Here is a 144,179-nt window from a genome sequence, read left to right on the forward strand (position 1 = left end):
CACCGAAGCAGCATATACCGAGTTGGATGGACACCGCTGACTGCGCAGCTGTACTAGTTGTGGAGTTGTTCTGCTCGAGTTTTTTCTTCAAACACGATTGAAGCCAAAGGGGCCCATTTCCTTGTATCTTAGTTAAGGGAGTTAACATGTCAATATGCTTAATTGATTTAAGCTAGAGTGCACGAGAGGAGTAGTCAATCATAACATTGGGTTGTTGCGATAAGTTCAATTTAATTTATGATAGACTTTTTTTTAGTTTATTAAAAAGTTAATACAGTTTCTTAAATTTCTGGGAAGATGATATTGATTAACACGTTTTTTTCCGGAAAAGTAAGACAAACACGACCATAACGGTTGCATTGCATGGTTGCCACTTGTGGCTTTTCCTTTACTTACTCACATTCTAAGAGATACTTTCAATGTTGGTTATACAATTTTCTTAATGTCATGTTGCCTTCAGACAAACCGCAGCTCCCACTGGTTCAATCGCATCTCAGAACGATCTGTTAGCAAACATTTTTGCTATTCAATAACGCCATCGCCTGTCCTTCGCAAGCATTATGAGGTGTTTTACAAGAGAAAGAATAATAGATACAGAGCAGTGGTAGAAATTTCTCCATAAGATCACAGAATCTGAAGCATTGAAGTGACCCACAGTGAGGCCAAATTCACTAGTCCAGGAGGTTGAATTGCACAGGAAAAATATTAAAATTTATGAGCGCTAAGTTGGGGGTTTCTTTGGTGCCAATGGGTCAGTTAACAGGATGTGGTTCAAACTAAACCTTCCAGATTTCCACTACCAGCAACAGATCTATTTACCATACTGGATGATGCAAGCTAAAAAACATTTCTATGTGCAGGTACAGCTTCATCTGTGCAGAAATTTGCATTTGGTGCAGAAACAAAGAAGGTTATTCTTGAGTTCCGGAACCTGGTTACTTCGATGGGTTTCTTGGTTGAGCTGAGACTGGTAAGTTTGGATTGGTATTTAGTTTGTAACTTTGCAGATTTACTTCTACCATAAAGTAAATAACAATTACTTTTGTGTTGAAACTTCAATTTTTGGAGACTTGTATCTATTTGAAAGTCAAATAAATCCTGATATTAATGTTGTCTACTAGAAATCTATTCACTCTCTTGAATGCTGCCATACTGGGCAGGTAAATGCCTGGCTTGTTGACAAGGATGCAGAGGCTCTTCGCTGCCAAAAAATGCTTGTTGAGGAAGCTGTCTCGGCTCTCATTTTTAACTTGAAAATTCTCCCAAATATGTATATTTACAGTTTTAATGTATGCGGTATACATTATTAACTTCGTATGAAGTTCAGTTTTTATTAACTAACTTCGTATGAAATTCAGTTTTTATTAACTTGTGGGTTAAAATTTGGAACGAATTTTGGATGAGAGGAGTGTGAACAATTTAAAATATTTGACAAATGTTACCCATTTCCTACGTCGATATGCTTAATTGATTTATGCTGGAGTGCACGAGAGGAGTAGTGCAATCATAACATAGGGTTGTTGCGATAAGTTCAATTTAATTTATGATGGACTTTTTTTTTAGTTTATTAAAAAGTTAATATAGTTTCTTAAATTTCGGGGAAGATGATATTGATTGACACGTTTTTTCCGGAAAAGTAAGACAAACACCACAACGGTTGCATTGCATGGTTGCCACTTGTTGGTTATACAATTTACTTATACAGTTTTCTTAATGTCATGTTGCCTTCAGACAAACAACAGCTCCCACTGGTTCAATCGCATCTCAGAACGATCTGTTAGCAAACATTTTTGCTATTCAATAACGCCATCGCCTGTCTTCCGCAAGCATATGGTTATGAGGTGTTTTACAAGAGAAAAAATAATAGATACAGAGCAGTGGTAGAAATTTCTCCATAAGATCACAGAATCTGAAGCATTGAAGTGACCCACAGTGAGGCCAAATTCACTAGTCGAGGGGTTGAATTGCACAGGAAAAATATTAAAATTTATGAGCGCTAAGTTGGGGGTTTCTTTGGTGCCAATGGCTCAGTTAACACGATGTGGTTCAAACTAAACCTTCCAGATTTCCATTACCAGCCGCAGATCTATTTACCATACTAGATGATGCAAGCAAAAAAACATTTCTATGTGCAGGTACAGCTTCATTTGTGCAGAAATTTGTATTTGGTGCAGAAACAAAGAAGGTTATTCTTAAGTTCAGGAACCTGGTTGCTTTCATGGGTTTCTTGGTTGAGCTGAGACTGGTAAGTTTGGATTGGTATTTGGTTTGCAACTTTGCAGATTTACTTCTACCATAAAGTAAATAACAATGACTTTTGTGTTGAAACTTCACTTTTTGGAGACTTGTATTTATTTGAAAGTCAAATAAATCCTAATATTAATGTTGTCTACTAGAAATCTATTCGTTCTCTTGAATGCTGCCAATGCTGCCATACTGGGCAGGTAAATGCTTGGCTTGTTGACAAGGATGCAGAGGCTCTTCGCTGCCAAAAAATGCTTGTTGACGAAGAGGAAGCTGCTGAGAGAAAGTAATATGCCAAACATGCTTATATACATTGGTAAGATATATTTTCAATATTTGAATGTGTAAACCTCAGCTTTTTTGTTGTGTTTCCTTCAGGCGGGCAGAGCTTCTTGAAAGGAAACCCCTTAAGAAAGCGAAATTATAGGTATGTAAATCTAAAAGGAAACTCAGTTAAATGTTGTAGGAATTAAATGTAGATCCCAATTTTATTAAATATTAAAATTTAAAACTTCTTTCTTTCACAGCTGCGTACTGCTTCTACCAAGCCGTCTAGCAGATAAGCTGCTTACTGCTTCTACTAAGCCGTCTAGCGGATGAGATATGGGCTTGCTGAGAGGATATGAAAGGAGATAAAAGAATAATAATTGGGGAGATATACCTGAAGGTTTAGCGAAGGCACGATGGCAGCTGGCCGTATCTGTGGAGATGCTTATACTGTATCATTTGCCTTCAAGAGTTCTGTTCATTTCGGTGCCCGACATAAGTCCTAGCGAAGCGTGAATTTCCAGCGATGGCCATTGAACCTGTCCAGCTAAATCATGTAAGTAATTAACTCGAGCTCAAAAATTCAAATTCAAGTTAATCATATATTCAAATTCAAGCAAAAATTCAAATTAAATACTTGGATAAAAAAATAGAGAAAATTCATAACATTTTAACAATATATGTGGCTTGAATTCAGCGACGGCTTCAGAAGCACGACCAGCACAGTGGGAAGAAGCACAACCAGCACAGTGGGAAGAAGACAGCGACCGCGATATAATCATTCCTCTTGTATGGCGAGTTTCCAGTGCTGCTAGTCCTCTAATAAGATTTGGAATAACATTACACCTGGTTACATGCAGATGGCACCTGGAAGTGGCACCTGGAAGTTGTGGCAGGCAGGCATATAGGGGTATAGGCAGGCATATAGGGGTATAGGCGATGATATACCATGGAATATCGGTGCTAGCATTTAGTGCTGTGGAGGACTAATGCCAGCATTAGATTAGCAGTTTTGAAAATATGAAGGGAACACAAACTATATAACATATGGTTTAGCTTCGGAGTAGCTTCGGATTACGTTAGGTCCTCGGGAGGAGGCCAAATAACGTGATTTATAAATATGTCTTCAAAAAACTTGGTATATAGTTGATGACCGGGCACTAAAAGCAGGTCAACTAATGCTATCTAGCTCGCGAACGATTACTATAGTCCATGCCTGAGGGCAGGGACTAATAACACAAAACACCTGTGTTTCCCTTAAATCACAACTCTACAACCTTTCTCTTTGGACTACAACATTCGTATTAGAGTTACACCAAGAGACACTTGCTCCAATGTCACCACCAGATTGTCACGGATTGTCAACCATCCTATCAAGCCAATTACTATATGAAAATAGAACATAGCCAACCACTTGGTGAAGCGCATCATTTTCTCTACCTTCCCTTATAACAATTCTTCCATCGTTTCTAGATCGTCAATGATTCTCATTTCTTTGAGGTTTCCTATGTAAAGTCAATGCACCCAAACAAGGAAAATGTGAACAAAACCTCACAACAATGGACAAACTTAGAGACAAATCATGCAACAAAATGAAAATTTCAACAAACTATTCTTAGCACGAAACAGTAAATATTGCATATTAATGGTGTTCAGCACTACCAGTAGCATTGTTGGTTGCAGTCTCACAGTTCATCCCACGAAGATGAAATTCATCCTCCGGAGATGGTTACCCATGTTCCACACGTGACCACACGACAACATTCATCACCATAACATTCTACAATGGTATACACAACAAAAAAGAAGAGCACTCCACAATAAATATTTTACGTTCAATACCACAAAACAGGAAAAGGAACGAAAAACATCAAAGCACATGTTCTACTCCAAGAGACATAGTACGAAAAGATGTAGGAGGGATAACAAATTTGACTACATATTTTCAACTTAAGGCAGAGCAAAACACATTTCCATGAGTTTGTTCCAGATTGTCGAACATGGCAACATCAATATCACTACTAGCAAACAAACCAAATGCTACAAATTGTCTATTCGCATCAATGCGTTCATCTTGAAATGTTGCGTTCCTTCCACAATTTCCAGATGACTCCTCATTATTATGTGTATCCATGCTCTCTTGGACAAAAAAAGGTAAACGAAAAAGGAATTATTAGAAAATTTAGAAAAGGAAAAATAATTTGACACGTTCAACATCCATGAAATAAACACATGAAAGAATAACCCTTAGAAAACAAAGCTACTACTGTGATACTGACGACTGTCAAACCGACCATCTCGCCGACTTTTTGACGCCATTTTCCTTCACTGGTAAGCAACCCTTCTGCGGGATTTTATAACTTCCTTGGTCTGTTGATACCATTTTCGTTGATATTCATTCACTCTTTTGCATAACCCACACAAACAAGCTCCCTTCTATGGTCACCTTCTAGTTCCCTTGACATTTCTACAAGAAAATCAAACTAATGTTTTGTTTTTTTTAATAACCCCCAACAAGGGTATACAAACCCCATACTTACACCAAAATGTAACTGAAAATTTTTCCAAATAGAAACCTATAAACCAAACCCCAAATACCACAAGAGAAAAACAAACAACACACACATTTATATATGTATATTAACCGCACTTAGATCTATTTCAACATACAATTGTTATGCACATAATAATTACCAAGAAACAATGAAATAAATGGTAGAAAGAAGCCATTTATACAAACTATATAAAAAAATAAATAGGTTTAAGCCTTTCATTTCCAAACACAAACTTCCAAAAAAATGCTCTCTTTCTAGAAAATATTTTGTTACAACATCATTGAAAACACTGATTTTTTTTATCAAATCTCTACAAAGGAAAAAAAATTAACGTTAATTACATATTATACAAAAGTAAAAAGAAAAAAAACTTTATCCGCAAACAAAAAGTTCAATATCAATGCTCAATAAAAAACGTCTCTGAGTCTCAAACACTATATAACAATATCCACAGGTAGTGATGGTATGTCTATAATAGAATCAACCTTCGGAAGAAACGAGAACACATTGCCATTTTCAATGAAATCATTCCAACCATCGTTTGATGGAACATGGAATCCATATGTCTGCACAATGCATACACAATCAACAGTTGCTTTTGTGCAAACCCCGAAGATCATATTAGATACCTTCAGTTGGACTTCCATACAACCCACAAAAAGCACTTGGTCATCAACAACATGAAAAGTTAAGTACCTAGGAATTTATTTTTAATATCCATAGAGATGTTTGCATCCAATTTCCAAATAAAGCCCCACTCATCTCCAAAATAGTCCATCCTCTTTTCATTAAAATATTGCCTAAATTTCAAAATTTTCATTTATTCTAGTGACCAAACAAATGTAACATCGTTATTAACAACACAAACAAGTTGGTTCCTATATCGCCCTATCGCCATACATTGTACGTATGAAATAGGCACAAATGTAAATCCATAATTGTTTCTTTCTAGATCCAACCAATATATAATGTGTCCATACATAGGATAATCATCGTAATATTTGTCCAAATACTACCAAAAAAATTTACCTTTATAGAATACAACCTTCTTCGGAGGTGGCACACCATCATATGGAAGAACAATTTTCTTCCAAACCATCCTATAATTGCTACAAACTAAATAATGTGGATCCATCTCACTAGAGACATGTCTCAATAAAACCAATACATATTTTGTTAGACCATACTTCTAAAAAAGAGATAAGAATCCCTCCTTGGTAAGATAAAAAAATGAAGGTTCCTAAATGTCTTTGTTAAAGGGTTGACACAAATTAATTCTTAAAACCTAGATAACTTGCAGTTGAACTGAAGGTACTTATCCTTTATCACTATGGTAAGAGCCAACATAAGAACCAATGCCCACGTGAACCAGCAAAGCAGTAAATTCAAATTCTTTATCGGCACAATGATTACAACTAGCGAGAAATATTGAGTCTCCCAACAAAACACACCAATGTTTACAAACTACCTTAAATCTAATCTACATGGACAAAGCAAGCCAACGAAAATATGTGCAAAAATTTCAAACAGAAGAAACTCCCAAATAGTTATATCCATGGTTCAAACACTGAGTTAGCTAAAAATAAAGAAGATGCTACATATTTTATGTTATAGAAAAACAATTAGATCTAATAAAAAATTATCACAATATTTAACATTGAAACATCGAAAAACAATCGATTAATATTTCTAGGAACATTTCATATGCACCACCTATAATAGATTAAGAGCATATAAAACCATCTGCATCATAACATACCCACAACCAAACATAGTGATAGAAAAAACAAACTACTCATTCAAAGGAAACAAAGATCCACATTTAAAAAAACTTCTAATCCATACATATATCCACACACACGATCTTCTGATGGAATTTCAAACATTGCATAATTATTAAAATGATATCCACTGTGTTAATTAAAATATATAGAATATTTGAAGACAAAATATTTTGACCATAGTTTGCAATAATTTCATATCATTCATAATTATACAAAGATATGAAAAATAAAATAAAATAAATTCATTGCATGGTTACTATCATCCCAACAATCTACTAAATATAATTTTTAAATACTAAAAAATATTTTATTCAAAATATCACATATTTTCAATTATTTTTTTTCTATTTACACAACAAAATGAAACAAAAGTATTAGATTCTGGTATAAATTTGAAACCATGTATATATGTCATTCTCTCTTTAAAATGTATTATAACATATATCTATATCATATCTTTTATATTTAAACAATAAGATAAAATAGAACAATTTTTTTTTCAATATTTCCATACGAAACAAATAATGTTTTATTCATGCAAATAAAGATAACTCTACTCTTGATATATACACTTTTGTGTTTTAGAATAAAGGTTTGTTAAGTTATTGAATGAAAAAACCTAGGTGGATGCAAACGTAAATAGCATTTATTAATTAATTTTTTTATTATAAATTTTATTAAAAAATAACATTTTTATTTTGTTATTTTAATTTTTAAAAATAGTAGATTTTCCTTCCTTACTACCTATAAACTTATATTAATTCTCCTATATGGATATATGAATTCTCTTTAACAGTGAACAGTTAACCCTTTGATACCCCCTGGAGTTTATAATTCTCCTATATGGATATATGAATTCTCTTTAACAGTGAACAGTTAACCCTTTGATACCCCCTGTTGTATATCTCAAGGCTACATGAAAGTTGATAAGTTTCATGGTAATTGAACGAGTACCTTGTTTATAAGGATTTATAATTTGTATTCAGCCTAAAAAAAGATACCTAAGAACAAAAATATTCACTCACATTAACCACGAGAGTCAAATATAAAAACAATGATTTGTTTTTTTTTTTTATTACGTTCTTGTCATCGGAGACATTATGCCTATCTATGCTTGTTGGTTTCGATTTACATTGAATACATAACTGGAGATAATATGCCTTTCGACTTTATTCTACATACTAAGTATTCATAAAAAAATAAAGATTATTACAACGAAGTGGGAACTTTAATACATCCATTATAATTCTTCCTTCGAAATTTCGAGAAGGGTATTCTTAGTATGACACTTGGCAACGTCTCTAATGCATTGGTTTAAGCGTCGGCATCTACGTTTCAGATGAGCTAGGGTTACATGAACGATCAAGATTGAAGGTGGTGGTTACAAGGTAACAACCTTTCCCCTCTACCGCCACAAAGATGTCATTCTCTGCTTCTCTCTCGAGCTTTTCTCTACAACACCAAGGGTTTCACTTCAAAATCCCTCGGCAGTTCCTCTATCTTACTCACGCAGGGATGGAGTTGATGTTGAAACTCCTTTCTAGAAGGCTTGTCATGTAACTTTTCTCCTATACAAGAGTTTATAATTTGGCATTCTACGTTGTTTATTTGTGTTCCGGGCATCTAAGAGAGTTTTCCTACACCACTTTAACTTTGGGTTGCGACCAGACTTCGGCTTGAGGGTTTGTAGCTAACATTTGTAGAAGGTATTATCTTTGGTTACCATCCTATGCTCCAGCGACAATTTTCTTTTAACTTTGGCAAGGTTTGAGCCACATGGTTTCATTTACTTTCATTGTTTTCACTCAAGATGGAAGAAGAGCTTCTCTAGGTAGGGGATTTTTTTTATTTTCTTTATGTTGCATTCTTAAACTCTATCATTTTCTTAGTTTTATCCTTTTATTTCCTTCCCAGACATTTTTTTCTCTAATTGTCATTACGCTCGACACAAGTATCATTTGAGAGGTTCGTTTCTTTCCCTGTTGTTCAAGGTTTCGACATCACATTGTTCCGAGTTTCTCTTGTTAATAAATTGAACTCTATTATTTGTATTTATAGGTGTTGTCGTCACCCTATTATCATGGTTATCAATATATTACAAAACAAATTTTGTCTAACAGCCAGTAGTGTTTTCTTGTAGTTATGCATAGATGAAAATTATAGTTTTGTAGATAACTACTCGGGTTTTGATAGAGGCCATGACACAACTTGTCACGCCTCTATACTAGCAGTACTCTTCCAACCGCACTATAGGAGGTGCGGCACCACCAACCAATTTCTTTTTAACAATACTTGCGATCGTGGACTACGCCTACTTTCTATACTTAGTTTATTTTTCAACTTTCCTAAGTACACATTTATTAGCACAGCAGAAATATTCATACATCATTCATCATTATTATCTTTTAAACATCAGATAATAAACCGGGAGGGGCAACTCCCTAAAATATGAGTCTACCCGATAATATCAATACTTCACAAATATTCAGTTTTACACTCTTTGCAGGAAACCCCAAGTTTCCTTGGTACAATATCTATCAAATCGTGTAACTCAGCCTGCACCGTTCGCACTGCGCGAACCCCCATTCGTAGTGCCCAAGGATACTTCTGCCCATTGCACCTCATTCACTGTCGCACTGCTCAGCACATCATTCCCCCTCGGCTCGTTCAACCAAACACCCTCAACTCGTTCAGGTGGATGCCCTCGTCCATTCGGTCGTTCAACCCAGTGGCCTCGTATGCCCTCGCCCGTTCACTCGTTTGACCCGACACCCTCGCATGCCCACACTCATTCGCTCGTTCGACGCGGTGCCCTCGCAAGCCTTTGCCCGTTCGCTCGTTCGTCTCGGCACCCTTACACGCCCTCCCCCGAATGCCTTCGAACAACTTCGCTCGGACATCCTCGAACAACTTCGCCCAAACGTTCACCCGTTCGATCGTTTGGCCCAGCGCCCTCACACACCCTCGCCCGAACTCCTTCGCACGACCTCGCCCGGTCGTTTACACAAACACCCTCGGACGCCCTCGCCTGGTCGTTTAACCCGATGCCCTCGCATGCCCTCGAACGATCGTTTGACTCGACGCCCTCGCACACCTTCGCACGACTTGCAGCTCCCTTTTTTGCGTTTGCCCCAAATCAGTGTTTCGGCCAAAGAGTCCGCCTACACGTTGCCAAATTTCAGTCCTCTCCAAGTTAGCTTGCCCTCCAACTCACATGAACACTTGGAAACTTTAGTTTATTTCTTTTTGCCACCATTCCAACGCTTTACTTATATGGCGGTTGGTCCATCATTCGGGGCGTCGACTCACCAAGCCAACCCAACGTTTCGTCCAACTCGCCCCAACTTCACGTCGACCCATGGTGTGGGCGCCCATGTGCGAGACCGCCCCCACATATAAACTTTCCACCACCCAACACTTTGTCATTTCCACAAGGTTACTTCGCATTGCACATTTCCTTCATTCGTTCGGCTCGTCGCACCGTTCGCACGTGCCCTAAACTTGTCGTTCAACCACCCAGCTCATCGCTCGCCCATCATGCACCCATGCCAACTCTCACTGACCCGTCGGTTAAATGCGCCTGCCCAGCATGCTTGACTCATGGGCTTGACACAACCCCTCCCTTTTGGACTGATATTTATGGTACAAACCCTTTTGTAACACAATACTAGTTATTTTTGTTTATATGGATAACCGATATGAATTTTATTACCATTATTAATTGAATGAGATTCATCATTGGTTGTGGTTTAACTTCTCTACAGAGGGTTAATTGTTGCATATGATTAGCTCTTATCTCGATAGGCTTAACTGTTCTATAGAAAGGGTTAATTGTTCTCTTTTTAGTTTATATTATTTTTTACTTCGGTTACTTCGACAAGTTCCATTCTATCTGCTAACTATTTTGGTTGAATGCTAACTTCCATTCTTGACCACATAACACAAAACAACCACCTTTGGTCACTAAACAAATATTTTTGAGGAGAAAAAAGGGGATTGAACCCTAGATTTCGATATGCTAGACTTGCTTAGGGTTCTAACCCTCAAATTTCGCTAACACAAACCAGATTTCTTATTAATTTTCAATTAAATAAAAATTATGCAAAATGAATTACAAATATAATATGAGCACATAAAAAAAATATCTATCAATTATTGCAGTTGCAATTTACATTGAATTTCATATGATATATTTTTACCATGCAATTGTTTACTTTTTTGATATTCAAGTCTCTCTTCCCACTTTTGTTAATTTGTGAAACCTAGTTTAAGCATATTTGATAATTTTCCATATTTACGCTGAATAATTTTGTTCGGTCTTTATGGGGATTTTATTTTTTGTAACTCCAATTCTCAATGTCAACTTTCATTCTCGGCCACATAACACAAAGCATCCACCTTTGGTCATAAACTATTTTTTTTTGAAGAGAAAAGAAGGGTCTTGACCCTAATTGCCGATGTGTTCGGCTTGGCTGGGGTTTTGACCTTCAAATTTCATTCACACGAACTGAATTTTTCAATTAATTTTCAATTAAATAAAAATTTACATTTCAAATTTCTTGAGTATTTATTTCACTACATCCAAAATTAGATGCCATAATATTCTATATGCCCCATTTGGTTTGTAAAAAGGTTATCTTGAATATTCAATCCTTTCTGACCGTCACTCATGGTTGTTTACCAAATCAATTACGAAGCCAATGAATGACCTTGCTAATTATTTCAACGTAATTTCACTTCAATTATTTCAACGTAATTTCATTTTATAGACTTCAATACTTGTTTACCTTTAGTTTTATTTTCACTTCAACTACTTTTTTACCTCCAGTTTCACTTCAATTACTTGTTTACCTTTAGGTTTACATGCCCTACCATGTAAAACTTGAGAAGAAAATTATGTGCACTCGATTATAAATAGCTCGATGTTTTTTTGTGTTCTTTTGATTGTATATAGTGCCACATCATCACCCCTATCAATCTGACTTCGTGAATTTATGTATTTGCATGGTTTACAGTCAGGTCTTTTCAATGGTTGTTGTTTGGCAAATACCTTTATTATGTGTCTTCACTTTCATTGTCATAATGTTGTATAAATTTATTTGTTGTTGTTAGATTATTCTTTTGATTTTGATTCGAAGAGAATGTTTTCATGTTGTTTTGACTATCTTTTATGATTATGAATTTATCTCACAAACCTTTGGAGATATATCTTTCATGTCCATAAGGCAAGGTTCTGTTTTTAACAATGTTATCTGCGACACAAAATATAAAAGTGCGGTTTGGTATATTTTTTCCCCTCATTACTATTAATTTTGTTAGTCAAAATTGGATCTTAGATAATTTTGTTCTTTGTACACTTTCTAGCTTCAGCTTAAGTCCATCCGTATACTTTGTACAACTACAGTCTGTACTTCCTTGTTATGGGTCAGGCAATATCACCATCGTTGATTAAAAATCCTTCAGTTGTCACTTCACAATAATAGAGATTCATCCTCCCTATTATTGAAAATAAATTTAGAACATTTATTTAAGGATAAGTGATATATAGCCAAAGGCCGAATTCGAAAGATATCGAGGAAATTAGAATATCTGGATATGTAGAAAACTTCGGATAAAGGAGAAGATCTATTTGAAAGTCAATATTAATTTGGATTTACAAATGGTTAAGAGGCACCAGATGACATTAATGAAAACCTTGGAGCTCTGAGAGAAGCGACTAGGGTTTGGAACAAGGGGCGACAGAAGCAAGCTGGTAACTATGGAGGGGCATGGAGGAGGGAGCTCCACTCCCTCCTACAGTAATGTGGTTTCAAATAGAGGCAGAGAGAAGAGTCTAAACAATCTCCAGAATTCAATGGAGGATGAGACAAAGACAACTGGTACCCATAAGTCAGAAAGCAGCAAATCCCATGAAAAGGAAGGGACCCACAAGGAGGCTCGAAAGGAAAAGGAAGCTAGAGATAGTAGTCAGAGAATGGAGGGTAGATCTACAATGGGACCCTACAAGACCAAGTCTAATATCAAACCCCGGGTGGTATTAAATGATCCTGCTCTACAGGTGCACAGAGAACACATGGAAACCTATGCGATCATATGCAAGTTTATGGGTATTTGGCCTACGAAGAAAGCACTATAAACATGGATAAGAAACACCTGGAAACTAAAAGGAGAAATAATTATACATATTGGGTCCAAGGGTTTTTTAACAATGGTCTTGACTAACCTGGAGGATAAAGACAGAGTTTTTGAAGGAGGACCCTACTTCTATGCTGTTGTAGGCCTCTACATGCGACCTTGAATGATGAACTTTGTTCTGGAGCAAGAAATTTTCACATCAGTCCTGGTATGGATTAGGTTATATTCCTTACCTTTAGATTACTGGCTGTCGGAATCCTTAAAAGCTATATGTAATAATTAGGACATTTTATAAAGATATCAGACGTGACTCTGCAAGGTAAATATACATCCTTTGCCCGCATATGTGTAGAAATGGACTTGTTATCACCCCAAGAAACTCACCCAGGTTGTATATCAGTGATGCTCGGTAACATTACAAACTCAACAAAATGTTGGAAAAATAGGTGGATGAATGAAAGAAATGTTGTATATTCAAGCCAGATAACCACTTCTACTATGATTGACCCCAGACATGGGTGAACACCCCCAGGCTACAAGGCTTTTAACCACCAATTACTCACATTTTTAGAGACAATGTGATGATGGAGAACACTGATCACACCAGCAGATGCACAAGACCCTGTGATTGCCAGCTGCAACCAATTAAAAGGTTTGTAAATCTATTTTCTAATACACAGACAGGATGACAGCTCTCTGGAATTAAAACAACAAAAACCTGTAAGCAAATTCAATGATACATGCTAAATCGTAACACAGAGGTGGGATGACAGCCCTTCTAATGCTAAATATTAACAACACATGAAATAATGTAGAACAGGCACAGCCTAGAACAAAGAAGAAGCAGTGGAAAGTGAGCAATCAACAACAAAAGAAGCTTGTATTAGCTGGAAATGGAGACCACAAACTGCAGGTTACAAGGTAGTTACAGTGTCCAGAAGTTGAAGCTTGCAACAGAATGACAGTCATCAACCTGATTACATTGTGTTTCTGGGTATATATAGAATGTGTTTACAAAAATCTCTGCTATGCTATGCATGTAGGTGTCCATAAATGACCACCCACTACATTTACATTAAGATATGGGTCTCTACTGTAGTTTGATTGCTTTAGTGGATGAATTTAATCTTTCTGGTGCCTTGACGTCCTTCCTGAACAGGTGGCGTACTGACTGTCATAAGGCTCCATCACTGATAAATAGTTGAACTGCTTGAGGGCGTCCTGTTTGTCCTCGGCCATGTTGCTGATTAATTATAGTTGTTGGAGTCTTAAAGCATAAAGAGTAGGTAGATCATCCTCTTCATCCTTCCGGTGAATAACACAGGTTACGGGCGAGAACAGAGTGGCGGAAGCATGAGCAGAAAGCGAAAACAAACGCTGGCTATTGGATTAAACAATCGGATGGTGGAGATCAGCGTATGGAGACTATCGAAAGACTGGGGAGCGGGGAGAGCATCGTGAGCCGTTGGATCATATAGATCAACGGCTACAATCACATCGGGAGGAGCTATCGGGAGCCACTATGGGAAAATCAATTTGGTCCGTTGGATCATGGGCGGGAATGATCGGACGGTGACCCCACATAGAAGATGCACGACGCTTAAACAGTGCGATAATGGTTTTGGGAGGCAGGTGGTATTCCCTGCACCGCCGTCCATGGCTCGGCAGTTTCCGTATAACGGGCCGCGATCCAATATTAAGGCACTGTGTGGCAGGCTAATACTGTCGCCCCGCGGGTTAACAAGCACGTAGGTCGCGTGATGAGGAGAGGCAACTACCGTCAATCTTACGATGGACGACCAGACTAAGATGAAGGCGCACGAGGTTTAAGCACGTGGAAAACATGGTGGAGACCGTCGAATCGTGGACGATCGACGACTACGATTGAATGATGAAGAATTAAAGTGCGCAATCACATTATCCAGGTTATAACGCTTAAACGAGCACCCGTGGTTACAAAACATGGTTTTTACAGTGAATGCAGGTATAAAATAGGGGTAGCGAGATTCGATAGCAGTTAAACCAAAACGCATAGTAGCCCCAGGGAAAAGGGTTTAAAGAGAAATTAAGCAGAAAACTGATGAATAAGGAGTTAAAGAGATCAAACAGGAGTCAAGAGAGTATGAAGAGAGCACGGGGAACAAAGAGGTTTTGGGGCAAGAGAACCAAAGAAGGCAAGGCTATGCGGCATGAAGAAACCCGAAAGAGAAGCAGGAGAAAAACTGCTGCAAGCACCTCTAAGCATACTGCAACATAGCAAAGCTGTCTTTGACCCCTAACTGTTCAAATTTGTAGTAGAGCTAACATTGGATCCTGTTGGGGATGAGATCCTCCCTGTGAGGTCTCAAGAATTGTAGACCAATGCTTCCACATAAAACTAGCTTCAAAAACATTTGGCTAGTATCCATTGGGCATGGAGTCAACTAAGTCTATATTAAAATTGAACACGAAATTGTTTACAATGATTAAAACCTAAAAACTCAAAACTTCAGAAACTGCCCATCTGCTGGGCCATCAAAATTGTTTCCTATGATCCGGTTCATCATAGATCAGCAAGATAGGATTTATTTGATCCTCTACCTCAAAAAATTCAGTACATTTGAGCTTAAGAGGTAGATATTGATCAAACTTCATTTCCCTTCTATGTATTTTCCTCCTTGGATGATCTCTATGGGAGCTTTTGTACACCTGCTGAATAATCATGGCTATAATGTACTTATCTTTGTCACCTGTGGCCTACTCAACTAATATGAAAGAGGAACCATTGTATTCTCGTGCAGGAGACATAGAGACTCTTTCTACTCCTGTATCTTCCTTTGAACAATCCTCATCCAAGGAGGAGTCCCATGACTGTGCATTTTCTTCCTCTATCATCTGTAAAGCTGCCCCCTAAGCAGGTTTTGGAATATCAAAACTGAGGTGATCAATCTCAGCTTTGAACATCGAGCTATTTCCTGCCTCAGTGTTCAAGGCGCAACATGGAGGGATTGTTTCTTTAGCAGACAAAGAAACAAAATATGATGGGGAGCTTGTTTCTCCCTTCTTTATCACTGGATTGGGGATGATAGCAAGCTGGAAAATTGGCGGATCTTCATTCCCATGTGAAGATGAGCTGGCTTCGGGCTCGAATTCTTGGAGGAAGGAATTGGCTGCTAACTGCCCCTGCTGTTCAACTTGTTCTTCTGTAGCTACAACAAATTGGTGAGCAGTGCCTCTTGATAATGCTTTTTCAAATGCAGCTCTCGTTAGGAAAGGAAACCCTTCCAAAACATGGGCCTTCTCCTCTTCTTCAGGCTGCTCTTCTTCCATGACTATATATCGTAAAAGGAGCCTCACCCCTTTATCTTCATTTGTATCTCTCCTTCTTTGCAAAATCTACACATGCTCATGTGTTCCTCTAGTTGGAAGATAAAAGGAACAATGAGCATCTGCTTCTTCAAAATGCTGCTCAGCCTATAATTTGGAAACTTCAAACGTCAAAAACTCAATCATCCTAGCTAATTCCTCGATCTCAGGCTCACAGGATGATGAGACTTAACTCTCCTGTCTTCTGCTTTCATCATCACCTTCAAGGCTCTCTGCAACAATGATATTTGCTTCTACTTCAAAGGCTGCAGATTGCATATCAGCCAAATAATTACATATTCGTTCTCTTAACAGCAAGCAGAACTGAGAATCAAAAGCATTAGCATAAGTAATCATAGCAGAAGAAGGGGTGGGTTTTATTTCATCTGGCATTCTATTGTACATATGCTTAAATCTGAGGTTAAATTCAAACAACAGCTCACCATCTTCTCTCTGCAAGTTCCCAAATTCATCATGATAAAAGAGCAGATCTTTATTATTTCCCCAGTGCTTTAAAAATACATCATCTAAAGCATCAATGTCTGCAATGGACCTAGGGTGTAAATTTCTGAACCAATTTATAGCTTCCCCATCTAGGCTTTGGACAAAAACCCTCATGTAGACATCCTCTTCATTTAGATCTAGGTTATCAGCATAACTATAAAATGCCTCTAAATGCTCTTCAGCTAATATTTCTTCTGCACCAGTAAACCTTGGCAAAAAAATTTTGATAATCTCTTGCAGTCATGGCATTCAAAGGGGTAGGCAAGACTAAGGGTCCATACCTAGCAGCAACTATTCATTCTATCATTGTGAGAGCTTGCTGACCTGCCATGACTGACGCATATGAAAGGGATACTGGTGGACTGAGTGGAATGAATCAATGAAAAGAATGACAAAAATAGAGGAACATGATGGACAGCATGGATACTTCTTTTCAACTAAGGTCCGAAAGGGAAATGAATGTCTAAGGAGCTAAATGAATTTCTGAAGGTGACATTCACTAACAGAGAAACATGAAGTTTTTAAAGCTTACCTGATCCTGATGCTCCTTACTGCGATATTTTCTTCTGCTGAACGAACTTCTCAGGATCAGGCATTGGTTCAGCTGATGATTTCTGAAGGTAACTCTAAACATGTCTTACCAACTACACCAGAACTACAATGTGGAGTCACCAGAGGATGGTCTTCCACCAGTGGAGTCGTCAGACAGATGATTACAACCAAAACATGTGTTCAAACCTTTTCTGTCATCAAAGCTTGAAGCTGTGTCATTCTCCCAAGGAAGCTGAGCTTCGATTCTCCTCTCCCCGACAATGGTGCCAATTAATGTTATCACCCCAAGAAACTCACCTAGGTTGTATATCAGTGATGCTCGGGAACATTACAAACTCAACAAAATGTTGGAAAAGTAGGTGGATGAATGAAAGAAATGCTACATATTCAAGCCAGATAACGACTTCTACTATGATTGACCCTAGACATGGGTGAACACCCCTAGGCTACAAGGCTTTTAACCACCAATTACTCACAGTTTTAGAGACAATGTGATGATGGAGAACATTGGTCACACCAGTAGATGCATAGGACCCTGTGATGGCCAGCTGCAACCAGTTAAAAGGTTTGTAAATCTGTTTTCTAATACACAGACAGGATGACAGCTCTCTGGCATTAAAGCAACAAAAACCTGCAAGAAAATTCAATGATACATGCTAAATCCTAACACAGAGGTGGGATGACAGCCCTTCTAATGCTAAATATTAATAGCACATGAAATAATGCAGAACAGGCACAGCCTGGAACAAAGAAGAAGTAGTGGAAAGTGAGCAATCAACAGCAAAAGAAGCTTGTGTTAGCTGGAAATGCAGACCAGAAATTGCAGGTTACAAAGGTAGTTACAATATTACAGTATCCAAAAGTTGAAGCTTGCAACAGAATGACATTCATCAACCTAATTACATTGTGTTTCTGGGTATATATAGAATCTGTTTACAAAAATCTCTGCTATGCTATGCGTGTAGGTGTCCATAAATGACCACCCACCACCTTTACATTCAGATATGGGTCTCTGCTGTAGTTTGACTGCTTTAATGGATGAATTTAATCTTTCTGGTGCTCTGCAATCCTTCCTGAACAGGTGGCGTACTAACTGTCACAAGGCTCCATCACTGATAAATGGTTGAACTTCTCGAGGGCATCCTGTTTGTCCTCGGCCATGTTGCTGATTAATTGCAGTTGTTGGAGTCTTAACGTGCATAGGGCAGGTAGATCATCCTCTTCATCCTTCGGGTGAATAACATAAGTTGCGGGCGAGAACAAAGTGGCGGAAGCATGAGCAGAAGTCGAAAACAAATGCTAGCCATTAGATTAAACAATCGGACGATGGAGATCAGCGTATGGAGACTATCAGAAGACAGGGGAGCGAGGAGAGCATCATGATCCGTCAGATCATATAGATCAACAGCTACGATCACATCGAGAGGAGCTATCGGGAGCCACTACGAGAAAATGAATTTGGGTCGTCAGATCATGGGTGGGAATGATCGGATGGCAACCCCACACAGAAGATGCACAGCACTTAAATGGCGGGATAATGGTTTTGGGAGGCAGGCGGTATTCCCTGCACAGTCTTCCATGTCTCACCGGTTTCCGTATAATGGGCCGCGATCCAATATCAAGGCACCGTGTGGCAGGCTAATACCGTTGCCTCGCGGGTTAATAAGCACGCAGGTCGCGTTATGAGGAGAAGCGACTACCATCGATCTTACGATGGACGGCCAGACTAAGAGGAAGGCGCATGAGGTTTAAACACATGGAAAACATGGCGGAGACCGTCGAATCGTGGATGATCGATGACTACGATTGAACGATGAAGAATTAAAGCGTGTGATCACATTATCTAAGTTATAATGCTTAAACGAGCACCCAGGGTTACAGAACATGGTTTTCACAGTGAATGCAGGTATAAAATGGGGGTAGCGAGATTCGATAGAAGTTAAACCAAAACGCGTAGAAGCCCCAGGGAAAAGGGTTTAAAGAGAAATTAAGCAGAAAACAGATGAATAAGGAGTTAAAAAGATCAAGCAAGAGTCAAGAGAGTATGAAGAGAACACGGGGAACACAGAGGTTTTGGGGCAAGAGAACCAGAGAAGGCAGGGCTATGCGGCACAAATAAGCCCGAAAGAGAAGGAGGAGAACAACTGTTGCAAGCACCTTTAAGCATACTGCAACATAGCAAAGTTGTCCTTGACCCCTAACTGTTCAAATTTGTAGCAGAGCTAACATTGGCTCCTGCTGGGGATGAGATCCTCCCTGCGAGGTCTCAAGAATTGTAGACCAATGCTTCCACATAAAACAGCTTCAAAAACATTTGGCTAGTATCCATTGGGCATGGAGTCAACTAAGTCTATATTAAAATTGAACACAAAACTGTTTACAATGATTAAAACCTGAAAAATCAAAACTTCAAAAACTGCCCATCTGCTAGGCCATCAAAATTGTTTCCTGTGATCCGGTTCATCATAGATCAGCAAGAGAGGATTTATTTGATCCTCTACCTCAAATAATTTAGGACATTTGAGCTTAAGAGGTAGATATTGATCAAACTTCATTTCCCTTCTATGTATTTTCCTCCTTGGATGATCTTTATGGGAGCTTTTGTACACCTGCTCAATAATTATGGCTACTGTGTACTTACCTTTGTCACCTGTGGCATGCTCAACTAATATGAAAGAGGCACCATTGTATTCTCGTGCAGGAGACACAGAGACTTTTTCTACTCATGTATCTTCCTTTGAACAATCCTCATCCAAGGAGGAGTCCCATGACTGTGCATTTTCTTCCTCTGTCATCTGTAAAGCTGCCCCGTGAGCAAGTTTTGGAATATCAAAACTGAGGTGATCAATCTTAGCTTTGAACATGGAGCTGTTCCCTGCCTCAGTGTTCAAGGGGCAACATGGAGGGATTGTTTCTTTAGCAGACAAAGAAACAAAAGATGATGGGGAGCTTGTTTCTCCCTTCTTTATCACTGGACTGGTGATGATAGCAGGCTGGAAAATTGGCAGATCTGCATAACCATGTGAAGATGAGTTGGCTTGGGGCTCGAATTCTTGGAGGAAGGAATCAGCTGCTAACTACCCCTGCTGGTCAACTTGTTGTTCTGTAGCTACAACAAATTGGTGAGCAGTGCCTCTTGATAATGCTTTTTCATATGCATCTCTCGTTAGGAAAGGAAACCCTTCCAAAACATGGGCCTTCTCCTCTTCTTCAGGCTGCTCTTCTTCCATGACTATATATCGTAAAAGGAGCCTCACCCCTTTATCTTCATTTGTATCTCTGCTTCTCTACAAAATCTACACATGCTCATGTGTTCCTCTAGTTGGAAGAGAAAAGGAACGATGAGCATCTACTTCTTCAAAATGTTGCTCAGCCTGTAATTTGGAAACTTCAAACGTCAAAAACTCAATCATCCTAGCTAATTCCTCGATCTTAGGCTCATAGGATGATGAGACTTAACTCTCCTATCTTCTGCTTTCATCATCACCTTCAAGTCTCTCTGCAGCAATGATATTTGCTTCTACATCAAAGGTTGCAGATTGCATATCAGCCAAATAATTAGATCTTCGTTCTTTTAACAACAGGCAGAACTGAGAATCGAAAGCATTAGCATAAGTAATAATAGCAGAAGAAGGGGTGGGTTTTATTTCATCTGGCATTCTATTGTACATATGATTAAATCTGAGGTTAAATTAAAACAACAGCGCACCATCGTCTCTCTACAAGTTCCCAAATTCATCATGATAAAAGAGCAGATCTTTATTATTTCCTCAGTGCTTTAAAAATAGATCATCTAAAGCATCAATGTTTGCAATGGATCTAGGGGGTAAATTTCTGAACCAATTTCTAGCTTCCCCATCTAGGCTTTGGACAAAAACCCTCATGCAGACATCCTCTTCATTGATATCCAGGTTATCAGCATAACTATAAAATGCCTCTAAATGCTCTTCAGCTAATATTTCTTCTGCACCAGTAAATCTTGGCATAAATTTTTGATAATCTCTTGCAGTCATGGCATTGAAAGGGGTAGACAAGACTAAGGGTCCATACCTAGCAGCAACTATTCGTTCTATCTTTGTGAGAGCCTGCTGGCCTGCCATGAATGAGGTATATGAAAGGGATACTGGTGGACTAAGTGGAATGAATCAATGAAAAGAATGACAGAAACAAAGGAATATGATGGATAGCATGGATACTTCTTTTCAACTGAGGTCTGAAAGGGAAATGAATGTCTAAGGAGATAAATGAATCTTTGAAGGTGACATTCACTAACAGAGAAACATGAAGTTTTTAAGGCTTACCTGATCCTGATGCTCCTTACTGCGATATTTTTTTCTACTGAACGATCTTCTCAGGATCAGGCACTGGTTCAGCTGATGATTTCTGAAGGTAACTCTGAACATGCCTTACCAACTACACCAGAACTACAATCTGGAGTCACCAAAATATGGTCTTCCACCAGTGGAGTCGTCAGACAAATGATTACAACCAAAACATGTGTTCAAACCTTGTCTATCATCAAAGCTTGAAGCCGTGTCATTCTCCCAAGGAAGCTGAGCTTCGATTCTCCTCTCCCTGGCAATGGCACCAATTAATGTTATCACCCCAAGAAACTCACCTAGGTTGTATATCAGTGATGCTCGGAAACATTACAAAATCAACAAAATGTTGGAAAAATAGGTGGATGAATGAAAGAAATGCTGCATATTCAAGCCAGATAACGACTTCTACTATGATTGACCCTAGACATGGGTGAACACCCCCAGGCTACAAGGCTTTTAACCACCAATTAATCACAGTTTTAGAGACAATGTGATGATGGAGAACACTGGTCACACCAGTAGATGCATAGGACCCTGTGATGGCGAGCTGCAACTAGTTAAAAGGTTTGTAAATCTTTTTTCTAATACACAAACAGGATGACAGCTCTCTAGCATTGAAACAACAAAAACCTGCAAGAAAATTCAATGATACATGCTAAATCCTAACACAGAGGTGGGATGACAGCCCCACTAATGTTAAATATTAACAGCACATGAAATAATGAAGAACAGGCACAACCTAGAACAAAGAAGAAGTAGTGGAAAGTGAGCAATCAACAGCAAAAGAAGCTTGTATTAGCTGGAAATGCAGACCAGAAGCTGCAGGTTACAAAGGTAGCTACAGTATCCAGAAGTTGAAGCTTGCAACAGAATGACATTCATCAAACGGATTACATTGTGTTTCTGGGTATATAGAATATGTTTACAAAAATCTCTGCTATGCTATGCGTGTAGGTGTCCATAAATGACCACCCACCACCTTTACATTCAGATATGGGTCTCTGCTGCAATTTGACTGTTGTAATGGATGAATTTAATCTTTCTGGTGCTCTGCAATCCTTCCTGAATAGGTGGCGTACTGACTGTCACAAGGTTCCATCACTGATAAATGGTTGAACTACTCGAGGGCATCCTGTTTGTCCTCGGCCATGTTGCTGATTAATTGCAATTATTGGAGTCTTAACTCGCAGAGTGCAGGTAGATCATCCTCTTCATCCTTCAGCTGACTAACACAGGTTACGGGTGAGAACAGAGTGGCGGAAACATGAGCAGAAGGCGAAAACAAATAATGGCCGTCAGATTAAACAATCTGACGGCGGAGATCAGTGTATGGAGACTATCGGAAGACAGGGGAGCGGGGAGAGCATCGTGAGCCGTCGGATCACATAGATCAACGGCTACGATCACATCGAGAGGAGCTATCGGAAGCCACTACGGGAAAATGAATTTGGGCCGTTAGATCATGGGTGGGAATGATCGGACGGCGACCCCACACAGAAGATGCACGGCACTTAAAAGGTGACATAATGGTTTTTGGAGGCAGGCGGTATTCCCCGCACAGCCTTCCATGTCTCGGCGGTTTCCGTATAATGGGCTACGATCCAATATCAAGGCACCGTGTGGCAGGCTAATACCGCTGCCTCACAGGTTAACGAGCGCGCAGGTCACTTGATGAGGAGAAACGACTACCATTGATATTACGATGGACGACCAGACTAAGAGGAAGGTGCACGAGGTTTAAACACATGGAAAACATGGCGGAGACCATCGAATCATGGACGATTGACGACTATGATTGAACAATGAAGAATTAAAGCGCGCGATCACATTATCCAGGTTATAATGCTTAAACGAGCACCCGGGGTTACAGAACATGGTTTTCACAGTGAATGCAGGTATAAAATGGGGGTAGCGAGATTCGATAGAAGTTAAACCAAAACGTGCAGAAGCCCTAGGGAAAAGGGTTTAAAGAGAAATTAAGCAGAAAACAGATGAATAAGGAGTTAAAGAGATCAAGCAAGAGTCAAGAAAGTATGAAGAGAACATGGGGAACACATAGGTTTTGGGCCAAGAGAACCAGAGAAGGCAGGGCTATGTAGGACGAAGAAACCCGAAAGAGAAGGAGGAGAACAACTGCTGCAAGCACCTTTAAGCATACTGCAACATAGCAAAGTTGTCCTTGACCCCTAACTGTTCAAATTTGTAGCAGAGCTAACATTGGCTCCTGTTGGGGATGAGATCCTCCCTGTGAGGTGTCAAGAACTGTAGACCAATGCTTCCACATAAAACTAGCTTCAAAAACATTTGGCTAGTATCCATTGGGCATGGAGTCAACTAAGTCTATATTAAAATTGAACACGAAACTGTTTAAAATGATTAAAACCTGAAAAACCAAAACTTCAAAAACTGCTCATCTGCTGGGCCATCAAAATTGTTTCCTGTGATCCGGTTCATCATAGATTAGCAAGACAGGATTTATTTGATCCTCTACCTCAAACAATTTAGGACATTTGAGCTTAAGAGGTAGATATTGATCAAACTTCATTTCCCTTCTATTTATTTTCCTCCTTGGATGATGTTTATGGGAGCTTTTGTACACCTGCTGAATAATTATGGCTACTGTGTACTTAGCTTTGTCACCTGTGGCCTGCTCAACTAATATGAAAGAGGCACCATTGTATTCTTGTGCGGGAGACACAGAGACTTTTTCTACTCCTGTATCTTGCTTTGAACAATCCTCATCCAAGGAGGAGTCCCATGACTGTGCATTTTCTTCCTTTGTCATCTGTAAAGCTGCCCCCCGAGCAAGTTTTGGAATATCAAAACTGAGGTGATCAATATCAGCTTTGAACATCAAGCTGTTTCCTGCCTCAGTGTTCAAGGGGCAACATGGAGGGATTGTTTATTTAGCAGAAAAAGAAACAAAATATGATGGGGAGCTTGTTTCTCCCTTCTTTATCACTGGACTGGGGATGATAGCAGGCTGGAAAATTGGTAGATCTGCATAATCATGTGAAGATGCGCTGGCTTCGAGCTCGAATTCTTGGAGGAAGGAATCAACTGCTGACTTCCCTTGCTGGTCAACTTGTTGTTCTCTAGCTACAACAAATTGGTGAGCAGTGCCTCTTGATAATGCTTTTTCATATGCATCTCTCGTTAGGAAAGGAAACCCTTCCAAAACATGGGCCTTCTCCTCTTCTTCAGGCTGCTCTTCTTCCATGACTATATATCGTAAATGGAGCCTCACCCCTTTATCTTCATTTGTATCTTTGCTTCTCTACAAAATCTACACATGCTCATGTGTTCCTCTAGTTGGAAGAGAAAAGGAACAATGAGCATCTGCTTATTCAAAATGCTGCTCAGCCTGTAATTTGGAAACTTCAAATGTCAGAAACTCAATCATCCTAGCTAATTCCTCGATCTCAGGCTCATAGGATGATGAGACTTAACTCTCCTATCTTGTGCTTTCATCATCACCTTCAAGTTTCTCTGCAGCAATGATATTTGCTTCTACTTCAAAGGCTGCAGATTGCATATCAGCCAAATAATTACATCTTTGTTCTCTTAACAGCAAGCAGAACTAAGAATTGAAAGCATTAGCATAAGTAATCATAGCAGAAGAAGGGGTGGGTTTTATTTCGACTGGAATTCTATTGTACATATGATTAAAGCTGAGGTTAAATTCAAACAACAGCTCACCATCATCTCTCTACAAGTTCCCAAATTCATCATGATAAAAGAGCAGATCTTTATTATTTCCCCAGTGCTTTAAAAATACATCATCTAAAGCATCAATGTCTGCAATGGACCTAGGGGGTGAATTTCTAAACCAATTTCTAGCTTCCCCATCTAGGCTTTGGACAAAAACCCTCATGCAGACATCCCCTTCATTGATATCCAGGTTATCAGCATAACTATAAAATTCCTCTAAATGCTCTTCAGCTAATATTTCTTCTGCACCAGTAAACCTTTGCATAAATTTTTGATAACATCTTGCAGTCATGGCATTCAGAGGGGTAGGCAATACTAAGGGTCCATACCTAGCATCAACTATTTGTTCTATCTTTGTGAGAGCTTGCTGGCCTGCCATGACTGAGGTATATGAGAGGGATACTGGTGGACTGAGTGGTATGAATCAATCAAAAGAATGACAGAAACAGAAGAACATGATGGATAGCATGGATACTTGTTTTCAACTGAGGTCTGAAAGGGAAATGAATGTCTAAGGAGCTAAATGAATCTCTGAAGGTGACATTCACTAACAGAGAAACATGAAGTTTTTAAGGCTTACCTAATCCTGATGCTCCTTACTACGATATTTTCTTCTACTGAACGATCTTCTCAGCATTAGGCACTGGTTCAGGTGATGATTTCTGAAGGTAACTCTGAACATGCCTTACCAACTACACCAGAACTACAATGTGGAGTTGCCAAAGGATGGTCTTCCACCAGTAGAGTCGCCAAACAGATTATTACAACCAAAACATGTGTTCAAACCTTGTCTATCATCAAAGCTTGAAGCTGTGTTGATCTCCCAGGGAAGTTGAGCTTCGATTCTCCTCTCCCCGGCAGTGGCGCCAATTAATGTTATCACCCCAAGAAACTCACCTAGGTTGTATATCAGTGATGCTCGGGAACATTACAAACTCAAAAAAATGTTGGAAAAATAGGTGGATGAATGAAATAAATGCTGCATATTCAAGCCAGATAACCACTTCTACTATGATTGACCCCAGACATGGGTGAACACCTCCAGGCTACAAGGCTTTTAACCACCAATTACTCACTGTTTTAGAGACAATGTGATGATGGAGAACACTGGTCACACCAGCAGATACACAGGACGTTGTGATGGCCAGCTGCAACTAGTTAAAAGGTTTGTAAATCTGTTTTCTAATAAACAGACAGGATGACATCTCTTTGGCATTAAAACAACAAAAACCTGCAAGCAAATTCAATGATACATGCTAAATCCTAACACAGAGGTGGGATGGGAGACCCTCTAATGCTAAATATTAACAGCACATGAAATAATGCAAAACAGGCACAGCCTGGAACAAAGAAGAAGTAGTGGAAAGTGAGGAATCAACAGCAAAAGAAGCTTGTATTAGCTAGAGATGCATACTAGAAGCTGCAGGTTACAAAGGTAGTTACAGTATCCAGAAGTTGAAACTTGCAATAGAATAACATTCATCAACCTGATTACATTGTGTTTCTGGGTATATATAGAATTTGTTTACAAAAATCTCTTCTATGCTATGCGTGTAGGTGTCGATAAATGACCACCCACCACCTTTACATTCAGATATGGGTCTCTGCTGCAGTTTGACTGCTTTAATGGATGAATTTAATCTTTCTGGTGCTCTGCAGTCCTTCCAGAACAGGTGGCACACTGACTGTCACAAGGCTCCATCACTGATAAATGGTTGAACTGCTCAAGGGCATCCTGTTTGTCCTCGTCCATGTTGCTGATTAATTGCAGTTGTTGGAGTCTTAATGCACAGACAGCAGGTAGATCATCCTCTTCATCCTTTGGGTGAATAACACAGGTTACGGGCGAGAACAGAGTGGCCGAAGCATGAGAAGAAGGCGAAAACAAATGCTGGCCTCTTGATTAAACAATCGAATGACGGAGATCAGTGTATGGAGACTATTAGAAGACAGGGGAGCGGGGAGAGGATCGTGAGCTGTCTGATCATATAGATCAACGGCTATGATCACATCAGGAGGAGCTATTGGGAGCCACTGTGGGAAAATGAATTTGGGCCATTGGATCATGGGCGGGAATGATTGGACGGCGACCACACACAGAAGATGCACGATGCTTAAATGGCAGGATAATCGTTTTGGGAGGTGGGTGGTATTCCTCGCACTACCTTCCATGGCTCGGTGATTTCCGTATAACAGGCGACGATCCAATATCAAGGCACCACATGGCAGGCTAATATTGCCGCCGCGCGAGTTAACAAGCGCGCAGGTCACATGATGAGGAGAAGTGACTTCCGTCGATCTTACAATGGACAACCAGACTAAGAGGAAGGTGAATGAGGTTTAAACACGTGGAAAACATGGTGGAGACCATCATATCATGGACAATCAACGGCTACAATCGAACGATGAAGAATTAAAGTGTGCGGTCACATTATCCAAGTTATAATGCTTAAACAAGCACCCAGGGTTACAGAACATGGTTTTTACAGTGAATTCAGGTATAAAATGGGGGTAGCGGGATTCGATAGCAGTTAAACCAAAATGTACAAGAGCCCCGGGGAAAAGGGTTTAAAGAGAAATTAAGCAGAAAACAGATGAATAAGGAGTTAAAGAGATCAAGTAGGAGTCAAGAGAGTATGTGTTATAGACATTTTTGGGCACTGCAACTGCAATCATAAATGTCCATAAACCAAGGGCTCTTAAGTCCCTAAAAGTGTTGTTCCAACCTCTAAAAGAACAAGGTCAACTGATTACATCTTCTCCCAGAAGTTCTCCATGAAAAACTACTCAGAACTGGGCAAAACTGGACCATCTCACCTGCTCCATGGTCAAAGTGCACTGCATCCCACCTAAATACTCATGGGAGGTGCGATGCATCTTGAAAATCTCTTCTATGGGGTGTGATGGGCAAGAGTGGACAAATGGCAGGGTCAATCTACAAGGTGGAGGATCATGGAATCTTCCAGAAACTTCTCCTGTGACACTTGCCTCTTTGCATTCGCCCAGGGATGAGTAAGAGATCATCAATCTCCAAGTGGAATCAAGAACTATCAGAGAGAGGACACTAATCAAATCTCAAAAGCTGACTCACCCACCTTACAAACATCTATATATGGATCCCTCATCCTAGAGATCCAGAGACTGGAATTTTGTATCTTGTAAGGAAGTGCTGCTGGTTTCTTGGTGCAACATCATAGTGTTGGGTGATCTAAGCTTTTCATGAGGTGAAGAAGGGCTTTCTTGCTGAGAGGATGATTCTGGGTTAGAACAATTGGTTGTAATCCTCTTTGCTATTCTTGATTATTAATAAATCTATTCAAGTTTTCCTCCACATTCTTGTATGATTGATGATGTATGCATTTGTGTGGTCAATATATATCTGGTCCTATATTGTTTATGATAGTAGATCTATGTTCTTGGATAGTATTATGCTGCTTTGATTCTACAGGTACTCTTTCAAGCTGGGTAAACGAGGAAGCGAGTGGCAAAGTTCTATCAGAAGGGAGACGAATCAAGCAAGGAACCAAGCACAAGACAGAGGTTGGTCTCTTTCTTTCCCCTCTTATCTACTTCTCATAAAGGAAAATGAAAGTGGTTTTAGTTTGTTTGTTTCTAAGGTAGCTACCATCCTTAGTGGGACTAGCAGCTCTGCATAGACACTAGATTTCCCGATAACAAAATGGCGACTCCACTGGGGAGCGAATAGATTGTTTGTTTGTCTATATTTGTTTGCTTTATAAACTTACAGACGGAGCCTGAAGTCAAGCCATCTAGCCTTCGAACTGCATTTGCTCTGCAAGTGCAAAGTAGATCAATGCTGCTTCAATCTATCTCCGGGTTTTGTTTATGAATTGAACAATTGATTTACAAGCTCTCTAATTGCCCTCGAGGTGGCTCTAGTAACCTCCTTAGATCTACCCCTGTGATTGGTTTACTGATTACCACTTTCTCGGCCTAAATACCTGAACTTAGCTGCAAACTATGACCCGGAACCCAGTTGAAGTCTCGTCCTTGGATCATCTCATTGTCTCTTCTTTGGATTATGGATGCATCGCACTTTCCGAGTGTGGTAGGTGTGCTGCATCTCACTTTCCCTATGTTACAAGTGCGCTAATCAGACAAGGCCTCTTCTGCTCTTAGATTTTGGTTTCTGTGTTCACTCTTTTCAACTCTATTCAGGAGTTTTGCTACTTGTAGTTAGTATACCTCTGTTGAAACCCCCTTCCTTGCTATTATTCCGCCTCCATTGTGCAAATAACTGCAAATGTTTTTATGTATTTTGAGCCATTTTCAGTTCTCTTTTACAAAGAAGTAGCGTAATTGAACTGTCGTTTCTTGATTTGAAAGTGTCGCAAGTGTAATTTTCAGTCATAAAATAGAATCTGATTGTTCTTGATAGTCGATTACACTGTTACTCTTGTATTTGATTTGAATTAATAGTTTTTCAAGTGTCGAAAGAAATTTTTCAATTCCAAATTGCAAAGTGTCATCATTGTCTTCATTTTGTCTTGAAAAGAAACATGTTAGTAATGTTGCTTTGAAAAATAATTCAGATTTGTGCTTAGCTTTCTTTTTATCATTCACACATTAACAAGGCTGAAAAACAAATACATGCATGTGCATTTGCATTTAGATTGTTTGTTGGTTTGATTTAGGACAGTGCATATAGTGTGTGATCTCTGCTCTATGTTGAAAGAATATCATCGCTCTTTCCTTAGTAGCTAGGATTTTCATTGCAAAAATAAGATTAAACGATTGTTTATCATCTTAGATTGCATTTTAGGAATTGTACATCTACATCATGCGGTGAACCTGAAAGGAAAATTTCTTAAGCAAGATCAAATGTAAAATAAATTTAATGAATCTAAAAATGCTTTGGAACCTAACGCACAACATTTAGAAGTCTAGGCTAGACACGTATTCCGGCATCGTAAAGCCTGGTAACTATTGTTTTCATTGTTGGTTGGGTGATTCCTCCACTTTGAGATGATAAGTTCCAGTACCAACTTGTGCTCCCATGTACCGTCGAGTATATATTGGGAGACCACAATAGGCTTTATCCTTTATCCATAGGAAGTTGTATCTATCGCCCTATCAATCGAAATGAACTGAACACAACATTCGGGAAGATTGACTGCCATACCGTAAAAAGTATTCTACAGTTTTGTGATTGGTTTGGTAATCCCTCTGTCTAGATTTCTAGAGCAGTCTCTTTCGTTCCTTTTCAGACTCCTTAAAGGAAAAGGTCCATCTGAGCACTTGTCACTTCAAGCTCATTAAAAATCGAAGGCGACTAGAGTCATATTTTGTTTTTTCTCGAATCTTAAAAATTGAAAAAACAAGTTGTTTCAAAGCATCTAAAATTCATTTAATTCAGAAACATACTTCCCCTTGATTTTTAGTTGATCGAGTAATCCACAATCGTGGAAGAAAGTCAATTGAAACCCCATCGTTCGCAGAGGCTTCCGAGTCAACTGTCTTTGTCTCCAAAATCAAAACTGTTATGGACAAAGGGAACTTGTTTAACCGGTTCCAAATCCCCTGGTAAAGTTAGAACAAGTGTTCCAACACCATCGGAGACTCCGGTTGCTCCAAACATTTCTGGTATCCCTGCCTTTACAGAAGAAGTTCAGCATCCACCAAAGGAAAGTAGAACTGATCCTAGTGTGAAGGTAAACACTTGTGTTACTGAACCAGCTCCATCTACAGCTGATTCAGAAGGTGTTACTCCCAGAACATCTGTCATTGTAGATTCTATACCTTCTTCGGCACCAGAAATATTTTACGGACCTGACGGTCTACCTCTTCCACCTGGTCTGATTGCTATAGAAGAGATTATGGAGGATCCTCCATCTAGTACTCCATCACAATTTGGAGTCGGGATCACTCTATATCCTTCTTCATTAGAAATTAGTCTACCATCACCAGAAGCTCCTGTAGAATCGCTAGGAAATCTTTTGGATAGACTAGAAATGTCTGAACAACTGTCGACATCTAGGACTGTGTCATCCGACACAGCAACGGTAGAACTTCCTGCTGTCACTCCAACAATGTTCGCCGGCATACCATCTATCCCAACTAGCTCTCAAATGCTAGAAGGGGCCCACTCAGGGGCTATTTTGACAGTATGGTCCATTCTTGTTTGTTCATTTGGAATAGTATATGGGAACTCTTATGTTGAGTCTCAGCAAATTGATCCTTCAGGGTGTCAATTTGGCAGTCCGGTCCTCAAGGACAAACAATTCCTTTGAGTACCAGATTACCGCTGTATGGGGGGCAATATACCCTTTCATTGTCTCCTCTGGGAGGACAACCATACGAGAGTTCACAACAAAATTGAGGTTATGCTGGAATTACATCTAGCGGTTGGGTGCCAATACTGCCTCAACAACCAAGAGTTGTATATTCGATGCAACAATGTTTACCTATGTCAAATATACCAATTACGCCGGCTATTGTGACGGTATCGAAAGTACAAGCGTTGCCTGTTGTATGCCAACCTCAGGTTTCTCAGGTTGTAATGCAATAGCCTCTTGTCCCTGCGACTCAACCACAATCCCCAACTAGTGGAATGACACAGGCCCAAATGGGTAAAATTGCCCCTCATCTTGGTCAAACGGCCAGTATTGGACAACAGCACATGGCTTCACAACTGTGGCTGGTGCAATACCAACAACCACAATTCCAACAAGTATACCAATGATCTGAGCAACAAATCTTTGCAAATAATGGGCAGTCGTATATTCAAAACAGTCAAATTCAACCATTCTACAATGGTTATGCCCATCAACCTTACCAAAGTTACCAGCATCAAATAAATTATGCTGGTATGCAAATACCAACTGCTCAGGCCATCCCATCTTATCCTGGGTATGATTCACCAAACCTGAATCAATAGTTACCCTTTGTAGCAACTCTAGAATTACCAGATATAAACCGGCTGATGAATGATCCAATTGCTTATGCCCCTTGGTGGCCGGCGATTCTGCATAAACTTTCGTCAGATATTCCTAAATTTAATGGAAATCCGGGTGAAGACCCATCGAATCATGTGATGACCTTTCATCTGTGGTGTTCATCTAACACTCTAAACAATGATTCGATTAGGCTTTGCCTTTTTCAGCGAACATTAACTGGTTCGGCAACAAAATGGTATATCGAATTGCCTAGAGCTTCATTCGATAACTTCAGCACCCTAGCCACAACCTTTTTAACCAATTTTCAGTTACCAATAAGGTACGAAACAGGAATAGAGCTTCTTACCAATTTCAAACAGACAACGACCACTCACATATCTGATCATATTCATGAGTGGTGACGTCGTCGCAAAATGGTAAAAACATATGTTCCTGATCAGCTGCTAGCTGAATGGTTTATTAAGTCATTATTACCTTCTATCACAGAAGATGTGGCAAAGGGAGGATTCGTCACTAAAGAGCAAGTTATTGCTCGTGCACAATATCTAGACTTGATCTATACTCAGTCTGGCATGCTCTACGATAAAATACCTCATGCTCCTAGACCAGAATTTTCCGTTCCTCCCCCTCCTAAATCAAACAAAGACTCTCATGCCAGAGATGGTGTGATAGGTACGACAAACACGAAATCGACAAAGGCTACATCTAAGAAAGCTTGTAAGATTTCTGATCAAAATGCAAATGAAGAACTTCTTGCCTCAGAGGTAAATTCTGTGTCGACCGACAAGGGCAAACAACTGAAGCAACCAGGGGGCAAGAAGAAAAAGAAAGGGAGAAAAAAGAAGCAGGATGAGTAAAAACCTTCTGCAAACCCTTCTGGGCAAAGGAAACCCCCTGCAGCGTGTCAGATATGCGATGAGGATCATCGGACGAGAGATTGTCCACATAAAGCTGAAGTTAAGAAACTCTTTAAGAGTTCAAAAACCTTAGCAGTATTGACTGATCCGTTTCCAAACCCGGGAACCAAACTGGTTGCTAATCAAAATGCTTCCCAATCCCAAGTGCTTATGTTTTCTATCTCAAAGCAGCAAAATGATGCTTTGACAAGGAATAAAGATTATGGCAATCCATAGCTGTCGAATAATAAGGCTAATGAACAACCTAGTAGTTCGACAACAACTTTGACCGAAGTTGTGCCACCCATCATTCCTGAACCAATGATAAAGCCGCCAAAGGGATTAGTACACAAATAGACATTTAATCCTCGTGCCAAAGTAGCACAGAATTATAATATAGTAGAGGACCTAGCCCAATCGTCGTTCGCTAGGTCAACACTTGAGGTACCGCAAAATTTCCTCTCCCAAAAGCAGGATCTATTATTAGTAATAGGTGGGATTGACCCAACGGATTCCAATCTTGTATCCTTTAATCACAAAGGATATGACCCTCAGTTACCAACTCAACTAGCTTTCCTTATTCAAGTGAAAGCCCTCAACAAAACTGTTCATCGAACAATTATTGATGAGGGGGCATCTACATGTATTATGTCGATGAGTTGCTGGAAAAATTTAGGCTCACCACCCTTGTCGCGATCATCAACAATGTTAAAAGCATTTGATGGACGATCATACACTCCATACGGGATTTTAAGTAACTTGCAAGTTGAACTAGGGGGAAAAACAGTAGAAAATGATGTTGAAGTAATCGACGGAAACCTCGATTACAACATCCTACAAGGAAGGCCCTGGATATATGCCATGGCCACAGTTGTGTCGCCCTACTTTAGGAATATTGCATTTCCTTTCAAGGAGGAATTACAGTCATTGACCAACAAACATTTCTCCCCAACAGTTCACAAGTTATGAGAAGCATTCCAATGATCCATGGAAGCAATCATTCGCTTCAAAATATCAGAGTAGGTCTCCTAAAAGACCCTACCTTAATGGGTACTTTTTCCCTACCGACTCCGAGTAAGCTGGCAGAAGTGGCCACAGTGGAAACCTACAATATGAAATCTTCTATAACTAATGGATTCGGAAGATTCCTGAACATTTTGACAACATGGATCATCGCCATTTTAGAAATATTGTAGCAATCAATTTTCTTGGCCTGGGGGGGGAACCCAAATCAACGCTCAACAAGTGTTTGGATAGATAGGTCTAAGGAATATGGTACCTCTTGTGTCGAAAACGTATTTTGATTTTCTATCAAATACTGTAAATACGGTGGATTCCGAGGATGTTTCTTATCTCGTGTCGACCTCATTAAAAAATGAAACAAGGAGTCATGAGGAGCGTTCTTTTACTATGTCAACCTCACTAAAAAATGAAACAAATCCCTTTCCAAATCTCAAAGGTAAACCTTCATTCCAACCACCGAGTTGAATGCAATGAAGCTTGGGGGGCATGCACCTCGATTTGTGTTATTATGCTGGGGGCATGCAAACTTATCATGAGCAGTGTTACTGCAGGGTTCAAGCTCGTTAAAAAATAAACCCGCCTCGAGCAATTTTAACGCGGAATTCAAGCTCGTTAAAAAATAAACATAAGCAATGAGCAAATGTTCCCCCAGAGTTTAAGCTCATTAAAAAATGAACCAATTTCCAGTAAATAACCATTGTGAATGCATTATCATCAGCCTTTGAAGCCTTGGTCGTGTTCTCATCATCACCTCCACTCTGTATTGGCCGATCATTCACCTCCATTTGATTGTTTACCCTTTTTGAGGAACAGCGGCGAAGAGTGATCCTGTTAGCCATCCTTGTGACACTGTCGTGATTGGAAAATTCCAAACCTTACCTGGAATTAGTTGCTACCCGAATTTATCACTCGTTCCTCAAAAGACGAGTCTCCTTTAAGCTCTTTTCAACTGACTCATAAAATATGAAAAGATTGCTGAGCAATTGGCCTCTCCAGCTCGTTAAAGGGACCGGAAGTGCTATCCATCCTTTAGATTTTAATCTTTTTGGACTCGAGGGATCATTACACAAAATATCGAGTTCTTGTTTTGTTCGGCTCGTTAAAAGTACCAAAAATTCATCCCTTTTATATTGTTTTATACATTTTCAGACATAAGGGATTATATGACGAAAAAGGATTGTTGGAGTTTTCTTTACGTCCCTTTTTCAGACTCTCTAAAATTGAAAAGTACCGAGTTATCCTTGTCATTAAACTCGTTAAAACCGAATAGCGACAAACTTGTCCATACAGACAAGAATGAGTTTCACTATCGCTAGGCTCGTTAAAACATAGCGATGGGTTTGCCCGAAGGGCAGATTATAGAACAAGCATATGTTATCCTCCTAAAGCTTGACAAAAATAAAGAGGTACTGGTTAGCAATGACTGGGGAAAATTTGGGAAGAAAACTTGAAGAAACTTTATTGGTAGCAAGTCGCTCTTGAACATGACACTTTCACTCCGCATCCGAGTCGGGTTGGGTTGTTCGATTCATTGGTCATATCACCATTGGTCCATCACACCATCAATATTTAGGGTTAATGCCACCGATCCATCATGTCAGTGTCACTGATATGTTCAATAGAAGTCGCTCAGAGAATTCACCTGTGTCTCATCCACTGCAATACATTTACGCTCCATTCTTTCATGACCACCACCCTGAATCTTATGTCATCAAATCGTTTTCACCTCCATTAAAATCATTTGCTCTGTTCCATGTCATTGATGTGGGATTCACTAAGGCCCTCCTATGACAGATCACTTCTTGTCGACATCAACTCATTATCAGAGAAGTCAATCTTGGAACAACCCTTTCAGTACATTTGAAACTTGCATGCCTCAATGGCAAGTTTCTCACTTCTGGCGACAGGTTTACATCAATGGCCTTCGACCGAAAGATTTTGCGTGGTGTTCAATGCCAAGTCCCTTATTCACACCACGTGAATTGTACTGTAGTACCTTGAGGATCATCATCATTATCGGTGATTCCTCTCGTGCCTGTTAACAACTTACATCATTGGCTGGTAATCAGGCGATGTATTTCCATGTTTGACTCCAAAACATCTCTCACATGGATCGACTTGTACTTTGAGTGAAGATCGAACGAGATTGAAGACCCCAGATCTAGTTTCATCCATCCGGGTTGCGTTATATAGTCAGGAAAATAAAACATCAAATGTACATCATTACTGCACAGATAATCATCCAACCTAAGGGATGATGGCTCTACCAGAATCATCAGTCTACACTCAGACGATTGTCTGTCTTATGTACATGAAAATGAATTTATAAAGCTGAGCATGGGAATGCTTGCCTCAGCTAGATCATGAAAATATTATGAAGATAATGTATTATATTTTATCTTATTACAGGTCGCCTTCCAGCTTGAAAAAATTTCAGATCCTCATGATAAAGCATTTCACTCGACATCAAAAAAAGACTAACGACCTCATGCTTTAGGGGGCAACTGTTATAGACATTTTTGGGCACTGCAACCCCAATCATAAATGTCCATAAAACAAGGGCTCTTAAGTCCCTAAAAGTGTTGTTCCAACCTCTAAAAGAACAAGGTCAACTAATTACATCTTCTGCCAAAAGTTCTCCATGAAAAACTACTCAGAACTGGTCAAAACTGGACCATCTCACTTGCTACATGGTCAAAGTGCGCTGCATCCCACCTAAATACTCATGGGAGGTGAGATGCATCTTGAAAAGCTCTTCTATAGGGTGCGATGGGCAAGAGTGGACAAATGGCAGGGTCAATCTACAAGGTGGAGGATCATGGAATCTTCCAGAAACTTCTCCTGTGACACTTGCCTCTCTGCATTCGCCCAGGGATGAGTAAGAGATCATCAATCTCCAAGTGGAATCAAGAACTATCAGAGAGAGGACACTAATCAAACCTCAAAAGCTGACTCACCCTCCTTACAAACATCTATATATGGATCCCTCATCCCAGAGATCCAGAGGCTGGAATTTCGTATCTTGTAAGGAAGTGCTGCTAGTTTCTTGGTGCAACATCATAGTGTTGGGTGATCTAAGCTTTTCATGTGGTGAAGAAGGGCTTTCTTGCTGAGAGGATGATGCTTGGTCAGAACAATTGGTTGTAATCCTCTTTGCTTTCCTTGATTATTAATAAAGCTATTCAAGCTTTCCTCCACATTCTTGTATGATTGATGATGTATGCATTTGTGTGGTCAATATATATCTGGTCCTATATTGTTTATGATAGTTGATCTATGTTCTTGGATAGTATTATGCTGCTTTGATTCTACAGGTAATCTTTGAAGTTGGGTAAACGAGGAAGCGAGTGGCAAAGATCTATCAGAAGGGAGAGGAATCGAGCAAGGAACCAAGCGCAAGACAGAGGTTCGTCTCCTTCTTTCCCCTCTTATCTACTTCTCATAAAGGAAAACGAAAGTGGTTTTAGTTTGTTTGTTTCTAAGGTAGCTACTAGACTTAGTGGGACTAGCAGCTCTGCATAGACACTATATTTCCCGATAATAGTATGAAGAGAACACAGGGAACAAAGAGGTTTCAGGGCAAGAGAACCAGAGAAGGCAAGGCTATGTGGCATGAAGAAACCTGAAAGAGAAGGAGGAGAACAACTGCTACAAGCACCTTTAAGCATACTACAACATAGCAAAGCTATCTTTGACCCCTAACTGTTCAAATTTGTAGCAGAGCTAATAGGGCTTATTGGGAGCACTCCTGGATGAAGTCATCCTGGAAGTATATGATGAGGAATGGGTATAGGAAGTCGACTATGAACACATCCCATTTAGATGTCGTAAATTTCATGAACATGGGCACCTCTTCAGAGACTGCCCACATAACAAAAGAGAGGACAACATGAAAAACAACATAGGAAAAGACCATGAGGGTTTTACCAAAGTGGGAGGCAGAGGGAAAGGAGGGGGGAAAGGCACCAAAAAACCTAGTGAGAACAAGCTACCAAGTCACAATAGTTTCGAGGTTTTAGAAGAAGAGGGGGGTAAAATGGAAATAATAAGGAACCAGAGGACATTCATAAAGAGAAAAAAAAGAGGATAACATGGATATCATACAGGTAAACAATGAACTAAAGGGGGACTCACCAAGTACTATAGGACTTGGAAGGGACCAGGAGATGACCCCAAGCGAAGGAGGAATGGAGGACCAAGACCAACAGGAGATTCTCGAAAGGGAGAACCTTGAACTAGAAAAGTTTCTAGAATAGGGAACTAACAAAGGGATTGACTCTCTACCTCAAGAGGAGTTTGATAGAGTACAATAGCTATTCCTCCATAGGTCTCAAACAAAGGTTGCAGGAGTCAAAAGGAACTATGACAGCCAAGAGAATAAAGGGTCAAACCAATGGAGATCACATCAGAACACTCCACCAAAAACCTAAGCAATAAAAGACGAAGGAGGAGACAGAATGATCTCGTTTTAGAATGTGGGAAACTACTAATTAATTTAGGTAAGATGAAAGATCTCACTAGTTACTCTTTCACAAACACATCATTATGAAGCTCACAACCTGGAACATTAGGGGACTAAGTATTAAAAGAAAACAAAGAAATCTCAGTAAGAAAATAAAAGAAGAAAAACCGGACATGATGTTTATACAGGAAACAAAATGCTCGGCAGAGAAGATTAGGGAAATACACAACAAATGGCTTAACAACTATGAGTACCTTGAATTCAAAGTGAATAACACAACGGGGGGAATTCTCGCCCTTTGGAATCCTTAGAAATTTGATATCATGGATGCTGAGGAAACCAGAAACCACCTTTCAATGGTAATGCAACCATTGGGGGATAAAGATTGTTACTTGATCACAAATTTCTATGGTCCTCAACTTCTAGAAGACAAACTAAGGCTCCTCACCTCATTGGAGGAACTAAGAGAGAGACACTCAGTTATCCCCTGGATTATGGGAGGGGACTTTAACATGATCAGATCTCTTACCAAGAAAAAAGGAGGAAGCAGAATGCTGGGACGAGACTCACTTGCCTTCCAGAACTTCTTAGACAACATGAGAGTGGTGAATATGGATACAAACAATGGCACCTTCACATGGAATAACATGAGAGGGGGAACTTACCAAGTTGCCTTGAAGTTAGACAGATTCATAATCTCGGAGGATCTTCTGCTCTTTGGTCACACCATGGCTACTTGGATCCTTCCTTTTGGAGGCTCGGACCACTAGCCCATCTAGCTAGAAGCTTCTTTTATTGGAACCATGAGAAATATACCCTTCAGGTTTGAAAATTCCTGGCTAACTCACCCTGACTTCATCACTAATATTGGAAATTGGTGGGCGGAAGACATGCCCACCCAAGGCACAAAAATGTTCCTCCTGCATCAGAGACTCAAACACATCAAACAAAGGCTCAAAGAATGGAATAGAAATGAGTTTGGCAACATTTTTGAAGCCAAAAGAGAAGTGGAAAGAAAATTACAAGAAACTAATAAAATTCTCATCATGGAAGGATTCACAGAGGAAAGGAAAATGCAAGCGGACTCTCTGCAACAAGAATGGGATAATAGATGTCAGCACGTGGAAATCTTCTAGAGACAAAAATCAAGAGTACAATGGATTAAACAAGGGAAGAGAAATACCAGGTTCTTTCACAAGTCTACCATGAAACACAAGGCTCATAATAGGATCACAAAACTCATAGATTCTCAAGGGAAGGAGTTAAATACTCACAACGAAATGGAATCTACTCTAGTACAACATTTTCAAAGCATAGAAGAGGAAACCATAATACACAGGTCTCAACTCATTAAGAGCTTCACAAATAATATTCCAAAACTAGTGACCAGCGAAGATAATTATAATCTCAACAGGCGAGTAACGGAGGAAGAGGTCAATGAAGTAATCAAGGAGATGCACAATGGGAAAGCTCTAGGCCCAGATGGTTTCAATGTAGACTTCTTCAAAACATGCTAGGATATAGTCAAACATGACATTCTTGATGTGGTGGAGGACTCGAGAAAATAAAGAATAGTTCTTAGAGCGATTAATGAATCCTTGATAGCATTAATCCCTAAACAGGAAAAAGTCATGACACTAGACAGATTTAGACCCATCGCTTTATGTAATGTGGTGTACAAAATCATTTCCAAAGTTATTGCTAACAGACTCAAACCTTTGCTTCCAACACTCGTGTTAGAGGAGCAGACTGGATATGTGGAAGGTAGACAAATTCTCAATAATATCATCCAAGCTCACGAAGTGGTTCATTACCTCAAGACCAATAAGCAAGCAGGCACGATAATATAGTTGGACATAGTGAAAGCTTACGATAAGCTAATTTGGTCCTACATAAGGGAAATTCTTAAAGCTTATAGCTTTGACCACAACTGGATAAAGTGGGTCATGGCCCTGGTTACCACGACAAGTTTCTCAATCCTTCTCAATGGCTCTCCATCAAGAACCTTCAGGCCATCAAGGGGCCTCAGGCAAGGAGATCCTCTTTCCCCATTTCTCTTCATTCTCATGATGGAAGGATTGGGCAGAATGATCAATTTTGCCTAGGAGGAAGGAAAAAGCAAGGGACTAAAACTCACCCATAATGGGGACACATTGACTCATCAACAATTTGTGGATGACACTATGCTGCAGGGCACACCCACGGTAAAGGAAGCCAAGGCCTTCAAACAAATCCTGCATGATTTTGCACTACCTGGTGGCACGGAGGTAAGCCTCACAAAATCAATTTTTTTCTTTTTCAATACGGATATTTCTATTCAAAGACGTCCCTCCAGAATTCTTGGATTTCAAAGAGACCACCTTCCCTCCAAATATCTGGGAATGCCTCTCGCCGACAAACCTCTGAGTAAGGAAGTTTGGGAGTCAATTACAAATAAACTGAAGGAAAAAGTCAAAAACTAGACTAGCAGATCCTTGAATTTAGTAGGAAGGCTAATTCTTACAAAGGTTGTACTAAAAACTATTCTAGTTTTCATGTTTTCAACCCTTCCTATCCCAAAAGGAGTTTTATAGTAGATCACGAATATTCAAAGAAACATTATTTGGGGCAAAGGGGAAGAGAAAAAGAAATGGGTCCTGGTAGTGTGGGACAAGTTCTGCAAACCTAAAACCCATGGTGGTTTAGGTCTCCACAACCCGGACACCCTAAGAAAAGTCTCAGGGGAAAAACTTTGGTGGAGATGGCTAAAGCAAACAAACAACCCATGGGCTAAGCTTTGGAAACAAAAATATGCAATGGATTGGAGGAAAAGGACCACATTCTCATGACAGGACACATCAGGGGTTCCCACATTTGGAAAAATGCTTGGGAAAACAGACCCTTAGTTCAGAATCATAGCTTCTGGCAGATCAGAAATGGGAATTTTGCCTAGTTTTGGGAGGACCACTGGCAGCAGGAACATAACCTCTACAGAGAAGGTCTAGACATAATAAAAAATGACACCATTAACAAAGCACTAAAATGGGTAAGTGACTTTTGGGATCAAACAAGAGACAAAGGGAAATGGAGAATTTGGAAGGTACCAGACTACAGTGAAGAGACCCCTTTGAAATACCAAGCTAAAGTTATTGAAGAGATTTTGGAAAAGAGGCAAATTTTGACTTCAACCTCAAGTGATCTACTAAGATGGGGTAGAAACAATGAGGGCATATTCAACCTCAAAGAAGCCAAAAGAATAGTCACTAGACTTGACCATCCAAACCCTGACAAGACTTGGAAAGACCTTTGGAGCAACCCACACTGGATGAAGATCAAACTGTTCATGTGGCTAGTTCAGCATAAAAAGATTCTGACTTGGGAAAATCTTAGAAAAAGAGGTTTTGTCGGTCCTTCAAAATGCCAGTTATGTGGTTTGCAGGAGGAGACCATGGATCACCTTCTCAACCTATGCTCATTCACCTCCTCCATATGGAATTGGGTAGCCTCTATCTTCAACCAAACAATCAGGAGTGAAAATGACATTACTGTAACTTTAAAGAATTGGAGGAAAGACTTCTCGGATAATGAGACAGTCAATTTAGCCTGGACACTGACTCCAGGTTTTTTAATCTGGGATGTTTGGAAAGAACGTAACAATAGGATATTCAAAGCTAAATTTGGTTCAACTCAAAACATCATGGCTCAGATCCTAAAACAGTGAATGCCCTTATGAAGCAACCTCCTGAGAAAACCCCTAGTCAAAGGGATGCTCACATTCTCGAATAGTTGGGACTCCAATCTTATGTCCCTCAAGCCACCAAAAGGAAAGCAAGACACACATCAGATGGAAAAGGCTTTCTGGCAACCCCCTCCCCATGGCTTCCTGAAATTCAACATAGATGGAGCCTCAAAAGGAAACCTTGGGGATGCTGGTTACGAAGGAGTCATAAGAGATGAGGAGGGAGATATCAAAGTCATCTTTCACAGTCATTTGGGGAGGGCAACTAACAATATGGCAGAACTCATGGCCATTGAGCAAGGCTTAGAAATCCTGATGGACTACAATCTACATAATACAATCATAGAGGCAGACTCGGAATTAACGATTAGTTCGGTCAAAAGGATAGGTACTGGCACAACACCAAACAAAGTTTCAAACCACTAGAGGTTGTCACAAGTATATCACCGAATTCAATCTCACCTTAGAATCCTTAGAACTCTAAGCTTTGTACATGTGCGCAGAGATGCCAACAGAGTAGCGAACCGACTAGCCAATGAGGGAGTAATAGGTACAAGAGCAAACAAGTGCTTCTTGTGGGAGTTGGTTCAGGTAGGATAACTGCACGAGGACTGCAGTACTCTGGCTCGCACAGACAAGGAGCATTATCAGGACTTGAAGGGGAAACAACCAGCAGAACACTAAGATGATGGATGTTAAGGGTTTAATTAACAGGTAGCAAAGGAATGGTAGGCAGAGGAGCAGGAGTGCGAAACCTGAGAATGGCTCCAATAGCTTCAATACATAATAGGATGGTTTTGCAATAGTAAACATGGTTATCGAATGTCTGCTTTACCAGAAGTGGTTTTTTAGAAAAGCCTTCGATGCCACAAACTGTGGAACACATGGCTCTAGGAAGAGAGAGAATACCGCTTTCATCGGGCGGGTATTCCTCACTCTTCTCTCAAGCTCGATATCCTTCACAGCCGTTGGATCTTGTGGTAGTAATACAGGGCTGAGGTTTGTCATGCTTGTTGGTGAGACCATGATGGTTTTGCTACAATTTCCGTGGTTATCAGGCGTCCACATTACCACAAGTGGTTTTTCGGAAATGCCACCGATGCCACTAACCGTGTAACACTTGGCTCCAGGAAGAGTGAGAAAACCGCCTTTCTCAGGTAGGTATTCCTTGCACATCTTTTCAGCTCGATATCCTTCATAACCATTGGATCTTGTGGAAGCAGATCTATGGCTAAGGTTTGTCGTGCTTGCTCGTGGGTACTATTTTTCTCTCTTGTATGTTCTCGGGCGGATCTACTGCTTGATGGTCTCTATTTCATCATCGAGTCTGCTCTTTGTCTTTATTGGTCGTACGGTTTTGTGGGCCCTTAGCCTAGCTCTTGAGCATCTGGCTCAAATCCCCAACTTAGGGCATATGTAATCTCTTTGACATTCTGTATTTTATGTAACCATTTTGTAGCTACACATGAATAGAAGGTCCGTTTCTTCCTTGAGCAAAAAAAAGAATGTACAAATGGTTAAAATTTTAAGACATGACACTGAGAGAAGAGGCTAGAGATGCTACTTTGTAGTAAGAGGATGAGGGAATCGATGTAATGACAAGGACAAATACGGGGAAATCGTGTAGGCAATATATAACCAGTAATTTACAAATAAATAATAATTTTTATTTTACACTAAATCAATTAAAAAAAACATATGAGCACATAAAACAAAATAATTATCATTTCTATGGTTCCAATTCACATTAAATTTTGTATGATACCTTTTTAGCATGCAATTGTTTACTTGTTGAATAATCACAGTTTTCTATGGTAAGGAACAACACCTTACCTCTAACGCAGATGAATGCAAGACCCACAATGAACGTGCCCAAACCTCGTAGACACGTAAACCTGGTAACCTGTAGCTACTCCTCGCTAGCGAAAACCCCGAGCCAAATCGCTTCAACCAACAAAGGGAAACAAATCCCAATGCTATTTCAGGAACAAATCCCACCCGACCCAAAATGAAAAAGGGCAAAACATTAGACCAATTCATCCTTTGAAAAACATCAGAAGAGATGTTATCAAATAGCCACAACACACAAATATAGTTGGAAGCACTGTAGTCAGCATCCTTTCCAATTCCCTTCATCCAGCCACCCAAAAAATATTGTTCCAGCAGATCTTTGTAATGCGATGCAACGCATCCAAAGAACCAGTATGACAACAAAGAGCCTACAACCATGGTTCACTTCAGGTGGTCACTAGATTTCCCCCTTCCCAATGCTTGTTTCTTTTCAGTTTTTTCATCTTTATCTTTAGTTTCCCCATCTTCCATCATGTCGTTAACTCTTTAGATTCCTTTTGCTTTATTTATATAAATAAACTAAAACACATATTTCAAATAAACTCTCTCTCTCATATATATATATATAAAATTCCATCTTCAAAATGTCTTTTTTTCATTTCTCTGTTTTGCATTTTTTAATTAAATAGATAATATTTTTTCAAATATCTACATTATTTGTTTAACACTTACTTCATAATTGATATTTGAACCATCCACACATTTTCTACAATTCAATTTTTTACATTAAATTAAAAGTTTCATATTGTATTTCAATGTAATTTCTCATTTATATTTATTTTTCACATAGATTTTAATTATTTCTTCTATATAATTTCTCAATATATATATTTTTAATTTTTCAACCACATTAATATATTTAACGTATTCAAGTTTCAATTTTATAATATTCAATTTTCAATATTGAAGATTAAAATATCTTAAAACTATAGCTTAAAATTATATTCAACATTTGTTTAATGTTTGTTTAACATTTATATTTAATGTTGGTTTAAACTTCTTATCTAATTCTTATTTAAGGTTTATATTTAACTTAAAATTAAATTCAATATTTGTTTAATGTTTGTTTAACATTTATATTTAATGTTTATATTTAATATTTGTTTAATATTTATATTTAATGCTTATTTAACGTTTATATTTAACCTTTATTTATCGTTTATATTTAACCTTTATGCTTATATTTAATTTTTAATTGGTTATATTTATATGTTTAAATATATATATATATATATATATATATGATTATGTTTAATTGATTTCATGTTCAATTTTAAAATGTTTACTTTTTAAAATGTTAAAACTTAAAATCTTCGAATCTTAAATGGTAATATGTTTAAATGCTAAAATATTTAAATGTTTAATGTTTATGTTCAATTGATTTCGCGTTATATTTATCTGTTTAAATATTTAAATGATTATGTTTAAAGTTTACGTTTAATTGATTTTATGTTTAATGTTAAATTGTTTATCTTCAATGTTTATATTTAAAGTTTTAGGTTACATAAGTTTAATTAGTTTTATGTTTAATGTTAAATGGTATATCTTCAATGTTTATATTTAATGTTTTATGTTAAATAATATTAAATTAAATGTTTATGTTTAATGTTTATTGTTTATATTTAATGTTTATTTCTTATGTTCAATGTTTTTATTTAATGGTTGTATTTACTCCTTATATTAAATGTTAAACAATAACTTAATATATTGTTAATAATTAATTTGTTAATAACTTAATTAATTTTGTTAATTAACTATGCTAAATTAAGCGAAATTAACGATACCGAATTAAATTAAACAATATATTAAATGCTAACATAAAATTAATCGGTCCACTCCCATGTGTTCGCAGGGCCGACATTCCTGCTCGACATTCCCGCGCTTGTCTGGTCACCATAGCCGTCGATATGTCATTCAAACGAAGCATATTCCCTCGATGATAAATCACGACCATCCAAATTTATAGAAAATAAATGTCAATGTCGGCTCATCCACTTGGGGATCCAAGTAGAGACGCCTCTCAGCGAAAAATTTAAAAACTTTCAATTTTTTATTATTAATTGAAATGTTTTTAAAAATGTTATATAAATAATTAAAATAAATTTCTTCGTTTTAGATATATGAAAAAATTTTTAATAGTTAATAATTTTGATCAATGAAATTTTAACTAATCATAAAGGGAAACACTTGCTATATATATTTATTAAAATTTATAATTTAATATTTGTTATCTATATTTATTTGTAGATTTATCTTAACTGAAAATCTATTAAATATGAGAGGGATCAAATCTCTTTTACTTTCATTTTAAAAAAACCAAAAAAAAAACTTTAAAAAAATTGTAGTTAATTTTTTTTTATCCCATTAACACTTAATAGATACACAGTTAAAAGGAATCTAAACCAGTTTAATTATTAATTATAAATAACTATAATTATTAATTTTATAATTTATGTAATTTTTGTATTTTGTGTTTTTATTTTTATATCACCAAATAAAATGATCGCAAAACATTATATGACATTGTAACATCCATATAAAAGCCTAACTAATAATATTAATTATTATAATTTAATATACTTTTAAAAATAGTAAATCTCATTTTTTATATCTAAAAATGTGATTTTTTTGTATAAATAGATGAGCTGAAGGAATTATCAAGTCGAAATCCAACAGAGTAGTTTAAAGAGGTCACAAATGGCAGAAATTTTGGGAAATCTGGGGTACATTTGTCAAATTTCAAGATTTTGGGTGCTCAAGATTTTTCAGGCGAATTTGTGATCTCAGTGGATAACATCAATCCAACATTAGGCCGTCATTAAAAACTCCAAAAACTCCAATTTTCCAGAGATTTCCGAAGAGAGAAAGAAAAAACAGTTTCACAAGGATTGCTTTGATGACCCACTTCTTATTTGTATAGAATTCTATTAGATTTCTAGGATGCCAAATTTTAGTGGACTTAGGGACAAAACCAAATTGTAGACGATGAAAAGTCTTCTAAATGTTTCAAATTGCGAATCTTTGAAGTCATTTTTTTTTAATGATATTTTTGTTGTAAGATAATTTGTATGTTTTTTAATATATTTATATGTAGATTGTTATATTATTTGTTATGTATTTAAATATTTTTAGGATGGAAAATTCATAAAAAGTGGTTAATATGAATAGTTTTATTTGTGTTATGTGGTTTAAAGAATTGAGGTTAAAAGTATTTTAGTGCTAGTTTGAGATTTTAAATGATATTTTTTGGGTTAAAAATTTTCCATTTAAGTCTATTATCTTGATTTTATTTTACACATAAAGTATTTTTTCATAATCTAAGAAAAAGTTTGATCAAAGTTGAAGTGCAAATGTTATGCCTCTTACAAGTGGACTTATTATGATTGAGCACCATAATTCAAAAAAAATCCATATAAACCCCTGTTACTCATGGAAAAGGGACTAGTGACATGGAAATGAAAATAAGACTATAGGAGTCTCAAGTTGTAACTCGTGTTGAGGGTTGAATGTGTAATATTTAATCCCTGGTTGGCTATCAAGCTATGTTAAAACTTGGCTACTACGAGGAAAAGGGTTCCACTCTATTCGGGTGTGAGGGTTGAATGTGTAACATTTAATCCCTCGTTCGCTATCAAGCTATGTTAAAACTTGGCTACTACGAGGAAAAGGGTTCCACTCTATTCGGGTGTGCATTTTTTATTCCATAGTAGAGAAAAACAACTAAGAGTGGATATATATACATGGAAATGAAAATAATACTATAGAAGGCTCAAGTTGTAACTCGTGTTGAGGGTTTAATGGGTAATATTTAATCCCTAGTTGAATATCGAGCTATGTTAAAACTTGGTCACTACGAGGAAAAGGGTTCCACTCTATTCAGGTGTGCATTTTTCGTTCCATAGTACAGAAAAACAGCTAAGAGTGGGTATATATATATATATATATATATATATATATATATATATATATAGATATATATATATATATATATATATATATATATATATATATATATATATATATATAGAGAGAGAGAGAGAGAGAGAGAGAGAGAGAGTACTCCTTTGTATTTGCATCATTTCCATTCAAATAAAAGAGAAAGTTGAGAAGTCTCACCTTCTAATTTGATTTTCTCCTTAAATTATTTTCCAAATCACATCTTGGTATTCATTTTGATTTGTGTGTTATATTTCACTATTCTCTATTTTCACATTTATTTATTAAATGCATAAAAAATATTTAATAACTCCATAGGTATTCAAGGAAAATTAACCCTCATAGTATATATTTCATATTTCAATCTATTTGTGTCATAGTTATCGACTAATTGTCAACTAGAATATCCATGGAAGTTGACAAATTAACATGAATTGAACCCTAAAGGGATTCTTCCGATCTAAATATAATTAATAGGTATTGCAAATGACAAAACTGTAGAGAAATTAGAATATCAAACTTATTTTTTGTATTCTCAAATATATTAAGTACTTTCATCTCTTAAAATTTATATGATTTTGGTTGGATAATGAATTTTAATACAAACAAATTAGAAGCATTCATTGCAATAAGCCAAATGTGAGGCATATGAGTCATGTGAGTTTACTTTTATCAATTAAAATCACTATAATAATATTATGTTTGTTTAGGTCCCATGGTATTTCCTAGTTAAAACATATATTTGGAATATCATTTTTGTTAGAATCTTATAGTGATTTGGAAGTTGTTTGGGTATATGGCTTTCAAGAATATTTTTTTTTTTGTAAGGCAGACGTATACTAGAGTCTATATTCTAGCTAATGTTTTTGGAAATTTTCCATGTCAATTATTATTATAGAGAATGATTTATGAGTGGATAAGAATCACTTAAGAAAGCGGGTATTCTTCTTAATAATTTACCTTATTTCAACGAGAAGTCTAGAAATGTAATATGATTTCTATATTTTTTTGGAATTTTCCCAATCAAGTTCTTTTCTTTTAAATAAATGTGCTCAAACAACATAAACCCAAAAACTGAGAAGGGGGTTTTAGTGTCAAAATTGGAATAAAGTGACATGCATATTCTTGCATCGATCAATGCCTTTTCCATTAATTTTTCATCAATGATAACTTATTTCCAACAGTGGGAATGTTCAAGAGGAGTGTAACAGAGAAAGCCCTTATTGTGAGATTGGGTTATTGCTCCTTATATTCTGGTGATACCTTATCTATCTACTATTGTTAATATGAACAAGATAGATAAAGGATATGTTTATTCACTCATTTCTTTCCTTGGGGATAGGGAAGAAATCTCTAGAGTAACGTTAGGTTCCTAGAATGAGAGAACCTTCCCTAAATATTCATTGCATTCTATGATTGTTTTCCTTATAGATAAAATGAATCACTCTAGTATTTATTGCTTGGGAGGAGTTGATAAACTACCTAAAAAGTGGACTCCTCTACTTGGGTACTTGTATAATTTAATAATTGTGTGAACACCCTTGTGCAGTTAAGTCCTTACACTCTGAATCTAGCTTAGGGGTGGTTAGATGTAAGAAAGATAGTAGTGAAACTAGCCTATGGTTGGGAGGAGAGTTGAAGTCCCTCCTCTAGTTGCCACTCATTTAAAAATTAATCAACTAATCACATATTCTTTATATATTTCTATCATGGATGAATAATGAGTGTTACCATAGTAGCTAAGTAAGAATGTCTCATTCATTCTATAACCATGGATGTTGGGGCCTTCATTTTGAGCTTTTGCAGAATGAAGAGCGGAGGACAGGTGGAAGAGATGACCGTTGGGTTGCAGAGCTGACAACCAACAGGGGGGACAAGAACCAAGAGTAAACCAACAATTGTGGGAATGTGGCAGAGAAGAGAAGGAGTAGTTGAGCAAGAGGAGTGAAAAGGAAGATAAGGATAAAGTCATCTGAGCCAAAGATAAGTGGAAATGGAAGTCTGAGCACATAGCAGAAGATAAAAGGAAAAAGGGAAGGCGATAAATGTTTGGTTGTTGATAAGTTTAGCGAGTCAGGTATCAGTAGGGATTTCCTGCGCTGTGGAAGGTGTGAATCATTCCCTACCCTATCTATGTTTGTTCTTGTGGGTTGTGTTCTTTATGTTCTTGAGGATCAGGCTTCAAGCCTCTTTTAATTATGTATGTATTTCCTTATGTTAAGCTTAATGAAAGAGACGGTTTGATCAATCATGTGTTATTGATTTCTGTGTTGGTTCTTTAAAACTTTTGAATGGATGATTACAAGTTGTATGGTTCCTTAAGAGTATCTGAGGAGAGCAGTATGATTGGATTAATGTGGATGATTAATTGTTATAAGACATTATCATCTTTTTTTTTGTGATTCCCTTGGTACCTCATTTTGCCCCTTCTAACTTCATTTGTGACATGCCTCGAGTGAGACTCCTTACCCTCCTAGGTAAGGTGAAAATGTCGGAATTTCTCTAGACAATAGCAGAGCCTTATTGGCCCCTTGTGCTTGAACCCAGGGTCTCTCCCCTATTATCAATTTTGTGCCAACAAATGGTTTTGTTGTCGGGACCTACAATCAAAAAGGGGGGTTTAGAATATGGTATCAAGGATTTTTAAGAAGGAGATACGGAAGTGGTGGGGTAATTTCCTAGAGGAATTATAAAACTAGCTACAAATATTGCAAGTGAAGGGTGAGATAGGAGGACTGACGCTAGCTCATCATGATTGGATTCTTGTGGATCTCACGGCACTTCACCATCTTGACACGGATCTGACGAGAGTGGTAGAATTTTGGGTGAAAACTACCCTAGAAGGGTACGTGGTCGAGTTCGGAGTAGAAAGCTACCAATCCTTCTGGAAGGCCGATGCTGTGTTCTGTACCAAGTTAAGAGGGAAGCTATTGAAATAAATACCTCTCTATAATAAGGTTTTAATGGTGGAAGAGGGATTGATTCATTTCCAAGGGTAAAGCATGGCAGCGCAAACCCCTAGTAATGGGGGGAGGACCTAAGGGGATAAATGCTACCAAGCGAGGGACCAGGATGTTGATAGAGGGATGGATACAGAAGACTCATGAAGGGCTAGGGAGGTGAGAGTGCGGATAGCTGAGAAGTGGCAAGAAATAGCCATGTAGGCAATCAAAGGGAAACTAGAGGGACTACACCAAGCAAGAGCGGCGTTGAAGTGTCTAGAGGAAAGATATGGAAGGGAGGATAATATGGCATGGGGGATAGAGATAGAAAGAATGGCCAGGAGTTGAAACGATGGTATGATCCCTCCCTCCCTAGTTGCAGGGGAGGAGTCAGACGGAGATGGTCATAGTAACCCCAAGGAAGACATGGAGGATGAGATGGGCTTTGTGATGAGAGGGCTATTTGAGGAGAATACTGCATCTAAAAGAATCAAAGATCTAAACCCTTGAGGCTCAGGTAGATTTCCCCCTGACCTTCCCCTAGTACTCTATAATAACCTTGGTAAATGTGTTGCTAAGTTTCTTAAGGTGATAAGACTGAATAGTGTGCATGTTAAAGATAGGACTAGTACTACTCACGATAGTGGAAATAATAGTAATAGTACTCTAGGATTACAAGGATTTCAGTGGCCAGGAACCCAAGGCTTTGTGCTTTTAGCACGAACAAAGTCCAGTATGACAAGATCATTTAAAAGATATCCATAATTATTTGGCAGAGGGAATGAAGATGTAGAACAACATTTGTACTTATGTGAGGCTATATGGAGGGCTTGTCAGATGCCTAATAACATGAAGCTAATAGAGTTCCACATAACTCTCATAGAACAAGACTTGCGGTGTATTATAAAATGGGTGGAGTTACACTAGAACCCAACCATAGATAAGATTAAGAGGAAATTTGTACAAGATTTCAAGCTCCCCCAAACGGATCGACAGGGGCTGTCAGAGTTGTGGGAGATCAAGTAGTAGGAGGAGAAACGGTCTATGAGCTAATGCAAAGGTTCAAAGATGAAATTGATTAGATCATCTACATTATACATCTGAATCATCAAAGGGATTGGTTCTTCAACGCACTACTACCTCTCACCTGGACACCATTGACACAACAAAAGATCGAGACACTACAAGATGCCCTGGAGAAGGTGATTCACATAGAGGCTATGGTGAGATATCCTCATAAGTACCAAGGAGGAGCTAGGTCACATCATCCCTCTATATTGGGTCTACAACACTAGATTTCTATCTTAACAGAGAAGTTGAAATATTTATAACCAACCTGGTCTACGAGGCCTAATATCTAGTGTACCAACTACCTAGTGGAGGGTCACCTTTTTTATCCAGGTGGCTCCTGACACATGCAAAAGTCCTAGAGGACTCAGAAAGGGTCAAAATTTGAATTGGTCAAATTAATCCCAAAATAACACCAGATAGAAGTGCTCACTGCCCTGATTCCAACAGTGCAAACGACACTCAAATTCGAGCTCGTATGGGGGAGAAGGATCCAGACAATTTTTCAATCAAAGTTGGGCAGTGGGTGAGGCATAATGGTCCTACAGATTGAACGAGTCCCCGACATGTAATTTGGCTCCCGAGGAGTGAGAGAATTTGTTGGATACTTAATTAATCTAATATCTCCTATATTAGACAAAATCGAAAAATGTGGTTATTATTAAATAAAACTAGAAAATATATATGTTATCAAGTGGCAGGCCATGACCCCGACCACTTCCCTTCCCAAATTGCATATTGTTAAAAAAAACATAGAAAATTTTAATTATTAATAGGGAGAAGGGCCATGACCCCCTCCGACCCAACCAGCCACATTAATATTTAAACTACGTTACATTAGGGTGGGTGGGCCACCTCTAGTGGGCCTAGCCCACACCCCCACCAAACAATATTTAATGCAGAAATGTGGAGCCGGTGGGGATTGAACCCACCAAGCCCACGTGGGCTAGCCCCCACCAGGAAGCCCCATGTGATACAACAAACATAAATTGTAACGGTTCCAACATATCAACTCAAATTGCGCTCCAAAAAAAAATTAAACGCTTCCATCTTCTAGTTTCCTCCGCTACCAACGAGCAACAAGTTCAATCATTGTTAAATTTGCACATCAAAACATATAAGAACAATGCCATTCGACTGGGTGAGGGGGACGTAAGCACCAAATGGAGGAACAGAACCATCTTTTGCAGAGCCGAGTGGAAACACGGCCAGGTGGAACCATATGGCATAGATTTTGAGACATGACTCTTTTGATGCTATGAGGAATCTTTAAGATTTCATGGGGAGGTAAGATTTTTTTTTATCAAAATGAAATCAAATTTACAATTACTTTTCTCAGATTTTCATAGGGAACGCAATGGTGAGGTCATATTCACCTTTTTAGTAGTGGATTTAGAGTTTCCCAGTAGAGGAGAATCTTTGAGAATCGTGAGGGAATCTTCTAGATTCCTTGGAGGCTAAAATTCGCCAAAGTCAAAATGCAGCCAACTTTATACTCATTCTTCTCAGAATTTTGCAAGGATCTCAATGGTGACATCAAATTTTTGATCTAAGCAACAGATCTTCAGATGACCTGGAGGAGGGAATCTTTGAGGAATTTAGGGGGAATCTAAAAGATTCCTGTAGCCCCATATTTTCACTTTGTCAGAATTTAGGAATTTGATAATCGATTTTACACTATTCGACGCCACAAATCTGATGATGTAATCATATTTTCCATTCTTCAGCCACTTTTCAAAGTGGAGTGTAGGTGTCAACATTTAATGTGTGAGAAGTCCTTTCCATGATATTTGATGCTACGAGATTGATGGTACAGCCAGATCTAACAATTTATCATCCTATTCTTCAGATAACTCCTTGATGTGAGGTATATGTGTTGTGATCATGTACTTCTTTGTCTCTTTGCTTAAGATGCATTGTGTTGTCTATATCCTTGTTTGATGTTTGATGTGGGATATTGTTTTTATCTCGATGTGAGATGTACTTATTGTCATGTTTTGATTGAGATCCCTTTATCACCATGTGGATGGGATACTCATGTGTCACCATGTATGTTTGAATTGAGATCCCTTTGATTCCATGTTGGAAAGATGCTCACCTTGTGGAGCCACTCCTGCGTGAGGTAATATTCCTTGCATGATAGAGAAAATAGATTCATGTACATCATCACTCTTTCCAACACTTAATGTAGCAACCTACACCATCTTGACAATGGGGCCCAGAGACATAGTCTCTCATGGACGAACTCTGTTATCAACGTCTCTTGTTTTATGTTGTTGATTCTTGTCATGTTCGTGTAGCAGAACATCTCGTGGAGGCACTCCTATGTGAGGGAATATTCCGTGCATGATAGAGAAAACACATTCATGTACATCATTACTCTTTCCAGCACTTAGTGCAGTGGCCTACACCATCTTGACACCAGGGCCCGAAGACGTAGTCCCTCCTGGACGAACTCTGTTATCAATGCCTATTCTTTTATGTTGTTGATTCTTGTCATGTTCCCTCTTCTTTACAACATGCTTATATGTTCCTTTATCCTCTTTTAAATGCAATTTTAACAACATCATGGAAGTAAAATATCTTGGTTAAATCCGAGAGTTGAGTCAACTCAGATCAATTTTAATATCAGGGCGCTCTTTGTGTGGATGTGAATTGTGAGCGTGAACAACGGGACATGCAACGATGGAGGTTGACAAAACAATGTACGAGACCATGCTCAAAATTTCACAAAAGGCAGAAATAATGTATTAAGATCTACAAAAGGAGACAAAGGAAAAGCAGTGAGTGCTTCTTTAGTTGTGAGCCACAGAAGAGGCCGTGGAAGAAATGAAGCACAACAACTAGAGTCTCCAAGCAGATAACTCTAAATTGAAGATTCTTGAGAAGCTACAGTGTGACCCATGTGAGGTAAAAAGTAATTATCTAAATTCATGTATGTTTCCTGATGATGATTTCATTGTTTTTAAAAATCATACCAGAGGAATTGGCTCTAAACTATTGAAGAAAATGGAGTATGAAGGGAAAGGCTTGGGAATTAATGGCCAAGGCATTGTTAACCCATCAAAGCAGAGGAATTACCCCATCATGCAGGACTTTGGTATGTCATGAAGGAAGTTGGGGAATGTTCCAAGACAGATAGAAAACCACCAACAACAGATGACGAGAAGCCCTCATTAGTTATTTGCAAATTGATAGTGGAGAGACCTCGATTTGTAGGCTTGGGATACACCAAAGGAGAATGCTCGAAGGTGTTATATTCTTTTGAGACATCTTCGAAATAATTGAGGAAAGAGAATGACGAGAACACACCACCATCATCCCATGGCAGTTCCCATTGCAGGGAAAGATCTGAGGCAAGCTCTCATCACCATAATGACACCAGAGGCAGCAAGGAAAGGTATAACTAGTCTCGATATTCGAATGTTCATTTCAATTACAATCATGTTGTTAAAGATGAACATAAATCATGGAATCGAAAAACATGTACTTTTTTTGGTTTACATAACCATGTATTTGCTGAGTGTTGGAAGAGAATGGAAGCACAAAAAGGGATGAGGCGTGAAATACCCTCTCAACAACAGGCAAAGAAGAAGGTAAAGAAGATCTGGAGGAAGAAGACCTATTGTAGTCAGTGCGAGAGAAGCGGCCATCAAAGAGCCACATGTTGGAGGATCCATTTAGAGTAGTGCCTTAAAGACAAAGCATCAGTGCATGAACCAGATGAAACAGTTGTTTGATCAGCGAATGCGCCACAAGGAGGCGACCCATTCACCTTGATAAGTAAGAAATGGTTCTTCTACACGTGATAGAATGTCATGGCCTTATTTTTGTAAATCATGTGTTGCAGCGATGATGTGTTTTCCATCACTTGTTGAAGCAACAATGATATGTTGGCCTTGTTTTCATAGCTAGGGTATTATTTCCATTTTGATGTAAACTTGACCACCAAGTATGTGTTATAAACTCGTGACAAGTATGGGATGCTTGGGTCATTAGTTGGTGTTGTAAATCAAGCATGTAATTTGCAAAACACTGTACTACAAGTTTGCAAAGGTTGCAGGTGTCGGCTCATCGCTTATGGCTACGAAGGAAAAAGGTGAAGGAGAAGGAAGGGTGACATATCAGATACTTGTAAGTGCAGACAGGGTTCAAAGAAGTTGCAAATTATTTTTCATGCTTTTGGAGGACGAAAAGATCCTTAGTGGGGAGGATTGATCCAAGTGGCTCCAGACACATGCAGGAGTCCCAGAGGACCCATAAAGGGTCAAAATTCAAATTGGTCAGATTGCTCCCAAACCATCACCAAATCGAAGTACTCGTCACTTTGATTCCAACAGTGTGAACGACACTCAAATCCAAGGTTGTATGAGGGAGAAAGAGCCATTCAAATTTTCGGTCAAGGTTGGGCAGTGGGCCAGGTTTAATGGTCCTACAGATTGACTGAGTCCCGAACATGGAATTTCACTCCGGAGGAGTGGGCAAATTTGTTGGATACATATTTGTCTAATATATCCTATATTACACAAAATCGAAAAATTTGGTTATTATTAAATAAAAATAAAAAATATATATGTTATGAGGTGGCGGGCCATGACCCATGCCACCTCCCTTCCCAAACTACGTATAGTTAAAAAAACATGGAAAACTTTAATTATTAATAGGCCAACGGGCCATGACCCCCTCCGGCCCAACCAATCACATTAATATTTAAACAATGTTACATTGGGGTGGGTGGGCACCCTCTAGTGGACCCATCCCACACCCCCACCAAACAATATTTAATGAAGAAATGTGGATATGGCAGGGATTGAATCTGCCCAGCGCACATGGACCGGCCCCCACCGGATGGCCCCATGTGATACAACAAACAAAAACTGTAATGACTCCAATGTATCAACCCAAACCGTGCTCCAAAAAAACATTGAAGCGATTACATTAATGCAACAACAACTACGGCAACATAACCATTTTCGAAGTGTAGGGGTCGGCGGGGTTGGAAGCCCTGACCTCCCACCTCATCGCCTCTACCTTCTATCTTCCTTCGATGCCAATGAGCCATGGGCTCGATCGTTGTTAAATCCGCCCATCAAAACATATAAGAACCATGTCATTCGACTGGGAGAGGGGGACATAAAAGCCAAACGGAGGAATGGAACAACATTTTGCAATGTCGAGCAGAACCATACTAAGGTGGAACCATGACATAGTCCACAGAGGCAGAACCATGTGGCACAAATTTTGAGATAATAATCTTTTGATGTTGTGAGGAATGGAGGTAAAAATCATTTTTATCAGAATGTAATCAAGTTTATAGTAATTTTTCTCATATTTTCATAGGGAACGCAATGGTGAGGTTAGATTCGCATTTTGAGTAGTGGATTATAGATTCCCAGTGGAGGAGAAGGTTTGAGAATCTTGAGGGAATCATCCAGATTCCTTGGAGGCTAAAATTCGCCAGAGTCAGAATGCAGCCAACTTTATACTCATTCTTCTCATACTTTCTCAAGGATCTCAATGGTGACATCAAAAATTTGATATAAGCAGCAGACTTTCAGATGAACCGGAGGAGGGAATCTTTGAGGAATCTAGGGGGAATCTAAGAGATTCCTATAGCCCCACATTTTCACTTTGTTAGAATTCAGAAATTTGAAAGTCAATTTTACATTATTCAATGCCACAAATATGATGATGTAATCATATTTTCCATTTGATCATTCCATTTTTCGACCACTTTTCAAAGTGGAGTGCAGATGTCAGCATTCAATGTGAAAGCAATCATTTCCATGATATTTGACACCACGAGATTGATGGTACAGCCAGATCCAGTAATTTATCATCCTCATCTTCAGATAACTCCTTGATGTGAGGCATATGCAGTGTGATCATGTAGTTCTTTGTATCTTTGCTTGAGATGCATTGTGTTATATAGATCCCTGGTTGATGTTTGATGTGGGATATTGTTTTGATCTTGATGTGATATGTACTTATTGTCATGTTTTGATTGAGATCGCTTTGTCACCATGTTGACTAGATACTCATGTGTCTCCATGTATGTTTGAATTGAGATGCCTTTCATGCCAGGTTGGAGGGATGCTCATTATTATGATACATGAAATTATGTCATGCTAATAGCAGTCCTTTTGTGAATGAGATTTCTTGTAGCGGAACATCTTGTGGAGCCACTCCTGTGTGAGGGCATATTCCTTGCATGATGGAGAAAACACATTCATGTACATGATCACTCTTTCCAACACTTAATGCAGCGACTTACACCATCTTGACACCAGGGCCCGAAGATGTAGTCCCTCCTGGATGAACTCCGTTATCAACATCTCTTGTTTTAAGTTTCTAATTCTTGTCATGTTCCCTCTTCTTTACAACATGCATATATGTTCTTGTATTCTCTTTTAAATGAAATTTCAACAACATCATGGAAGTAAAAGATATTGGTTAAATTCAGGGGTTTAGTCAACTCAGATCACTTGTTGCAACAGAGTGCTTGATGTTGAGGGTCGAGGATCACCCTAATGTTAGTTTCATATTATCAAGATGCAGTGGAAGAAAGTGAAGTGGAAGGTTATGCTAGCATGGTACCTAAATAACATGTGATGATGGTTGGACAGTGCCACTTAGTTTAGGATGCCACATGATACTGAAATGGAGGCCAAATTACCATAGATAATGACTCCACAATGGTGTTCTATAGCGTCTTATGTATTGAGGGTGTTGTGTTGTGGTTGATAGAAACTAGGGGACAACAATGTGGTCGTTATTTGACATATAAATTCATGATTTATCAAACTTAGTTTGGAACAGGTCCTTAGTATTCCTTGGTACTAGGGCTTGGTGGGGGGGACAAGAAAATATTTTTTATGGGAAATAGTGAAAGGGATGGTTTATAATGTATAAAATTCCATTTTTACCCCCAATATTTCTTATTAATAGTTATAACTTGAAACAATGAAATAACACACTAAGGGATAGACTCATGGGACACATTGTCTAGGTGATATGTCAAATGGAAAGTGGACTTAGATATGCCACATTCATGTTTGGAGTGGTGTGGAACCATATAGGTGAAGTGGGATTCCCATAAGGGTGCCATGTTAATGACATATGGATGCCACGTGGTAGGTCCTTACTTGTGTGGCATGGATTGAATGACTAAACTTTAAATAGAACAAATTTTAATCCATGCATAAAATCAGGATAAAATTCATATCGCTAAGAAGCTTTCAACAAGTTGAATGTGATTGTATTGTCCATAATTATTTATGGTAACTTTGGTAAAGGAGGAATTTTGTAAATCCATTTCTATGATGAGACCATGGAGGCTAGGTTAATTAAAACTAACACCTCCCTTTCAACTTTGAAATTTTAAAGGGGTGGGAAGGAGCATTACAGTGTGGTATCAGAGCATTTGAGTTCAATGCTTGGACTGCATCGACTCAAGAGCAGATGAAACGAAAAGTGAATTTTCAAGACTAAATCTGAAGAGGCCTACAGATAAATATTTAAACTCATTTTGATGGGTAATTTTCATTCTTCTTACATTTTTTGTTATAATGGTTGGCATATGATTTTATACTTGCAGAGGTCATGGATTCTAATTATTATAAAATGTTGATTTTAAACATACTAATTGGTATGGGTATAATCATACCAATATATGCTTTCAATTTCACTAAGTGTGTAATAACTATAGAATTTGATTAAATAATTGTGTGCTTAATGCATGTGTTTATATGAGAATTTTGAATTGACGGAATGGAAAATTCAAACATGTTAGTTTGTTTCCTAACTAAGTTTAGATCTTATAGTTTTTTTTCTACTATTCTTGGTAAATTGTTGATTTCAAACTTAGTGATGATATAATATAGACACAATAATATGCACTTTATATTATTTGAATATGTGACTAACATGAATTGTAGATGTGTGACTAGAAACAGATCAACATACATTAGGCTAGCATGTATGGTGTCGGCATGCCAAGGTAAAAAGAAAATTGTTTTATGCTAATATAACTAATAGCTATGTGTGCGTGATAGCACATAAGAAGATCCATTTGCAGTGAGAGATAAAAGCATGGTTAGAAGTATGGTAAAACATAGCATGGGCCAAGTCCATCATGAAAAACAATGGGAAATTTTCCATGATAGATAAGAACCCTTCAAGAGATTGAAAGCTAAGTTGAAGAGTCACATGGAAGAAAATAAAAGGCTCATTAGAACAAAGGGTACATCCAAGGTTGAATATGATGTTTATATAGAACCTATTATATATGCAAAGGTTGTTGGGAAATGCATCAACGTTTGGAAATAGAGAAAAAAATCATGGTGGAAAGGGAAGGAAAGAGATCTGGTAGTGTTGAAGAGAAAAGAAAGCCTCTCATGTTGTCATTATGGAAAATAACATCTGCAAACATATTTCCTTGATGGAAAACAAAAGAAGAAGGAGAGTAGTTCATGTGAACTCTAGGCGCATGAACTTGCATCCAGTAATACAAAAACATATGAGGGAGTATCCCGTCAAATTCTTTGAAATGTTGAAAAATTCCTTCTTGAACTATTTTAAGGGATGTTCAAATTTTGAGGTTGTATAAACCTTGGGAAAGAATTTGACTAAAATTTTGTGAATACATTGGTGATCGACATGCTGATAACCCTAACTCAAGGTTTGAGTTTGTTGGGAACTAATGAATGATGGAGATGTTTTACATGAATATCATTTTTGTTGGCTTCATATTCTCTCTTGATGATTTCAGTTATTGACTTGAGCATGGCCATGCTTATTTATATTTTTCATGTGTTTTCATAGTGTCTTTTCTCAATTTTTATTATTTCTTCTTTCCTTCGGTGTTTTGTTGGGTAAAAGATAAATTAAATCAATGTAGAAGGGAAAATTTTTGAATAGACCCTATGTATATGATAAACAACAATGGAGTGGAAAAGAAGATGACAAAACAACTAGGTGGATTGGATGAATCGACATGAATAAATGGACAATGACTTAAGAACTATAAAAATAACATAAGAAGGGAGTTTTCTTATTTGAAATTATATATATATATATATATATATATATATATCTGTGTGTGTGTGTGTGTGTGTAATGATGTTGTTTAGCTTTATAGGTCATTAGTTGAGAACCATTGTAGTAGTAAGGTGTAACTAATATTTAGAAACACTATGAATGTGTAAATGATTGGAAAATGAAATTTGTGGTTACCATTTTGGACTAACACAATGATTCTATTTAAAGGATTCCATGCCATATGTAATACAATAGGGAAAAGTGGGAAAGAATGACCTATTGTTGATAATTACCATTGTTAATATGTTATGTTTAGGATCTTGATATTTGTTTCGAGCATGAATGGAAACGATAAGTGTTGGAAACCGATAGTGTATACCAGGAGTGAATGAAGTTATCCAATAAGATCCCTTATCATGTAAGGGATCCATCAAGCAAGTGTGAACACTTGTTTTTAACTCTTATTTTGTTCACGAGCTTATGACATTTATGTTCCCATGTTTATATTATGTTTATGATTAGGAAGTGACAAATATTGAATCAACCGGTATACTAATGACTAACTCTGTTCCTTGGTCCAATCATGAGGAACATACATCATTGAGTGCTATCTAGGGATAAGAAACCACTCAGTTCTTACAGGTCACTAAGTGATAACTTTAGGGTTAAGAAACACTTAGTGCATATAGTTTGGCATTTACCACCACCAAAGTGCTATCTAGATACTTATATACTCTAAATGATCACGCATGTTTTATTGGAGGTGTGGTGGTAAATAATATTATTCTCGACAAAAGACTACCTAGTTAGTACTACCCACACTCACAACGAAGTAAGTGGGGGCATATTGGGACCTGCATGAAAGGATTGTGCGTATCAATATATTCACCACTGAGTACTTCACTTAGTGGTGAAAACTACTCAGTGCTATGGAATCATGGATGGAACTATACAAAAATACTATGTGTATTATCACCCAAAAGTGTTCAGCTAACCATTGTTTACTAGGTTGATCAAAATACAACATATAAGATGGTTTTTTAAACACTAAAACCTACTATCACCTTAGGAAGTAATTTAGTAAATAATTTTCCTAAATTATTTCTCATTAAAATCCAAAAAACATCATTATAATAATTAAATACATCATTATTTATTTATTATTCTCTAGAAATAATTAATAAAATCATTATTTAATGATAACTTCTAACTATATTGTACTCAACCACTCTCCAATAATTAAATAAATCAGTATTATTATTCCACATTTATCCCCTATTTTCTCTCACGAGATAATTATTAAACCATTATTTAATCATTTTTTCAAAATTGTTTTGACTTAAACACCATAAAGTAACTAATAAATTATTTTTATTTGTTAATTACTTTAACAACTTTCAAAATAAATATATTTGACCATTCTAAATATATTTCCCTCTAAAAAATATTATAAAATATTCATAACAACTAGATTTTGATTTAGTCTATAAAATTTTATTATTATCTAAATATAAATCTATCTCAATATTTTGCGATAAATAGAGGGGTTTTCTCTTCATTTTTCACCATTTTTCATTCTCATCCTCCTTATTATCATCCCATGACATTAGTGTTGGGTTGTGTTATATTCTTTCCATGAATAGCCCACATAGTTGACTAAGGGGTTAGAAGGGCGGCGAAGCCACCCCTTTGTTGCACCGATTGTGTAGCGGGGGGGGGAGGGGGTGGTCACAGGGGGTTTGAGGGGTGCAGGGAACGCCACTCTATTAGGTTGGGCAGACCTACCTATGGTTTTGTGCATGATGTTTCGCACAAGGTTTTGGACATGATGGTTTTCGTCCATGGTATTGGATGCTTTGGCATGTATAAATATATATTTTAACACTGAAAGGAACATAATAAAAAATCAATTTGGTAGTCCCGGTTTTGGGATCCAGGGGAAAATCTCTGTGTATATGTGTTTTATGTGTTATGATCTCACATTGTTTATTTTCTATGTTTTAGAATTTGTATGCAGGTAATTTCTGTATGGGGTTAAAACCTACATTTGGTATTAGAGTTGTTTTGGCTTCAAGGGGGCGCCCTTGTTGCTGAGGGGTTTCGATCGGGCCTGTGGTAGACCCTGTTTAGTGGGAGATCTATGGGATCGATTCTAGTGGTGAAAGAAGATGGAGAGCAGTGGAAAGATAGAGATCGAGAAATTTAATGGTCAGAGTTTTGAGTTGTGGAAACTCAAGATGTAGGATATGTTGGTGGATAAATATCAGTGGACCGTAGTAGAGTCGGGTATTAAACCAACGGGAGTGTCCGATGAAGAATGGAAGAAGTTACATCGGAAGGCAAAGAGCGCAATACGATTGTGTGTCTCAGATTCAGTATTGCTGAATGTATCACGGGAAGTTATAGCTAAGGCTTTGTGGGACAAGTTAGGGACTTTGTACCAATCTAAGTCTTTGATGAATAAACTGCTCCTACGGAAAAAGTTGTATAACCTGAGGATGAAAGATGGAGACTCTGTGCCAGAGCATATGAATGCATTTAATATTGTGGGAAGTAAGTTATTATCTGTTGATATTAAAATTTCAGATGAAGATAAGTGCCTCAGTTTGTTGTGTTCTCTACCAGATTCGTGGGATAGTCTGGTTATTACAATAGGTAACAATGCAACTACCTTGCAGTTTGATGAAATAGTCTCATCCTTGCTGGTGAAGGATATGAGATGGAAAAATCTAGAGAACTAGAATGGTGATGCATTTTCTGTACAAGGACGGTCCTAGAATAGAAAAAAAATAAGTCATCGAGTGGGAGATCTAAATCTCCAGGAAAACCTGTAAAGGTGGTGTGCTGGAAATGCAGAAAGGAAGGGCACTACAAAAGTGATTGTAAATCTAAAGCTCCTAACAAAGGAAAGGGAGCTGCTGATGCTCCTTCTGCAGAGGTGAAAACCACCTCAAATGAAGGTGGGGATGTGTACTTGGATTCTTCAAGTACACATGTAGATCATGGGGCATGGTTAATTGACTAAGGTGCATCCTTTAACTTCACTCCCCATAGAGGGTGCTTATGCGAGTATGAGAAATATGATGGTGGTGATGTCTTCTTGGGGGATGACAGGAAGGCTAGAATCATTGGTCATGGAAAAGTAAAGTTGAAGTTGCAAGGTGGAAGGGTTAGAACACTTCCGAGTGTTCTGCATATTCCTGCATTGGCCAGAAATCTGATTTCCATAAGCAAGCTTGATGATGCACGTGTAAAAATAGTGTTTGAGAAGGATACCTACAAAATGGTTCGGGGAGCACTGGTATTGATGTCGGGAGTTCGGATTGGAACTATGTACAAGCTACAATATAGCACTGTTATTGATGGGTGCAACAGTTCTGTGGTTCCTAAAAGTGAAGCAGAAAATGTAGTGGTATCTGGAGAAAAAACCATGCTATGGCATCAAAGGCTTGGACATATTGGAGATAAGGGCCTTCGAATACTTCATGGTAAAGGTATGGTATAAGGTATGACTAATATCTCTCTAGATTTTGATTTCTATGAAAATTGTGTATATGGGAAGCATAATCGGGTGAGTTTCCCCTCTGGTGGTAAGAAGGCAAAACAGATATTAGAGCTTGTGCACAGTGATGTGTTTGGACTTGTGAAGGTTCCATCACTGGATAATTCTATGTACTATGTATCATTTATAGATGAATTCTCAAGGAATACATGGATATATTTCCTTAAGAAGAAATCTGAAGTCTTTGACAGGTTTAAACAATTTAAGGCTCTAGTGGAAAACTAGACAAAGAAGAAGATAAATGTGTTGATGACAAATAACGGTCGAGAGTTTTGCAGTAAGGAATTTGAAGAATTCTGTAAGAAGTGTGGTATAGCAATGTAGAAGACTACTCCATATACACCTCAGCAAAATGGAGTTGCAGAAATAATGAACAAGACGTTGATGGAAAGGGCAAGAAGCATGCTCAGTGGTGCCAGGTTAGGACAAGAATCCTGGGCAGAGGTGGTGGAGACTGCATGTTACTTGGTCAACGGATCACCTTCATCAGCATTGGAAGATAAGACTCCATAAGAGGTATGGACTAGTAAGAAACCTTCTCTTTCACATCTGAGGGTATTTGGATGTGATGCATATGTACATGTTCTAAAGGAGAAAAGAACCAAGTTGGATAGTAAATTTGAAAATTGCATTTTTATTGGGTATAAGGATGGTTTAAAGGATTATAAGGTTTGGAACCCAGTAACAAGGAATGTTGTGTACAACCAAGATGTGGTGTTTAGAGAGGTGAAAGATGTTATTAAACATGAAGTCAAACTAAAGGAACCTAAGAAGATAGAGTTTGAGCTTAAGGAGGAAGAATCAGACTTTACAATAGAAGAGTAATCTAAAGGTGAAGAGCCACAAACTCTGAGTGTGAGAAGATCAGTTCGAGAAAGAACGCAATCGGAAAGGTATAGTCCATTTGCTTTCTGTTCAATTTTTTCTTTTTCTACTACTGATGATGATCCCATAACTATAAAGGAAGCAGTAGATTTAGAGGATGGGAAACTCTCGAAAGAGGCCATGGTTGGTGAAATGACATCTTTGCACAAAAATGAGGCTTGGGATCTGGTGGAGTTGCTGCCTAGAAGGAAACCCATTGGAAACAAATGGGTGTTCAAGAAGAAGACAAATGTAGAGGGAAAGGTGGAGAAACACAAAGCTCGGTTGGTAGAAAAAGGTTATTCCCAGGTGAAGGGAATTGATTTTGTTGATATTTTTTCCCCTGTTGCCAAGGTAGCTTCCATTAGATTATTGTTATGTGTTGCTACTACTTTTGATTTTGAGGTAGAATAGATGGATGTGAAGCCAACATTTCTTCACGGGGATCTAGAAGAAGAGATCTACATGAATAAACCTAAAGGCTTTGCGGTGAAGGGTAAGAAAGAATTGGTATCCAAGTTAAAAAACTCTTTGTATGGGTTAAAACAGTGACCAAGGATGTGGTATCAGAAATTTGATACATTTATATGGGGACTTGGCTTCACCAGAAGTAAAGAAGATCATTGTGTGTATTTTAAATTAATTGGTGACCTTGTTATCTATCTGGTCTTGTATGTGGATGAATGTTGCTGGTTGGAAATGACAAAGAAATTATCCAGGATTTGAAGACCCAATTGTCCTCCAAATTCAACATGAAAGATATTGGTGCTGCAAACTATATTTTGGGCATGGAAATTAAAAGAGACCAGGAAAAGAGGAAGCTCTGGTTAAACTAGAGGAAGTATTTCGAGAAAATAATGCAGAGGTTTAATATGCAGGATAGTAAATCGGTGAAGGTTCCTATTCTCGTAGGTGTGAGGTTATCTGTTGAATAGTGTCCCAAGGCACAAGAAGAGGAAGAGGATATGTCCCGTGTTCCATATGCAAGTGCAGTCGGTAGCCTAATGTATGCAATGGTCTGTACTAGACCACACATTACACATGTAGTGGGAGTATTGAGCACGTTTATGTCAAAACTAGGGAAGGAGCGCTAGATAACGATGAAGCGGGTTTTCAAGTATTTGTGTGGCACTAGTGATTATGGTTTGTGCTACCAAGGAAGACCAGGATTGGATAGAGTGTTGGATATTCATGGCTTTGTTGATGTAGACTAGGCTGGAGATCTAGATCAAATAATATCTACAAGTGGGTATGTGTTTAACCTATTTGGAGGTGCAATCAGTTGGATGAGTAAGAAACAATCTGTAGTGGCACTATCAACTACAAAGGCATAATACATGGCAGCCACTCATGCAAGCAAGCAAGTATTTTGGTTGCAGAGATTGTGTTCAAGTATGGGGTTAGTATAGGGAGCTATAAGGATAGACTGTGACAGCCAAAGTGAAATTTTCTTGGCGAAGAACCCTGCATATCATTCAAATACAAAGCACATTGATGTTCAATATCACTTTGTGAGGGATATGATAGAAGAGAAAAAGGTGTTGCTGGTAAAGGTGGACACTTTGAAGACTACTGCAGATGTAGTGACAAAATCTGTGAGCTCTGAGAAGTTCTCTTACTTTGAGTTGAAGCCTCCATTACCATATTTTTCCAATAGCATAGAACTACTAAGAGAGGGTTGAATATCCCGCTGAAGCACAAGGTTACAATGGACCCATCCCACATAGGGAATCTATAGACCCAAGCACTACAAGGAAAAAGGACATTGGTGAGGGGCGAAAAATGTCACCATAAGCTCATTGGTGATGGTCAAAAGAGCCTTCGTCACCAAAAACTGAACGTCTGACCAAAGGTGGCATCGCTAACAGTATAGGTGTTGTAGTGATATTCAAAGTCCGTCACCAATAATGATTTATAATGATGGATAGCGACCATCACCATTTCATATGAGCAATGGTGATGGACCATAGCCACTATCACCAAAACTGAACGTCACCAAAAGTGGCGTCACCAAAAGTATAGGTGTTGTAGTGATATTAAAAGTCCGTCACCAGTAATGATTTATAATGACGAATAGTGAGCGTCACCATTTCATATGAGCAATGGTGACGGACCATAGACTCGGTCACTAAAAACTGAACGTCACCATAGGTGTCGTCGCCAAAATTATAGGTGTTATGGTCACATTCAAGGTCTGTCACACATATTGATTATAATGACGGATAGTGACCATCACCATTTCATATGAACAACAATTATTTATTGAGATGGATCTTTTGTGGTCATCACTATTAGTGTATATATATGGTGATGTTCGTTGACCGTCACCAAAATCCACATTGCCAAAAGTATAGGTGTTTTGGTGACAATCAAGGTCCATCGCGAATAATGACTATAATGACAGATAGTGACCGTCACCATTTCATATCAACAACAACGATTTATGGTTACAGAACTTTGAGGGTCGTCACTATTGATGTGAATATATGGTGGGTTTTGTTGACAGTCACCATTGCATATTTCTGGTGAGGGTAGAAAAATGTTACCAAAGCTCATTGGTGATGGTCAAAAGAGCCTTCATCACCAGAAATTGATCATCGTCATTCCATATGAATGTCAGGGCACGATGGAATCGAACCACCAAACTCCTACTTATAAAGCAGGTGCTCTTCCATTGAGCTAGCACCCTTTAAAGAATTAGGCTTTTAAAAATTAGGCCTTGAAACTTCATAAATTGTAAATTCTACAACGTTCAATAAATTAAAGTCTCAAAAATATTTTACTAAATAATCAAAGCAACATCAAAGTTGCAGGTCCTTACCTAATGATTATGGAAGTTATGAAAAGTGGGTGGAGGGAAAAATAGTTATGTATAAGAGAATCAATATGGTCAGTTGAATATTCAATTAGAAGTGAAACTCTAAAAACATTTACAACCTATAAATGACCTATAACTAGAAAATGCACCAAATATTGAAAAGGAAATGTCATGAGTGGATAGCATATGGAAGAAGAGCATTGATGAAAACATATGCAATATGTTATAGGTTGAGTGAAAGAAAAATCTCAATGTTGTTTTTTTTTGGTGTTTAGATATCTGAATGATATCTAAACTTTTGTGAAAATGTAACACAGATCTTCGGAAACCATGAATGACATATGGTAATATATCTATATATATATATATCTATATATATATCCCCTTTACATAAACCAACATGCAATTTGGAATTTCACAAGTCTGCACTCAAAACATGATAGCAACTAACAAATAAAAAAAAATTGACTTTGGACAGAAAGAAATAGCTTCACCTTCATTCTTGAGTTGCTTATGTTTATTTGAATTTGACTTGTGACATTATTTATCTGACAAGGAACCAAAATCATCACTAATATTAAATTCATCCAACAAGGATTTTGGATATCCCACTAACATCTACGTTTTTATTGCCATGCCTGAAAACCATGGAATTTCATGTTGATAGTAAAATAAGATGTGTGTTTGCTACTCAAGAACACATTCCTTATTAACCATTGTTACCTGAAAAAAACGAAAGAGACAACAATATCAACGTACACAAAATCCCCTACTAAAATATAATCATAACTTAGCTAAGAAGTCCAAAAGATATTCTCAATTAATAAAATTTTGTATTTGGAAATATTGTTTCTTTAGATTTAAAAAGGACTATGTTGTATGACACTTCTATCTATTTATCCAGGGAATTATATCATAGCATATGTCACACAGTAGCAATCTACAGTACCTAAAGTAAAAAATACAAATTTTCTCAAGAAATAGATTTAGAAACGAGCTTTGAAAACTATAAGTTTGTCGTCAAAGCTTTAATTAGTTTAACAACAAACTAGTTGGATTTTGAAAATCAAAATCATTCATAGGAAATGAACAGGGCAATGGCCAAAGTTGTTAGATAACTGAAATTTGGGCAGTGGTCTAATAGTTATGGATTATTTTCCAGGACGACTCGTCAATACCATCATTTTTTTTCCACCGTCTATTGTGTCTCTAGATCCAGATTGAATAGCTTGCCATTATCAAGTTCTACCTTTCAAGTATTGACTTATGGCTTACCCTTTAAAACACAATTCTACCACTCCATTTTATTTTGTGTTGTCAAGAGAATTGGCAGGACCTTCCCATCCTTTGTTTTACATCATCAATAATCATCCATCAATGATATAAAGAATAACAGATACACAACAAAGGCCAAATATGTGCTTATTGTATACCTGTGTTCTAGGACTCATCTGACCTTATTGGTGCAAAAAACTCACCTTGAAAAAATAACATCCGCGTGGAATTTACAAAACTTTTTAAAATAAATCTCCAAGTAAACCAATCAAAATATGAACATCATTTTAATCAACAAAATCTTTGACTTAAAATAAAAGTGGCCTAGAATTGAATATTATATCAACCATGTCAAGTAACTAACATCAGGTGAGAAATAAAAGCCATGCATATTGGATTAGTGAAATAATTGATCTGATAAAGCTCAAAATCAAACAGATGACTTACAACTAAGAAACACAAATAAATGATTTAGAACTAAGACATGAGGTTTCCCTTTCAACCCTGCCGTTAAATAGCTCTTCTTTATGTCACAGACCATTAAAATTTTTCTGATACCTGGTGGAAGTGGTATTGTAACATTAACCTTTGATAGTCTGTGTCCATGACTACTTCTCAAGCTCCGCTCCATTACCAACATTTAGGGCTAGATAAGATACATGCAAAAACCATCAACATGAAAATGAAATCTACATCCTTCTAAAAAAATGGGAGGAAAAAAGATCCACAAATTGAAACAGACTATAGGATACCTCATTCCTACAACATGATTATCTTCTCATTAAAAATAAAAAAAGAAATCAGGAGAAATGTAATTTTTGCCACATTTTGATAATGAAATATTTTGCATATTCTATGAACAATTGATGAAAAAAATCAGCTAAAGCTTGTCAACATTAGCATTATAGTAAAACATAAAAGAAAAACTCCAACACATATATAATCCTAAACATAAGTATCTATACATATAAGTATTTATTGAGGACATTGTATTTTTTGAAAATATGGAAGTCAAATCTTTGAAATAACACAATTTATGATACCACTGCCTTAGGAAGTCCATTCATTTGAGTATTTACAAAGTCCATTCAGGAATTTCTTCAAAGTTCAAAGTTCAAACAACTAACATGTAGCCTAAGAAAGCTCAGATTTGGAAATGAGATAACCCAAAGATGTAGAGTATATATCTCACATTTATATATCCTAATTTATAGGCAGTGAAATGACACTTTTTAGCATACTATTGTGAATTCAGCCCAAAATACTAGAAAAAATATTGATGGTTATGTTGCTAATATAGAAGCTTTATACATGCATTTATTTAAATAGTTAGCTTGGAATCTCAAACATATCTAAGGATTCACACAATACGTTGCATCTTTAGTGCTGGTGTGTGAAATTGAGATAGCGAAGTCCAATATTTAACAGTTTGCCTACAATATGCACTAGACGAATAGGTGAACAATAACATTGTAGGTATGTGTTATGAATATATGTATTGCGAGCCAATGAGAGTATTGTTGGAATAGTCACATCCAACCCTTCCAATTTTGCTTATAATTTTCACTGGTCTAATAGGTGAACAACAGAACTATAGGTGTGCATTTTGCACCACTTACCTAAATCGAACACCTTCACCATAGAAATTTCAAAGAATATGTCCAAAACTGGTAGGTAATTTTCAAAATGAAAGAGTTGGCTTGATTTTTTCTAGAAGGACTAGATTCTTACATTGTTCAATGTAAATTCATGGCACTTTGCCAATATTATATGGAACAAAAAGGAAGCAAGCTAGAAGGTTATTTAAATAATCCTTACTTAGCCAAGGCTTATGGTTGATCTAAATATGTTATATATACTTCCCAAAACAATCACTTTCAAATCAAGCAACAATTTTCCACAACCACCCATATCAATAGAGCAATTGTTGAACACAAGTTAGGGAAAATTTGGCCAAAAAAAAATTAGAAACGTGATTGACATCCTTAAATGTTTAAAAAATTGCAACTTGAAAAACAATTATTCTAGAGTAGATTTGAGAACACGATATAAATGGAACATGATTGGAATACAAAGATGCCCTAAGAATATGATATAGATGGATACAGATCCAAAAACATAAACATGATTGAAATGCAAGTTTTCCCAAAGGTTTGATGTATTCCTGCACTCTGATATACTTTTTGATATGGACCTATAGAAGGCACTAGCTTTATATGCTATGTAGACCCCGAAAGTTGTCATAGCATTATCCTTGTAATACCATATTATTATGGCCTTACTGGTGTCTTCTCCTGTGATCAAAGACTCAATATCTGAGCATATCTTTCTCCTTACTTATTTATGTGATTAAAAATAATCATGATAATTATAGAACTATTACCTGCACTGATAAAAGAATAACAATTGAAACACTAGTTCTAGGCTTCTAGCTGAGTAGCGGCTAGCCACAATTGGTTCGCCATGAAGCCTCTACACCCATTGCATTACTATTAGATCTCTTACAACAAACAAAACAAGGAAATTATTACAATCTAATCTCTTACTGTTGGAGAATTGTTTCACAGAGGCTGCCTCCACGATACCAACAACACAATGCCAACAACATTGACCTCCACCCTATGTCGTTCTAGTTGTTGCTGTAACTATGACGTGTGCCCAAACTTCCTTACTTTTCATCCAACCCAATTGGATAGGGTGGCCACACCTAATGTTGGTCTTCTTGTATTATAAAAAGTATATACAATCCTTGGGAATTTTCATAATTCAATCATCCAAAAAAAATTGTATTTATTAGTTCCATTGTGCATATCTTATGGAAGTCAAATTATAAAGAATTTGTTAAACTTGCAATGCCTTATCAAGTGAATTTACGAAGTTATATTTTGTAATGTTTCACTTGTTTTGATGAGTATAAAGAAGAGTTTCAAAGAAAAAACATGATGTGAGTGAGATATTTTAAGCTTACACAACAAATTTTTTTATTGTAGATTTTACTCATGGAGAAAAACTACCAATCTCAAAGGAATATTCAATTCAGGTAAAAAGTACATATTTCTATTAACAATTCAAGACATTAAAGCAAACAGGTAATATTTCTATTAACAAGTAAAAAAGGTACATACTTTTACTGATAGGTAAAACAAACATGATTATAATGATGCCTAGATTGAAAATCAATCTTTCTATTTTGTTTGCAGCTTCATTAATCTTCGATGAAGAAGTGATTTCTCCATTTTTTTCCCAAGTTTCCAAGAAAGACAATAAGCATTTCTAATGTAGACTTCACTTCTGGATTGTCATAGCCAAACTCCTTTTCTTGGATCTGTAAGACCCTCCACATGAGGGGATCAGCTTCATCATCCTTACCTAGAGTATGTTGTATCAAAGCTAAACAATCACAAGCCTCTCTTGTAAAGAAAAGAAGTTTCAAGAAATAAGCTCAGAATCAAACAGAAAATGGACTTTGTAACCCAGAGTGTGGATCTCATGACATAGAATTGAAAAGACATATGTCAATTACCAAGAAGAAAACACAACTCACCAACTGCAAGACTTTTTTTATCAAAGGATGCTTCACATATCCTCAAGGCTTCTTGAGCTAAATCCTCTGCTTCCCTATGCCTCCATAGATGATATAAAGTTATTGCAAGACTCAGCATAGGAAATGAAATATATGGAGCATTAGGAACCAAGCTAGCTGAAAGTATTCTTAGACTCCTAAGACTATATTCAGATTTCTCAAATTTTCTAGATAAAGCATAAGATGTTGCTAGGTTCTAAAGGTGCATTTACATAGAAGGATGATCCCTTCCAAGGGCTTCCTCCTTTATGAGTAAGTTCTGCTCCCACAATAGTTGGGATTTCTCTTCTCTGTAAATGAGTAGAAGATAATGAGCACATCATAAAGGAACAATAACATAAAATTGACTCATGCAATCTGACATTCCTCGATAGCTTTCCTTTACCAACAACATCAAAGATCACCCCAAATATGATCAATTTGAAGGGTTTTGGAGAACAATTGAGAGAAAGTTGTCAATTCCCTTCCTCCTATGGATGCAAAATACCAAGGTGTTGAGAGCTGCCACTGAGTCTATTTGGTTTGAATAGATTTTGATCAAGTCTAGTTTTCAATGTTGTGAACATCGACATCGGGATAAAATCGGCAAGGGTGCGGAAAACAAAAAAATTGTAAAAAACTGGAAAATATTGGTAAAAATTGGAAAACATAGGAAAAATTAAGATACTATAAAAATATCTTTAAAAATCAACAAACATTGGCTAGGCCAAAAAATCATGATTTCGAGATAAAATCGGGATGTTTGCAATACTTGTTTCCAGCAAGAGAAATCTACTCTAATATGGGGAAATAATCAGAGGGCTATCCATGTTATCAGGTAGCCAGTAGTTCATCAACTTCCCAAACCTGTAGAATTTCATATGCATTACATCAAACAACTGATTAATGATAGGATTATTGATTTGCAGTATTATCACACATTGAGATGCAGGTTGCTAACATCTTCACTAAACCTTAACAAAATCTCATTATGTTCAACTTCATACCTTGCTTGGGGTGAAGGAAATTGTCCCTAAGGTGGCAGTAATCTCACTCCCCCTCTCTAATTTTTTTTTGTTCTGAACACTTTGTACATGGTACCTATCACGACCTTGTAGCCAGGACCCATTTTGAGATTTAACATATTTTCCCTATGTACCTAAGTTGCACTTATGATGGGGCATTGGTGTACATACATCATGTAGTTAAGTTTATTTAGATTACAGTGTCTAATTCTGTGCATATTTGTCTTATCACTCATTGGTAGATGAACAGGCCAACCACTTATATTTAGTGCCATGCCCCTCTCACTCTATTATAAATACAAATGATCTCTTGTAATTAAACACAAGACATATATTCTTTCTCTTAGTTCTGCATTTTTTGTTACTATTCTATTTTGTATGGATTGAAATATTACAATTGCCATTGTATCGCAACAACGGAGATGATTCATACTCATTTTATCATGATCTAGAGAGGTATGCTCCAAGAAATTAATTAATTTTTTCGGGTATCTTTCCATTTTCAATCCTTTTGAAACCTTGTGCTAAGACCAGAGACAACCAAAAATATAATTGTTTGCAAATATTACAAAATTGGTAGTGCCAAGTTCTAGCTTGTACCATTTAAGAGTTCATTTACTACCATTTTGATTTACCACATAAAGCAGTCACTAAACATTGCAGTGAAAGTGAACTTGAGAAGTAGCTTTCTACTAGTATTCGCACATGATTGCTAAGGAATACTAGAAGAGAGCTTCTTCTCAATGATGTTGTCAAAGTACATGTTTGTACTTATTAATGAGAAAATATTATAAGCCAAAATGGTGTTCAAAAAATAATCTCTATGAAAATCCTATGCTTGTTTAGGGGTGCACACAGATTTTTTGTCTTGTCACAAAGACACTTGGCAAACTAAATCCATTTACATATTGTAAGGCCTGAATCAACCTTAAAAACCTTTCCAAACCAACCATGGAATGTTAACTATGCATCCATACCCTCATATCTATCCATGTTCACTTTGATGTTTAGTGTCTAATCGCTGTGCATAATTGACGTATTACAGCTTGGCAGGTGAACTACCCAACCACCTATATTTAACGTGGCTTCTCATGGTCTATGTCATAGATATAGGTGATCTCCTTGTAATTAAACTTATATAACTCCATGCAGACAAGGAAGAACAACAACATAAGTCTTTATGTCAGTTCTTCTTCTTCTTCTGCTTTTGTTATGCCTTGCTTGTATGGAGCTCAAGCTAACAAATCACCCTGGTCAACACTCTTTGTTTTAATTTGTGGAGGCCACAGAACTCGGAAAAAATAACAGAGACTCAAAAGAAATTTAAGGAACAAGATTATCATTTTCTATAAAATCTGGAGTTTCTAGAATACAAAGAAAGACCCTCCATTCATAGCAAACTGGGAAGAGTCTTGCAATTAAGAATTCGGTTGGCAGATATACCAAATAAGGATTTAATGTATTACCTAAGTGAACTTAAAGCAAGGATGTACACTTTCACCCACTTAGAAAGTGGTAGAAACATTTCATCGAAATTTTCTTCAAGAGCACAATCATTAGCTGGAGAAGTCAACTCAAAAGAAGCAAAATCATATGAAGATCAAGATTCCAAGGGGCATGCCCATAAAATTGAACACTCCTAATGACTAATTGATGTGTATCTGGAACAATAAATTTACTAACATATTCTCGGTAGCGAACAAGTATGCAAACCATACATTGTATGTACATTGCCTTGCATTTTTATTTGGGGGGTTTGGGCCCAACATTGCATGCAAAGACTCTAGGATAGCCAATAGAGGGTGCCCATCCTCTCAAGGCTTGTTCTGGGAACACCCCCTGGACAACTTTTGTGAGGCATGCAACTTTGAACATATTTGGCACAATTGATGGCTTCAACCCAAAACTGCCAGCAAGGACCTCTGGAATGGATCATTCAATTTTTCATCTCCATCAAGCTATGATTCTTCCTTTGTTGTGGATAGTAGGGCATAGTATGTTGTAGGGCCTTTTCCTATCTTCATTAATCACATGAAGTCCACTCCCCACCAATAGTTCAACATGAAAGACTTGAGGCTCCTTCACTACTTTCTTGAGATACAGATCACTTGGTCTACATCTAGGATAAGCATCTCACAAACTCAAGTATACCTTGGATCTCTTCAGTAGATTTCACATATTGCATTGCAAATCTACACCCACCCCCTTTTTGTCAAGGGTCATGTTTTCAACGAAGTGTTTCCACTCCTTTGGTTGATGCTATGTGGTATCAACAACTCGTTTAGTTTGCATCTAGGATAGGAATATCATAGTTCAATTGTGCCTTTAATCCCTTTAGCAGATTTCAGAGATTGGATTGCATATTTAAACTCACACCCTTTTTTTCAAGGGTCAAGCTATCAACCAAGTGTTTCCACTTCTTTGTTTGATGCTATGTTGTATCTGTAGCTCGTTGGAGGCATTTTTTACTTGACTCACAATTGTCCAGATATCTCCTATGTAATCAGTTGGTCTCCCAGCCATGAAGGAACCACATGAGCTTCATTAGAAATCTGCATTCAATATCATTCTGATGGTAATGCAAATTTAGTGGGCTATACTGACTCTGATTAGGTTGGAAATCTTGATTACTGCAAGTCCAACTCTATCTATGTCATTCATCTTGGCTCTGGTCCTAGTTTTTGGTCTAGCAAAGAGCAAGTTGTCAATGCCCTTCCTCCTATGGATGCAAAATATAGAGATGTTGATAGTGCCACCACTGAGTCTATTTGGATTGAACATATTTTGACCAAGTCTAGTTTTCAGCAAGAGAAACCTACTCTAATATGGGGCAATAATCAAAGTTTTATCCATGTTATCATGAATCTAGTAGAGCATCAACTTCCCAAACATATAGAAGTATGTATGCATTAGATATAACAGTTTAATAATGGTATGATTATTGATTTACAATATTGTCACACACTGAGATGCAGGTTGCTGACATCTTCGCTAACCCTTGACAAGGTCTCATTATGTTCAACTTCATACCTTGCTTGGGGTGAAGGAAATTGTCCCTAAGGTGGGGGTAATCTCACTCCCCATCTCTTTTTTTTTTTGTTTTGAACACTTTGTACATGGTACCTATCATGACCTTGTAGCCAGGACCCATTTTGAGATTAAACATATTTTCCCTATGTCCCTAAGATGCACTTATGATGGGGCATTGGTGTACATACATCATGTAGTTAAGTTTATTTAGATTACAGTGTCTAATCCTGTGCATATTTGACTTGTCACTAATTGGTAGGTGAACAAGCCAACCACCTATATTTAATGTCAGGCCCCTCTCATTGTATTATAAATACAGGTGATCTCTTGTAATTAAACACAAGACATATCTTCTTTCTGTTAGTTTTGCATTTTTTGTTATTATTATGTTTTGTATGTACTGAAATATTATGATTTCCATTGTATCATAATAGTGGAGATGATGCAGATTCATTTTATCATCATCTAGAGAGGTATGCTTCAAGAAATTAATTAATTTTTTCAAGTATATTTCCATTTTGAAACCTTTTTTTAAGACCAGAGACAACCAAAAATAGAATTGCTTGCAAATATTGTAAAATTGGTAGTGCCAAGTTCTAACCTATACCATTTTAGAGTTTGTTTACTACTATTTTGATTTCCCACCTAAAGCAGTCACTAAACATTGCAGTGAAAGTGAACTTGAAAAGTAGCTTTCTACAAGTATTTGCACATGATCGCTAAGGAATACTAGAAGAGAGCTTCTTCTCAATGATGTTGTCAAATTACATGTTTGTACTTCTCAATGAGAAAATATTATAAGCCAAAATGGTGTTCCAATAATAAATCTCTATTACAATCCCATGATTGTTTAGGGGTGCACACACATTCGTTGTCTTGTCATAGAGACACTTGGTGAACTAAATACATTTACATGTCGTAAGGCCCAAATCAGCCTTAAAAATATTTCCAAACCAGCCATCGAATCATCCTAATTAATTTTAGCTGTTTTTTGTAGACCATATGAATTCTGGTATATAAAACTAAACATTGTGTTGTCCCCCAATTCCATCTAAAGAATGATTATCCCCTAGTTTTTCCTAGGCTGAAAGAGAAGTTTTATTAATGTATGCGAGCAACTTTTCTAACCAATATATGTATAATTCAAGGAAAGGAATAAACATTGGTATATTGTAAAGGATAAAAAATATGGTTTTCAAAGTTAGAGTTGAATCTCAATTGGAACCCCTAATACTTAATAAATGACACAACCACATATGACTGCTAAAAAATCACATCATTAATAAAGCATTAATACAATGACCTAATGTTAGATAACATGATAAACATTGCATAATTTCCTCGCCATGTATCTTCTTTTGTAATCTTCTTGTCTTTATTCTCTCGTTGCTAGACCAATTTCTCCCTTACTTGCCCCTCCTCATCCTACTTTTTCTCTTAATACCCTCCTCAGGCAATGATCTTTTCTTTATAGGAAATTCATCTCTTATCTGACACCTTCTCCCAATGCCTCATCAACGCACCAAGAGTCAATGAGGGGTTTCTTACTTTCAGGATCAAGGGAGCTCTAGAGCCCAACAAAGAGCATCAAGCTTTGCCCAAAGGTATCTAGCCAATACTCCAAAATATATTAAGGAGAAATTACTCAGGTATAATGTGAAATAGCTATGGGATGTCGTTGTTTTATAGACTATGAAGTGCTTTGGGAAATAATTTATTGGATTCCTAATACAAGGCATGCCAGAGTTTCCTATACTCAATACATATACATTTTTGACATCAATAGCATTTGAATCTCTTGCTTGGCCATGGCTTGCTAGATTGAAATAAGTTCAAAAAGAAAATCCTGGATGTTCTTCTCGTAGTAGAAAGGAGCCAATAGCGATGGATGCTTCAAAATTTTTCAAATCCAAATGAAAGCTTCTAATCATTTTAGTTTTTTAAGTTACTTTTGTCAATTTTTTATTTCTAAGTTAGCTGATAGATAAAGCTTTCCAGCCCTGTAGTATGGTTTTTTTGTTTCTTTGATGAAATTTCAAAGAAAATTTGTTTGGATGTTGGAAAATTTATGGTTTTATCACTGGTTTGGTTTCCCAAGCGGAAAACCAAGGCAAACCATAAACTGCTATGTGTTTTTCTTCAAGGTTTAAATATATTTTTACTTTACAAAAAAATAAAAATAAAAGACATGAAAATTATTGCAAAGGGGTTCTTTTTTAAGGCAGGACCAAAACATGGCAAAAGCAAGCCAACAATTTCCCAAACCATGTGGGCATCCAAACTAGTTGCAAGGCTACCTAAATAGCTTAGAGGATTTTGCAAGCAATAAGGCAACTCAGTATTCTGATAGGCCTAATGTTGGACATTCAAGAGGTAGAAATAATGGGAAATAGCACATTGAAGGTTGAAGCATGATTGATAAACATGGATATGTCATCGAGCATCAGGCTATCTTTTGGCCATCGCCTACTCCTTATGAGCATACTTAGATCCCAACAAACCAAAACAAATCCTATTGCATGGAAGGGGAGAAAGACTTAAATTTACTCTCTAGATTTCATATGACCATAAAGAGTTACCAAATTTTCTTCCAAGAAGAGTCAAAGTAGAAGCTTTATCCACACCTAAAGATAAGATTGTTTTTTAGTAAGTAGAAGAATCCAAAGTTTTTTGAAACCAAAACCATCTTATATGGCATCATCAACTAGAGAAAAACCACATAATGCAAAATCATTTGAGTAATGTTTTATTATTAAAGCCATACAAAGTTGGATATCAAGAAATCAAAATCCCCAGAAATCCACATGTTGGACACCTGAATTCATGGGCATGCAAGCTTGCATGTCTGACATGTGTCAAATAGTCCAACCCCATCTACCCCTACATATACAATAGTCGAGGCACCAAAAAATTTCAAAACTCTGCTCAGATGTGTTTGATGTGTAAGAAATGTGTCCCAACAGATCAATAAAGTTTCCCAACATGTGTTTGATGTAGCTCCTTATGTTTGCATGTCCTTTTTTTTTTTTCTGTAATCTGAATATTTTTTTATTTCATATATATAAGTAAATTTATATATTTTCACATCCCCTATGTATTATTTTGGGGGTTCTATTTGTCCTTGTGTCAAGGAATGTAGCTAAGAAGCAACAAAGGTAACCATGTTAATCTAAGAGAACTTCATAGTGTTTTTCTTGATTTAACAGTAGGTGATAATGTATTTAAAGGAGGTTGATGGATCATTTAAGAAGGATAGATAATATTCGAAAGCAAGCTTTGATCCGTTGTAAAACTCCACCTTTATAGCCTATGTTACAGTAAGCTTGCCAAACTTATATTTGGGATCCTAGTGAAGTGTCACCCTTTGAAAGCACAAACAATACCTCAAGAAAAGTGCTGAAAGTTTTAGAAATTACAAATGATAAAAGGATAGCCGAATAGTCTATAATTGATCTGGAAATGGAGGGGTTACCAGTTTATCTTAAATTGAAACTCCTTGACCATGCTTAGAAGTAGATAGTACACTACAGAAACACTCCCTTGAAATGTAGACCTTATTTTGAATGTGGAAAAAATCAAGAAATCTCCCAACAATGGAGAAACAAGATGCATTAATGCCATACACTGACTGGAAGATAGAAAGGAAGGATGCCAAAAACTTCAAAAGGGAAGTTAAAGGGTGAAAACCTAGTTTAATTTTGCAAACATATGAGAAAAGGAACAAAAGCATCGAGGAACACATGGGCAAATAATTCTTAGATATCAACCTAAGAAACAATAAGTCGAGTAAAAACGAGCTTCTACTGAAACTGAACCCAATCTACAAGATGAGGAGAACAAAACATAATATCACCCAACAATGTTTGGTATGGACATGTCTGTGCCAATTTTGTAAAAGCATCCTTCATCTTCTAAGTGAGGAAAAGGATAATTAAGAAGAGCCATAAACTACATTGAACAGAGATTAAGAAATCAAGGCTAATATGAAAAAAAATTATGTAGCCACATAATCAACATGAGAAAGCATAAATGTTTTGCCTAGATGAAGAATGGTGAAAATATATGGACAAATAATTAAAAACAAGATATTGAAATTGGTTGATCAAGCTCTCTATCGAGGTTCCATCTAGAAGTTAAGAGAGGAGGTAGCCACAATAATGATCTGGGTTCAAAACATCGTTTGTCCACATTATGTGTATGAATTGGCTAGCTTAGCAACCCCAACTTTACTTTAAAGTGGGGAGAGAATCTGAAGATCGTGGCTTATTTGATGTACACATTGACTGCATTCAAATCAAGTTTTGGGACATATTTCTAGAATTACTGATGTCACAAGGATATTGGTTGTCTTGTTCTTCAAGAGTGTAAGGTCCTTATATGGTAGAGGTCTTTGAGACAGAATATGCATACAATTTATTTTCTTGCAAGAATGAGTGCGATTAATGCAACAATGGCAGGTATCAACGTAGAACTGAGGTTAATGAGATTGAATTGTGAAGATTCCCTTGAAGCTCTAAATTGTGACAAGTCCCTTTCTTATTGCCATTTATACTATGCAATGATATGTTTTCTTGAGATTGAAAGCCATCAAAATTGATATAAGCATGATTTGAGGCTCTGGTTTGACAACAAAACAAAGTTTCCTTAGATATGTAGAAACCTTCAGACCCAGTGAATGTTGATTGCTGCTGAGCAGAGTGTTCAGACAATGTAAAGAAGTTTCATAATCTTGCAGTAGGGTCTAGGGCTTCATCATTTGAACATTTGAAAGTGGCATGATACTTATTTCAAGAAGTATAGAATCAAAGGGTCTCATTGACAACATTGAATACAACAGTGTCGTTGTAGTTATTGACCTATTGATTTTGACATATGTCAGAACTAAGGTTGAATAGAGGGTACTTGAAAAATTGGTACAGTGAAGCAGAGCATGCTGATGCTAGATTTTGTTGCAACACATTAGTCTGCCAACCTATGATACTATCTGCATTTGGGCATCAATAAGATTGGTGGCATTTAGAGTTATTCTTGTGGAACATTTTATCCTTGCTATGTATTGGATTTTGTCTAGACTATCTAGATTCTAGAGTATGGTAGATGATGTTAGGAAAAATGCTAGAAAAGGCCAGGACTCTAATTTAGGATTACATAAGAAACCTTGACATAATCAGATTTGAAGCAAGCTACTCCAGTATGTCCTGAAGCGGTTAAAATTTGGCAATAAATGTCTCAATATGAGAAAACTTGAAAGTCTATTTTCTCTTCAGTTAAGAGAAAACCAACCCCTTTGTGAAACCCCTATAATCATAAGGAACAGTGATTAGATCCTTGGAAAGCCCAGATTTTGTGATGCCTGAATAAAAGGGACCTTCATTAAATGGATTGGTAGAAATCATGAAGTAGCTGATTGTATGGATGATCTCATAAAAGGATTTCTTCACCCTGGTTAAAGAAGGATCATGATGATAATTTTTCCGATTAGGAAGCTTTCTAATACAATTGCAATATGATAAAATCCCATATTAAGGAAGAGGGGTAGATTGATGAAGGCTTAAGGTGGAGCTATAGTATCGTTGGATGTCTCTAATAGTTTAACTTTGATGATATGGTATATCTCCTAAGCTACATGTGACTATGGCTCATAAACCTAAGAATACCGACAGGAACGCTAGCAGATTGTAGATAGCTTGATATTTAGAAGAATTCATGACCTCGAGTGTAGCCATTATCAGATAATAATCCTCTCATTGAGAGGGAGTTGATTTTTTAGAAAGGTCAAATTATTGTGCTCTACTTTCGAACAATGTCATATGGTTCGGGTTCGAGTTTGGGTTCGCAATGATTAGGTTCGGTTTGAGTTCAAATTTTATGATGAGGTTTAAATGAGGTTCGCCATTAGGTTAGTGTTTATCTATATCTATATATATATATATATATATATATATATATATATATATATAATATAGGATAAAATATTATAAATAATATCATATAATATCAAAAATATATATATATATATATGTGTGTGTGTATATCTATACATATATATCAATATATATATCTATATATGTATATATATATATATATATATATATATATATATATATATATATATATATATATATATATATATATACATATATATAATATATATACATATACATATACATATACATATACATATACATATACACACACACACATATATATATAAATATACATATACATACATATAGATATGTACATATATATACATATATACATACATACATATATATATATACATAGACATAGACATATACATATACATATACATATACATATACATATACACAGATATATATATATATATATATATATATATATATATATATATATATATATATATATATATATATATATATATATATATAGATATATAACGAATTATAGGATAAAATAGTTAGAAATAAACATCATTAAACATCAAAAATGTTATCATGGACATGGAAACTATAAGGATAAATTACAAGCTTAAGCTGTGACATGAGGTTATGAGTTTTGATCTATGCACTTGGTCAATGGCTAAGAGGTTTGATGAGGTTCATTGAACCTCAAAAAAAATTTAAGGTTTGCCAAAATTTGAACCTCAAGGTTAAAGTTCGACGAACCTTGTGACATAGCTTTTGAAGAATAGACAATTTATGGATCTTGCTATTTTGGTATATATCTTGCTACAATTTATGACTACCTATTGTCTATTGCAATGTTGTGAACACCGACATCGGGATAAAATCAGCAAGGTTCTAGAAAACCAAAAAATTGTAAAAATCAGGAAAATATCGATAAAAATTGACAAACATTGCCAAAATCAAGATACCATCAAAATACTAGTAAAAAATGGCAAACATTGGCTCAGCCAAAAAATCTTGATTTCAAGATAAAATTGGGAACACTGGTTTGTTGTACTATGCCAGGAATTTGAAATTCAGTATGAAGAAAAGGCATAAGCCCAAATCTTGTAAGAAAGGTTTGAAGTCTCCCTAATTTCTTACCTCAAGAAGATAGGACCATGATAGGATCCTCTCATTGATTACTGATGTTTATGTATAAGGATGAAGTTTTTTTTTTAAAGTTTCCTTCGAACTTTGAAGAAAATGAATAAAAGACTAATTATTACATATTGAAGAGTTGTATGTTGGATCTTCCCAGCAGTATGACAAAGAGCACCGCCAAAACCATGGCTTGATTAAGTGCATTAATAAACTATCTACAAAGTGGATGGATCTAATGATGAGTGGGCTGCCAGATAGATGCTTTGCACTCTGAAAAGACAAGTTTAGGTTGTGGTCTCCTTGAGTAAGAGGAAGTAAAATCAGTCAAATATTTTCTTCATCAAGATATACAAGGAGTAGTGGATTTATAAGTGTTTCCTATTATATATACATCTATATGTTGCTGGATGGACCTATGAGGCTCCCAGTGATCTAGTCTTGACTTTCAGAAAGTAGCTTGGTGCTATTCCATATATGAAGGGATTCTTGGTCAAGATTGAACAATTAAACTCTAGGAAATTTTTGGGGCTTGCTATACTTATTGAGCTATAAGCAACCATAGGGTGAGTGGTTCACCTTCCCCTATTGTTGATGACATATGCATAAGATGAGTGGCTCACCTTCTCCTATGGCATATGAGTAGGATGAGTGGTTCACCTTCTCCTATGGATACCCCAGTCAGAGATGCTTGTAGGAATCTATTGACATGTCGGTGGGACGTGGTTCATCCTTTCCCACATGTAGGATGTTTATTCCCTACGATCTATGGTTGACATGCCGGTGGGATGTAGTTCATCCTTTCCCCACGTGTAGGATCCTTCCTACTATTGTTGATTTACATGCATGTAGGACGTGGTTCATCCTTTCCCTACTCTTGGTGTTTTGCATGCCTGTAGGAGGTGGTTCATCCTTTCCCTACGTATGACTATGACATGTGTTTGTAGGATGTGGTTTCTCCTTTCCCTATGAGTGGTTGTGAGTAGGATGTGATATCTTCTTTCCCTGTTGATGTTCTTACATCATCCTACCCATGTAGTCTAGGACACATGGGAAGTACCTCTCATTTGGCCAATGAGTTGGAAAAGGTGGTTAGGGACCATAGCACTACCGATGGATGCATCATGTACTACCATACTCCCTGTGACTAGGATGCATGGTGTTCAACAACTTGATCTGGGATCAAGGATTGACTTTTGTCAATGGAGAGTGGTAAGGTCTTCTGACTCACTCTTGATCACTTCTTCTTCATTATTACTTCATGGTTCAGTAGAGAAGAGCAAAAAAAATAGTGATGACAGAGATGGTACATGATGACAGGATGTTATGATGATGACAGATGGATTGGCAAGTGGAATGCTCCCTAGTTGAGAGGGAGTGTTAAAATTGGAAACTAGGGTTAAATTCCACTTTGGACAACTCAATTGATGGATATAATTTTTCAATTGAATTCCTTTTTTCGAGAGGACAAAAATCGACCTAAAGATCATCGAATTTGGTTAAGAAAAAGTGTGATTTTGAATTTTTGTTTCTCCCATATAAAATTATCAAGGTCGGCCTGTCCTACATGTCAGCTCACCTAGTCCAATGGTCACGTCTCTTCAACACTGTCAAATTGTATGTAAGGAGGTGCCTTTTAACCTCATTTGACTCAACAAAAAGGGTTCTAATATATCTGTGAGATAACCACAGCTTGAAGGATCTAGGACGACATGTATTGGGTACGCTTTTGGTGTGTTTTTCTTTCCATAGGCTCGACCTTGAAGCTAAATGGAAACCACAGGTTAGGGTAGTGAGGATTGGTGAGCTTTCTCCATTCGTGAAATATGATCTCCTTGTAATCATTTTTGGAAGGCCACAAGATGTGTGAGTCTTGGACAAAGGAGCTGAAGGGTTGTTTTATGAAGCAAAACAAGCTGTATATCCTAATCCCAAGTACAGTACACATGGAACCTTGGTGAGGGTTGTTTGCAGCTTAGAACCTTAGCCAAATAAGGTCAGATTTTCCTAAAGGAAGGACCGCAACATTTTTCTCTAGATTTGGGCTATCTAAGTAATATATCTTCAAGCCCTAACTACAAATTCTCAATCACAAAACTTGTCAACTCTTTGACAAGGCTTCACTGCTCAAATCATGGGACTATATTTGCCTCTTCATAATAAACAAAGGAAGCCTTTTTAAGTGAATCAAGTTTGAGCACTTTTGGAACCTGTTGATTTGTTGCTTTGAATTCTATTATCTATTGGTTAGGGCAGAACTTGTCTGCTATTATTTGAAGACAAAATTACAAACTTTTTTGGGCAGTATATTTGGCATATGGTCAGTGGTTCTAGTCATCATCTTGGCAAGTCATCCTTGACATTGATTGTACTCTCATTCTCTCTCTCTGTTGAACATTTGATGACTAATAATAATAAGAAGATTGATCAAGGGTTTTCCCCATCTTGGGGTATTTCCTTGGTTTGAGCCAATTTATTGTGTCCTCTTGTCTTGGCTTGTCTTCATTACTTATTATACAAGTTCTTCTCTCAATTACTATCATCATGATAATGTTTCACATGATTGCTAATGAGTTAATTATTGGGTTAATGATATATTGAAGATTTTGTCTTCAACAAAGAACATGTGATCCTAAATTTAACAGTAAGTGATAATGTCGAAATTACAAGCTGGTCTCCAATATGAGGATAGGTTAGAGGGGTTTTCCAACTAATAGTCCATGGAAGGAAAGGATCAAGCTGGTCTTGGAAGTCAAGAAGATCTAGGAGTTTGTCAAGAAAGCCATCAAGAAGCCACCTTGCAAGTCAACAAGATCTAGGAGTTCATTGAGAAAGCCATCAAGAAGCCAACTAACCCAAAGGAATTGGAAGTGTCCAGGAAGAACACTGCACATGAGATGTGGATGGCTCTTCAGAATTTGTTCCAGATTAAGAGAAAGAACCGAGTACTAGCATTAGAGGATAAGTTGAAGTCCACCAAGATGATATAGGGTGAAGGAGTAACTTCTTATCTCACGAGATTGTCTAAGGTCAATGATGAGTTTGCTGTCATCGAAATGACTATTTCCAACTTTGAAAGGGTTCACAAAGGAATGGAAGCACTTCATCGAAGGGATTGTTGCTAGAGAGAGGTTCCCAGAGTGGAATAGGTTGTGGTATGACTTCATGCAAGAGTAGTTGCGAGACGATGATGTTCATCTGAAGAAGAGGGCTTCAGATGATGACATGGCATTTGCAACATGAATGAAGGGTAAGCAGAAGAAGGACTTGAGTAAAGTTGAGTGTTTCAACTATGGCAAGATGGGATCATTTTTCGTCGAGATGTCCAATGAAGAAGAGGGGAGATGACGAGAAGAAGAAAGGGAAGTAAGTCATTGATGTTGCCACTTTTGCTGAGATATATGCTCTCACCAAGAGATTGGAGGAGGATGACTTTGCTATGATCTCTCATTTCTCGTAGGGTACGATCAATGAGGATGGATGGTACATGGAAAATGGTGTTTTGAAACATATGACAGGGTCACAAGAGGTTTTTGATACTATAGCTAAATGGGACTTGAAGTTGCACAAGGTGTTGGGCGACAAGAGTAAGAAGGAGATCCAAGGATCGAGAGTTGTGCCATGTAGGATAGATACAGGACGGGTGATGTGAGTCTTGGATGTATTGTTTGTACAAGGACTCACATATAGAGGCTCTAACTCCACATGTATTATGCTTGGAGTTAGAGAGCGTGGTCTATATAGGTTGATTGGCAAGCCTATGGATCATGGGAAGAAGAAGCAAGTGGAGTAGATGCAGTTACAGGCTTCAGAGGTATAGGTACAAGTTCCAGAGAAGAAGGTCCAGGTTCTAAAGGCTCAGAGGGAGTCGAGTTCTAGTGGAAGCTTACAGATTCAGAGGGATACTTTGCAGCCCAAGAAGAGCGTGTGGTCAGTGGGGAGCAAGGGTGCTTCCACATCTACCAAGAAGGAATCATGGAGGGATTGGAAAACGATACAAGAGAAGAAATAGAAGTAGGATGCTTCCAGTGACAATGACACTTTTGAGAGAGGAGTAATTCATGCTACAACGATGCTGCAATGATGACCACCAAGACTTGGGTGAGTGTTGTGAGTAGTGATGATGATGAGTTACTTCCTAGTCTTGGAAGTACCTCCCTTGCTAAGAGGGAGTATTGATTTTTGAGTAGCTTGGGAGGTACTCCAAACCTTGGGGTTCAGGGTTTGAAGGGGGGGCACCACAAGAGTCACTTATGGGCTTGGATTGTCCATAAGTGATAAGAGTTAGTGATATTCTCTGTAACTGGATTGTCGGGAAGGAATCCAGAGATTGTATTCAGAAATTACTACTACTTAATAATAAAAACCGTTAGAGTTATTGTAGATGGGCAGGATCCTTGAGGAGTCCACCTCTCGGATCAATACCTTACTTTGGGAGCCCAAATTAGTAGTAGTAGGATGGACCAGTGTCAGTTGGTGCAGAGGAGTGCCGAAGTGATAGTTGCAATGTCTAGGAGCATCGGAGACTGATAAGTGTAGAGCAGGGTTGGCAACAGTGCAATTGGCACAGAGTAGAGTCAGCGATAGTGCAGAGGCTTCATAGGGTCAGCGCAAAGACAAGTAGCAGCTAGACTTTAGTAATGAGATGCATCATACTGAACACAGTTAGTTCAGTATTTGGGATGCTTTTACATTGTTGATGCAGTACCAACAGAAGTTAGAGAAGGATGTAGTGTTGGCAGTGGCAGGGCCAACAGCAGCGCGAATGTAGAATTTAAGATGGAGTTGCAGTATGGATGTAGTGCTGGTAGTGGAAAGTTCAACAATAGTACAGATGTAAAATTTGCATAGTAGTTGGTCAACAGGATGTTAGACATCAGCAACACAGAAGGAGATGTTACGGAACAGAGTGATGCTCCAGTAGGGTGCATTGCTAGAGAACATTTCTCGCTAAGAGTGAGTGTTGATTTCTGGTAGCTTTGAATGTGCTCTAAGTCTCAAAATTTGCAGGGAGGGGCTTGTTTATGGGTGGATTGTCCTCAAACAAGGTTGTCACGGGCCTATGGAGCCATTCTAAAGCATGATGCAGTGATTAGAAGGAGAGTCGAGGTCTATATGAGGGATAGAACAGCCCAGAATTGTAACATACTAGCATGGACTCTTAAGAAAGGACTACCACAGGTGTGGAGAGCAAGTCTGGGAAGAAAACAAGGGCTGGAAGTGACTGTGGTCTTGCCCTTGTTGAAGAAAGGGCTAACTAGGTTTGGTTTTCATAATGACTTATAATTATGATTTCATGAAAAGAAGAAATAAATGTATTTATTGTATTCCTTGCATCATGGGTTTCATGAGCAAGAAGTGTTTTTCATAGGTCAAAGACTTCTTCTTAATGTCTTTAGGTTTTGTTGTCTTGTTATGAATATAATTAAGAAGTCATGAAGTCATGTTACACATGTCAAAGTTACACTCCAAGACATTGTCACTATCTCTCTTGTAGTTGGCTAAAAGAAGGACAATATTCTCCTTAAGGTAATGTCAGCCTATCTCCAGGATCTCATGTCAGCCTAAATGGCAAGCATAAGTCACTATATATATAGAGTAACCTCACCTCATAATTGTCAAGCAATTCAGACATATCTGATCTGAAACAATATGAATCTCAGAGCAAAGAAGATAAGGGTATTACAATGAAGAAGGAAGGTGACTACAGGTGTGTAAATGTCTTAAGGGTTCTCGGACTAAGTCTGTCATCTAAGCAAAGGACCAAAAGACAGTGGCAACTATAGTTAAGGGCTATATTAAGTGTTGAATGGTGAAAAAAGAAGACCAAAGACAGAGAGGCTATCTTGGACAAAAACAAGATATCGGTGAAGGCCGAGGATTGTGTCTAGGGTTGTAAAAGAAAAAAAAGGAGACCAAGACTCTCCTAGTGACAATATAATAACAATGCGAAGAAGGAATGAAGTGATATAGTGCGAAGGAGGAAGATTCTGAAGAGATTTTCTTTTTAGTTAAGGCTCCGATTGAGAGCCTTTAGGGATATTTTCATCTAATCATAAAAGTCTAGAAGAGTCATTGTCATGTAATAAAGGCATGTTACACATTGTAAAGAGTCATACTTGTCTTTGTAAGTAACCCTCCAAGACCTTGTCACTAGCCCACACTCAAGTCGACTTACAATGTAAGGATGACTCGAGAGAGATAATGTTGGCTTATCTTAGAGATAATATCGACCTAATGGGCATGTACAAACAAGTATATATAGCAGTGCTCAGCCTCAATTTGATGCAATCAATTTGGTGAAGCAAGTCCCTCATATAAGTGCAAAAATCCTACTAGAAGAAGCATCTACATCAACTAAGCAAGAAGGAAGGATAGTAAAGATCATTGTGGACTGTTTTGGGCTAGTTTACTCACTCACGTGTGAAGGTAGAAGATCTGAAGTTGTCAAGAGGAGGTAAAAGGATTGTAGTCACATTGAGGTGATCCTATTTGGGTGGAAGAATTCACTAGAAGAAGCCGAGTAGAAGTGTAACGAGTCTCTCTCTTAAGGAGACTATTCAAGGAGTGAAAATTATCTAGGGTTTATGTTGTAGGGTTACAAACCTACAATAAGAGGCTGAGAATCTGAAGGAAGCTAAGAAGAGGAAGAGGAAGACCAGCTTTGAAGAGGAGGCTAGTGACTTGGTCTTGGGAGGACTCTAGTGTCAAGGGTATTTTTCATGGTCTTGGTATTAGTCAATTGAAGGTTCCATAAGAAGAATTTTATTTGTGTTTTCCTCTCAACGAGAGAGGTTTTTGGCCCTGGATGACTAACATATATACTGTGTCTCTTGTCTCTTTATTATTCATGATTTGGTAATTGTCTTGATGAAAATAACATGATAATAACTCAAGAAAAAAGATTTCAAGAATTAAAAAGACGATCACGAGAAATTATCATAAGTAGAGAAATCACCTAACTAGTGATGCCCTATATTTCTCAACATGATAGAGGCATGGATGAAAATTTTCAAAATAAATTATATTCCCAAGATAGCAGAATCTCATCCCGCAATGGTTGATATGTGTCTATCACTCACATTCCCTAATACAGACTTACCAAAACAACATGATTATCCCATGGAATTAATATTTCATGAGGGATAGAACATGACATCATTATGTACTCCCAAGTGGTAGAAAATGATAATTTTCAAAGTTAATGGGCAATAATTATTATATTCCTATGCAATCTTTGATGGACAGGTCCTATAGCAGCTTATGCCAACACTTACATGTGTTTGAACTTTGAAGCTACCACTGATTTGCAGGTACCAAAAATTCTTGTTCATCCCATCAGTGATAGAAAAATCAGCCTATGAATGCTAGAATTTACATGTTTCATTATTTTGCATGATAACTTAGCATAAGGGAAGAAAACATTGAATTGATGAAGTTTAAAGGTGGTTGCACTGGATCAATGATTTCAGGTAGCACCCTCATTTTTCACATGCTATAGGAGGGTAGGAAAGGAATAAACTCCTTTGAGTAGTAGTGTAGCATGAATAAGCTCCCTTGATCACTAAATTTGATTTCATGTTTTCATAAATAGATGACTTGTCTTTTGCTTTGTAAAATACAAAATTGTGTGTTGCTTTTACTAGAAGTGGAGGCCATTCTCATATATCCATGACAAAATTCTAAGACTCTCATGCACTCCAAAGAAGAGAACATATATCAGTTGGAGCCTGTGTTACCCCTTATTTTGGCATAGGGTTAATACTAGTGAGTTATCAATAATTAACCAATTTGATGCTAGGAGGTTGGATATAGAAATGTCAGCTATGTTTCCTGGAGGTTGGATATAGAAATGTTAGCTATGTTGAAGGATCAACTTGTTAATGTCTTCTCCATGATGAAGAATATGCTCACAATGGTCTTTGTGAGGAGTCACTAAAATTGTTCAATCAACTGCAACAAAATGGGATGACAGTGGATAATTTCACCTTTTCCACTGCTTTTGCAGCATGCGCTAGTTTAGGATGCAGTTCCATATAATCATCATTAAATTTAGGCTAGACTCAAATATCTTTGTGGAGAATTATCTTGTTGACCTGTATGCAAAATGTGGCAGCATAGAAGAGGTTGCTTAGTGTTATACAAGCAACTCATAAGTCTCAAAAAAGATTATTGATCGAGGCCCTTAGGGCAAGCATGTTGTTTTGGGTGAATATGACAAAGATTTGACCGAGATGGCTAGGCAAGAACCTAATTGTGGGGTCATTTTATGTCTATGGAGCATCAAAGAGTGCTCCATGGAAGGAATATCATCCTGAAATTCTCTATAGTGTGAGTACAAGCAAGTTAAGATAATTTCAAGAATGGATTCCTAAGAACTCTCATTAGTGATTCTATCTCAAAAGTGATCCTACATTTGGAGAAAAAACCCCATTGAATTCACTATTAACACAATTTTGCATAGCTTTAATTGAATCTTGGTCAAAGTCTTGCACTCTTGCCTGATTGCTCCACCTTCTAGGTTGAGTCTAACAACTTTTATTTTAGCTTTTGAGATCCCATTGTCATTTGATCTATGATTCCATCTTTCAATCTATACATTCCATTCCACTTGACATCATCAATCACAAAAAAAACATCAAATATAGTCAATTTAATCCTTTATCTAATTTTCCCATGCCTGAAAGGTCAAGCCAAGAAATGCACAAAGTTTAGGGAAGAAGACATTTTATTGCTTGTTTTCCACTTGTTTCATACTAAAATGAAGTTTACATCTTAAAAGAAAGATGTGTTTACAACATCCTAGATTAATGACACCAAAATAAAAGATACACTCCATTGGTAACAATAAAATTTTAATAGGGAAACAAGGAATTACAATTATAAAAAAAGGCAAGGAAAGAAGGACTGAAAACAAAGAAACAATTAAAATAGTGAGCCAATGAGAATGCTGTGAAACCTAATTGATCAACTTGGGACATCAAAGGTAAGTAGACAATAGAAATAAAATGTAGTTAGCTACCTCTTGAGTTGGTTTAGTAACCTCTAGAGGCTTCTCCTCTAGCATCAAGCCTTAATCCTACTCATCTGATTCCATGACCATTTCTTCAGGATCCAATTTCTTTGCTTTGGGACTCTTAGGAACATGGGTCCAGGAAAATATGATGCCCTTTTTGGGTCTCTGGCAATTTTAGGGATGACTGGTGTTATAGACATATTTGGGCACTTCAACCCCAATCACACATGTCGATAAACAAAGGGCTCTTAAACCCCTAAAAGTGTTGTTTCACACCCTAAAGGATCATGGTCAACTGATTACATCATTTCCCAGAAGTTCCACCGGAAAAACCACTTAGAATTGGTCAAAACTAGACCATATAGACTGCTCCATGCTAAGGGTGCGATGCATATTCACTGTAACACTGGCCAAGTGTGATGCATACTAAAAGAGCCTTCTATAGGGTGTGATGGGCAAGAGTAGACAAATGGCAGAGATAGTTTGCTAAGTGGAAACCTAGAGAATCTTCTAGAAACTTCTCATAGGACACTTGCCTCTCTGAATTCAACCAGGGATGAATAAGAGATCATGAAATCTCTAAGTGGAACCAAGAAATATCAGTGAAATGACACTAATAAAAAACCCTGAAGCTGACTCAACCCTTTATAAATATCTATAAATGGATCCCTCATCTCAGAGATCCAGAGGCTGGAATTTTGTAATTTGTAAGGAAGTGTTGTTGGTTTCTCTTTGAGACATTGTATTGTTGGGTGATCTTGCTTTTCATGAGGTGAAGAGGGCTTTCATGCTGGGAGGATGATGTTGGATCAAATAGCTGGGTTGTAATCCTCTCTTCTACTTCTGCTATCAATAAAGTTATTTGAGATTTCCTCCATATACTTGTGTACTTGTGAATCTTGTATTTGTGAATGCAATTGCATGGTTAATGTGCTTCTAATTCTCCATTGTTTATGGTATCATAGATCTCTATGCTTCGATGGTGTTTTGTTGCTTTGTCTCTACAGGTGTTATTTAAAGCAAGACAAGTGAGAAAGGGGTGGCTAGCTCTATCAAGGGAGAGAGGAAACAAGCAAGGAGCCAAGCGAAAGATTAAGGTTGGTGATCTCTCCTTCTCTCTTATCTATCATACATAAAGGAAAACACAAGTTACTTTGAATTGTTTGTTTTTAAGATAGCTACCCATCTTAGAGGAACTAGCAAATCAAATAGACACTAGTTTTCCCAGAAACAACTGGATCATCACAAGCCATCTGTGCTAGAGCATCTAGCCAGTGAAAACATATGATCTTAAGGCATTTTATTTCCTTGTCATAATCAATGTATTATTGCTTTGTTATCTTCTTCTTCACTAATCTTCGAATTGGAAAGGCACCTGTCATCTTCTTTGGTGAATCCATTATCGCCCATGCCTTCAGCTTCATCTTCCTCCATGGAATCCTGAACATATAGCCTATTGAACGCCTAGTTGTGGTTGTCTAGAAGTATTTTGAAGTGGAAAAGAGAGATGGAGGGCTTGGGGTTGGGCCATCACCTAGGAATGTGGGAACCTTGTGCAAATTCCGTCTTTCCTCTATAGAACAAAATCACCATGATTGGAGGAACTGAAAATACAATCCCTTGAATTCAACAAGATGCATCAGATCATATCTGCGATGGCATGGCTGCGCCTTTCCTTCGCCCTTCCTTAGACACACACCTTGCAACATGACAGAAATAAACGAGGGAAAAGGAAATTTTTTTATATTTGAAAGACAAATATCGCGGGAAATCTTGAACTTAAATGAAATACATATGGGTTTTTCAAAGGGAATTAAATGAAATGTGTAAGTTTTTGGTTAATAGGGAAGTATTTCCAATTATAAATAATTATTAATCGTATGAAAATTGTTGGGTTTCTATGTCACTAAACATTATTGGAGGGGATTTTGCTTGTGATATTAAAGGTGAATTATGGTGAAATTAAAATAAGTTTTGTGTGGTTAAAAAGTGCAATTAAGTAGTAACATGATGAATGATCATTTTCAACTAAATGTTTGGTTTAATAGGGATAAATAATTTATGGATATCTTTTATGATATTCAATATAGGGAGTTAACATGGAAAAGGTGATAGTTTGGCTCCTGCATGCTTTAGAAAATTGATATCTCTTTGTCCATAAACATTAGGGGTTGAAAAATAACATAGGCTCTAGAGTTAAGTTTGTTCCAACTTAGTTATATCTTGAACCAAAAATTGTTGTTGACCTCATGGATATGATTGGCATTTGGTGGCTTGCAGGGTAGTCTTGTTATGAAATAAATGGATGTACTAGGTTAGGTAGGAGGAACCATTTTGGTGGAACTTGGCCATAAAGGGGACATCTATCTTTGCATAGTTTTTTAAGAGAAAATACACCTAGTTGATTATGATTGTAAGGATGTCACTAATTTAGAATATAGGCTAGTGTGCAGACACTGACCAAAGAGTGATTAGTCAAACACAAAAAAGTATTATAGGTGCTTCTAGAGAAGTAGGTTTTTTTGTGCTCTCATAGATGTTCCCCTAAGCTTTCCAACCATCTTTGTGCTCAAGGTGTTACCAGACTTCATCGGGTTTATGTTTTCCCTTTGGAGTTGTTCACAACTGGCAGATGGAAAAGCGCCCATGATTTGGGCTTGCAGGGTTCTTTTGTTGTGGAGTGGGACAGTTTCACCAAATCCCTCATTGTCAGTGGTATTACACTATCTAAGGAGGATGATTCTTTTGAATGGGCCTACAACTCCTCGTACGAGCATGTCACAACTCGCCATGCCTATTGTGCTATATCAGAAAGCTACCCTTTGCAAAGGGTTAGTTGGTGGCATTCAAAATTATGGTATTGGCCTATTTCCCCTAAACTAAAATGTTTTATGTGGCTTTCCTTAGAGAACCATATTCAAACTTGGGATTGCCTATTGCAGAAAAGTTTTCATGGCCCAAATGTATGTGTTCTTTGCAAAAAAGATTAAGAAATTGTCAATCTTTTATTTTTTAATTGTGCCTTTTCCAAGTCCCTTTGAAATCACATTTTAGAAGAGTCAAATATTCATAGTAAAAAAATACTTGTTTAATTTTATTTTAGAAAATGTTGTAGAGAAGTACACAAAACACAAATATTTTGGGTATGATGATGGGTGAGGTCAAATATAAAAAAGGTCTCGTGATTGAGACCCATGTTCAACTCTGGTACAGTTATAGTTGAGACCCATGTTCGAATCCTAAACCTATACAAGCATGTTTGATAACATCTTTACTATAATTAACTCAAAAGAAACAGTTGTCCCACCTTAGGAAGAAAAAAATATGTTTTTTTTCCAAACATTTAAGTTGATATATTATAGTTTAATGAATATGTTTTCCTATTATCATATATGGTTTTATACTTTATGAAAAAAATCATTAAGACTTCACAAGGGACCACTAGGTCAAATTAATGCATGGAAATTAATGAATAAGAGTTTCTGACAAGAAGTGTCAGTGAGTTCCAATTGTGTTAAGGAGGGAGTGGCAAGGTATGCTAGGTAGTGATAATGCATGCTAGAGGATATGGTAGCATGCCAAAATGTGCCAAGCGTTAGCGTGTGCCAATGCATGCTAGGGAGTGTTAGGGAGTGCTAGGGAAACACAAGGGAGCACTAGTTTCTAATGTATGGAAATGAATGAATAAGAGTGTGTTATAGGGAGTATCAATGAGTTCTATGTGTGCTAATGAGGGAGTGACAAGGTATGCTAGGTAGAATGCTAGAGTGTCAGGGAGACATCACCAAATGTGCCAGATGCCAGGGTGCGTCAATGTGTTCCAGGGAGTGCCATGGAAACACAAGGGAGAAATAGTTGAAAATGCATGGAAATGAGTGAATAAGAGTGTTTGATAGGGAGTGTTAGTGAGCTTCAGGTGTGTTAAGGAGGTAGTGATGAGGTTATATTCTAGATAGTGCCAAAGCATGCTAAAGTTCCAGGGCATGTCAGGGAGTGGTAGTGTGTGTGAGGGAGTGCCAAAGCATATCAAGGAATGCAGGGGGTGCTAACATGTGCCACATAGTGCCAAGGGATTGTTATATGTACCAAGTATTATGGCATGTCAACATGTAAACTATGTTGCTTAGTTGTTTTATGACCACCATTGGATGTGAGCCTTGACTCGAGAACTTGTAACTTGTTAAGTGGGAAAAGTTGGAATTGGACATGAGTAGCCTAAGATGAGTTATAATAAGTTCTTAGGTGAACACAACACAGTATAGTTGTAGTAACCATAACTTAGTCAAGTTGTTGTAGTCAAGGCAAGAATGGGTTAGGTTCCCAAGTCCCAAAAAAAGTAAGGGTAGTTGTGATGGCATGATAGTTAAGGTGTGTTAGGGCATGCAAAGGAATGAAAAGGCATGCTAACACATGTCGAATAGTGTTAATACATATTAAGGAGTGCTAGGGAGTGCCAAAACATCAAAAGGTAGTACTACGTCAAAATGCATGGAAATGAACGAATAAGAGTGTGTGCTAAGGAGTGTCAACGAATTCTAGGTATCTCAAGGGTAAAGTGTGTTAGGACAAGGTCAAAATAGGACTTGTAGGAGGCAAGCCTATGGTTACGATAAGGGGTTGGAAAAATTAATTTCAACCAAGGCATGCTAGAGTGCCAAGGCATGGAAAGGAGTGCTAGGGTGTGTTAGGGAGTGCCAAAGCATACCAAGGAATCCAAGGGATGATAACACATGCCACATAGTGCCAATGGATTGTTAGACGTGTCAGGTGTTATGGCATGTCAAGATGTAAACTATGTTGCTTAGTTGTTTTATGGCCATAGTTGGACATGATCCTTGACTTGGTAAATTGTTAAGTGGGATGATTTGAGATTTGATATGAGTAGCCTAAGATGAGTTATAGATAGTTCTCAGGTGAATAAGGCATAGTCTATTTATTGTAACTGTAACTTGGTCAAGTTTTTGTAGTCGAGGTAGGACTTGGTTGGGTTCCAACATCTAAAAAATGTAAGGTTAGTTGTGAGGGTATGATAGATAAGGAGTGTTAGGGCATTCCAAGGAATGAAAAGGCATGCTAACACATGTTGGAGAGTGTCAATGCATGTTGATGAGTGTTAGGGAGTGCTAGGGGAACACAAAGTATAACTAGGTCAAAATGATTGGAAATGAACAAATAAGAGTGTGTGCCAACGACTGTCAGTGATTCTAGGCATCTCAAGGATGGAGTGTTTTAGGAGAAGCCCATAATAGAACTTGCAAGAGGCAAGCTTATGGTTGTGATAAGGCATGGGCAAAGTAGTTTTCTAGAAACAAATAATTTGGGTTGGGTACAACATTATTTTTCGATAACTTCGTTGAGTTCCCAAGTCGAAAAAAATGCTATCTACAAGGACATGACAACTAGGGAGTGCCAAGGTGTTCCAAGTAATGCCTGGAAGTACTAACACATGCTAGACAATTCCAAGGCATGTTAGGCATGCCAAGACATGCCGAGGGCTAAGGCATGCCAAGATGTGCCAAGTGTCAGGGTGTAGCGCCAATGGATTTTAGGTTGTGTTAGAGCCAAGTGCTAGGGAAACAGAAGGGAGAACTAGTTTCAAATGGATGGAAATGAATGAATAAGAGTCTGATGGTGAGTGTCAAGCAGTTCTAGGTGTGTTAGGTGTCAAGGAGTGATAGGATGTGCTAGGGAGTGCCAAATCATGCCAAGGAATGTAGGGAATGCTAACATGTGCCACATAGTGCCAAGTGATTTTTAGATGTTCTAGGTGTTATGGAAAGTCAAGATGTAAACTATGTTATTTAGTTGTTTTACGACCTTGGTTGGATGTGAGCCTTGTCTTCATAACTTGTTAAGTTGTATGATATGAGATTCGACATGAGTATCCTAATATGAGTTATAGGAAGTTCTTATGTGAAAAAGTAATAGTCTAGTTGTAGTAACTATAACTTGGTCAAGTTGTTGTAGACGATGCAAGATTTGGTTGGGTTCCCAAGTTGCAAAAAAAGTAAGGCTAGTTGTGATGGCATGATAACTAAGTAGTGCCATGGCATGCCAAGGAATGAAAAGGTGTTATAACAAATGCTACACAATGTCAATGCATGTCGAGGAGTGTTGGGTAGTGTCAAGGCACCAAAAGGGAGAACTACGTAAAAATTCATGGAAATGAACAAATAAGATTGTGTGTCAGGGAGCGTTAGTAAATTCCAAGTGTCCCAAGGACAAAGTGTGTTGGGAGAATTTTAGAATAGGACTTGTAGGAGGAAAGCCTACAATTGCGATAAGGGGATAGACAAAATCAATTTCAGACAAAGGGAGACTTTGGGTGTGGCGCCAACACATGCTAGGGAGTGTTAGGGCCAAGTTCCAAGGAAACACAAGGGAGAAGTAGTTTCAAATGCATGGAAATGAATGAATAAGAGTGTGACAAAGAGTGTTAGCTAGTGAGTACAAGGTGTGTTAAGTGTCAGGGAGTGTTAGGGAGTGCCAAAGCATGCCAAGAAATGTAGGGGATGCTAACACATGCTACATAGTGCCAAGGGATTATTAGGCATGCCAGATGTTATGGCATGTCAAGATGTAAAATTTGTTGCTTAGTTGTTTAATTTTATGACCACAGTTGGATGTGAGCCTTGTCATTGTAACTTGTTAAGTTGGATAACTTGAAATGATACATGAGTAGCCTAAGATGAGTTATAGGAAGTTCTTAGGTGAAAAAGGCATAGTCTAGTTATAGTAATTGTAACTTGGTAAAGATGTTGTTATAGTCGAGGTAAGATTTTGTTGGGTTCCCATGTTGTAAAAAATGTAAGAGTAGTTGTGAGGGCATGATAGCTAAGGAGTGCTAGGGCATGTTAAGGAATGAAAAGGTGTGCTAACACATGCCAAACAAATCTATGGTTTGATGGTTTGATTTAATTTTATGGTGTTATTTTTATTGTTCACTTTGCATAGCACTATTTTTCCTAGTTTGGAACATTAGAATCAATGAGTTCCAGTTGTGCTAAGGAGGGAGCGACAAGGTATGTTATGCATTACTGCCATGACATGCTAGAGTGCTAGGGAAGCATACCAAGATGTTCCAAGTGCCAAGGTGTGTGTTTAGTCAATTTAATGTTCTTAAATTGTAAGCATAAATTATCGACCAGGGTAGGTAAACTGATGAAGTATAAGTGCACTGTATGTGCTAGAAGTTGTTTATGTCATTAAGGTGATTATGTTATTGTTATCTAAATTAATGTCAAACTATAGAATCAATATTGAGATGATGTCACTATCTATACTAGGATGTTATTTTTAATATTTGTTAATTTATTACTCTAAATGATATCTCCAGAGTTAGTTCTAATTGAGTTGAGCTCTTTAGAATGGTTGAATAATGATCTTAACTCTTTTCAATGAATATATTAAGTTAATCTACTTTTCAACATATTAATTGGTTTTGGATTTTTATGTTGCAGCTAAACAAGGCTAATTATGAAAGCATGAAATGATATAAAGGAGATCCTCTTTTATCAACTTAAAAGGTGAAATGTGCTTGAGTTTAGATGTTGAGAAAGACTGTCACTCTTATCTATTATAACTTCATTCAATGCAAAAGTAAAGTAGAAACAAGATTACTAAGCTATGAAATAACTAAACTATGAATGAAATGAAATGACTGAGTTATACTAGGTATAAAGCAAACAAGATAATTGAGTTATGCTAGATGTAAAGAAAACAAGATTATTGAGTTATGCTAGTTATAAAGCAAATGAGATTACTGATACAGAGATAAATCAAGTGAACCTAGTTGCGAACTCCATTGAACTATATCCTAAAAATATAAAAACAGAGCATCCATAAATTAAATCTATGAAATAAAAGAAAATCTAATTGCAGTGAATCAAAGACCTGATCTGCACGCAGGGGCCCTCCATGAGGCAGTCAGTAGCTTTAATCAACAACACATAAAATGTATGAACCAAGATCTTTGCATTAATCAGAAAAGAGTTTCTACAGGATGCTTCAAAATTACATACGTTGGAGCACCCTTAACACAGACTTGCCATTGTTCTTATAGATTTTTTAATTAACAATATGAGAAATTCAAGCTTAGAGGTCTTCACGACAATCCTTATCGAAATCAAATCATATCGTGTATTCATCGATTTTCTATTGAAAAAGGAAATCGATAATATCTCTTGAAATTCAGACTCTATTCCAGCACGTTATCTTTGTGGTTGACTATCATGGTTGACCGTGTCGTAGTGCGAATATCTTCATGGTTTAGCTCGAGTAAATAGGAAGAAATCCATGAGAGGATCATTCCCTATCTACCCATATACTCCTTTGTTGAGCTGGTGCACTTGAACCCTGTCAACAATGGAAGTAGCTGTGGATCTGTTGATTAGCTGTAAAATTAGGTCAATTCTGTAGTTGCATGTAAACTTTAATAAAACAATAAGGAATATTGAAAAAATATGAAAAAGAGGACATATGAAGGCTTTTCTTAACAAAAACTTATATTCATTGCATTTATTTGGATGTGCGATAGGAAAAATGAAGTAACATGGACAAAAATGGTGTCAAGATAAAGCAGTTCTTGGACTCTACAGTGTGCCGATGCATGCTAAGGAGTGTTAGGGAGTGCTAGAGAAACATAAGGGAGAACTAGGTCAAAATGCATGGAAATGAATGAATAAGAGTGTGTGATAGGGAGTGTCAACGAGTTCCAAGTGTGCCAAGGAGAGAGTGACATGGTATGCTAGGTCGTGCTAAGTGATGTTAGATTGCTTGGGAAACATGCAACCAAGATGTGTCAGGTGCCAAGGTGTGTCAACATGTGCTAGGATGTGTTAGGGAGTGTCAAGGAAACACAAGGGATCACTAGGTCAAATTAGTATGTGAAAATGAATAAATAAGTTTTTGTGACAGGAAGTGTCAGTGAGATACATGTGTGCTAAGGAATAACAAGGTATGGTAGGCAGTTCTAAGGCATGCTAGAGGCTAGGGAAACATGCCAAGTGCTAGTGTGTGCCAATGCATACGAGGGAGTGTTATGGAGTGCCAAGGAAACAAAAGGGATCACTAGTTTCAAATACATGGAAATGAATGAATAAGAGTGTGTGATAGGGAGTGTTAGTGAGTTCTAGGTGTGATAAAGAGGGAGTGACAAGAGAGGTTAGGTAGTTCCAAGGAATGCTAGAGTACCAAGGAAACATACTAAGATGTGCCATGTGCCAGGGTGTGTCAATGCGTGCCAATGAATGTTAGGTAGTGCCACAAAAACACAAGGGAGAACTAGTTCAAAATGCATGGAAATGAAGACATAAGAGTGTGTGATAGGGAGTGTTATCACTCAGGTTGTTCCCTGCCTCCTGAAGGGAATACGGCCGAGGTAACCACTAACCAATCTTTTAGTTGCAGGTCCTAGCCTACCTGCAACTAGATAGGACTCTCTCTTTATAATTTAGCTTTGTTCTGGTGTATTTTAGGCTAGTTATGATGCACAGGGTTTTGTTTTAAGTTTGTTGGATGGTGATTTTAGGTAGAACTGGGATGCAAGTCCAAAACAGTCTATACTATTGGGCAATGGAGTCAGTGGTGGTGTACTACTGAAAGTGTTTCTTGGGTGAATAGTGATGCTACAGAGCAAGATAGGCAGTCTAGGAACAATTTTCAAATCTGGAAATCGATGGAATGAAGTCAGGGAATGAAAGGCAATCAAGAATCTTTCATTATGCTGGCAGAGGGAAAGTGTATGAACATTATCTAGGAGCAATTGAGAATTCCTAAATGGTATTCAAAGTGAAGGAATTAGTGCAAACATGAGCAGTTAAGAATTCATATTTATGACTAATCCTGAAGAAAACATAATTAATAGCAGAGATTGAGCACAGGGTGCATTAAAACAAATCCTGGGCTATTCTTCTTCTTTGTTACTAAGATTATGGAACATATATGAAATTTGTAAACAAAGAAAACATAAAACATAGTTTAGAATAACTTATTGTTCCATTGAATGACACAGGAATTCTGTAGCAAGTCCCAAAACATCATTTGCACATTCAAGTGGTGCAGAAACCATGAACTCCAACAGCCACTTGTATTATAGAGTCTCAAAAATTACAGCGCAGTCTGGAAAGAAAATTACCAACCCCAAATACATATTATGGGGAGGTATTTATACAGAAAGGGAGATACAAAATATCATGAAGATAAGTCTTGAACTCATAACTTCCTTTACCAACTCTTAAGAAGTAGTAAGTGAGGGAATAAATGTTGTAGTAAATATGAATGTGCTAGCTGTCCAATTTGTCAGAGGTATTTTGACTTTCTGGGCTGAGTGAGTCGGCTGGTCACTGCGCATTGATCTCTGCATTTGTTGTCTTGATGCTGCTATGTTGTTTGTCGTTGTCTTGGCCTTTATCATCGGTGCTTGATTTCTTTGCATTTAATGAGCTGTACGCTGACCTGTAGCTGATTTAAAAGAATTAATAAACAAAATTACCTGAGCAATGTCTCCAGCATTCCTTTCCACCAATCCTCTGTAGGCAGCTGATGTCTTTGTATCTTTATCAATGTTTCATCAGCTTCAGTGTATTTATAAAAATTGGGCTGGACTTCAAAGAGATGGTTTATCTCATGTTCAATGTAGAACAAATTTTCTAATTTGTCATAGAGACTCTATCCAGATGGAGGCCCTGTTTCTTCTGAGGTGCTTGAGGAAGCTGTGATTTGATTGGAGGCATAGTTGTTTACCCTGTTAGCATATTGCTCATGTGATAGCAGTCTCCCAACGCTGGTTAATAAACTAGGTAGCCCTCTGCTCTGTAACGCTGCAAACTTTATTCTAAAGTCATTTACCTCTGTCTGCATCTCTTGGCATTTTCTCTCCTGAGTTTGCACAAAATTCCTTAGGGTCAGCACCCTTTTTTCTAGCAAGATTGTATCTGTTCTGTTCCTGATACCTATTTCTTCCAACTGCTCTTCGGTATGAGTGTTCAGGAATTGGATCATTCTGTTGGCTTGCTCAGGAATATTTCCCAAAGATGCTCTAGCCTTTTGATTTTCAAACTGAGCTAAGCCTATCAATTCCATTTGCTCATGAATAGTTTCAATGGATTGCCATTGGTCTGTAATGGATTGGCCAATTTTGGCCCACAAAATTTTCTTGACTTCAGCTAGGGTTTTGTCAAGAGTAAGCTCCTTTTCCAGCTCCTTTATTCTTTTCTCCAGGGTTTTCACTTCCCTTGTTTTCTCAGCTACATCCATCTTTGACTTGTCATATCTCACCTCAATTTTAGCCAGCTTTTCTTTGGCCTCTTTCAATTCTGCCATCTGCACTTCCAGGGCCTTTATTTCTTTCATCATCTCCTCCATGCTCAGGCTGGCCTCTTGCTCTGCTGCTGCTGTAGTTGTTGCTGAAACTGGTGCTGAGCTTGAGGTACCTGCTATGGATGTTGGATCAATGGGAGGGACTGTTGTGGTGGCCGTAGGAGGAGCAGCTGTAAGAATGTGGGTTGTTTGAATTGGCTGAGAGGCCAACTCTCCCTGTCTCCCTTGTAGTGATGCCTCCAAGGCATTCTCTGTTTCTATCAATATTTTATGCATCTTCATGAGCAAAGTAACCACATCCTCCTCTTCCTTTTGTTGTGCCACCTCTGTAGTTTGAGGATGTAGTGTAGCTGGTAGCCTGAGTTGTCTTCTGAGGGCTGCTATGTCTTCCTCTTTCTTTTTGATCAAGGCCTGAATGCCCTTTGGATCCTTGGGATCATGTCCCAACTCTATAATAATCTCCTCCAAGGATTTGATTCTATTATCCTTAGCCATTGAGGAGGCCTTCTCTAATTCTAGTTGGGCAGAAGTATTATGCAATGAATTTTGCAATCTATGGGCCAACAATGTTTTGTCTGCCAAGGTAGAATATACCATTTCGCCGGTCTGCTTGTGTAACTCAATCTGGTCTATTGGATGGATATCCTTGGAGAGAACTTCCAGATTGGTTCTGATATAGTCAGCAGCTGATTGTGGTTGCTGCATTGTAGGTCTGAAATGACTGAGGGTCATTTTTCCTTCTTGGATGTCATAGGCTGCCATTAGCCTTTGCTGATTAGTGGGAGCCATTCTTAGCAGTTGGTTGTAAAGCTGGAACCTCACTGGCTCATTTCTAGCCTTGATATCAGTGAATGCCTTCTTGATATCAGAGCCCTGTCTGCTCTGTTTCCTGGTGGATGTAACCTCCACACCTTGTTGTCTTTCTTGCTCTGGCTGGAAGGAGCTGGCTGATGTCTCCATACTTGGGGGAACTTGCTGTTCAGTTGGCCCCTCTGGCAATGCTTCCTTTGAATAAGGATTTAATCTTTGTCTCTTTTCTCCTTGCTGATATGTAGATGTCCCTTTGGGGGTTTCTTCCTGTCTATCCCTTTTCTTGGCCCTTTCCTCATTAAGAGGAGTCTGCAATACAGGGATTTCAGTTGCCTTTGCTTGTGTTGAAGGGTCTTGCCCTTGACTTTGTTCATCTGTTGAAACCGGCCGGTCTGCCATTGTCTCTTGTTGCTCTGAATGGTGCACTTGCTGCTCTGAATGCTGCACCTCTTTTCCTTTGGATGTGTCTGCTAGTGGAGCACTTACTTGGACAGGCTGTTGGGAGGCCGTGGCGGCTGAGGTGCCTTCTCCAAGGTACCGAGGTCCTGTGAAAAAAACCTGTTTATTCGTGACTTTGCGGTGAAATGGAGTTGCAGGTAGAGCAGAGGAGGTTAGGGTGGCAGGTTGAACATGCCTGTGTGGCAGACTGGGACGTAAATGGCAGATTGAATGTAAAACTCATTCATAAACTCTTACCATTGGTCGCGTAAAAACAAATAAAAGCATCACTTTCGTTGGTTTTTAATGAAAATTTGTGTTTTTGCGTACCTTTTGGCACTTTTTGTGCTGACATCAGCATGACGTCACATGGTCTTGTAGCAGGGTACGGCGGGTAACGTGGTGCCTGACGTGGATGGGTGACGGGGTGGCCACTGAGGACTGTACAGTAGCGAGGGCGCTGACGCAAAAGCCAACATGGGGGTGATGTGCGCGGCGGGGAGGACAAGCAGTAAGTGGTTTGCTATCGGACCGCTTTTGGTACGGGAGCAGTTTGTGTCAGCGCGGGCCCGATGCAATGGAAACGGGCCACGCATCCCCGCGTACGGTGGCAAAACCGCTTTCTATCGAGAGCTAACCCTCGTATAGCAGGGTCGCTCCGATATCGGTGAGGGCCGTCCGATCTGCCGGGCGCAATCCAACGGCTGACGGGATGCATAGATGTTGGTGTGATACGGTGCGGGGACCCGCCCGTATATTTAATGTTATAAAATAATGCGGGGGTTTAGAACTTTGGTTATATGGGTTTTATGTTTGCGCGGGCGTGGTTATTGGTTTAATCAAATATTAAACCGATCCCAAAATATACGAGCGCGGAGGGTATTGAGGTTTGGTTTATGTGTGAGGGGGTGAGCATGGTTATTAATTTAACCAAATGTTAAATTAACCCCAAGTATTTGGACGCGGAAGGGCTAATACCAAGGCCCCAAATGGACCTAGTATTCCCCTAACTTTGTATTGTATGGCTATAGTGCCAAGGGGTGGGATATTTAGTATTTTTTGGGGTTTTTATATAGTTTTTTGTATGATAGGGATGGGGAAATAAGAGAGGGAGCTATATAATAAAGTTAAATGTTAATGTGATTTTATGGAATGAAACTATAACAACAGATGCTAAGTTTCTAAGGTGAAAACTTAAGCATAAGAAAAATGGAAGGACTATGGAATGATGATTTTTACACAAGAAATGTGGCTTCTTTCCACTAAGTAAACTCAGAGTTTAACTTAGTATTTCTCATAGAATGAAGTGAAACAGGACTTATTGGGCAGATCCCAATGTCCTTGAGGGGAAGTTAGTAAAAGATTTCTGGGGAATGAAGGGGAAATTAGACATGCCTCCATTGTTATGCTACCAAACAACTGCCATGGTACCAATGTCATTGATGAGATAAGTCTTTCTTGACAAGACAAAAGTGATCACCAACTTGCTTCTGCAACCTCAAACTGCCTACCCAGCCTAATGCACCTAACATATTTTCTTCCTTTTGATTGGGTGCGTTTGAACTAGCAAACCCTGATTGTGCTCTTTTCTTTTGACTGCCCTCCTGTCTAAGTCTACCCTTATCTCTTCCAAGGGCCCAGATTAAGCAGTTGGGCTCCTTAATTTCTCTATCCATGTACTCACCTGCCAAGCTTGAACTGTTTGGACAGATATTCTTTCTCTATTCTACAACAAGCAATTTAAACATGGAATGGTCCAGATTGAACTGTTGGGCCATCCATTAAGTGTGATAAACAATAGTATTTGCACATTGTGAACTTGAAAATAAGATAGCAGTGGCATTTTGACTGGCCACTTTCCTGGTCTTTTGGTTTGGGGTTCATTTCTATCATTTTTTCTGACCAATTTACTCTTCTTGCCCTTTGATTTTTCTTTTAGGGCATACCCTCTTTACATTTTTTAATTTTCTTTATCTGTATACAAAATATGGAACCTTTGCAGCATGAAAGGATGAACATATTTGGCACTTCCATAGTTAATCATGAAAAATGAAACCTATTGGTATAGGAACCTAACAGGCAGTCTCAATGAGTTCCAAGTGTTCTAAGGAGGGAATGACAAGGTTATATGCTAGGAAGTGCCAAGGCATGTTAGAGTGCCAAGGCATGTCAAAGAGTGATAGGGTGTTCTTGGGAGTGCAAAGCATGACAAGAAATGTAGGGGATGCTAACACATGCCACATAGGGCTAAGGGATTGTTAGATGTGCCATGTGGTATGGCCTGTCAAGATGTAAACTGTGTTCCTTAGTTGTTTTATGGCCATGGTTAAACGTGAGCCTTGAATTGGTAACTTGTTAGGTGGGATGAGTTGAGATTGGACATGAGTACCCTAAGATGTGTTATAGGTAGCTCTTAGGTGAACAAGGCATAGTCTAGTTGTAGTAACTATAGCTTGGTTAAGTTGTTGTAGTCAGGGAAGGACTTGGTTGGGTTTTGGCCAAGTATAAAATAAAGTAAGGGTAGTTGTGAGGGCATGATAGCTAAGGAGTGGCAGGGCATGCCAAAGAATGAAAAGGTGTGCTAACACATGGTAGAGAGTGTCAATGGATGGTGAGGAGTGTTAGGGAGAGTCAAGGGAACACAAGGGAGAACTAGGTCAAAATGATTGGAAATGAACAAATAAGAGTGTATGCCAAGGAGTGTAAGTGAATTCCAGGTGTCTCGAGGATGAAGTGGTTTAGGAAAATTTCAGAATAGGACTTGCAGTAGGAAAGCATATGGTTGTGATAAGGCATGGACAAAGTAATTTCAGAGAAAGGGAGACTTTGGGTTGGGCACAATATTTTTTTGCTAATGAATTGGTTGGGTTCCCAAGTCGTAAAAAAAGTAAGGTTACCTATGAGGGTCTTAGTGTCAGTCAGTTCAGTCTATCACCAGTGGTCAAATATTCTCTTACAAGGTGTTGTTAGGGTTTTAAGTAAAAAAAATTTCATTTCAGTGAGTCTTCAAATAAAAATTTGGTCACTGGCTAGTGTGTCTAGGGCTATTTCCACTTTCTCAAGAATTTCATATGCCAAACACTTTCATCACTCAGTTGAGTCTACCATCATGAAAAAATAATTAGTATCACTTCATTCACATCATCATGGTCTCTGTTCAGCTCAGTGTCACCATTACATCATTAGGGTTAAGGTCACAAAATCAGTCATTTCACGTATAAATCTGGCAAATGAGGAGTAGAAATAGGTAAATTTGTTCAATAACACTTCATTTCAAATGTAACTTATGTTTTTAGATATAATAATGTTCCTAAGTTTCTAAATTTACAAGAATAGGTCCTAAGGCTACAAAACGAAAAAAGAAAGTGAATTGGTGAGGTGGGCCATCCTAAATCATTTATCACTTAGATAGCAAAGAAAATTATAAAAGCACATGGAGGAGCTCATTCACACTCATTTTCACTTGTCTAACATCCCAGCATCAAGCTCTTCCCTCTCCTTTGCAAAAAATTATGATTCCATTGCCCTCACTGGCAAAAATTGACTCTCGATGCGCACGAGAGCCTTCATTGCACACCTGGATAACACGTTGCACATAGGAAGGCTTCACTGCGCATGGGGCAGAGTTGTCCAAAATTGTTATTGACCACTAAAATTCATTTTTCAAATCTCCTCTTCAGTCATGTCATCCTCCAGGATCTATAGCAAGTAAGTTTAATGATTTTCATGCCCTCCTTTGCCTCATATGTCAAGAAAATGATCAAATACATCTTCTTATAGGGTTTACATGATTTTCGTTGTTTTGATCCTCAAATGATGAGTTGCTTCCCTAAACCATAGATTCATTGTCCCTACACCTATGTTTGCAGCTAATACACCATTTCCATCCATCAAAAATCCTTATCCCCTCATTTTCTATCAATTTCCTCTAAACTCTAATCTACGCTATCTCTTTCTAGTATAGGCCTGTCTTTTGGCCTTTTCCACCCCCTCCCATAACTCATTTCCCAAAATTCATTTTTCCCCTACTCACCGACATCATCCCCTACCCTTGTAAATTTTGCATACAAATTTAGGCAACTCCTAAGTTGATCATACCACCTCATTCCCTCACTGCAGCAAATTTCATTGTTTTTGCTTGCCTTTCACCTAGGGTTTGAAGTATGGAGCTTGATTCATCACCATCAGAGAAGAGGAAGTACAACAAGGGGGGAAAGATACTGAGGTTTGAGCCCTATCATTGTAATGAAATAACCTCCTCCCCATTTGTCATGAAATTCCTTGAAGATGTCAATTGTTTAGGGTTTTGTCAAAGAGTGAAGGAAGTGGATGGTTACCATGAGCATCTCGAAGGTATATTTTCCATCACCTTGAAGGAAGACAAGATCGCCATTGTAGGGAATGATTTCATATTTTCAATGGATGACATCTCTCAAAGTACAGGCATACCAAACCATGGTGAAAATTGGTTCAAAGGCATGAACCTAGACCTAGAAGAGTACAAACCCTACTTGAAATCACAATACAAAGGAGATCACTCACATGTTTTACCATCAGATACTTGTTGGAGAGATATGAACCATTGATGAAGGCTATCATGAATTTCTTCACATGTGAGGGAATACTTTTTAGGCTATATAAATACCACATAAGACTGCTCATGCACTTTACAACTACCAAGTCTCTAAATTTGTCCAGCTACTTGTATAGGAGATTAACCAAAATGTTTTAAAGGGTGAAATTAAAAGGCAAAGTACATTATCCCAACTTATTTCACCATAGCATGATAAATTTTATAGTACTCCATCAGTTGAAAGAGAAGAACATGACATGGGACACCTTCATTGAGGCAACCTTGAAAACACATATAACCACTTCACCAAGCCAACACCAAACCATGATGTCAGTACGACCCATGGAGGTGGCGTCATCAAGCAAACATGATGAGGTTTCCAAGGCACCTAGGCCTGAGGTGACCTAGACACATCAAAGAGGAAAAATCCTTATGTTTTCTCCTCAAATTTTGGAAGGGGCCAAGCCTACTGCATCAACAGAACATGGATCACCATCACATCATGAGGCTCCTTTGCATGATGAGGAGCCCATTGAGAATGAATTTGACCTAGTTGGCTTGGAGGCACATGATGAGCATCAAAACCTAAAATAAGTCATCAGAGAGAAGGATTCTTAGATCATGGAGCTCAAGGACAATTTTTAAAGGGCCAAATTCATCATTTCATTCCTTGAGCAATAAAACAATCAACTTAAGGAAAAACAACTAGTCATGGAGAAAGAACAATTAAAATCCAAGAAACAAGAGGTGAAAGGCAAGGCAGTGGTGTACCATGAGGACACTGAGAAGCATGAAGGACATGTGGCAAGTAAGATGCCAAGGACAATGGGTCTTAGGAAGGCACTTCAGAGTGAAACAGAACAAAATCCACCAATGGAAGAAATGACCTTTGAAGAGAGGATTGCCATGGAAATAAATGAGGACATGGAGTTTTTGCTTGACAAAGTCAATTACCACCTTAAGAATCTCCTTGACAAGGCCAACAAGGATAAAAAGTTGCAAAATAAAATGGCTATCCGTTATTACACAAGGAATCAGGTTGCCAAGGTCAAAATCAATCAGTTGAAGGAAAAACTAAAGGAAACCCTAATCAGCCAAGAGGAGGAGGTTAAGTTAGATTTCCTTGCTGATGCATCCATGATTGCATAACATACCTCATCAAACATCTCTGGCAAATTTTGGGAGAATTTGGAGAAAATTTTGTGCTTTGGTGTAGACTTGCAATTTTTGGGCAATTTTCTGTCTAGAAGTGTAACAAGCTCATGCTGCGCTTCTTTCTCAGGGCTCCAAATTATGGAAGATCAGAATTTTTGGAAAGATTATGAGCCCCTCTAAAAGCCCATTTGCCCACTTTCCTAGTCTGGGGCTTATTTTTTGAGAAATTTGCAAAAAAGAGGCCAAAAATCACATTTATGCCCCTCTTTTTCTATTTCATTGCACACCTAGAGACACCTTGGGAGAATGGCCATATCTCAGCCAAAGATGGGTCATTTTGAGTGAAAAAATCCTCTAAAGGAATCCAAACTCTCCCATATTTCCAGAAAATGCTTCAGATAGGGATTTTGACTTCAGAAAGGCACTCCAAAATGGCCTCCAACAACTTGCTGCATACCTGGAATTTCCAAGATTTTTGTAAATTTTTCACTGAGTAATTTTTTGTAATTCCTAGTTTGACTTTGGTAAAAGTCCAAAAGGGTGAAGTAGATGAATGTGAGGGGTAAAAGTAAATGTAAGTAATGGGTGTTTAGTCTTTTTAAGCTGTTTTGATGTAAATTTGACCTCATTTATAAGAGAGGGTAGAGTCAAAGTTAATTGTAGAAGTTGTTTTTAACTTCCCTAGACATTAGGGTTTGGTTAGAACACCTCATGGAATAGTTCCTAAAGTCATGGATTTGACCCATGAGAGTGGGGAGATGTTGTTTTTGTCTTTATGTATCATTTTCTCAATGATAGAATGGGTTGGATTTTAGAGGAGAGAACTATTGTAGCTTGTACTTGGACATTTTCTTGAAATCAAAGGACATAGTTTGCAACTATTATCTAGGAATTCATGTGCAGTAAGTTTGTGATGTTATTTTTTCTCTGTTATTTATATGAAATATATTCATCTTTTCTTTCCATTCATCAATAATTGAATGGTTTTCCTTACATTTTATAAACAAAATTCTTTGTATAAAGTTGTATTTTGATGGAAAAATAATTATGTGTTACTTACTTTCTTTCTTAATGAATTCATGTTTCATGCTCATTAAGACCTTTTGCTTCTTCTAAACACTCCACTACACCGACAAACCATAAGATCAATCACAAAATTAATGCTATCTTTCTCCTTTATATATTTGATGTTGTAACCCTTTTATCCTCTGACCTAGCTGCTTGGTTTTTCTCCCTTATCCAGCAACAAAACCCTAAATTTTCCAAGACCCACCTGAGCCTAGCTCTCTAGCCTAAAATACTTTACATTGTAGTCATCTCTTAGCTGTGATTTCATAGTGAAAGTGCTCTCTAGTTTGGTATGGCTAGCTACCAAACTAAAATCTTGGTCTGTAGTTATCTCCGTCGATCTCCTCATCATCCTGGGACATTGTGGAGGATAATAAAGGGCATGACAACTAGCGAGTGCCAAGCTATTCTAGTGAATGTAAGGTTCCCAAGTCATGGAAAAATGTAATGCTAGTTTTGAGGTCATGACTGCCAAGGTGTTTTATGGAATGCTAGGGCATGCTAACATGTGCCAGATAGTACGAATAGATGTCAAACAAGCTAAGATGTGCCAAGTTCTAAGGCATTCCAAGATGTACAAGGGTGTGACCATGCATGCCAGGGATTGTCAAGGCAACAAAAGGGAGGAAGAAGTTAAACTACAAGGGAATGAGAAGATAATAGGGTTAATAAGTCATCAATTTACCTTTTCCATGAGGGGCATGCTAGGCACACCAACACTAGGTGCCAATAGGTGCAGAGTGTGAAGTGCCAAGTGTCAATGCATTCTAAGTGCCAAATCTTCCTCTATTTCTTCTCATCTAGTTTCCAATAATTTATCTCAAATAACTTTAATATTAAACCATTCCAAAGCATACAAAGTCATCTCAACGCATGCCAAACATGCTAAGACTTTCCAAGTGCCAATGTGTGTCAAGGAGTGTGATGCATGCTATGAAGTGGAAGAGCATATCAAAGAGTAATAAGGTGTGCTAAAAAGTGCCAATGCATGTTGAGGAGTGTTAGGGAGTACTAGGACAACACAAGGGAGCACTAGGTCAAAATGCATGGAAGTGAATGAATATGAGGGTGTGTCAATGAGTGCTAGTTGTCATGCCAAGGAGGGAGTGACAAGATATGCTAATCACGGGTAAGGCATGCCAGGGAATATCAGGGAACGTCAATAAGTGCTAGAGTGTGATAGGTAGATCCCGGGTGTTCTAACATGTGCCAAATAGTGCCAAGGCATGCGGCCAGGTGCTAAGACATGCTAGGATGTGCATGGTACCAAAGCATGCCAATATGCGTCAAGGAGGTTCGAGGAAAAAAAAAGGAATAACCAAGCTAAAATGAAAGGAAATGAACACATAAGAGGGTTAATAAGTCGAGACTTTATCTTTTTCAAAAGGGGCGTGCTAGACACAGTAATAATATGTTCCAATACATGCCAAGTGCCAATGTGTGCCAAGAGCTAATGTTTGTCAATGCAATATTATTCCAAGGTGTTCCAGGGCATGCTAGGGACTACAGGGCATGCCAACACATGATAGGGGAGTGTTGTGCTATGATAGGGCATGCCAACATGTGCTTGGGTGTCCTACTCATGGCAAGATGTTCTAGGTACAAATATGTTCCAGGTACAAAGATGTTCCAGGTACAAAGGTGTTCCAAGGCATGCGAGGTGCGAAGGAATGTTAGTGTACTATTCGAAACCATGTTAAGGTGTGCCATGAGTGTTGAGGAGTGCTAGGTCTCTCTCATTAATATAATTGATAGAGCTTGATTATGTATTAAATAATATAGTTCCTACACACACTAGTGGAACTTTATTTAAAGGAAATTTGCTAGATAATAAACCTAATAGAGATGAATCATGTGTTGACTCATAGGAAAACTATATTCTTATGACTTGAGGGAAATGATACACACTAATTACTTCTTAACAAAATGACTGACTATTATAACCACTATGACCTTAGACATATAATGAAAAAGACTCCATAAAAATGGTCTTAAATTGTTATCGTTTGACAAAAAATATAGTAACAGGTACATAGTATCATCAAAAACTCATTGGAATGATCAATGATGATGAACATTTTTTTATTGTCACCAAAAGTAACCAAAAATAGAATTGGTGAGGGTCAATAAAAGATCATCACTAGAGAATCAGCGATGAGCCTTTAACGATCCTTACCAAAAGTGTCACGAAATAGAGAATTAGTGACAAGCCTTTAACGACCCTCACCAAAAGTGTCATTGAAAATGGCTTGGGTGACAAACCTTAAAGGACCATCACTATATACATTTACAACAATGATTTTTTAAAGACCATCACCATATGCAACATTGGTGATGGACCTTAAGGGTCCATCACAGGCATGAAGCGTCATCAAAAACTCATTGGAATGATCAATGATGACGAACATTTATTGACCGCCACCCAAAGTAAACAAAAACATCATTGGTGATGATCAATAAAAGATCATCACTAGAAGTGTCACCTAAGAGATAATTACTAATGGGCCTTTAACGACCCTCACCAAAAATGTCATCAAAGAGAGAATTAGTCACGTGCCTTTAACGACCCTCACCAAAAGTGTCATTGAAAATTGCTTTGGTGACAAACCTTAAAGGAACATCAATATATACACTTACAACAACGTTTTTTTAAAGACCGCCACCATATGTGACATTGGTAGCAGACCTTAAAGGTTCGTCACAGGCATGTCCCTCACCAATGACCTTTTTTCTTGTAATGAAGTCTACATATTTCTCCTCATCAGGTGTAACTTTTTTTAACAATAATAATAAAATCAACATTATTCCATCGAGTTTTTGTCATTTTTCTTTTGCTATTATATGTTCCTATTTGCATGCCATCTTTTGTAGGTTTCTAACTTTTGTATTGAAAATTTGAAGCATATCAATAGGCATATTTTGTTATTAGGGTTTCTCATCACCAATAACTTAAGTGAAGTATTTTTAGTACACTTACTAAGAATTTCCAGACTAACAAATGGAAACTCCGTTGGGTCTTTATGTCCTTAGTCGTCAAAAAATAGAAACTCCCAGAAGAACTAGTGATTGTTGTTTCAACTTCTTTTCAATATTTTTTAGGATATATTCGTTCTCTTAATTTTCATTTCTATTTTAATATTCTTCCATTTTTTTGGAAAATTCTTGCTTATATTAGGTTTCCATGTCTTTTTTGCAGGTCACAGGTAATAACCGCACAGCAGACGACACTGTCTGCAACAACTTTGTTGAGGGAAACCATCAAAAATTGAGCACACTTTTTATACCATAATATATGCCCTACAATGAAAATTTTGAACCAATTTATTCATCTGGGCACACTAAACAGGTCAACCCCTATATCGTCCAATTTTTTTATAAATTTTCGGGAATTTCAATTTTTTGTCGAACGCTTTTCCTGTGTGTCAAGAAGGGTTGATGTAATTTTCTTGGTTACCCCTAGGCCTAGAGTAACCTAGTAATTTTTCTAATTTTTAGGAAGGAAAAATCCCCTTAGGGTATAGATTACACCTCTTTCACTTAAGAGAAAATTTGCTAAGTTGAGGAGTCTAGTTTGCAAAATTTGTAGCCATTATTTTCCAGTAGTATTTTCATATATTTTCAATCCTTTTTAAACCATATTTACAATACTTTGTTCCCTTTTAATACATGAGTTTATTTCCTTCTCTAGTATCCCCTTGAACATCCTTCTTCTTGCAACTTTCTTTCCATTTTCCAACACTTTTCTATTTTTTGTTTGGTAGTTTTTTTGCATCATTTTAGTAGAGTTGGCCTTAGATCCCGATCCCTTAGAGTTTAGATAATTTTTTCATTTTATGTCTTCAAGTTTATTTTTTTTCCATCACTTTTTGTGCTACTTCATAAGCCTTTTCGGCTATAGATTGTGTGCTTACTTTTAGTGTTATTTTACTATTCATTTTCAATAATATTTATAGTTTATGCGGTTTATTTTCAGCAACACTCAAACAAAAAACCATGTTTTAGTCAAATCATCCACATACACATTATTCACACACTCACACCCTAAGAGAACGTGAGCTTGGTTACAACCACCAAGCCAAGACTTGAAAAATTCCCAACTAATCATAACATAACTCAAATAGATTAAGCCCACTTTGACAATAGGGAAAAACAATCTTGTAGTTAGGTTTAGTATCAATGGAATAGCATTCTGAAAAGCCCCATCGATCACTTAGACCGAGACATACAAAGTTGTCCTTGTAGGGAGTCTTAAATCATTCATAATCCCATAGTCAAAATGGTGTGTGTCGGGGAATGATTTGAGAGGGGGTTAGGCTTATGTCTTAGTGTGCAAGACTATCCATGAAGCTACTTGTAGACTCATTAGTCTAAGGCTTCACATTGATGAACGAATACGAAGAAGCTAATGACTCAACCACCCCCATCATATGAAGGTAACCTTAGTGGAAAATATTAGGAAAACACCCTATACGGGTGGTTGTGGGTAGTGCCAACTCCTTTACCTTACCTTCCCCAAGACATTTTTTCCTATGGATATTAGAGCTCGTCAAGTAAGAAGTATTTTTAAAGGCCATATAAAATAACAGAACTAGGACTTGTTTGAGGATTTAGATCACCTTTAAGCTACAGGTCATTTTTATTCAATAGGACATGTTTGGTTGGACTAGAGTATCATATCATTATAGACAGTATACACTTGGCACCACTACAATAGGTGTTTTCTTGTTCTTTGTTTACTCTCTTTCTTTTCCTTTAGCCTTCACAGTTTTTATTTTGTACTCAAACCATTGTGCCCCGCTGGGCACTTGTCTAGGATACTTTTTGGCTTTCACCTTGAGTTTCCTTTAGGATATCCTCTCAACCCTACTCGCAGAGTCATTGTCCCTCGATCTATTACCTTCCCAATCCACATATGAACTCTAGTTCTTCTGATTCTTCTAGCTCTTCTTATCATTCTGCATCCTCCCAACCCCACATTACTAACATGTTAGGTGCTAATGGGGGTGGTAGTAAGCCAAGTGGTAACATTAGTCATAACCAGGGTAACCCTCAAGCTGGAAATATTAGAACCTCTTCAGGTATGGATGCTAATCAACGTCTTCTTCCCTACATGGTTGGTTTGAGCCTCCCCAACTTAAATCAAATCATCAATAACCCCCTTCTCCATGACAAAAAATTGCTTCCCCTTCCATCTAAAATTCCCTCAAACATCCCTAAGTTTTAAGGGAATCTTGGAGAAGACCATACCAATCATGTTCGATTTTTCCACATGTGGTACTCATCAAAATCCATCATTGAGGACTTCATTCGCCTTTGTCTCTTCCAACAAACTCTAAATGGAGCTATTGTCAATTGATATGTCAATCAATTGCATGATTCTCATTCCACCTTTGTGAATCTTACAAATTACTTCCTTTCATATTTCCAATTACCTCTCGGATATGATAATGGTATCGAACTTTTGACTTCCTTTCATAAAATTTTTGCCACTCATCTTTCTGACCATGCACAAGAATGGCGTAGAAATAGGAGCCTTTGTAAATCCTCTAACTTTGAGGACCATGTCTATATGGACTAGTTCTTTATAACACCGTTAGACCCCACTAGTAACGATGTGGCCTCTCACGTCCCTCAAACTAAGGATGAATCTCTCCAAATAGTTGTGAAATATTATCTCATATAAGCCTAGTCATGTTATGTTTATATCATCCTTCCTACCATTCTAAGGCCTGGTGTTTCTTCCGCACTAGAGGCATCTCATGTCCTCAATGGTATCATTGGATCTCTTTCATACCCCCACCCATCACCATATTCTCAACCACCTACCAGTTATGGTCAACCCTTGGGGGGGCCAATTCCACTTACACCTATCCGACTCCTGATGCTTTGTGTGTCAACTCTTACCAAGGTTCAAGCACATCATATTCATATTTCCATTATTATTAACTAATGTCAGGGCCCACTATTTCTCAACTTGGTTACTGAAATGTTATCGCAAACCCATTTTACGCATATTCACCACCTAGTACTCCAACATGAACGACACTGATACCTCAACCTCCAAAACCTCAATCCTCTTTGTCACAACAAACATTACCTCCAAAAATTTAAGTATATGCTCAACAAAGTGTTCACATTCCCCCCAACCCCAAGAGAAGAAACAAGGGAATGAATCGGCCATCTACAGGTAATAAAGGAAATGAAGGTAGACAACTTAATTGCAATAAGGGTGATTAATCCAATCTTGTAACCCAGCCATAGGGTAGACAACATAAGAAAAACAAGGTCCTTAGAATACATGAACCTTGTGCTTGTTGTGGGACTTATGACCATTATACTCGTGAATTTCCCCTTCTCCCTCATATGTGTAAGGCATGGGAAGCTCAAGAATCTACCTGTCGAGGGAAGAAACCTATCGCTCAACTCCCTCCTCCTTCCATGTAGCCGAGAGTTCTTACTAACCAATTCCCTCACCAAGGATATGCGGTTGTGAAAGATGGCCAAAATCCTTAAGCTCCTCAACCTTCATAACATGGGAATAGAAATTATTAGCTTATCGTGATGCATTCTGAAGATATCAACCTCCAAACTTGGTCATACCAATATGAAAACTATCTTGACAATTCAACAACTAATTCTCAACCCAAAGTTTCCACTAAGCCCCTTTTGTCACCAAATGGTACCTTATAGATCCCTTATCCTAAGGTATAGGTTCACCTAGATATCACGAAAGGACCATTGCATTGAAATGTTGCTAATTATTGAGCTTACCACACCTATAGTATAGTAGATGGATTGATTAAATCTCCTACTACCATATTAATGTTGGAAGTACTACATAAGTGCCCATATTAATAGAAAAAACTATTGTTTTCTTTGGGCATTATGGATCCTTCAGATGATCATTTGATCATCTTTGATGTTGATAAGGTGGATCATCCCTCTCTTCTCTCCTTTATTGCTTTTCAAATACTAGTCTCTATAATGTTGAAAGATGCCTCCACTTGTTTGATGGATGATAGTGTCTGGAAGAAACTTGGTTCTCCCAAACTGTCACCATAAACCATCACTCTTCATGCGTGGAACAATCACCCCTCATAACCTAATGGTTTATATTAGGATTTCCCCATAATTATTGTTGGTAAGATGGTCATGATTGATATTGAAGTTATCAATGCCCCTTTAGATTATAACCTCTTTCTTGGTCATAGTTACATGTACACCATGTCAGTTTTCGCATCTTCTGGTTTTCATAAGATGTTATTTCCGAATAATGGAAAGATCGTCGCTATTGATTGCCTGACTTATTATGACCCTTAGCCTCAAACCTCACCTTAAAACATCATTTCATCGATCGAAGGCAACAAGAACACCTCTAATTTTATCGATGTATCCCTTAGTGTCTACAAAGATTCCACATTGCTTGGGGCTTATTATGTCCCACCTCCTATGCCATCTAAGCCTAGTTCTTTGTTAAAAAATAATTAATGGAACAATGAAATACATAAAATACTGTAGAAATATAAGTAGAAAAATGAATAAAATAAGAAATACACATGTACACCTGGTTCACCCAATTTAGGTTATGTCCACAAAGAAATAGCTAGTCCTTCCTTCTATATTGTCCAAAAAAATTAAGAGATACAACCTACAACACCTCCATTATAATTTCCTCTTCACTCTCACATAAGTTCCTTTTTCACTCTCGCTCAAAATAATAATACACAACCATAATACAATTCCATCACATAAACAAAGGGTTACCTTCTAGGGAAAAAACAATGAATTAACATAACTTCTACCATCAGATCATCCGCCTAATGAACAATCCAATTTGACTACAGAATTCCAATATTTTACAAGGCAATTTTTCATCTATTTTTAGCTTTGTGGGCACTACCCCCAAACCCCTGTCTAGGGGGGGGATCATTAAAAGTATACATCCCCCATGACGATTATCATACGAGTAATGTTTCTACCTTAATTTTCAACTGGGTTCCAATGTAGTTGATACCTTTGAATCAAGAAGATAATCGGGATCCACACGTAACAATGTCCCACTTGGAGACTGACTATATAAACTCCATCATTGCTTCACTTGATAGATAGTGACTCCACTTGGACTTGGTTGTTTCTCATCTTCACCATCATACTTTAAGACCAATTGAAATTGAGAAGGATCTTAGTTTCTCCCTTGTTACAATTTTTGTTAACGTATTGATACGATTATGGCTAGTGTATATCTTTTCCACCTTCAACTATCCATCTTTCAACACTAACCATATGAAATGGTACCTAAGTTGTATATGATTAGTTTTGGAATGAAAATTTGAGTTCTTTTCAAGATGAATGGCACTCTAATTGTCACTATATAACCTTCCCATCTCCTTCTTATTGCCTACTTCAACCATAAACCTTTCTATCCAAATCATATCTTTACTAGCCTTTGTAGCAGCAACATACTCTACTTCTATGATTGAAAGTGCAACAATGTTTTGCAATTTTGAAACCAAACTAAACTTTTTTCCACTTACAATAAACACATACCCTGTGGTGCTCCTTCTATTATCTCTATCACCTACCATATTTGCATCAACATATCCTTGTAGAGAAATGTTTCAACCACCAAAGCATAACACTTGATTTGTGTTACCTCTCAAATACCTAAGAATCCATTTCAATGCCCTCTAATGCTATTTTCCTAGATTGCTCATATAATTGCTTACAACTTCCACTGCATGTGCAATACAGGGAAAATTTTAGTGGCTAATATCCGTAGGTGGTCTAATATTTCATGTTTTTTCCGAAATTGATATTCACCCATTTCCATTTCTAAAATTGATTCGCCCAAATTTTATAGTATAAAATTGTTCTACATTAAAATTCTCCAAAAATTTACAAATACTTTATAAAGTCATAACAAATTTGAATGTATTTAAAAAAATGTATCCAAACCATTTATAATTTAAATCGCAGGGCTAGCTAGATTCGTGAAGGTTTCTAAACATTAAGATAAATTTCCATCCTTAAAATTTTCCATGGTGCAATATCAGGCCCTGTGCAGACCATTACATACATTGAGCTTCCAACTACTAATGCATATGGAACTTTACACATATAATCCATCTCTTCTTGGGTCTTTGAACACATCTACTTAATTTGTTTGAAACGACTAGCCAAAGGTGTATTAATTTGTTTTACACTCTCCATATTAAATATTTCTAGCACCTTTTCTATGTACTCACTCAGAGAAAATGTTAATTTGAAATTTTTCCCGTCTCTAAGTATTCTCTTACCAAGTATTTGTTTTGCAACACCCAAATCCTTCATTGCAAATGAATTTGCCTATTTTGTTTTGAGCATGTTTATTTCTTGCATGTTAGACCCTACAACAAGTATGTCATCTACATAGAATAGAAATATAATATAGCTACCATCATTTTTCTTTTTAAGATAAACACAAAGGTCAGTTTGACATCTAGTATACACTCTTTTAGACATAAGCCTATCAAATTTTAGATACCCCTACCTTGGAGCCTATTTTAAGCCATACAAACTCTTCTTCAATTTACACACTAATTTCTCCTTTCCCTATTTCTATTGCATATATATTTCTTCCTTCAAATCCCCATGGAGAAAGGTTGTATTTACATCTAACTATTCAAGGTGTAAATCTTTTGTTGCCACTAGACTTAAAATAGTTCTCATCGAATTCATTTTAACAACATGAGAAAAAATGTAATCAAAGACTGTACCTTTCTTTTGTGCAAACCCCTTCACCACAAGTCTAGCCTTATACCTCTGTTTTCCTCTGTCTTCTTCCTTCAACCTATAAACCCATTTATTTTGCAATGTTGCTTACCTTGAAGCAACTTGGATAAGTCCCAAGTCTAGTTATGAATCAAGGAGTCCATCTCTTCTTCCATGGCTTTCTCCCACTTCTTCCTTCTTTCTACCTATATTGTTTTTTCATATATTTATGGTTCACTAGAATCAGTCAACAATACATAATATAATGAAGCAGATTATCATTCATGGGGGCTACTTATCTTGGTAGACCTTCTAACACCACTTTTGGTTGTTTGAGGTGACTGTCATTGTTGTGGTTGTTGTTTTTATTGTGGCTGCTAATCATTATAATTTTGAGGCACCTTTACATTTTTCCAATCTCATCAAGCACTTTGTATTCTTTGTTTTCATTTCCTATTCCTTTTCCTACATCTAATCCTTATACAAGACCTTTTCATTAAATATGACATATTTTCTCCTAATGATTTTGTGATTTTCATAATCATATAAGTGATAACCAAAATCATTAACACTATATCCAATAAAGGTACATTTCTTTGATTTCTTCTCAAGCTTTATTTTATTTTCTTTATTAGTGTGGACAAAGGATTCACAACCAAAAGTATTTAAAAATGAGTAGTTTACCATTTTACCTATTCAAGCCTCCTTTGGAATACCACCATCTAAGGAAATTGAAGGACATCTATTTATTTTTTTAAAACAATATCTACAACATTTTCCCAAAATTGTAAGGGAAATCCCACATGCAATCTCATGCACCTTGCATGCTCCATGATTTCCATGTTCATCCTTTATGACATACCATATTCTTGTGGTGTTTCTACAACTGTATTCTCTCTGTCAATTCCATGTTGTGAATAGTATTTATCAAACTTTTTGCTATGGTATTCACCTCTATATCTGACCTGAGACACTTCAATTTATTTCCTATCTCATTCTCAACCAAAGATGATACCTCCATTCTCAACCAATTTCATCATTAATAAAAGTAACGTAATATAAAGAATCACTGAGAGATGATACCTAAGTAGGTCCCCATACATCTCTATGCATAAGATCTAATTTTTCACTCTTATTTTATTTCTCAACTCTGATAAATCCAACTCTCTTCTGCTTTCCATAAACACAATTCTCAAAAAAATCCAAATCAACATACTTCAAACTTGCAAGCAAATTTCTTAGGTGAAGAATTTTCATCCCCTTCTCACTCATGTGCCCAAGCCTATAATGCCACAATGGCATATCTCCTTCTATTTAGGTTAACACGTTAAAATAATTAGAAATATCATTACATAAATGCAATGTACCAACCATTTCCTCCTTTTTCTATTACCAAGGATCCTTTAGTGACCTTCCAAGTTTTTTTTGTCAATATAGTTACATAACCTTCACCACGTAACTGCACCATTGAAATTAAATTTTTCTTTAGATCGAGACATGCCTTACATCCTTCAATAGTTATTGGCTTCCATTTTTTTTCTTTAAGAAAACCTTACCCATTCCAATGATTTTATAGGGTTTATCATCACTTAGACGAACTTGTCCAAAATCTCCTTGAAAATAGTCATGAAAATGTTTCCTATCAAGTGTGGCATGGAATGAGGCTCATGAAACCACCATCCAGGAATCAATAATATTATCTAATGAAAGAATCAAATCATATTGCAACACACCACCTGTCACATTCACTTCATTATTGTTCTCTTCTTTTCCATCTTCTTGTTTTCCCTTTCGAGATTTATAATCTTTTTTCAGGTGTCCTTTCTTCCCATATTTCTAGCATGCTATCCCTGATATGAATTTGGATCCGACTTACTGGGATTTCTTGGGCTCCTTGCTCTTTCCATTTCTCTTCTTCTACTCTTTGCGGCCAAATATCTCACCGAAGATTTTCTGTCGCATTTCAATGCTAAGGATGGCACTAAGGATGTCACCAACATCATCATTAAACTTTAGAGTACTAGATCGAGAGACAAAGTTACTAATAGCCATAACTAAGCCATTCCAACATATTGGACATGAGCATAGGAATAACAGATTCCTAACTTCATCATCAAGATTTACCTCGACAAAACATAACTAACTGGTAACCGTGTTAAATTCATTTAAATCATCAACAACAGATCCACCTTCTGACATCTTAACCTTAAATAGACGCTTCATAAGAAATACCTTATTTGAGGTTGTGGTTTTTTCAAATAGTTTGACCAATGTCGTCATTAAACCTTCTGTTGTTTTTTCCTTTGAAATTTTGGATGCCACCGATGCTTCCAGACATAGCCGTATTGTTCCTAGTGCCTTTTTGTTGATAATATCCCATTATTCATTTGTCATACTGTTTTTGGGAAAACTAGTGTCTTTTCGATCTGGTAGTCCCACTAAGATGGGTAGTTATCTTAGAAATAAAAAATCAAAGCAATTTGCGATTTCCTTTATGTATGATAGATAAGAGAGAAGCAAAGGGACCAACCTAGATCTTCCGCTTGACTCCTTGCTTGATTTCTCTCTTCCTTGATGGAACTTGCAACTCCTCTCCTACCCGTCCCACTTTAGAGAATACTTGTAGAGACAAAGTAACAAAACACCATCAAAGCATCTTGATCTATAATATCATAAACAATGCAGAATCAGAAATACATTGACCATACAATTGCATTCACAAATAACAAGATTCACAAATACACGATTATATGAAGGAAAACTCAAAGAACTTTATTAATAGTAGAAGAGAGGATTACAATCCAGCTATCTGATCCAGCATCATCCTCCCAACATCAAAGCCCTCTTCACCTCATGAAAAGCAAGATCACCCAACAATATAGTGCTTCTTCTCAAAGACAAACTAACAACACTTCTTTACAAACTACAAAATTCCTGCCTTTAGATATCTCAGATGAGGTATCCATTTATAGATGTCTACAAAGGGTGTGAGTCAGCTCTGGGTTTTTGATTAGTTTCATTCCACTGATAGTTCTTGGTTCCACTTGGAGATTTCTTGGATCCATTACTCATTCCTAGGCGAATTCAGAGAGGCAAGTGTCATAGAGGAAGTTTCTAGAAGATTCCATGAGCATCCACTTAGCAAACTGCTTCAGACATTTGTCCATTCTCACTCATCGCACCACACAAAAGGCCTCTTCAGTATGCATCACACCTGGCTAGTGTATGATTCAGTATGCGTTGCACCTTGACCATGGAGCAGTCAGCATGGTCCAGTTTTGGCCAGTTTTGATTGGTTTTTCAGGTGGAACTTCTGGGAAATGATGTAATCAGTTGACCATGATCATTTAGGGTATGAAACAACAATTTTAGGGGTTAAAAAGCCCTTGTTTTATTGACATATGTGGTTGAAGTTGAAGTGCCCAAGTATGTCTATAACAGTTGCCCCCTAAAGCATGAGGTCGTAAATCTTTTGATGTCAGGTGAAATGCTTTATCATGAGGATCCAAGGAATTCGAACTGGAAGGTGACCTGTATAAGATACAATATAATACATCGTCATCATATTATTTTCGTGATCTAGCTAAGGCAGGCATTCCCATGCTTAGCTTTATAAATTCATTTTCATGTACATAGGACAGATAATCGTCTGTTGTTGCAGACTAGTGATTCTTTGTATGTAGAGTCATCATCCCTTAGCTTAGATGATCATTTGTGCAACTTTAGTGTACATTTGATGTCTTTATACTCCTAAATATATCGGAGCCCGGAAGGATGAAACTAGATTCGAGGTTGTGAAACTTGTTCAATATTTGCCCGATGTACAAGTCGATCCATGTGAAAAGATGTCCTGAAGTCGAACATGGAAAGACATCGCCTGATTACCATCCAATGATGTAAGTTGTTAATAGGCGTGACAAGAATCATCAATAATGATAATGACCCTCAAGGTACTACAGTACAATTCACGTGGTGTGAATATATGATCCGATGTCGAACACCATGTAAAATCTTTTGGTTGAAGGCCATTGATGTAAACCTGTAGCTAGAAGTGAGAAGCTTGCCATTGAGGCATGCAAGCTTCAAAGTACTGAATGGGTTGTTTCTAAGTCAACATCTTGGATAATGAGATGATTTCAACAAGAAGTGACCCGTCGTAGGAGGGCCTTAATGTATCCCACATCTATGACACGAAACGAAGCAAATGATTTTCCGAAGGTGAAAACAATCTGATGATACAAGGTTCAGGAATGGCAGTCATTAAAAATGGAGGGTGAAGGTATTGTAGTGGATGAGGCGTTAGTTGGGTGGTGAATTCTCTTAATGACTTCTGTTGAACATATCAGCAACACTAAGATTGATTGGTAGCATTAACCCCAAAAGATGGATGGTACGGAGGACCAATGGTGATATGATCGGTGAACAGAATAACCCAACTTGACTCAATCATGGTGATGGAGTGAAAGTGTCATGTTCAAGAGCGACCTGCTACCAGCAACGTTCTTCAAGTTTTCTTCCCTTTTTCCCCAGTCATTGCTGACCAGTACCTCTTTATTTTTGTCAAGCTTGAGGAGGATAACATATGCTTGTTCTATAGTTTTCCCTTCGGGCAAACCTGTCGCTATGTTTTAGCGAGCCTAGTGACAATGAAACTCATTCTTGTTTGGGTGGACAAGTTTGTCGCTATTGTTATAACAAGTTTAACGACAAGGATAACTCAGTCGTTTTCATGTTTAGAGAGTTTGAAAAGGGATGAAAAGGAAACTCCAGTAGTCCTTTTCGGTAGCGTAATCCCTTAAGTTCGAAAAAGTATAAGATAATATGAAAGGGATGACTTTTTTATCACTTTAGCAAGCTGAAAAATACAAGCGCTCGATCTTTTTGTGGGATAATCCCTCAGGTTCAAAAATATTAAAATGTATAGGAGGGATGGCGCTTCCCCTTACTTTAACAAGTTGGAAAGGCCAATAGCTCAGAAATCTTTTTATATTTAACGAGTCTAAAAATAGCTTAAAAGAGACTCATTTCTTAAGGAACAAGTGGTGTTTTTGGGTAGCAACTGGTTCCAGGTAAGTTTGGAACTTCTCAAAACATGGCAGTGTGAAGACGGTGGCTAACAGAATCACTCGTTGCAGCTATTCCTGAAAAGGGTAGACAATCAAGTGGAAGCGTATGATCGGAAAAAAGAATGGAGGTGATGGTAGGAACACAACCAAGGCTCAAAATGCTGTTAGCATGGTAATCACAGAGGTCGTTTACTGAAGGCGGGTTTATTTTTTAATGAGCTTGAACCTTGTGTTAACATATGCTGAGTGGCAGGTTTATTTTTTAACGAGATTGAACCTTGCGGAAAAATTGCTTATTCCAGTAGTCAAAGATGTCTCTCATTGGTAGGTTTATTTTTTAGTGAATTTGAACTCCACGATAACATGTGCTCATTGCCTTTTTGTGTAGGCTAGAAATGACCAAACTACAAAGCTAACTAAACTAAAAGCTAAGGAACTACTGAGGTTAGGTAGGATGGTTTCATCAGCAGATTAGACAAAACACTTCCTTTGCTTCGTCCGTAGTGTAGACAAAGGTGAATGGTGTTTCAGACCAATCACCTAACCTAAGGAGTTGACACTAAAAAGCTAAAAAGCTAAAAATGCTAAAAAGCTAAAAATGAAATTGGTCCATTTTTTGCTTGCATAAAAAGGTTTGCATGCCCCTAGGCATTGAGAAAAGTAGAGTCTCCAGGTAACCACACAGAAGTCACTGTGGTTAGGCAGGATTGTTTTTGTCAGTGGATTAGACAAAAAATACTTCCTTGGCTTTGTCCCCAAAGTGGAGAAAGGTGAATGGTGTTTCAGACCAATCACATAACCTACGAGGAAATGGTGTTTCAGTCCAAGCACATAACCTACAAGGAAATGGTGCTTCAAACCGAGCACATAACCTACAAGGAAATGGTGTTTCAGACTGAGCACATAACCTACAAGGAAATGGTGTTTCAGACCGAGCACATAACCTACAAGGAAATCTATCTTTTTCAGCTGGTTTCATCTGCTGAAGGTAGACCAGGGTGCATGCCCCCAAGCTTCGTTACATTCATCGGACTAGTCGCCGCAATCTGGTGGATGGAATGAAGGTTGAAGAGACACTCTTGATGCAAAGAGACCATTTAGGGATTATGTTTGACTTGTAGCTCTGTTTGAACCTGGAAATGAAAGTTGGTCAATAAGCTGTACCATTTTGCCTTCATCCGGAAAACACATCACTCAAAAAAGTGTGGAAACAATAGCTTCCATGCTATAAACATGGTCACGCCCAAGGAGTATATTGTAATCTAAAGGTCCTTGGACTACCATCATGTTCAAGTGAATGGTTTCTCTTTTCAAAGTTATTGGCAACTTCGGAAGGATCCATAATGGTCGACTGGTTCCTTTGTTAAAGCCTGACAAATGATGTGTCATAGGCATAAGCGATGGTGAACCAAGTGCTTTACAAGCAGTTGAGGAAAGGATACTCATTGAAGCCCCTTCATCTATGATAGCGCGGGACACGATCATTTTGTACAATTGTACTATGATCCGAAATGGTACATTAGATGGAAGGCATGGTTTTCCTAGTTGATTCCAATCGAAGGGAATGACTAGACTGCTCGGAGGGGGTATCGAATAAACGGTTGGATGAACCCCTTAAACTGGCGAATTTTCCTCCTATTGTAAAGGAACGGGCAGATTTCCCCCAAGTTCATCAGACTCTGTATTAACAAAAAGAATTTGAACAATATTGTTCTCATTCTCTTTGGAAATAGTATCATCTAAAGGTGGACCTTCTAAAGGTGAGACTGGGTTGGCTGCCATCTCGACCTGTTGACTTTGGTCTGGTATGGACTCAGAAGGTTCACTCTCAATTATAGGCATTTCGACCAACGATTGAGTTATGTTAGTCGGATTTTCAACTAGCGAAGGACCTGCTGAGAGTTTCTTGTATCTAGGCAGAAGTCGTTGTGGCGAAGCAGGACAGTTATCCAAGACTCCTTTGGCCTCATCCAATAAAGGAAAATGGTGAAGAGCATGATCACCTTCACATAACCTACATGGAAATCTGACCTTTCCTTTCTGTCCATTGACTTCATTTTCACTAGTTGATGGTGTGTTGTCAACATGATCGCCAGAGGTTGATGACACCGGACGGTGTGAATGGGGAGACCATTCTCTTAAGATCTGTGGAATGCAAGGACAATCTCAATGAAAATGGTTTCCTTTGTAAATTATGCATGGAGATCTGGGTTTGGAAAGTTTGGTGTGCAGATTTTCATCAGATGATGCATGGTTGCCCCCTTGCTTAACTGACTTCTTCTTCTTCTTCTCCTTCCCTTTATTTTTCTTCTCAGCCACTTGGTTTTTAGTATCACTAGTTTCGCCGGGTGAAGAGGAAGAAGGGGAGGGAGAAACAAGTGAAGTAGAAGGTGAAGGGACAACTTCAGTATCGTCTGGTTGCTGGTTCGATTGCTGAGGAATCACAATATTTTGAATGATAGAGGTTGAGAATAGCGATAATGGCAGGCCAATTGTGATTCCTGGAAGGGACAATGTAGCCATATACGGAGCACCAATATCTCCCCAAGAAGAGAAAGGACTAGGATTCCCCCCAAGAGGGATTCCTTGCTTGCTGGACTCCATTACCTCAACCTAAGATCAACCAAAGAACATGGATGTTATTACAAATTAAATAAATTCTTATGATGCTTTGACACAACTTCGCTTTTTCAATTTTTAAGAGTCGAGAAAAAGCTAAAGATGACTCTAGTCCCCTTCGATTTTTTATGAGCCTGAAGGGACAAGTGCTCAAATGGACATTTTATTTTAAGGAGTCGAAAAGGAACTAAAGTGACTACTTGGAAATCTAGACAGAGGGATTACCAAACCAATCACAAAACTACAAAATACACCTTGGTGGTAAATTAAAGAGAAATTACCAAGGACTTATGTATGGCAGTCAATATTCCAAAATGTTGTGTTCAGTGCATTGTGATCGATAGGGCGGTAGACATGGCTTCCTACGGATAAAGGATATCAGCCTATTGTGGTCTCCCAATATATACTCTACGGTATGGGGAGCACAAATCTGAAGTAGCACTACTTGTATCAAAGAGGAGGAATCACCCAACCTTCGAGGAAAATGGTAGTTACCAGGTTTTACGACACCGAAACACGTCTCTAGCCTAGACCTCTAGATGTGTTGCATTAGGTTCCAAAGTGTTGTTATGTTCATTGAGATTTATTTTAGAGTTGATCTTGCTTAGAATTTTTCCTTTCAAGGTTCATCGCGTGATGTAGATGTAAAAATTCCTAAATATGCAATCTAAAATGATAAACAGTCGTTTATTTTTTAGCAATGAAAATCCTAGCTACTAAGGAAAGAAGATAATGTTTCTTTCAATAAAGAGCAAAGAGCACACACTAAATGCACTTTTCCTAAATCATTTCCACACATAGTCTAAATTAAAATGCAAATGCATTTATTTGTTCTTCATTCCCTTTAATGTGAAGAATGCAAAAAAAGGAAAACTAAGTACAGATCTGAACTATTTTCTTCAAAGCGACATTTCGACAATTTCTTTTCAAAATGAAAGGAAGACTAAAATGACACTTTTTCATTTTGAATAGAAAATTGCTTTTGACACTTCAAATATTAACAATTCAAATCCAATACAATGGCAAAAGTACAATTGACTATCTAGAGGAGGAAGACTTTACGACACTCTTCTTTTTGACTTAAAATGATAGTTATGACACTTCTTTGCATCAAAAACGACAGTTCGATTAAGCTACTTTTGACAAAGAAGGACTGTAAATTATGGATAAGTACATAAAAACATTTACAAATCCCAATCAATGGAGGCTGAACAATGTAAAGGAAAGAGGCTTCAACAATGAGATATTGATCATAAGCAGTGAAACAACTGAATAGAGTTGAAAACAAGGAGGAAAAAACCAATTTTCAAGGAGAGAAATAGTATCACTCAATCATCACACCTATGCTTCAGGAAAACAGGGATGCATCTCACCTGCAACACATGGAAGGCGCGATGCATACTGGCTTCTAGTTACAGATAGTGCGATGGTCCAGGGAGAGAAACTGAGTTTGGTTTTTGCTCTAAATTTGCAGCTAAGTTCAGTGATTTAAGCTGAGTTATGATGGATAGTAAAAGCACAGTACAGGGATATGATCTTAGGAGGTTATTGAGCTACCACAAGGGTGTTTAGGATTCTTGTAAATCAGATGTTTAGTTCATAAACCAACCTGGAAATTGACTGAAGCGGCATTCATCTACTTTGCAGTTGCATAGAAAAAGCAGTTCGAAGGCTATCTGGCTAACTTCAAGCTCCGTGTATAGTTTATGAAGAAAACAACACTAACAAACAAACAAACTATTCGTTCCCCAGTGGAGTCGCAATTTTGTTTCGAAGAAAAATAGTGTCTTTTCGATCTGCTAGTCCCACTAAGATGGGTAGCTATCTTAGAAACAAAAAATCAAAGCAATTTGTGATTTCCTTTATGTATGATAGATAAGAGAGAAGCAAAGGGACCAACCTCGATCTTCCGCTTGACTCCTTGCTTGATTTCTCTCTTCCTTGATGGAACTTGCGATTCCTCTCCTACTCATCCCGCTTTAGAGAATACCTGTAGAGACAAAGTTAAAAAACACCATCAAAGCATCTTGATCTATAATATCATAAACAATGCAGAATCAAAAATACATTGACCATACAATTACATTCACAAATAACAAGATTAAAAAATACATGATTATATGGAGGAAAACTCAAAGAACGTTATTAATAGTAGAAGAGAGGATTACAACCCAGCTGTCTGATCCAGCATCATCCTCCCAGCATCAAAGCCCTCTTCACCTCATGAAAGGCAAGATCACCCAACAATACAGTGCTTCTTCTCAAAGACAAACTAACAACACTTCTTTACAAACTACAAAATTACAGCCTTTAGATCTCTCAGATGGGGGATCCATTTATAGATGTCTGCAAAGGGTATGAGTCAGCTCTGGGTTTTTGATTAGTGTCATTCCACTGATAGTTCTTGGTTCCACTTGGAGATTTCTTGGATCTCTCACTCATCCCTGTGCGATTTCAAAGAGGCAAGTGTCATAGAGGAAGATTCTAGAAGATTCCATGAGCATCCACTTAGCAAACTGCTTCAAAAATTTGTCCATTCTCACTCATCACACCCCACAGAAGGCCTCTTCAGTATGCATTGCACCTGGCTAGTGTAGGAGTCAGTATGCATCGCACCTTGACTAAGGAGCAGTCAGTATGGTGCATTTTTGGTCAGTTCTGAGTGGTTTTTCAAGTGGAACTTCTGGGAAATTATGTAATTAGTTGACTGTGATCCTTTAGGGTATGAAACAACACTTTTAGGGGTTAAAGAGCCCTTATTTTATCAACATATGTGGTTGGGGTTGAAGTGCCCAAATATGTCTATAACACATACTTATCGGCTTCTTTGATTTTCCACTCAATGAAGTGTACATATCTTTCAGATACAAATAATCTTCCATCTGCATCTTCCACATCAAGTAATTTTGGTTGTCAAACTTCTTGACCCTACACCTACCATCTTCTACCATTTCTCCCAATCGAATGAGGAACCCTTCTTTCCTATGAGTTTATTAGCGAAATATACCTTCGGTTTCGATACTAGTTGTTAGAAATTAATTAACAAGACAACGAAATACATAAAATATTGAGGAAACAAAAACATAGAAACAAAAAAAACAAGAGAGACACATATATACGTGGTTCACCCAATTTGGACTATGTCCATGCAGAAACATTCAATGTTCCTTTTAAATTATGCAGCAAAATGAAGAGATACAACCTACAACAAGTATGTTGTAATTTCCCCTTCACTATCACACACCATTCTCTCTTTCTCTCACTTAAGATAATAATACATAGTTGTAATATAATTCTCTCATATAAATAGATGGTTTCCTTCTAGGAAAAAACCCTAAATTAACATAACTTCTATCATCAGATAATCTGCATAATAAAAAACCTAGATTGACTATGAAATTAAAATATTTTACAAGGAATTTTTCATCTATTTTTAGCTTCAAGGGCACTACCCCAAAAACCCTACACGATGGGCGGGGGCCTCATTAAAATTAGTCAACGCCCCCTCTGGACCCCCTTGATGACTATCATATGGTTGTTGTTGCTTCCCTCTTTAGGAACTAGGGCACAACGCGACTGAGACCTCTAAATCAAGAATATAATCAGGATCCAAACCCAACACTCTTCAAGTATCATGGGCTTCCAATAAGTAGTTCGATACGTCTTCCTAGAAACCAACTCTCCAACACTCTGCTACTCAAGAATCAACTCATCCTTCAGGAAAAATTCCTCCAAGTTGTCTCCCTTCAAGAGGATTTCCTCCCAACCATCCTTCTTCAGGAGGATTTCGTCCAAGTCATTACCCCTTTGGTCAAATGCCTTCTTATTCCCGCCATCAGGAATATTTTCTACTCTTATAATGGCTACGTTGAGTCTCCCTAACATGACTTTGGGGATCCTAGTTTGGTACATTCATCCTCCTGCAAACACTCCATCTTCCAGGTCAAACCTTACATGGCTTTGACTCCGACTCAAACCATAACTACTACTCCATCCTTTGCTTCATCTCCACAATAATCTAAGTAGTAATTCACTATTATTGCGAGAGAATCTGCTGAGGGGGGGAAATACAAGGAAACCTAAGCAACTCCCACCTCTTCTAAACCACCGAAGACTACCCCTCCATGTTCTTTATGTGATTTTCCCGGTCATGCCACTAAGAATTTCCATCATATTCCCCACATCAAGAGCATCATTTCAGAATTTGATATTCAACCCAATTGTAACATTACTGAAGTGCATGTTACTTTACCCGAGTCTAGTAAGAAGAAAAAATCGTTAGACACAAACCACCCTCGTGCTTTGTTAGATATGTATAGAAATTATTCTCTTCATGGTTCTCGTCTCAATGAAATTCATGATATGCTTCATGTTATTTGTGAACTAGTTGTCTCTCATAGTGACTATCCTTCTTCTTTACCTATGGTGTTTGGCACCAATTCCTCCCCAGGGTAGGAGGTCTCTCAACCCACTATCGTGATCCCCCCTCCTTATGTCAAGATGAAAAATAATTCAACACCCTTTCTCTACATGTCATCATACATGGGATCGATCTATTGATAGTATTTAGTAGTTTCTTATTGTGCTTCTTTCAAAGCATATTTGGAAGACAATTTTCTCTCAGAATCAGTGGATGTCACATTTGTTAATCCTTTATCCCCTCTTGCAAATGATGCATATGTGAACTATATCTCCCATGATGATTATTGATCCTATCCCCCTCACATTGAACCCATGAATTTAAACCACATCGACATTGTGTCCATTACATTGCCACAAAATGTTTAGATAAGGTGGCATCCACTTTTGAGAGTCCAAGAGAAGCAATTCTCCCCCACCCTCCTAGTGTATCTAGTTGTGATGACTCTAGCACCACTATTCTTCCCCATGTTGAAGAGCCTCATGAGTCCCATACCACTCTTGATAAACATTGGGATGATCCATTTAATCACTCCTACACCTTACATCAACAACCTAGTCCTTTATACATTGTTGTTGGCAAAGATTTCTGTCGTTTAGGTGAGCACCAATTCATTATATTGAATCACTTCTTTGGTATGGTGACACCATGTATGAAAAACCATAAATTTAATACATTTGACTCATTTAGATAGTGCCAACATGAGATTGGAAACCCACCATTTCCTTTCTCCTATTGTATCCATTCCATTCTTCCCATAAGAAGACAACCATAAGAAGTGAATGGTGAAAATATCATAAAACCATGCATAGTCATATTATCCATCAAAATATCCATAATAAAAGTGTTTAAAATACACTAATCTAAGTACATTAGTATTTCCATAGCATGCTACATCCCTACATAGAAAAATGGGGGGCACATATGCCCCTACATCTACTCATCATCCTATGGAGGATCTCATGCGAGTCAGGTCACATTTTTCAATCCCTTATTCAAGCACTTGGAACACAACAATGCTCCAAAAATTCATTGAGATAGGGGCATCATTCCCATCTTTGCATACCTGATAAGTCCCCTCCATCATCATATGCTGGGGCAGTATCTCATGCTTGGGGAAATTATGACACCCCTGCCACTTTCTCAATTGATTAACATAAGTCTCAGCATAGACCCCAACCGTATAGGTATTGTTGATTATCCTCCCATTTTTTGGATATTTTGTCCTACCGGTCTCTTCAGCGAGTTGTGTGTGCATCACATATCATAGACGATTATACCATCTATTCAAACACTATAATCTATGTGATGCCACACTTACCATTAAGTCCTTGTGTTTGACTTGGTTGGTAGGGATGAATTTTGACCACTTCTAGTAGTTGATTCCCTCATTCTTCTTTCCAAAATACTTCATCGAGAACCATCCTTCCATGAAATATTAAGGCCATATTTAGACAAGTAAGGACACCTACTTGAAAGTCAAAAATCTAAAATCTAATGGTCGGTTTGTTAGGTACAATCTCACCAATATTTAGGGCCTCCTCCTCCTCTCCAAATTCTTCAACAACTCAATGTGTAAATGAATTGGAATTGGGGGTAAGAATCCCTTTTATAGGAAATCCCTAATTTTTCCTATGGCTATTATAAGGAAATCATGCCTCAGTTTGACGAACATTCAACATCATTGGAAAGTTGTCACTAAGCACTATAATGAGTCTCTCTTCGTTTTTGGTAATTTGAGACTTCACCACGAAGCGATTTTTTCCATGAGGTTTCATTATGCCTCCTATTAAAATTGAATTTCTTCATATGAGTCACCTGTACTATGGTATCACTTTTCCTTTTCAATTTTCGACTTATGTGATGAATTTTGTCATGTCTAACCACTATTTACCCGTGATCTTTATGGTCCCATTTGGGCCTTCCCCATGTGATAGCATCCTAGAGTCACCCTCACATCCATGGCGTCTCTTCAAGGTTCCCTTGAGTCATGTCATAGCATATTATCCTTGTTTGAGTCACATTCATCCCATTTTTCTCACATTTGCGCTCCAACCATTATAATTTATCTTTGAAAAGCCTTCGCCTTAATAATTTACCATCCGATCCCAAATCATATTAGTCGCTTCCAAGTGAACCTTCCATATTATGCTCTGAGAAGGGAGCTCATGAGTCCACCATTCCCCTTATTCCTCCCTCATCATCCGTATTTTTAGTCTATATGAGTCACAAAACTATGATTTGTGTGCCTTTGTTGAGGACTCCTCGTTGCCTCCACTTTAACGAGCCCTATTTTGTTGACATTAGCACATCTATTTCAAGAAAGTGGTCTAAAGGGTGTTGTGACTTGATTCAATCCTTCATCATTGTTCGAGGCCTTGAATAAGAAAAATGGAATCATTATTGCCATTTTAATTAGTTGGTTCTCATGTGCTCGACTCCAAGTCATTATCGCACAATCAAGATTGTACACCTAACAGTCCAGTGATCCAGCAGATTGTACCATCATTGCTCAAGTATGTGTGAGATGTTCTAGACCTAATGAGGGGGTGGCCCTATAGGTTCCCTCCCACATGCCTAGATGACAGCAAATTATGATCTAGCCTCATATGCAATTCCATTGATTTGGTTGGATTGGTTTTCATAGAGTGTAGAGCCCACAACATGCACTTCTCTTTCAAATGGTCCATTCAAATATTCAAAGAGCTTTCCCATTCAGCATGGCTTCTTTGATTGTGATCTCCCCCTCATCTTAGATTAACGGGAATTATGTCCTATGTACTCAGATCATCAACTTTTATTGAATCAATCTTCGCCTTTGCATTCTAGGAACCTTATAAATATGGGGACCATTATATCATTGTATCACTTTCGAGCCCAATTGATGCCAAAATATCATTTATTATGTGCTATGTTTCTCAGACCCACATTTCTTGGCATGTCATTATCATTTTTATTCACTTATCTTGACAAGTATGGATATGCCTCCCTCACCTCATTTAGATCTTGTACTCACTATAAAAGGACACTTCTATATGAAAAGTAGGTCTCGCCCCTGCATTTTTAGTCATGCTCATTGATTCAACTCTCTCTCTCTCTCTCTCCCTTTCGATGTATAGTGAAGGTGAGCCTACAACGTATTTCAGTCATACAATGCGCTCCTTACACTCTTACATTAGGGGGCGATCTGCTATCACTAAAAAAATGACCACCTAGCAATTTCTTACTAGGTTGATCAAAATACACCATGTAGGATGGGTTTTTACATATTAAAACTCACATTCACCTTAGAAAATAATTTAGAGTACAATTTTCCTAAATTATTTCTCATTAAAATCCAAAAACCTCATGAAAATAATTAAATAAATCATTTTTTTTATTACTCTCTTGAAATAATTATTTAATTATTATTTCGAACCATTTTTTACTCAACCACTTTGGAATAATTAAATAAATCATTATTTATTTATTTTTCACTACGACCATTATTTAATAATTATTTCAAATTTGCTTTGACTTAATCACCATAAAGTAATTAATAAATCATTTTAATTTCTTAATGACTTTAACCACTTTCTAAATAAATATATTTGGCCATTTTGAATATAGTTCTCTCTCTAAAAAAAATGTAATAAAATATTCACAACAACTAGATTTTGATTTAATCTATAATCTTTTATTATTTTATAAATCTAAATTTATCTCAATATTTTGTTATAAATAGAGGGGTTCTCTCCTCATTTTTCCACATGACCATTCTCATCATCCTCATTACTATCCTATGACATTTGAGCTCCCACTTTGAGTTCAAGCCTCCATTACCATCTTTTTCCCATAGCATACAACCATTGACAGAGAGTTGAATATCATGCTTAAGTACAAGGTTACAAAGGAACCATCCCATGGATGGGATTATGTAGACACGAGTCTACATATTTCTCCTGGTCAAGTGTAATTTGTTTTATCAATAATAATAAAATCAACAATATTCCATCGGTTTGTTGTATTGTTTTTTTTCTATTATATGTTTCTAGTTGCATGACATCTTTTGTAGGTTTTAAAAAAAAATTATTGCAAATTTGAAGCATATCAATATCCATAATTTTTTCTTACAATTGCTAGTCACTAGCAACTTAAGTAAATCATTTTTGGTACACTTTCTCAGAATTTTCACACTAACAACATGGAGGAGTATATGGAGTTGGCTAAGGATGACATATAGCTATGGAGCATATACACTACTAAGTGCTTAATTTTGTTGATGAACCACTCAGTGAAGATGTATAAAGATTTCATATAGATAAGTATTAATTATCAGTTTAAAGAAGTTTTTGTTTAAGTTATGATATAATAAGTTTGAAAGCTTTTTTATGATTAATCTCATAAGAATCATGCACTTTGAATGTAGGTAAACTACAAAGAATTCCAATCTAAATATATGAGGCTAACTACAAGAAAAATTAACATGATAATATCAAACTGCACAACATCAACATAATAGAGTTCAAGATGTTAGGAACTAGGACATTATAATGGTGTCGGAAACCTATGATATGCATTGATTTCCATATGAGATGTCATGACTAATATGATTGTGTTATTAAAGAAAGGTACAAAGATTTATTGCTTAAGAATATTCTTCTTGTGTGAGGAAGCCTTGCTAAGGGATGGATTTCCTAAGGGACTGGGAAATAGAGAATGAGATGCATGAACATGGAAGGTGTGTGATTCTAATGAAAAGAAGGTTGAAGCAAATCAGTTTCAATTAGGTCAAGTGCATACTCGATGTGATCAAGCACACATTAGGGAAACAATAGAGATAAGTTTTCTCCAATGAAAATATTAAGGACAATGGATGTCATAGATAGACATTGGAGGCAGATCGTGCTCATAAATCAAGTGATCTATTTGGAAAAGGTGTAATGGAAACATTGCAGACTAATGGAGGCCACTTGGAAAATGGTTGATTGAATGAGGGTATCTTACCCATTTTTTTTGCCTATGTAAATGAATGTAAGAGAGTTTTGTATATAAAGATCGATGTTGTTTGTTTTTGTTATGGATGTAAGCAAACAAAGGATGGTGTGCCTCTAAGGGGGTAAGGTCTGTATCAATCCATTTTATACCCCTCTTTTAAATGACACTATGAATTCTAATTCATGTAAAATAGTGTGGAAATGGAATATATGGATAACTTAGAAGAGTGGAGATTCATTTAGAGATTGTGCAAGTTTTAAACCCAAACCTAAGTCAATTCGTTTATTTACGTACCCCTCTTTCCAAAAAATTAAGCTGTCTTTTGATGTAGGCATTGAAGTTGTGTATAGGAAGCCTAACGTAAAGGACATGCCCATAATATGTTTAATTTCAAGGGATGTGTTGAGGAAGTCAAAACATAAGAGAGAGATGTGGAGAAGTTGGAGAGTAAAGGGGGGAAAAGGAGATAGAGTTGAATGATTATCGATAGAAAGAAAGAGGGGTATAATACTCATTATTAGTAGAGTGATTAGTAGGAAAGAGGATTGAGAATTTTTTATTTTTCCCCATGACATGAAGGGAAATAGGGTTCATTGCTTGAGAAATAAGAGTGGAGGAAATTGAAGCTTATGTATAGGAGTGGGAGTGTTCATTGTGAGATTGGGACATTTCTCCTTTTATTATGGTGATATCATGTTTATCTACTTGTGTTAATCTCACTAACAGGGCTTAGGGAAATATTGATTCACTTAGTACCTGCTTTGGGCTGAGAAAATAACCTCTAGAGTAAAGATCAAGTAACAAGAATGAGAAAAACTTTCCTAAATCTTGGTTTGGTTTTTTTATTATTTTCCTTAGATTTAGAGTGAGTCACTACTATATTTATTGCTTGGGAGGAGTTAATAAACCACCTAAAAAGTGGACTCCTCCACTTGGCTACTTGTTTGAATGATTAATTGTGTTAATACCCTTGAGAACTAGATCCTCAAACTTTAAATCCATATTGAGGTTGGTTAATTGCAACAAATATTGTAGTGTCACTAGCCTATAATTGTGTCAAGAGTTGAATTCCCTCATCGAGTTGCAATCCATTTCAAAATTTACTAAACAAGTGTATATTATTTTATATAATTACATCATGGATGATTAATGAGTATTTTTATAATATGAAAGTAATAATGTCTAATCAATAGAGTAAACTTCAGCCTAAAAGTGGCCTCATAAGGAATAATAATAAAATAATGATTAAAATAATAAAACAAGATAGATGAATTTTGGAGGGAAAAGAAGAAAACTATTTTTTTTAATTGTATTTTTTTATTATCCTTATAGGTTTACTCAAATTTAAAGTGTATACACTTGTTGGATGCGGAATTAAATTCCACATCCAACGAGTACCCATTATGTATACTTTTGAGAAGATCCAACTGATAAAAATTGAAGATACATTAAAAACGTATGTTTCACCTACTTTTTCTAATGTATCTTCATTTTTTTTATCAATTTGGGTCTTCTAAAAAACATGCATAATGGGTACTCTTTGGATGTGGAATTTAATTATGCATTTCACTAGTGTTTACACTTGAAATTTGAGCAAATCTATAAGGAGATCAACTATAAATATAACTAAAAAAAATAGATTTTCTCCTTTTCCGTCCAAAATATTTACATGTTCTTATTTTTAAATTTAAAATATTTTGACTGGTTTACATATTATGACATGGAAATTACATGAAAATCTCATGGGCAGTTTTATGGGGAAATTTCCTCTAATGTTATTATATAGTTATGGATGACTAACTATCTAGTGTATTCATGGTGAATATTAGCTACTTGATCCATGTCATTATAACCTTATTAATTCATTATAGGAGGTTTGATGTCTCTATTCTTGATGGTCTGAAATCAACCAATAATCCTCCTATTATTTTATGCACTTTTAGTAATTTTTTGTGGTCATGAGATTGGGTAGCTACCTATTATAACCATTTTTGTGGGTTGTCTCTTACGTGGTCTAGTTTATATGTTCTTGAGTGGATTGGATCCAACTTTGAAAGAACTGGTAATGTCTTTATATGTTTATGATGAATTCCTACTACTATGTTCTCATGGTGATGTGGAACTCATGGACCTTTGTTCCTTTTTTGGATTGCACAAGATAGAAAGTTAATTACCTAAAGATGCATGGTTGTTCAACATGTTTCATTTAATATGTTATGCAGTGTTAATGAAGGAATAGGTATTCTTGTGTATTTGCATTGAGATAGTTGTATAATTGTTCTCAAAGTGTGAGGGACTTGTATGTCCCTATAGATGTTGATATGCCTCCTAAATTGTAGAGCTATTTAAATGTTTATGTATGGTGGTCTAATAAACCTAGCTAAGAGGTCATGTTGTGTCAAATTCCATGGCTTGGGTGTTATAAAAGTCAAGGAGTCTTTGTTATATAATAATTAATGAGGCTCATTGTTAAAAAAAATTATATGGCATGCTAAGAGCTAGCAGGGATTTTTGTTATATATGCTTGATCATTTCCTTTTCTTTTCTATTTATGGTCGAATACTCAAATAATGGATGGTACATGAAGGGATCTAGAGAAGTTATTTAGATCTGATATTAGAAGAAGATGGTGCTTTAAGCAACATGTGAACTAGAGAAAGGCCTAGTTCAATAGTTGAAATCCTCAAGCATTCAAGCCCGAGTTTCCCTAAGTTACAGTTCTTTAGTCAATAATGAACAAGCCTTGTTAAGTTGTAAATGAGACATAATTTTACAAAGTGTAGAGGACATTACATAACCCTCATGATTTACCATTAATCACATGGTTGATTGACACTTAACAACTTCTATTACTACTAAGCACACTCAATATTGTTTATAGACTCAACACAGATTGGAGCTTTTGATGAGAGGTGCAGGTTGCGATGGGAATTTTATGTCTTGGCAGATGGAAATTTGTATGTCTTAGGGGAGAGAATTGTATGTCTCGGGGGATAGGACTTTGCATGTCCTAATGCACAAGGATTTTATATTCTCTAGAGTGGGAATGCATTTAGGGGCATAGAAGGTCACAAGTTGACCAAAAACATTTATAATAGGAAAAATTCATTTGCATCGAGGTTCAAAGCCTGGTGAGACCCATGACTTGGAGTGATGTGATATATGCCACATAGGCTAGTTAGAGCTACATGGACACCACATTGGAATATGGAAGATGTGGACAAGGGACATTGCATATTTATTCATGTGGTATGGTAATGGTGTAACACATGGCAAGAAAAAATGTCTTTTTAAATGGCAAAAGGGTCTAATTTTGGGTGAGACATGGCATTGTTGGAGGATTCCATCCTGTAGGGTGATGTCATCCTAATGTTAGTGTGGCATCAACAAGGTGTAGTGGAAGCAAGTGACATGAATGATAGCATCGCACCTAGATGACATTGGTGGTGGTGTTTGCGATGCCACTTGGATTGGGATGCCACGTCACAGAGGTTTACGTGACCAAATCCCACGTCACCAGAGAGAAAATCTCACAGATTGTGCCCTTTTTTGTCTTGTGTATTGAGGGCATCATGACGCAGTCGAAAAAGTTGCAAAATAGGAATGTGCCCATTATTTGACGTAGAAATTAGCAGTGCCTAACACTTGGTTTGCCACAAGCCTTAGTATGCCTTGAAATCATGGTGTAGCAACACGATGAGAAAATATGTGTCCTAGGAGATGGAGAAAGAAATGGTTTATAATGAAGACAACTTCTTCTTGACCCCTTGGATTTATTCTCTCCAATTATAACTTGAAATAATAAAATAACACACTAAGGGATGGACTCGTGGGGCCCATGGTCTAGATGATGCGGCAAGTTCCAAGTAGAATTAAGTAAGGCCACATTAGAATCCAAAGTGATGTGGAGGCACCTAGGTGAGGTGGGTTTGTAATGAGGGTGTCATGTGGGTGATACATGGATGCCATATGGCTTTGATGTGGTAGGTTCTTGCCTATGTGGTAGGGATTAAAAGATTAATTTTTTATATTGGCATCACATTGGGATAAAATTTATATCATTAGAAAGCTCTCAATGAGATGAATGTGATATTATTTTCTAAATTTATGTCCTCTATCATTGGTAGAGGAGGAGTTTTGTAACCCCACTTTCATGATGAGATCATGGAGTTTAGCTTAATTAAAAGTGACACCTCTCATTCAACCTAGAATATCTAAGGGGGTAGGAGGGATAATTACATGAAGTCTTATAAATTGACTAGAATAAATACCTTTAAGTTACCATATTGACATAAGTAGGCCCAAGGGAGTAGTGATCATCATGGATATGCTCTAAATTGGGATTAGAATCAAGAGATATTTGGTAGATATGGCCTTCTTTACCATCATCGTTACTATACCTAACCCTTTGGTAGATCCCTTTAGTAGATATAGACTTCCTCACCATCGTCATCACTATACCTATTAGAGGATGATGCACCACATCACCTATCAATATTAAGAATAAGATATCACCATTACAAGACCCAA

At 37.5% G+C, this 144,179-nt stretch overlaps 1 long non-coding RNA gene across 1 annotated transcript; it reads right to left on the reverse strand.

Annotated features, from left to right (window-relative positions):
* Nucleotides 1-2,589: 2,589 nt before the first annotated feature.
* On the reverse strand, nt 2,590-3,366 carry LOC149232291 (uncharacterized). The gene is made up of 2 exons (XR_016247525.1): nt 3,179-3,366; nt 2,590-3,050 (listed from the first exon to the last, which is right to left on the reverse strand). It is a non-coding gene; the product is annotated as an uncharacterized LOC149232291 (long non-coding RNA).
* Nucleotides 3,367-144,179: the final 140,813 nt, after the last annotated feature.

The sequence above is a fragment of the Pinus tabuliformis genome, chromosome J, assembly GCF_031772625.1.
Source record: "Pinus tabuliformis cultivar Carrire ecotype Pingquan chromosome J, CPIR1, whole genome shotgun sequence".
NCBI classification, from domain to species: domain Eukaryota; kingdom Viridiplantae; phylum Streptophyta; class Pinopsida; order Pinales; family Pinaceae; genus Pinus; species Pinus tabuliformis.